Source organism: Pleuronectes platessa, chromosome 7 (genome assembly GCF_947347685.1).
Source record: "Pleuronectes platessa chromosome 7, fPlePla1.1, whole genome shotgun sequence".
Classification (NCBI taxonomy): Eukaryota; Metazoa; Chordata; class Actinopteri; order Pleuronectiformes; family Pleuronectidae; genus Pleuronectes; species Pleuronectes platessa.
This window is the reverse complement of record NC_070632.1, coordinates 15,470,034-15,606,473: the sequence shown is the minus strand read 5'-3', so window position 1 is coordinate 15,606,473 and position 136,440 is coordinate 15,470,034. Positions and strand designations below refer to the sequence as shown.

Genomic DNA, 136,440 nt, shown 5'->3' with positions numbered 1-136,440 from the left:
GTATCATGCTGTTGTAAATACAATAATGGAAGCTGATTGTAAGTTATGTAAACAGTTTTCTTTTTTTCATTGATCTATAATGTGATACTGTTGACAATTCTTCAGCTGTAACTCTTTTCTTATCCACAGATACAACAATAAAGAAACTGTGTTTATCATATGTCCACCTTCCCTACCATTATGTCCAAAAAACCACAAATTACGCACAAAAAAGATTTGATATGAAATATTTACCAGGTTTTATTTGAATTATGTTCTTTTTATACACTGTGTCCCGAAATATTTACAACCCTATTCAATATTGATTTAATTTATAGGTGAGCAACATGATCTCTTGCATATGCTCTTTAGTTTTTCTGTTTTCTGTGTTTTCTACGCTGCAAAAAGAAACATTAGTCTGACAGCAGTCCATTATTACTGGCAATGACTTCATGCAGGATTATTGTGAGTATCTCTGGTACAAGGACGTCTGAATTTTGATTATAAGAAGCAAGACTATTTACATTAATACCGACTGCTGGTTGTCAGTTCCCAACAACAATGAGGACTGTATTCCTGCTATCTGCACGGACAACTTATTATTTTGTGTAGCTGTAAACAGTGATGAAAATAAAAATAATTGGCTATATATCAGAAGATGTGTCACATAGTCTGGCACAGATTTAGAAACACAATCACCAAGATCTACTTATTTACCACATCATTTAGTAAACAGGTGCAATATTGACACTGAGCATAAACATCCACATATACTGCTCATAGAAATATGTATGTAACATGCACACACATACACACACGCACCCACACACGCCGAACTGTACACGGTTTCTTTCATACACAAGCATATCTTTAACGCGAAACTCTGACGAGATGATCAAAGCAAAAAGAGACAAAATTAGAAAAGAAAACACTGGAGTACATACATGTTTGCATGATACAAAATAAATATAATTTTTCTTTTTACAACACTGCTGTCTGTCACGATTACCAGCAGATTGATTAAAGAAGCTGCTGCAGTGAGGAAGCTTTGAGGGAGAGGAAGCGTCTGGGTGGCCCCAGCTGGTCGATAGGTTCAGTCTTTGCTGCCGGAGTCGATCCTCTCCTGCCGCCGCTTCATGATCTCCTGCAGCTCTGAGTCTCCGCTGCTCTTCTGTAAAGGAAATGCAAGAAGTTATACAGAGTACATATGTTTATACAAATTTCATATGCGAAAATGCAGATAACGGATTCTCCCGTTACAAAGTGTTGAATACAAAGAAATAAAATAATCAATCCCGGCCCCTGTTAATAACAACAATATTTGAGCACACATTTGCTTTATTTTGGCAACAGACAAGTTAATGAGTGCCACTTGTACCATTTAAGTAAAATAAAAAGAATTAAGGTTCTTTGGATTGAAGGATATTGATCATAAAAAAACAGGTATCTGAATAATTTCACTTTGCTAAATAGCTTTACATCAAAACTTAAAGGTCCAGTGCGTAAGATTTAGGTCGATTTTAGATTTTTTATTATTATTATTTAACATTCATAAATTATTTAATTGATTTTCAATCCCCTGAAACTAAGAATCTTTTTGCTTTTATCTTAGAATGAGCATTTTATATTTTATATATATCAGAAGTGGTTCCTTTGTCAGAGAGTCCGCTCTTTGGTTGCACCACCGTGTTTCTACAGTAGTCCAGAATGGATAAACCAAAACACTGGCTCTAGAGAGGACCATATGAATTTTTTTATTAACCTAAATACCATAGATTCTCCTAAATGCATTGAAGGGAGGAGTGATGCCTTCATCACATTAGATGCTATTCAATTTGACACACTGATCCTTTTAATGAGTCTTTGAAGCATGTGTACAAACAATAATTTACCTGGTCAGTTGTATATCCCTTTATGGTTAAGCTCAATGTAGTGCAGAGGAGGATACGCAATGTTCAGATACAGTATTTGGTCAGATAACATTGGTAACACAAGTGAGATAGTCTCACTGGATAATGGATGAACACTGAGGACAAGTTAAAAAACAACATAAATATGTAAGTACACTGTTGTTGCTCCTAAAGCCAACGTTAGGATAAAACCAGGTGTAAACAAAAACATGTTTTTGTAAACCACTCTGCTTTGCCATTTATTTTGTGAATTGATACAATAATGTGTTTACACTCAGTAATATTGATGTCCTATTTACTCCTCATTTTGAGGAAAATTATAATTTAAAATATGAAGTAATCTGCAAATTATGGTAATATAAGTAATACAAAAAGTAATTCCTAATATCACAGTAATGAATTACAGCTAACAAAATCCACCAAAGAGTTAAACTGTATGCTTCATAAATAATTGGGCCTCATTAGGTGTATCCACCCACTTTATGAACTACACCTGTATTAATCATAGATTGACTCGCTTGGAGACAGCTCACACCAACGGTTCTATTGCTGAGTATTCCCTTTTCTGAACATGCCCAGATAGAGGCTGCAAGTTGTGGCATGTGGCTTTCAATGAATCATATCTGGTGAAGGCGTTCAACGTTTTCACGAACATGTCTTTTTGATTTGTGGGTCTGAATCAAACAGGCTTGTGAGAAGACACACGTGTGACTGACCTCTTGCTGTGATTTCTCCACAGTCACTTGATGGTAGACACGACTGCCTTCGTCGCCACACACCGTCTTCAGTTCAGTTTTGTTGAGGGAGAACAGTTGGGCTCCAGTCAGGATCCCCAAGCATTCAACCGTCCTGCACACGAGACAGTCAGACAATATGTTTACATTCTCTCATTCACAATTTTACAGTCGTGAGTGCACAATTTGAATTTCATATCAGGCAGAGCACAGGTACTGTCAGTAGCATTAAGAATCAACGTTAGATGACCGGCTGATACTCTAAATAATGAACTTTACCTTATATTTCTTTATTATACTTATAATATCATATATAGTGTTATTTTTTTTATTTGTATATTTTACAACAGGTAAAAATCCGATTTGAGGCTGACCCTATGACAGTAAAGTTCTTGAATCCTAACTAAGAGTATCCATGAGGGCTCAGGCTCACATACAAAGACAAATCTATCATGCTGATGTTTAACAGTTAGAATGTTTACCATGTTCACCACTTCAGTTTGACGTGTTGGCTTGATAAATTTAGTCGATTAGCACTAAACCCAAACTACACTCGAGGCTTACGAAAGCTAAATCTTCCTAAGAGGAATATGGGCAACTGATTAAACACACATTACAGTCAGACTCATTAATGGAGTTACTCGACAAAAAGTTAGTTGGTTAAAGTTAATTAAATGAGTCCTGATGACTTTGGTGCTCAGGAATCTGTTGATCATAAATCTCTGTACAAAAATTAACAACCACAACTGGGGGATATATTATTCACAGGACGTAAACAAGGGGGGAAATGGTGCAAATAAAATTCCGTTTAGAAATTAAAGAGCAAATTAGCATGCAGTGTTTTTGCTGCCCTGTTTACTGCATTGAGAAGTGTAAGTGCTGGAGGTCAGCTGCAGAAAAAACACGACGCTAGGTTACTCTCAAAGGTGTGTGTATTGATTGGCTGGATCGATGAGTGTCACAGGTGACTTACGATGATGAGAATCCCTTCGCGTTGAGCCATGTGGTCACCTGCTCTGGGCTCGAGTCAAATATGAGCGGCAGGCAGCTGGAGGATTGTCGCTCCACGCGGATCTTCCTGACGGGCTGGGTTTTGTTTTCAGTGATCTTCTTCAACAACTCGTTGTTGACTTTATCCACTGCGGCACAGAATGACAGCCGACGTCAGAGCAAGAGCAATAACAAATACTAAAATATGTAGTTGCTAAATCTGACTTTGTTTGCTTTGTTGTGTTCACTCACTTTTTTCTTTGGGTATACCGTTGGTGAAAACGTCTCCATGTGCCACAGCACCTTGAGGTGACTTACTGTAATCCTGCTGCACACACACACACACACACACACACACACACACACACACACACACACACACACACACACACACACACACAAATAAAGTTCATGAGAAACCTCAGCTGGAATGATTCCAAAGACAGGTGTGTCTTTTCATCTTAGGTCTGGCTGATACATTTTTGCCAGGGTGCCAAAACAAAGATATGTGTGTGAAAGTATTTCACACCCGGAAGAGTAGGTGCATGCAGTGCTTGCTGCAGGGCATTAGTGAGCCTGCACACAGGGTTAATGGTGTTGGAGCTGTTGCCTCTCCCGTTATCTCGTGCAATTGACCATAATGTTTTTACAGTCCACACAGACAGTCAGACTTCAGATGCAGTTGTGTGCGCGAACCAGTTCTGTCTCTCTCTCAAGATTTTTAATTTCACTCTTTAGTCTTTGTACAGTTTTCTTGCAATATGTTGCTCATGAGACAATCGTGTGTGTGTGTGTGTGTGTGTGTGTGTGTGTGTGTGTGTGTGTGTGTGTGTGTGTGTGTGTGTGTGTGTGTGCATGTGCACCAACACTTATCTACACTCCTGCAGTGGTATGCTGTGCGCCTGCGCCACCGAGTGAGTAAGCAGGTACCCCTCCATATGAAGTTTTACGGGTGTTAATCAATGAAATGTGAATACAGCACAGACAAATAAGAGACCCAGCAGGCCTACCTGGCTGTAGCCGCCTTCTGGCTCCTCTATCTTCACAACATCCAGGATGTTGAACGGGACGTAGCCGGCCTGGCCGCTGCGATTCCGTAGTTTCCACCACTGTCTGTCATCCTCTATCACCTGTGGGAAACATTTTGTCTTGTGACCTGGATACAGCGGAAATTGCTTCATTGCTCTTCAGGGACTGCGCATGATTCCACATTGTTGAGACAAAGCCAACATGTTGGACTGTCTCTGGTTGGCATCATCCCTGCCTTACGCTTGACTCACACATTGAGGTCAGGGAAATAAGAAACAGTTTTTACCTCGAGGATTTCGTCCTGCAGCACTGACAGCTCGTTGGCATTCCGTGCTACAAAGTGGTAGCGAATTTTGGCATATTTGCGAGTGTGGGTCTTCCCGTTGTAGGACCTATTCAAACACATTTTAGCACAGTTTCACGTGTTTGTGTGTCATGTGAAAGACACTTCGGACGTCAGTACTCACCCATCTGATGAGCCAGAGGAATGAGTACCATAATACTGAAAAAAACAACAACAGATTGTTACATTTTCAAGGCTGAGGATTTGTAATGATCGTTGCATTTACAGACAGTGACTATCAGATTAATGTCTTACGTCCTCTGTTGAGTGTTTCCTGTAGTCAGGGCTGGTGGGCGGCCCCATTGGGCCTGAGGGTCCCTCTGTTTCCCAAGGGGCGGTCTTGAAGATATCTGCCGGTGGCTCCCATCCATTACGAAACTTTGGGTAATACACAGGGCCACACTGATCCCTGGGCCATTCTGATCTGTAGGAGCAGAAGGAGTAAAAGTATTGTGAAAATGTGACCTTTCAGCTACTGTAAACATCTGTAGAGACAACAGTGAAGCACATGGACCTGGGTTTGGTCCATCCTTCCCCCAGCAGCTCAAAGATGGTCATCTCTTTGGGGATGAGGTGTCCTCGCAGGAAGTCAACAGTTTCTTTAGAAAGGTGAGGAGAGATGATTGAGCGTACCAGTTCAGGACTCCCGGAGGTCTGCAGCACCTGTGGCCCAATTCACAAAGAGCACGTTAAAAAAAAACAGACAGAGAGATTGTCCATACAAAAACATGGGAGGAGTTTTTTTAGAGATTTTACACAAAGGTGCTTCAGTTTTAGTATTTTCCTTTGGATATAGTAACAGGCTAAAAAGTGATTTTTTTTTCACTGAGACAAAGAACCCGAGTAAGCATCTAATGCCTTTTTTCAACAGTCGAGAAAACACACACAGAAACAGTTTGGCACTCTCCATATATATACCCAGCTCTAGTATTCACTCAAAATCAAACTCAAAAAAATCTATACCAACAGCGATAAACAACAGCTATTCTACAATTTAACACCAACATTGTGGATGAAATAATGACAGTATAATACTTCACAAATATTGAACTGATAATCTTGTTGAAGTAAAAACAGCCTGAGATGGAAGACAGGTTGTGGCTGAAGCTGCTCTGTGTTGAGACTGATTGTTGAGGACGGCTAATCGCCATGGGGCCCAACTCTCAAGGACGCTGGAAGTAGGGATGCTGAGGAGGCTGCGGTACCTCGTACTGGCAAGGAGTGTTATTTCATTTAATGTTTTTGAGTACAATTTCTTGAGTAACATCTATATAAGATCTTATTTGTAGATATAACTGCACAACTGTCCACAGCTGAACATGGTCCTATGTTGCTTCGACGTAAATTGCTGTTTGCTGTCTGTTGCAGACCAAGGTGTTATAAAAGAGGTGTAAATGTGGTTGGCCATTCAAAATTATACCAAAATCTGGAATATGGCTTTTGTGTACTGCATTAAATAGGATGTCATGGTATGAACTTTCTCTCAGTAGCCCCATCTCTGCCTGACTTCCTGTCTCTACATACTCTTTGTAAATGACTGCTCCAGTGTTATCTCAACCTTAGCAAGCGAATCTAGAGTGACCAGAGATCATGGCTCAGAGCTTAATCCCTGCTCTGTGTTTCTAACAGGCAGTATCGAAGGTGTGGCTGCACACTGTGGCTTGGGATACCAAAGTTATGTAAGCAGGGCTGCACCTGTGTTGGAGCTGCAAGCCATGTCGCTCCAGTCTGGTGAGTATGCATAAGTGAATGTGGTGCAATTATAAAAGGGATGGAATGTCTGTTAGCTAGAACACAAACACAAAGCTGTTCTCATTCTGTGCATTTATAAGTGCTCAGTGTGTTATGATCAGAGAGGCCTGTGTCAACACTAAGGGATTTTTACTGTTGACATTCAGGATGATGGGATCTCCTGTAAGAGGGCCTGCATTTAATTTCATCTGTTGGACATCGAACATAAAACAATTTGTTTAGCTCTTACCAGCTCCAGAGGGCCAAAGAGGAAGTGAACCAGCTCGGACGCACTCGGATTCTGTATGTGCTTCTTCACTTTGGCCTGCAGGGGGCGTAGTGACAGAGACACATGTGAGAAGGTGATGGGGAGAGGAGCAGCTGATGATGTGGAGGATAAGGGAGATTAGGAGCTGTGATATCTCACCACGAGGTTCAAGGCCAGCTTCAGTTTCTGCAGGCTATCGATGAACTCGGCTTCAGTGGGGGGCTTGGCGCGCAGGGTCAGCATCCCCTCTGCAAACAACCACACCAACAATGACCACACACAGACTCCTGAGTTACTGCCACTGCCGCTCAGGAAATATGAAAGACAGCACACAGGTTTTACTTTCTGGCCAAGGTTCACAACCCTAAATGTTATTGTTTCATCTATACTATGGCTTACCACTAATGTCTCCAAGGAAACAAAGGTTATGAACACAATCGTGGTTAATTGCTAAACAGGTTTAAAGATGAATTGTTCACCTTGACCTGAAGGGAAATGCCAGAGAAAGAATGTTCTACAGCAGGGTTTCTCAACCTGTGACGCAGAAGGTCCCAAAGTTCTCATGACTTCAAAAACCAGCGAGCAATGGCATGTAAATTTGACTATGACATACTTTTGAATTATATTGTCAGGAATTGGGAAGTTCCACTTCCTATATTTTGTACTTAGAGGCCATTAGACATCTCATAGCTACCAGTTTTATTGTTAAATTAGAGATACATTTTTAAAAAGCATGTCAACAGTAAATACATCAAATCTTTTGACTAACAATTGAGTGAATCCCACTGAAACCAAAGTTGAGAAACTGATTCTCTAGATAGAGAATACATCATTGTCAGAACATCTGTCAGTGTCGTCAGGGCTGATGCTTTTACACTGTTATTACCAAAGTGTGTGTGGAAAAGTCACGCTTACTGCACGTGTGTTTTTTCCCCTGACCAATGAACACATACACACAGTAAAGTTGCATGTTTTTATACCAATATGTGTCACTGGATGGAGAATGGGGTGTGGTACAGTATGAGCACAGCGCTGGGTCGTAAAACATTACTCAGTAACACTGATATAATTATTTTACAAGCCAACAATTAGGAGGCACGAATTTCCGTTCATCAATCATTTCCTATCTAAATGAAAGGTTTTTATCTGCTATCTGCATGCTATCTGCATGCCGTGCCAGCCCCATGCAACATTAGACTCCACTTTCCCTTCATTATTTAATGTTTTTAAAGCAAAAAACATGTCAATAATGTAATTCATACAGAAGCACACTCCTGCTAATACATGGAAATCACCAAACCAGCATCTACTATTACCACACATACATTGGATTGGAAGTCCCGGGACACAGGACACAAAGAGACACACACACATGGCGACGTGAGCAATATGAAAATATTGTCACAGCATTCGTGCCACCACATCAGAAGAAAAGGAGACAGACCTGCTGGTCCTTTCTTCTTATTCTTCTTACTCTTGTTGCGGTGGTTGAGCTGCGAAAAGGCCTCTGAAGCCTTTTGCAACCGAGCCACAAAGTGTTCTATGTCGTCCAGGGCACAGTTGAGGATTTCCTGTTCAGGGAGACAAACCCTGTGTTTAAGCATCAAGAATACAGCAATGTGTGACGACGACAGGGTGTGTGATGTTATGACTGGTGATAAAAACACGCACCACTTCCTTTAAAGTGCGCTTGGCCAGTTTTTCATGCGACTCTGTGTTAATTTGTCCTGTGGCTCCTCTTTCTACATCCAAACACAAAACAACATATGAATGCCACCACTGAAATGACATGATTTTCTCTGCAGTGCTATACAAAAAGTACATATTTGTGAGCGCATATGCAGCATGGTTACACTCACCCTGTGGGCTTGGGGCAGCCACTCGTCCCGGAGGCGGAGGAGAGGGGCCTTTTGTTGGTGAGCTGGGAAGAATGGTTTCTCTGTGATGCTTCATTTTCTCCTGATTGACCCTGGACGATAAGGAGGATGTACAGAAACCATCAGAACTTTTAGGTTATTGTCACCTCCTTCAATGTATCCATGCATGTGTGTGTTTGTGTGTGTGTGTGTGTGTGTGTGTGTGTGTGTGTGTGTGTGTTTGGTGTGTGTGTGTGTGCGTTTGTGTGTGTTTGTGTGGCTGCAGCAGTAATGTTCTCACTTCAGAGTCTGAAGCCTCATCTTCTTCCCGTGCTTGTTGTCCCCGATGGCACTGTCTATGTCTGCATGAACCATCTCAGCCTGGAGATAGCGAGGAGGAACAAAGGGCAGCAAACTTAACATGTGCACATTTACAGCGTTAGAGAAAGCAGTAGGAGAGAAACATTCAGTATTCCTTCTGAGGATCAGTTCTGTGAGCGTCTATTCCACAGAGCCCAGAGCCGTTGAACCCAGCTTTTGCTGTTGTGGTTCCTTTTCTTATACACATGCAATCTACATGCTTCAGTTGTGATGTTTATTTTAAGGCCTCAGAATAAACAATGGTAGAATTGCACACAATTAACCGCAATTAAATACGAGGACACCAAACTAATACAACAATAATAAGCATAATAAAATAATGATATTGTGTTCGGTTGATCTAGAAAAGCCAACAGGCGGAGGGATGAAATGTATCAGTTTTTCCGAAAAACAGAATTCAGCTCTTCTCCAAAGTCCCCATCTTAAAGAAAGAGTAGAAGAATAAGAAACTTGATGATGAATAAGAAAATCCCCTTTTACAAAGATAAATGCAATGTCATATGTGATAATTCAAAGGTTTTTATATTCAGATTCTCTCATGATCAATGCTTTCTTGTAACCTAGTGGTGATTCTGAATTGTAAAGACATGTAGAAAGCTATTAATTATTATACCCTTTCAAAAGGGGATCTTTTGACACAAAAATCTCTGATCCAAGCTAAAAAAAAAAAGTGTAAAAGGATACACACATACACACAGCCTCTGAAAGCCCTGAAATCTGACCTAGTGCTCCAACAATGGCACCTTGGGTTTGTGAATGGCAAAAAAAAACAAAGCGGAGCGATCATGCGTGCACAAAGTAAAGGAAGCAAATTGAGCCAAGCCTGTAACGCTCAGACTGAGACGCACCTCCACCTCGTCACAGTGGAAGAAGTGGATGTCGGGTTTGTGCTGCTCCTTGTCCTGACACACGAGCAGCAGCACGGAGGGGTAACGTGTCTGATTCAGCACCGCCTGACACATTTGGATGGTGTGGAGAGGAAAGTTCTCCAACTCCATCTGCAGAAGAACAATGGGGGAATAGAGGAGAGGAAGTTGATGCAGGAAAGGAGCAATGTAGGCCAAGTCCTCATTGAGATTTAAACCATAAGTTGGTGTGGGGGAGAAATGACTATGCCATCGATGTTCTCTCTACAGGATGGAAAATAGATTTTACTTTAATGTCAAACTTTTTTTTTTAAGGATGTTTACCATGTGAAATGAATCCACCATGATCATGTAGGACTCACTGTAAGAATAATACATTATTCAATACACTCGTGTTGACAAATCAAGTTTGAAGTTGAAGCAGTTGTTAGAGACTTCAAAAAAAGAATTGTCACTTTTAATTTACCGAATGATGAACTGTTCTAATATTTAGCTCTTAAAACAAACTGTACAGTTCCCATAATTCATTAGACACATCTCTCCTTAGAAGCTACCTCCCTCCCTAATTGAATAGAAGAATGCATGATGTGTGGAAAGGTGTGGAGCTGTTACCTGTGTGTCACAGTCGAGCAGGCACACCGCCTTGTCAGTGACCTGGAGGAGCATCTCCTGCGTCCAGATTTTGCGCTTGGAGTCCAGAAGGACCAGTTTCTTAACGGCGTCGTCCACAGTGACAATGGACTCCCTCTTGTCCATGATGAATGTGGTGAGATGCTGTGTAGAAAACAGCGTGTTGGTAAATGAGTGGTCAATATGAAGCTCGCTTAGATAAGCCTTCAAACTGAAAACGGGAAAACTTAAGGTCTGAGGTCTTCACACGCTGCTAAGCCTTTGCTCGGTTCACAACAAGTGAATATCTGCCTTTTTCCCCAAATAAAAGCAAATAGAAAGTCTAAAGAATGGATTTGGTTTTCATTGGACAGAGCTCAACAGAACAGCTGTTTTACTCAGTTTACAGTCTCACTGCTGGGTTAGGGCTAGGGTCACTGTGGCAAAAAAAGCATATTAGCATAATCCAAAAAAGATCAAACTTTTCTCTTAACTAATAAGGAGATCTTTATCTGATAACAAAACAGCAGCTTTACTACGCAGGCCTATACGACAACACGTATACATGGCTGTACATATATGTCGGCGTATGACAGTTGCAGAATAATGAGGCGATAAATAGTGACAGAAAACAAATGTACAAGTTGAAGGACTGACACTTCCTGTGTGTGTGAGAGAAGTTGAATAATGTTGATTCATGTTTAGCAAATGTCACCTCAAAGGTCAAGTTAACACGTCTCACCCTGGAACACGGCCACGGACATCGCTCTGCCAATTGCTTTTATCTGTGATTATCTGCCCGTGTGTGATAAGAGGCATTTACGGAAAGACCAAATCCAAGCAGGACATAGTTCAACACCATCCCTGACCCGAGGCACACCCCTGATTCAATGGTCCTGGACACTTACTGCATTTAAACTAAGTGCTTTGCCTATATCTTGGTTTTTTACTTGAGGCTCACCGGCCTGATTCAAATTATAAATGCACTTAATTCGCAGTCGTCATGCAAGATTTTTTTTTTGCAAGAATAACAAATAACAAAATAACAAAATGACATTAACGCACTGTATTACATGAACCCTAACCACTATGTACTGAAGATCATACAAAAAGAAGATGCACTTTTTAAAAAAAAACAATTTCCAATTTACCTTTTTTCGCTTTAATCAATAACCTAATGAGAAGTGTATTAAAGTGACTCTCACAGAGATCTTTCTACCTCCCAGCCTAACTTATAATATAGTTCATATTAAATAAAAATGAATAGAAAAACTTTAAACTTTGAGACAGAAAACAGGAAGGCTCTTACCTCAACATGATACTGCGACGTCTCATGCGTAATAAAATTGGAGTTGGAGTATTTCTTCCTCTGCTCTGTTGATAAGAAACAAAGACATGTGAAAAACGTGAGAAAACGAGAAGCCACCGAGTCCGGCCGGAGTTTTGACTGTAAATCATTCTACAGCAGCAGCAGCGGTTAAACTGACCGAGAGACCACATGTTGAACGTTTCAGCACGGTGAGCAGATACACTGAAATACTAATGTGCAGGTTGAAAACACCAGCAGAGCAATAAGGAAGGAGGTAGGTGGCTTTATTTTTTATGGGGTTACTGGCACTGCCTCTCATGCAACTGGTGTCTACAACTCTATTTGGACAAATCACCATCCCTGCTGGTAACTAAGCACTGACCAAACATTTGAATGTACCACAACAACTCATTCTGTTTCTTTTTATGTGTTATGAAATAAAAATCAATGACACTTTAACGTTAAAAGAAAATCTCACATCTTAATTGAAAGATTTGCTGCAGCAGTATTATTTATCTAATTCCACTTCAACAAACCTTTGCACATGACAGTAAAGTAGACTTACTGAGCTCATTTGATTTGGACACACAATGATGTATATTACATTATATCTTATAACAGTAAAATATAAACACAACAGGGTAGTCCCTCTGCAGGAAAGAAAGGAAACATTTGTTGGCAAACTTTATGCCCAGTGAAATGTAAACTCTCCGACTTCAACTGTTAATTATTAATTTTCATACCAAAGAGTCTACGTGACTTTATTGACAGCACACCTCATTATATCACCGTGAAGCCTGGCTGGGATTAAAGCTCGATCCATCCAGGGCATTTGCACAGATTTATTGTGGGGTCACAATCTATGATTTTCATGACCGACGCTCACTTCCTCATCATGTGGTACTGGATTGATACGTATCACCTGTTACATTTTAGTGGGTAAAAAATGCTTTGAAATCAGCTTGAAACACAAAAACACAGTGATTGTGAAACCTGTGCCATGGCGCGGCAGGTAGGATGACAGCAAACATAAGTTCCACGTTGAGAGATATTCCAATCAGTCTCAGAGAGTTTGAACAAAGATAATAACAAAAGTCCACAGCTGCTTTGCATGAGGGTTTACTCACACACAGAGATAAATCCTAAAATATCCATGCTGACATAATCACGATGTTATCATTTTGTTTTGTAAAAGCTACTTGCATCAACCAGGATCACCATCTTTCTCTACTAAACTAAAAGCTGATGGTAATGTCGTTAGTTTTGTAGGGTACTTGTTTACAAATACAGTTTAGTGGACAACTTCAAATAGAAAGTCACAGGATCACTGAAGACTAATTTTCTGTGGACCATGAAAATACAAAAAGACACGGTGCAGTAGCTGTCGAGACAACGCAGTCTGGACCGAGAGATGAGCCACTTGACTGACAGACCAGCTGCCACTCCCAAAGCCACATAACTGGCGTGGCTAAAAACAAGTAATGTGACTTCACCGCACTGAGCTACTAATAGACAACAGTGTCAGGGGCAGATCTAAAATATGTTTCTAAATGAGGGGCTACAATGGGGCCACAATTTACACAGAGTGGACAATTAATACGGACATCATCCATGCAACGGTTCTGATTCAGTACGGTGCATTACGTTTAAGTAATTTCCAGTTTACTGTTTACTTCCAGCAAAATCCTATTATTGAATATAATTTGAAAATTGTTCCTTGATCAAGCACATTGTGTTATACAAATAAAACTAAATGATAGGCTATTTATCGTAAGTATTGTTAATAAGTGACTATGATTTTAAGGAGCTACCTAGGGCCGCTGCCCCCTTGGCCCCACCCCTTCATCCGCCCATTTTTAAAGAGGACGACTGAAAAAAACAATCAAACATCTGCTATTGTTTTTCAAGCCTGTGCTAGATATCAAAAGTCTGACGTTCAACATGCAGGGAGACATTTTAAGCCTGGATTCTAAACATGCACATGTGTATCAGGAGACTAACAGCTCCATTGTGCGCTACATTAGGCGATCTGTTGGCCGGGGCCAGCGTGCTCACTGACCTATTTAGCAAGTGAATAGTCTGCAGGTAACAATTACGGTTAAATGGGTGCATGTTCCGGTAAACTCCAGCAGATCTCATATCAGGTCTCTTTCTGTCCCCAGCCCAACAGAGTCAACACTTTGATGCCACAGATCTGCTTTGGCCTATATACAGACATTGAGACACATTTAAGTTGTTTGCATAACCCTTTACAAAATGGGTGAGTCACAGCTCTATTATTTCCCGTATTTGCCAACCTCTCATCGATGATACACTGTGATTGGCTTTGGCTGATGCATGTTCTGCAGCATTGAAAAAGAAAAATCCGATGTGATCTCTTTAAATGCATTCGACCTCCAACACGCGAGCATTTGTCTTCCCTGTCCCTGCAGTGTCCTCTCTGCTGATCCTTTCCTACCTGGGTCCCTGCAGGTGAGACACAAGCGTCAGGTGTCGTTCTGACAGTCGAGCTCGCCCCATGTCTTATTGATGACTGACATTTATGCCAATCAATTCACATCTCTTTGACGGCGTGCAATAAGAGCCACTTAGCAGGCAGATGGGCAGATCATCGTGTGCTCTCCGGAGTCAGTGACCAGGGATAAACACGGCGCCTGTCAGCTTATCAAACCAACGCATGGTCCGAGATCAGTCACTGCAGCCTGCTTAACAAGTGATCTTTAAACACAATGAACACTGACTCTACCAAAACCGAAAGACCGTAACGTTCTTTGATGCAGTGCAACTTTTATTGTTTTTTAAGGCTTTTTATTTTGTTTATGGGGAATAAAATCCTATATTGAACCATTAAAGAAGGAATGAGTCCCACCACAGATAATTCAAACTAAAGTACACAATAATCGTATTGGAATAAGATCAAGATCATTATTTGTCCAAGTCACACTTCGTATTCAGAAGCTGTATCTAAAAATATTTGGCCATAGGTCACCAGAAAAGAAATTGCATCACAAGCCTCAACAACCGATTCACCTCTTAAAACCGTGCTCCACAACTGGGTACAGGTTTATCAAGAGCCATAAGAAGATATGCTATCAACTAATAACCACAAATAACACTGCTTTAACAAAGTCCAAATCAGAGAGTGACACTGTCGGACCAGTGCTCCCTGAAAGAAACTACATTTACAGTTTTTAAAACCATTTAAAAAATCATTTCAGACACATGTTTACCTGAAAGGGTCATGCTCCTCAACCACACACCGTCTGAGAAAGACAAAAAGCCCTTTAATGCTGGGAGGATGAGACTGGTGGGCCATCGCACTGCTCGGCTCTAAAGCTGCTGATAACAGATCAGGTGGGAGAACTCACTGGGAGGTAGTTGCATCACTTGTAATGTGAATGACAGAGTTTTGCATAGAGGAAATTGAGCTGCGGTTGTTACTTTACACGTTTTTAGTATCCTCTTGGTCATTATCTGTATAACATATACCAATTATATTATGTATGTAGGGCATCTTCTGTAGAGGCGGTGGACTAGTGGCAGAAACTTGGACTATGGGCAGAAAAGGTCTCTGGTTCGTCTCTGGTTCGACTCCACGGAGAAACAACAAAAAGATGAACCTGGATTGATCTGTCCAAAAATCCAAGAGGATTCTCCCTACCCTGTCTAGTGCCCCTGAGCAAGGCACCTTACTCACCCAACATCTTCTCCCCGTGCGCCGTACATGGTCGCTCACTGCTCTGTGTGTAGAGGGAGTGTGTCCTTCACCAGATGGGTCAAAAGCAGAGGTTGAATTTCCCTACCTGCATGAGTGTGCCTGTGCATGTCTGTGCATGTGTTTGGGACAAATAAATGCATCTTAATCTTAATATGTGTATATATATTTATATATTTTTCATTCTGTCACACGGACAGACATGCTGGTGTCATCCTGCAGTGAGAAGGTACTGGCGACCATCTGCCACACAAGATTTAACGAGCCAATGGAACAGCACCGTCTCATCGCACAGGGAGAAGATTATTTCACCGAGATCACAAGACTGGGTGACATCCCGGGGATATTTGGATGACTAAGAGCACAGAAGTCCTCAGGCAACAAAGTGCACAGTCAGATGCAGGTTGGGGACATATTGCTCCTCTACAATAACAGCATCTGTCATTTGAGGGTGTTCTAAATTCAGAGCGTGAAAACAGGTTGTCCTGCCTCCGCACAGCCTTCTATCTGCTTTCTTACTGGGCCACACAATGTTCCTCTATGTTGTGTGGAAGGAGGTGCTGGTGGGAGCCAGTGAGCTCATGTCTGAGGCAGCGAGGGCAGCAGCAGAAGTGAGAGAGGGGCCGAGTCCGCCTCTTTCCACTTTTCAATGTGTCTTTTATTCACCTGCGAGACCTGGGCATCCCCACCCTGTTCCAGCCACATATTGAAAACAGACACACCCTGGAAATGTGACATAGCACGATCCAGTCTCGGAAACACGCCCGATACAAGAATGCAACAGCTAAAATATAAAATGTCCAATCATTGCATGACTATTAATACGTTTCAACCAATCAGTGGTGCAGCCTGACAGTATACATGTCAGTGGAGCACTACTGTACCACAAGCGAGCCCTACATTTCAGAATGTCCAACTCAGCACTTTGAGTGCAGACACACACTCAAAAAGCCTGATACATGGATATAGTTACAGAACTCATGTTCCCTTTAGGAGCCCCCCCATGTCCCTCAATATCGAACAGAGGTGTCAGCAGGCTAAGCACGATCGGGCCCCGAGCCGGACCTTGGCCCCCTCTTATCTGTGTGTGCGTTATGCAGAGGATTGCGAGGCCGTGGGGCTGCTGCAACACTCTGAAGGGTGGGAGCGCCGCGTTTCCTGATAAAGTTCTTTTGAAATGAGCAGTATATTGGGAAGGTACTGAAGGCTTATAAGGGCATTATATCCTGTGCTCCATTTGAGATTTGTTAATGCTTAAGAACCTTTTTAAAGTGGGTCATTGATCCATTTTTTCTAAGCAGAAAGTATATTATTTAACAAACAGAAGAGTGTATGTTGGATCGACTCAAAATAAAATACAGTGCCCCTTGTTCATCATTATAAAGGAACATGTCACATAATTAAATAGTGTTTACACAAAAACTGCATGAACTAGATACTTTAAGCTGCAAATTTCCCTAAAGCTATTCCATGACAATCTCCTTCATTATTGACTTTAACAGACTGCAGTGACTCATGCTAGAGAAATAAAGGCATGTTAAGGCACATTCTGGAAAAACGGTCAAACTGTAAAATACTCGCCCTGACAAAAACACACCAACTCCTGAACACACTCCCATGCAGTCACTCACCGTAGAGGGCCTTGGCGCTGATTTTGCTGTCCGACCTGGCCACTCCACTGCAATAACAAGAAGAGGAGACGGGGTTACGCTGTGCAGCTTTCATTCTCTCTCCCCCTGCACCTCTGGATGCCCGTGTCCCAAACCCTCTGAATGTTCCACACTGTCCCACACAGAGACTCACAGACTGGCGAGCGCTGGATGAGATTAGCCTAAAATACTGAGCATATGGACGAGTCAGGGCCAAGGAAAGAGAGAGGGAGCGAGGGAGAGGGGCAGAGTGGAGAAGGGAAAGAGGGAGGAGGGGAGGCATGGAGGGAGGATGGAGCCAGGAACCCAGGCAAAGCAAACAACTCTCAACAGAGGCGCTCTGTGCCCAAGGTCCCTGACCAACACCTCCTTCCACATGCTGGATTAGTGATTCGCCGGCGACTGTGGGACAGTAAATTTGCAGGATCTGATTAGCTAACTCACAGAAAAGTAAATATGCAAGGGGAAAGCAGGAATGTGCGACACTCACTTGGCTGGCCTCGACTGAGCTCCCGGGACACTCATGATTTAAGGCATCCACCTGAGGAAGAAGGAAACAAATTAAGTAGGTGACCTTCTGAAAGCGTGCAACATCTAGTAGCTTCAATCTTTTTTCTCTCATTGCGATTGTGCAAGCTCTAAAACACAGACCATGCTTGTATAAAGTAGCGACACCTTATTAAAGTTGTATATATATTCTACAAAGTTGTGGTGTAGTCCATTAAACAGCCTGTTGCTGCTCAGTGCAGAGCCAGGTGTTGGGCCTGCACTAGCCGGAGTCGAGGGACTGGTCTGGGACAATAGAGGACAGCAGGCTGATATGACCTGTGTAATTAGATCCCCTCGGTTGATGACTATATCTCTAAGCTGCAATTATTTAATCTGGTTGTGTTTTTACATGCAAACTGTTTGACATCCATTTGATAATTAGCGGGGCCGTCAAAAGGAGACGACTGTAAACTTTAAATCTGAGAGGTTATGTGGAAGCAGGAAATGAGGGAACAAAAGTCTCCCACACCTTCTGCTCTGATCCTGGAGACTTGTCTGTCAAAGCATGCACTGGCGAGGTTGTGTAATATATAATCACACCTTGAGCACAGGCCTACAGTATCAGTATGTACTCTTACTGGACCTTAGATCTTACACAAGAGAGTGAGCTCTGCTATCAAATCATTGAGCTGTTTGATTATATAAACGGAAATAAAACAAAAGGCGAGGCAACTTTATAAAGTTCCCTCAGTTAATTGCTAAACTGAATTGTCTCTGACACCGGATACAATAATTACCTTTTACACGTGACTTTAGACTCCGAGGAGCCATGTATCTCTTTAAGAAACCGGTTCATTTTGTATTATTAATCGCTGGTGAGAGGTTAGGATCCTGTGTCTCCAGTAAGCATTTTAAGTGTTCATCAATACCAGGCCCATCTGTAAGATACTGACCCTGTGTCACTTAACTGCACTGGGAGGGATTCCTACTATATACACAGCTATAACACGGCCCATTTCCTCAGGCCATGCCTTATCCTACAATCTGAAATTTTAAACTTTTTGCAGAACACACGCATACACACAGACACACACCCACACACAGACTCAGATGCACGGAGTAAATACAGTGACAGTTGTAGGTTGCAGGTGCAGTCACTCAAGCTTATCTGGCAGCAGATCATAAACATAATCTTGTCTCGACCCATAATCCCCCTGTGTACTTCTGAAACAAAGAGAGAGGCCGAAGCTGGGCCGAAGTTATGGTGTGATAAAAGTTTGATTTGATCCGAATACAGCCACATGCGGTCCCATGATGCCCCCTGATCCAAGAGCACTGCAGCTTAACCGACCAATAACAACTACAGTCGGATTTACTTCAGTGAGTAGGGTCAGCAGAAAAAGATAAGACTTCCTCTTTGTGCCCTTATCTCTCTGGTCATCTCCTCTCCGTGCTATTGTTCCAGCCTGTGGACCGTCGCCAGGTTTCACGATGGAGGTGAAGGCAGATCAGGACAGACCGGGTGTCATGTGTTGTCAACCTCATGGCAGGAGGCCGTCTGCATGCCTCTCCTCCACTCGACCTACAGTGCTTATTGTTCGATAATGACAACCCCTTATTAACATATTAAAACAATAATAATGCCCCAAAACATGAGTAGCGTATGCAGAATGCTTGGCTTGTTTTCAAAGCAACTGTAAATATCTCCCTGTTCTGATTTTCATGTTTTAATAGAAGTAGGTTACGCAAGTGTTGTGTTATTCAAGCTGCTTCTGTGACTCTTTGGTATCAGTCATGTGGTCCGTGTTGTTGCTTTGGTCATATCTTCACACACACACACATGCGCGCGCACACACACAAAAAACTCCCGGAATGATCTCATGCGAAGTTTGACTCTGAACACTGACCTACATCTCTCTATCACAACAGCCCTTGTGATAAACTTTGATATCAGATTTATAACTAGAATGACATATACATGATCACTCAGCAGATAAGGCCCAACAGTCCCTTGAAATTCAATCAAGCTGCACCCAATTGCACATACGCATTGATATCAGTCAAAAAGGGATACAAACCCCCCATGATCCAGATCCACATTCAGATTTAATGGGTGCTTCTCTGGCCCATTTAGTATCTGTCCACCGAGTTTTGTGGTAATCTATACAGTGGTTTTGCAGAATCTTGCAAACAAACACACAGATTGCGGTGAACACATAGTGTACCTCCTTGGTCGACTTAATTATGTTGCCTTTAACTTTTTGTAAAGGATTCTTCCTTAGTTAAGATTTATTTAGCACAATATCACATTAAAGTGTCTCAGCACACAAAAGACAGTAACACCACCATTGTTAAGCTGCCATAAGAGGAACAGTGCAGCTTCAGGTCTGTGAAAAACACAACACAATTCCTCGGTTACGCAGCGGCACCACAACACGTTGTCAACGCACACATTAAAGCATAGCAACAGTTCGGACCGAATCAATATCTATGGTAACGTGTCTGCCCCACAGGACACACCCCGTAACACACCTGCAGCACCAACAAAGGATTCACAAAAAAAACTGTGAGATACGCAGACAACATAAATCAGAACTGACAGAACCATCAATGCTGAAGTAATCGTCTGTATATGCTCATCAGCAGCCTCCGGTGGGGGTATTTCTTTGCTATCATACATTAATTCTCCCACACTCTAAAACTCAATCATACTAAAAGTAGAGATATGTATTTACTCTGATGAGAGCTACGTGCACTTTGTCCCGTGCACCACAATTATTGGGTGATAACAGTTATCAGATGTGATGTTATTGGAGACATTCAGTCGTCTGTGTGAGTCACAGTGATGTTGTCGTGATAGCTGGCGACAGTGTTACAGGTGGATTGTGGGTCCTCAGGTACAGTGGTGACACTGCACACTTCCCCGAATCAGGACAGAGAGACCCACGCGGAACAAGACAAATCAGCTCAGATTTCACAGACATGTTCCCTGTTTGTCCACAATGACGCCAACGATCTCACGTGACAGGACTCCACTCAGCGAAAAGACGGTTTAGTAAGTGAGATTTTCTGTTGAAACCAAAAGGAAAGCACCACCTTTTTGAGCGATATCGGATGTATCTATATGGCAGCCACATTCATGTTACTTATTATCCAACACCAATCTGGAGTTGTCTATTAACCTAAATGTGTTTAGCAAACTCTACATACAGACATGCAACATACGAGCCGGCACAGACTAGAAGTGGAACACATGGACTTTGGTTGAAAGCTTCTTATCATTAAACATTACCGCTTTGTATGGTAACCCAAGTGCCAAGAGCCAAACAAGCTCTCCAAGATTATTAAAGCTGCAGCGAAGGTTATTGGCAAGTCACATAACAACTCTGCGATATGTCTGAGGGAGCTGAACCAAGGAAAGCCTCACACCCAGTGAGTTTGAGCTGCTCCCTCTGGTCATCGGTACAGAGTCACACGGGCCAGCCGGAAACTTATATAAGTCTTTTTATTCCTTGTGCCAAACAGACACTGAACAGGGAATAACTGCACTGTACTGTTCTGTAAAATGTAATCCCAGGTATTACTTCTTTGTTTATGTGATTGTGCAACTTCCTGCCACCCGTCCATCGCCCTTTTGTATGTTGCACTATTGTATCGCATATTTTGTGTGTTTTTTATGGTCCTATACATAACACACACATTACTTTTTTCTATTTTAGTGTGGGCACTCATTGGTATAATGCATTCCCAAGGCCCTTAACCTAACCATCACAACTAAATGTCCGACCCTCCCCCTAACAGCAAGTCCTTCCCAAACTGTCCTCACTCAATAGGGACCAGACACACACACATGACCTGACATGAATCAATCATTAAGCAGCTAAGGAAAATGGAGAGTTGAGAGTTGAACAGACAGAACGAAAAGAAGAGGAGCTCACAGTAGGGTCGTCCGGATGAGATGCTCAGTGTGAAAGACGTGGGGGAGATAGCAGCCTCAGTCTGCCATCACTCACTGCAGCTGGTCCACTGATAAATTCCCCTGGAGATAATCGATATGGGATGTCAGTCCTCTGTTGTCAGCTGGGTTAGTCCACTGTATGGGACACGGTTAGTCGTCCAACACAGAGACACAGAGCAGACGTGTGTCGCTGGTTGTTAGAGACAGTCACTGAGGAGGAGGCGGAGGAGGGGGAGGAGGAGGCGTCTCTGGAGCAGGTGAGTGATAGGTGAGTCTGCAGGTAACAGCAGGTAACTCTACCTGAGAGGGGAGGAGCTCCACAGGCACTTCCCTGAGGGTGGGCTGGTCTGTGCACTAGGTGACCTGTAGGGCACAAAGCAACAACACAACAATATACACAAGCAGTCTCATTTGAAAAAACTGAACACTGACAATCAAGTCTGTGCATGACAAAAAAAATTTTTAGGATTGATTTAAGATTTGAAATATAAGGGGCTGTACATCTTTTTGGAAATGATTCATATTTTTGGGCAATGACCACTCAACTTAAAGGTTCTACTAAACCTGATAGTAGGAGTAGCAGTTTTTTTTTATTTTGGTCGGAAAAGTAGAGAAAATTCTGAAAAATAAGAAAAACTTGCATTTACATTTATTTATTTCTCTATACATTCTTTAAGCTTCAAATTTTTCTGATCTGTAATAATCTATCTGTCTATCTATCTATCTATCTATCTATCTATCTATCCATCTGTCTATCTATCTATCCATCTGTCTATCTATGTGTCTTTTTGTTTCGTTTTACAGTATGCTGTAAAACAATTGCAGAAATTACTTTTAATGGCTTTATTCACTCTGTCAACTTTCTGACCTGAGATGCCCCCCAGGTGACATACTTACAGCAATAAAATAGCAGATTTAGAAATTCTGTTTATGATTTACGAACAAGATAGACCCAATTACATCTAACTTCACTTTGTGCAGAGATGTGCCTTGTCTAAACTAGCTGGACTCAACAGGTTGTATGAAAGAGGAGCAGCAGCATGGAACACTGCCCAGGTTTCAGTGTCAGGCCGCTCAGTGTGTCCACTCTTTGTCCAGCTGATGTGTGCAGTACATCCAAAAATAAAATCAACTACACAAAGCAATCGCATGCCTTTGTGTATACAATGTTGGATTATCGACAGCTAGAATAATTGTCATTCATCAAAAATGAAAAGTGTACTATTATAAAGGGAACTAATATTTGCACACACACACACACCATGGTTGATCCACAGTGAGTGCGTGTGTGCCTCACTGTTGCTCAAGCACAGGGCCTGTGAAATCTGATTTGTTTAGAATCCGGTCCCTTTGGAAACCTTATCATTGGGTTTGATCATTAACTTCAGCTGTCAGTGAGGAGAAATCACTCATTTGAACAATGTGGGCCCAGAAGTGATGGGCCGTTCCCAACTCGAAAACCTGCGCTGAGGTCATACCTGAATAAATGGAGGCTCACTGAGGCCCACTGATGATCCAACATCAAGTTTGTACGGTGAAATTTAGATGAGCATAACCCAATTTCTTTTTAAACGACAATTGAGTCTGTGTGAGGTCGTTACAATTTGAGGTATTGTGGTGTTAGTACAAAAACACTATGAACTGATACAGTGCACATATGCAGACTCCATTCAGCTTAAGTTATTGAGATACAAACGACTAAAAAGTAGAACAAGTAGAACCATTTTTATTCTAAAAACAAAGAAGGGAAAGTTCCCATTGAGAACAAAAATAACTGATGCCACTTTTCATACCTTCATCACAACAATTCTGCCCTCTGCTGGAGGAAAAATGAATGTGTCGATATAAATTATAAGCACTAACACAAATGTAGATTCTAACTTTTAAACCCAGTTGAAAATATATTGAAGTAAAACAATATATTAAGAGTAATGAGAAAAAATAACAATATCAGTATCATACAAACATCATACAAAATATGTACTGATACTAATATTACAGTTAAAGTTTCTGGTTTTATAAAAAGGATGGATGCTATGAAGCTATGAAGATGAAGATGAAGAGAAGGTCTCTCTATGAATAAATACTGAAAGATACAGAGAAGAGAACCTAAACATCTGTTTTTACTCTGCACCTCAACAGACAGATATTTCTGTCACGTTGTTTAAAATCCAATCTGGATTGTTGTGGGTCTGGTGTTTCCTCATAAAGCTTCACCCACATTGATTTATGGATTTATTTCAGCCCCTGGAATACACAGACTCCACCTTTTCAGAGGGAGAGATTGGATGATCCTTGAATCTAGGCTTGGAGGAAAATTGCGCCGTAATGTGAAGGTGTACAGTATCACTTGTGAATGTCCCACATATCAATAATTCAAACAAGTCCTACAGGCAGGGCTCACTTCATTCATTTACAAACGAGCGAATGGACAGAAAGATCAGGTCTTTTCAAAAGAAGCTAATTAACTTCACTTGTCTTGATTATCAAGATAAATGGAGCCTAAAGTGTTGATCAGTCTCTTTGTGTGATACAGTTATCTATGATTGGCAGATATTCTACCATCAACTACCAACCTGTCTTTTATTTATGTCGACATAATCAATAAAAAGCTTTGTCATTTATCACTACTGGTGAAGTTAAATGATGAAAAGCTCCAGTAATGACCAATGACAGTGGAAGTAGCCTGGACCAAGCAGATCATAGCTATGTTACAGAAGTACAACTGGTAGCAGGTTATTTGTCTTCATCACATGAGGTTTAGCCCTGACTCTGTTAACTTCATACCTGTCACCAGAGAAGATTTGGATATCTTAGATTAATTTGTTTAACATTGTTGTTGTATTTGTGGTGTTTTAACTAAATGTATTCAACGCACTGGGAATTGTGTAGACATATATTCTTAGTAATGATAGAATGTGGAAGATCCTATATTTTATACTATATACAAGTATGTCTGATGTATGAGTGACACTTCACTTTAACATTGATCTTGTTACGAAATGTACTTTCTATATCCTATTGGAAAAAAGAAAACATGAGTTCCCACAATAATCCTTGGTCGTTGTGTGCTATAGAGCTGGTGAACACAGGAAACTAGGGAAATGGGACGTTGAAAACATAGGACCCGAGCAGAGCACATTTCTAGAACTGCGAAACACACCCTATGACCCCAATATAATCTTGTTATAGACTTTTAAATCTATCTAAAGGGCAACCAAACTAGTTTACAGGAGTGACTTTTATGGTCTAAGTATAAAAAAAACTTGGCTTGTCTGGGTTGATGATAATGAATAGAGGTGTGGTGGTTTTAAGACTCATAGTACACTCAGCTCAACTCCCATTGATAACTAATGACCATGAAACCAAAATATACAAAAACTCAACAAAAAAAAGCTAAACAAGTTTTTACACTTTCACTTTAAATTTAAAACATGTCTTAAAGTAACTATAATCAAATGTTAAACTTTGACAAGTCAAAACATGTATATTATAAGGATCATGTATATTATAAGGATCAAGTACCAGACTGCATCAGCTCCTCAAGGTCTTTATATGTATGTCTAAGTGGATTTAGACCAGCGACTTTAAAGATGGACGGCATGACTGTTCTATCACCGAACCTAAAGTGTCTTGATTGCCACCTGGTGGCTGGCTGCAGTATGGGTCATACCTCCTGCCTCTTCCATGTTAGTGGATGGGTCACGGACCAAACAAAAAATTGATATACACACATCAGATTTTCCCTCCACACTGATGTATGTCCATGTGCTAAAGCTGAGACTAACTTGAGATTGGTCGAGCGTGTGTATCGGCTACTGCTGCTGCCTCCTCCGATCGTTACTGCACAGACTGGATGAAGAGGAGACGCATTATCCATCTTTATATAGGGTCTATGGTGGAGACCAAAGCAGATCAAAAGTAGAACTCATATTTCTTTCTACAGGTGAATGAACTTATAGTGTTTGCTATCTTTCTGAACTTGCAAATAGAAAAATATGTGTATATGTTGGTTGTAAAAGAAAAATTTGTCAATGCATTTTTAAATAATGGATCATATAGGAAATGATCATGATGTGACACTAGTGCAATCAAGAAATGTGTATGCTAAATTAAAGTACATGTGCAGGCTTCAATTTTTCATGTAGTATGGCTTCATATTTCACAATGATGACAGCATTTTATCCCGAAATAGAAAGTGACTCTAAACATAATATTGAGCCTCACTGTTTGTATTCTCTCAATGTGCATGATCACAAGCACACGCTACACACTCATGCACATGCAGTCACCGAGCGACATGAGATAAGAAATACAGAATACCAAAATGAACTGCTTTAACGTAGCCAGCTGTTTCATTGTCCCCCGCAGCCTCTATCTGTTTCTCTTTCTTGCTTGTCCTCTGAAACAATCTGCATAGTGTGGCCGAAAGAACGGTGGCGTTGTTTGGGTTGAATGGAGGAAAAGCTGAGGGGTGGAGGGGTGCAGAGGGAGATGCTCCAGCTGTGGGGGGGACAAGACAACACAACAGCATCTCACATGTGGGTGAGGGGTGTGGGGGAGGGGGGTGGGTGTCCAGTGCAGCGGGGGCTGCACACAGTGGCATTGTTATAAGGGGGGGTGGGATGCAGCTGATAAGGTTGAGAGAAATGGATCATTCCCTCAAATCCTCCCTTCTGGGAAGCCTTGACACAAACCACTCCTGTTGCTGTAAGGCTGTCTGAGATAAAGGAATTATATATTAAAAATTTATTTTAAATTTTACTGTATTTTATTTTGTTTAACAAATATTTTTAGTGGAGCAGGGAAAGAGGAAATGTTCGTGTTAAAAAAATGGAACATCCCAACTGTTGAACTTAAATGCATCCTCTCCTAAATCTAGTGTTTTCATTCAGTTACACACAAGTCAAGTGAATCTCATTAGATTTGACTCTGAGAGCTTTTCAGTCAGTTCAACAAATATCCTCACTCTGACGGGATCAGGTGAAAACTCAGCATAAAACTGTCTGAGAGGAAAAGATGAGAAACCAGGGGAAGCACAACATTCTCACATCTGTGTTCCCCAGATGGAAAGACAAAGAATCTCAGCCTAAAGCTCATGTTTGAAAAATGCAGTGGTGTTTTAGAGCATGAACATTTCACTGATAACATGTACTACTTACTTACTAGATATAAACATTGGCTTAAAGAATGACTGCAATAGTTCATCATTTTATTGAAAAGTAGAAAAAACTCTATGATCGCTTTCCAGAGCCCTAAGTGACGTTGATTTATCTGATCTCTTCACATGATTAAAAACAGCCAGAGTTTAGAAAAACTAAAGTTTCCAAACTTAAGTAAAAGAAACATCATATTTAACATAACTTTACTTAAAATAAGCTTATTGGATCACTGTGTAAAAGGTTAGGCTAAGTAATAGCAGATCATGACTGCATAGTGTTAACATGAGCCTTTAAGTGACTCAAAATAAAATAATTCATTTTTATAATTTTTTTTAATTACAAATAATAAAACAGCCAGAGTTTAACAACAGTTTTTTCGCATGGGCTGCTAAGACTAAGACTTGGTAATTATCTCCTAACAAGATACCTTTAGTTTTAAACAATAGTATCCCTCTTTTACAATTATTCAAATTATTTTAACTCCGGCTATTGATTGCACTTTATGAGCATTAAGTGTATATTATTACTAATGCATTTTAAGTGTTTTTACATATACTCGCAGGTCCTGAGAAACACGTTATGTTTTACAGATGTGGCTGGAAAGACATATAGTAAAAATTTGAAGCACATTTATTCAACTATTGTGAAACTGGAAATGGAAGATTTGCATGTTTGTCTGAGAAATCCCTGTAATGATAAATTGATTGTGGACAATATGGACTCAATCAATCAATGCCACTCTTATAGAAGAAAAGAGCTTCATGACTGATTGGAAAAAGATGGTTACTGTGTTGAATACAGTGCAATAAAATTGTATCAGTATATACATTGTATTTACAATAGAATATACCACGTACAGTAAAAGATAATAAATACAAACTTTACATGTTGGATATACCGTCACTGTGCTTCCTCATCCAGCAGAGTGGGTTCAGTGTGGTTTCAGTGCAGCAGCCTGGCGCACATCCCTCACCTGCCTCAGCCCCTCTCCTCCGACTCTTCATCCTGTCCTGAGAGAGAGCGACAGAGAGAGAGAGAGAGAAGCAGAGGAGGAAGAGAATCTACTCCTCAGCCCCGGGAGGCAACTGTTAACAACTTTTTACGCACACTTCTCTTTAACCTGATACTTTTCCAGTCGATTTTACGCGGTGTCCCTCCGGCAGATGGAACTTTTTCTGCGAGGAACCCTCAGTTTATTATGCAGCTTGCGGGAGCTGAAGTGAAGGTGCGCCTGAAGGAAAATGCTCTGACATCGTTCTCGTGTAGATTTTTCTTGTCGCTTTGATTAAAACACGTCTCACAGAGACTTGAAGTTTGAGAGTTGAAGTGTGCGCAGCGTCACTGGAAGCGTTTGGCCATAAGGGACGTGAAACCAGCGCCAAGCTGCTGAACAGGAGAAGAGAAGAAGAAGAAGCTCTCCTCGCAGCGGTGGGTTCACGTTGAAGCACATCGAGAAAAGTCACGACCATTAGAATCCGGATTCAGTGATGTACGTGTGAAGAGTTTTCCCTGATCCGAATTGGTTTGGTTCGGACGACGGGAGACTTTAATGGATTTTTTATGTGGGACCCGCTAGGATGGACGTGGTAGATGAATCAGAAGCGTTACAGAGGTTTTTTGAAGGTAAGATTTCACTGAGTATTGATATTATTAAAGCAACATATGTGTGGTTTAATACAGGGTGGTGTCATCTCACTCAGATGATCCGTTTGGTTGTTTTCAGAACAATTTAGGCTTGTGAAAAATAATTGTTAATGACACAAACATGTAATGAAAGTCTCAGCTCCAGTTGAGTTAAACCTCGATGAGGTTTGGTTTAAGCTTAATCTGTTGCATGCACACATGACAGGTGGTTAACTAATGAATCATGTGGCTTTTTGGATGAAAGTTAACTCGAAAATGTTTGTGCATCATGTTTCAAAGTTTTCTCTGCAGGCTGGTCATCATAACAAAAAAGTTAAAAATGCCAGCAAAGTCAGGAGGTTTTACTGGTGCTGGGAGCAAAAGTGCTGGTGATGGGTAACAGATCACATTAAACAGGGAATCCTGAGAGAGGGAGAAAAAAAACGAGGTGGAGGAGGTGGGGTTGAGGGTTGGAAAGGGTGTAGGAATTTAAGTCAAGATAAATGGTGTGTTTTGCAAGGGTCCTGTGGCACAGTGTGTGCGTGAAATGCCGACGTGAGCAATGGGATCTGAACCAGTGGTGTGGTGTTGACGATCCAAAGGGAAACAAACCCAGAAAAGAAAGTCAGTTCAGAAAAGTGGAACATTTTGTTTGTGCTTCAAGAAACATTCAAATCCAGATGCAGCATTTTATATTGTGTCTTTAAAACAGTGAGGTTTTAGTTTTTTACACATACATGAGAGTTTGTGTGTTTTTATCTGAATCATACTGATAATTTACTAACCTCTTCAGTTCCTCTGAGTTCTGGTTGTCGACTTGGACTAAATTGGAGTTAAATGCTTTGATAATAGGAATTAATCTAACTTTGTGAACTTTATTCCATCTATCATATCCTTGTTGTAAATTATATATAGCATGTCAAATACACCACAATACATTTTTTGTCACCATAAGGACGTCTCACTGTGCTCTGTGATTTACAGCTCGCCACCCAATTCACGTCTTTCTCAATTAGAGGTTGTATTTACTTTTTATTTTAAAGAAACTCCAGTGTCAAGTGTTTCAGGAGGAGTCAAGCGTGCATAAAAACACACAGTGTGGTTTATGGATACCAGTTTACACTCTATTATAGTATACACAGAGTGTTGACTTGAATATACACAGTCATCCATGACTGTCAGAGGTTCCCTGCCACTCTGACAGGAATTTAGTGTGTTTACATTCTTGCTTTTGGGAGTTGGAGAGATGTTCTTACTTTGGCTTTGTTTCAGCCGCTCTCGCACTGAAATGTCAACTTGTCCATTAAAATTACACAGTAGGTGCGGCCTCCGATGAATATTTTCCGATTCAACTATTTTCTGGTATAAAACTCTTCATACTCATGTTATCTTTCTCAGAAGAATCAGTCAGGTCTTTAGGCAACCAACTTTTAATTTGCATTGGCGTCAAAAACCGATAAGTCTTGAATTTTAGATATTAGTAAATTGGTCCGTAAATTTTCATGTTTACTGCCCTTTACCTGAAAGAGACACATTAAAACACACATGCCGACAGCACTATAAAGGATTTTGGCAGCGGTAAACAGTGTTTTAATAGGATTACTGAAATATGTATACATTCACACTAATGCATGGTGTACATTCCTGTGGTGGCTGTTAAAACACAATGAGGTGAGAGCGGTGTGTCTCCTCGGGTATTTGCCGTTCCCCGGGCTCTCCCTCTTTCTTACTCCATTAGAGTGACAGTGAGCAGACGGGGTGAGGAGGTGAGATAGTGCAGACTCTGGGCGGGTGGAGGGAGTCGGGCCTGTTGAGAGAAACCCAACTCAACCACCAACCCCCTCAAAACTTGACCTTCCCCGCTCTGACTCACTTTGGACACCGAACGGTTGTCTCATGCTCTGAGAGGACAAAGGATCATCACGTTTACTGCTGTTGTGTTGTGTTGTTCTATCCAATTCCCCATTCTTAGATAACCAAACACTTGATATAACCATAACCCTCAGCTCACACGTCCAGCTTGTCCTACAGGCAAAATACATTGGAACGGAAACATTCACATATGATATTTTGAAAAACCAATGAAAAAAATTCAATGGAGACAAATGCCACTGAAGCAAATGTGGGTCCAGCAGACATTAGTGTGTATTGTCTACGTATATATAATAAGAGACGACAATCATGCTAGTGGCTCTGTGAGGTTGGACTTTGAGCTGAAACTCACTTTTCATTCTCAATTCAGCTGCTTATTATCCTCTCAATTCATTGTTTGGTGCATAAAATGTCCAAATGTCCAAATGATTATTAAAATAATTACATTTCCTGTCATCTAGTTGATTCAGTTAGCTGCACTCAGAAACTAACAAGCGGTCATGTGTTCCATGCATCTTAACGACATCGTGGAACACGAGTCACCTTGGTTCAAAACAAAGAAGTGCAGCAGTGGCTGATGGGAATGTGAACAGTGAAAAACCACTTGATAATGCCCAGAAAAACATCAGTAGATCAACAGAGTCATGAGAATATACTCTATATGTAGAAACCGTGAGTATTTCAACAAGTTTCAACCTTGTGAAAAGATGTTGAGAAATTTTACTGGATAAGAGAAAACGTTGACCTAATGGTGGCGCTATAGAGGAAAATTCCCAGGATAATTTACATCATTGAGATTCACGCGAACCACGAATGTGTTAAGTTTTCGACCCACTAGAGAATTGTTGAGATATTTTATAAAACTTTTGGCTCAACCAACAGACAGAGCCATTAACTTGCGTTGATTATCAAGACTATCGAACCGTATCTGCCAGAAATGAAACTTCGGGCACATTCACCTCCTCACCTTCTGTCTTTTGGTCAAATAATCACGTTCTTACGTCACTTTTGCCTCTGGAAGGTCGAACAACTCATTACCCATGATACTATATCAAGATTCCAGTGAAGTGCCACTGTACTCCCACAGCGGTTGTAAATCTGGACTGGTTGCTCTGATCTGCGGGGTTAACGAATCGAAACGGTCGGTGGATTGCGGTGAGAGAAATATATTGTTTTTGAGCAGCGAGGCTTACAGTGCTTACGAGTGCGATTTAAGTTTTTCATGGCCGTGCCTCACTCCCATCAGTGTGGACTGCCAGCTCAGTAATCTGCAGCCAGTAAATGTTGTTTATGAGAGAACTGGACCCTGTGGGACTGATCGCTGTTTGTATTCACGTTTGTGGGCAACGATTTAAAGAGAGGTTGATGTGCAGAGTGTTACAGGATGTTTTTCTGTATCAGTCATTGCTACAAATATCTTTGTATATATCAAGCGCAGCCTTAATTGCTGAAATTAAACAGGTGATCAAAATATGGTTTACATAGGTCTACTCTTTTGTTTTATTTCTGCCCTTCTACACCTTCTTATTTTTATTCTGACCACTGCCAAGGAGGTTATCCCCTGTCCTTATTTTGGTTTGTTTGTTGGGTTGAGAGCAAGATTACACAAAAACTACTTCACAGATTACCACAAAACTTGGTGGAAGGATGTGGTATGGGTCGGGGGAAGAACCCATTGGATGTAAGTACGGATACGGATCAGGAGGCAGATTTAGGATTTATTTTTTTACACTTTCAACATTGTGACATAGGGCAAGAGATTTTCACTGGTTTCCCAGGGAACGATTAACTGGATCTCGATGAAAAAACAGTCAGGCCTATTTAAGGGACGGATTTCTATAAATAAATAGAATTTAAGAGGACCTCGGCAGCAGTATGCCGTTCGAGTTCCTCCACTGCTTCACCATCTTCTCTCCCTTTCTCCTCCATTCTTTCCTCATTATCTTCTAACCTCTCTACATAGATGCTCTATCATTCATTCCAGCGCAGGCCCTCACACTCGACCTCACATTTGCAGTTTTTAATTTCGTTTTTTTCCAGCCTGGCTCCTTGTCCCCGTCCCAGCCTCGTCACCCTGTAATCTCCTGAGCCAGGTCCACCGGTGCAACCAGTGTGCGACAAGGGCTGTGTGTGGTAGCCTGGTACAGCTCTTTCTCATGACTGGGGAATAATCCTCATTATAACGCTCTCTCAGCCTTTGTCACTCACACACACGCACGCATGCATACACAATATGCATTTGCACATAGGCATGCACGCGCAGACACACACACACACACACACTCTCTTGCTACACTGATCTGAGGCTCTCAGGTCTGCAGAAGAAAGTCTTTCAGCCCCGAGCAGAGAAACATGTGAACAATTTAGAGGAATTTTGTTCTTCTCATCTTCTGTTTCAGGTGCTTTCATCTCAAGGACGTCAACATGCTTTGGCTACGCGCAGGTACTCTGCCGCTCTGTCTGCTCCGCTTCTCTATAGATGTGATTCATTAGTTCATAGTGTCGTAGCAATGCTCTGCACTCTTCTACCAGTAAACAAATGGAGAAGGTCTGTGACTCTCAGCCTGTGTTCGACCTCTACGATACTTTCCTCTATAGACTTTTTTGATTTACCATTTGTCTATTTGTGGTATATCTGTGTTTAAATGTAAACCGTGGATATACGATATTCATGTGTTTCTAGACTGCCGAGGAATTACTATAGACCAGATCTTACATTGTGAATCTCTGTATTGGTTAAACCGATAGTGAAATTTTTTTGGGGGTTGTTGTATCAGAGTTTGTGCCAAAGTACTACAGAGATAATCCGTTAAATAGAGAACGCGATTAAGATCAAAGTGCATCAAGTTTCAGGACATAGACAGATTCATTTACTATCAAATCTCTGTCATTTAATGATTCTACATAGTTTTATGTTGTGTTTAGAGCTGATTTCAGTTTGTAATTCGATTTTCCTCTCAGAAAATATATCCACAGTGTGTGTGTGTGTATGTGTTGTGGGTGTGCGGCCAAGTTCACTCTGGTCTAATTGTTTGATAATCACATGGACTTTGTTCCTCCTTAGTCGCAGTTTAATCATTAACGCACACGTGAAAACTTACGAATCTCCTTTAGAGGCAAATATCTGTGAAGATTTCCAATTCAGAAGTTTTGTTCAGGTATTATGTTTAATGTAGTTTGTCTGTGGACTGTCAGTGGCCTTAATAACAATATTTTGTCCATTTAATGTGTTTAAACTTTAACATAAGACAATTACAGTATATGTCTCATTATTTGAAATAACATGGACAGAAGAGGAAAAGCTGTACAGTCAAACCATGTTTAATGGCCACTCACACACTCAGCCCTCTGTTTGTGTTCATTTTAGATTATTTCTGCGCTGACAACTCAGGCATTGAAATGGTGGCTTAACACACACAAACATACGCATTCATACACACACAAACAAGTATACGCACTCACATGCACGCGGATGCTTACACGCACACACACACACACACACACCGCTCTCAGCCCCTAATCTCTGAAAAGGCCGGTCTGTATCGAAGTTGGACTGACAATCATTTCACTGTTTCTTGTTGAGCACAGCTGGATGGAGAGAAACATAGAGGGCAGCGAAATTTACACATCCAGTTCACAGCAAGTTAAACTTGACCGAGGGGTTTGTCGTGGAATAATTTATCTTTCTATTCTTCTCCAGCCACACAAGAATAACAGTTAATGACAGATTAGCCATAACTCACCTTAACTCAGATGAGACATGGCAGCATTCGTGTGAGAAGATTAGTACAGAGGTGGAGAAGAGGCGACAAAAACATATTATTACAGATGTTCATTAACTGCAATGTTACCGGACGCCTAAGACAGAGAGTGTGTGGTGTGGTGACCATACTCTTTAAGTAACAGAATCCAGTCTTAAGACAATTTCTATATTGTGGTTTTTTTCTTTTTTCGACACAGAGTTTTACTTTAAATAGTTTTGTTCTCTGTGATTTTGACTTACCAGCAAAGTGTACTTAGTGCTGAGTGCTTTCTGGTAGCTTTGTTACCTCAGCCTCCACACAGTGAACAAGTCACTTAACAATGGCTTTGTTCTTCAGCGGTTGCGTTAGAATTTGCTAAGATAAATCAAACTTAACCGAACGCCCAAATGACCCAGTACACTGAGCTGCAGGCAGGTGGACAAGACGGATGGATGCTAGGTAAAAGCCTGAATTATTGAAAGGTGTAAAATCAGCATCTGAAACATTCCCAGGCCCTAAATGTTTAAATGTTCAAATGTGCAATCAATAATTTAATTGATTGCACATTACTTTTATATCTGCTTTTTCCTGCAACTAAACATTATGACAAGTCAAGTCAATGTATTTACCAGAATCACAACTTTTCAGTGCTCAGTCTGATAGTACATCTCTATTTGAAGCTTTGGAGGGAGTTTAGCTATGTTTTCATTTTGTATAGATGCCTGTATCTACAGTTTACACATGTTTATCCCACAGGATTGTCCTGAGTGAACATGTATACAGTAGTTGACTTTAAAAATACTGGAAAAAAGGATACAACTCAGTCCTGGTAGAGGACTTGATTTTCAACCTGCATCTTATAACATCCACCTTATGACTCGAACTCGCCTGTTTGACATCTCTTGGACACAAAGTTTGTCTTCACTTCAGCCCTGTTTTCCTTTTAGCTTCTTCTCTCTATCGTTTTCATCCCTGGACATCAAACTTGGGTTCTCTCTCTCTCTTGCACTCTCTTCAGTCTCCATCTATGTATCCTACCCTCCCCTTCCATCTCTCCATTTTTCGTTATCAGGCCTGCCAGCTTAAATTTACTGCCTATTTGGGTGGGGTGCACATCTGGATCTTATTTTAGGGAACCATCCTGCTTTGCTCCCCTCACATTGGCACGTATCAAGAGACATTAACCATCTGCGTCTCTCCGGCAACGAAAGCCAATCAGTGTAAACATGATGTTTTTATTAGAAAAACAAGGTTATTTGAGGGTTTACAATGTTGAATGTTACACGGGGAGTTGATGTAAACGTGACTGGTTAGAGAGAAGTGGATTGTTTTGTGGATTTATTGATTGATGGTTGAAAGACACTGTTGTGTGTGCTGCTGTAAACTGTGAACTCTGGGCTCGGCTTAGACAAAGAACTTGATTCACAGGATGATAAAATCCATTAAATCATTTGCGGTAAATTATAGCAATGTGTGGACAGGAACTGTGACAACAACACTTAAAAACCATTAAGGTTATTTGGGGTTTCTGATGAAAAGCAAAGCATCATTACAAACACAAAAGGAGGGAAAAGAGACTCTTTTTCTAATGCTAACACAAAAATTCTTTGCATTCCCCGCTGAGTAGCTGCTTAATCTATCAGAGAAAGCGTGTGTGTGTGTGTGTGTGTGTGTGTGCGTGTGTGTGTGTATGTGTGTGAGAGAGGGAGAGAGAAAGACTGGGGTTCGCCTGCCCACAGACTTTACACCCGCTCCTTCACACCCTCCAACCTGCTCCCCTTCTCCTCTCTTCTTCTCTCACACACTCACTCCATCCCCAGCGTCCACAGTTTGGACCGGTGACAGCTTTGGAGAAGTTTCATCACTTTCTGTCGTAACATTGGAGCTGAGCGTTCTGTGTGCCGCTGGTTTACATAAAGTGATTTACTCTTTTACAAATATATGCAGCGGCAAGTGCTTGTACTACATGTTGGTGTTTTAAAGATTAAGTGGGGTCATGTGTTTGGGATTTCTGAGGCTTTGGCTATCAAAGGGTGAAAGTGACCCTGGGGTCATTTTCATATATATTCATAAATATATTAACACAATTTAGTAATTGTGATGTTCCTCTACATTCAGTCTCTGGGAGACACAGCAATGGGGAAATGATTACTGAGGTACAACGTGGGAACCATCAACTTGAGCAATTCCAGTCCTAGAGGCTAAAGGCACTGAATCATCAGTATGTGTAGTATGTGATCTGCTGTGTGGACTACTAACATAATTAGGCTGTTTGTCACTCCTGAAACCTTAATCCTTAAATCGTCTGCAAGTCAGTCAGTCATGATTTTCTCTCTGTTCTCAGCAAATTATACTTCCTGATTTAAATGCTTTGATTTATTGTAATCGGGGTCTTTATGCAAATGGAGCTATGAATTTTAGTATGTGTTTTTAGATTATTCTTACAAGGATTTATACAGACACAAGCAAGTGTTCGAACTGTGGAGATGTTGTGGCAGTGTGTGGAGTTGCTGAAAGATTCCCGTTGCTAATTCCCAGATGCTCTCCATCTCCCTCCTCTGTGTTCCCGACCCTCCCTTCACCACAGGTCATGATATTACCAGTTCTCTGGAGCCAGCCAACATCGACACCAGTATCCTGGAAGAGTACATCAGCAAGGAGGACGATAGCACTGACATGTCAGTGGGGACACCAACCCAGCAACGTCAAAACAACATGCACATACTGAATCAGATCATGTCGTTACACAGGAATTTGTTTATTCTGATAAGGCTAATCCCTTTTTCTTGTTGTTTTTCTTCTTCTTCTTCTTCTTCTTCTTCTTCTTCGTCTTCCCCCCCCTCCCCAGCTGTTTCTCAGAGGTCCACAGCGCCCCGGGACCAAATTACTCATCTCCCCAGGCAGGAGTGTCCTCCTCTGGGGGGTTGGTGTGTGGTTTGAGCCCCCCTATCCCACTACGCCAAGGAGGCCTTCCGCCTGGGCCCCCCAACTGTCAGAACACCTACCCCCCAGGTCCATCCCTGGGCCTCCGACACAACTATCCCTGCCTGGGACAGCAGCAGCAGCAGCAGCAGCAGCATCAACAGCAACAGCAGCAGCATCAACAGCAACAGCAGCAGCAGCAGCAACAGCAGCAGGCACACCTCAAGCCCGAGCACAGGGGCCTCTACGCTCCAGGGTGAGCACAATACCAGGAGGTAGATGGAAGGGTGTACATGACGGAGAAAATGTAGCATGACTTGCTACTTAGGAATGTCAAAGAACTGCTATCGATGATTCACATTTCAACAGGAAATCAGACAAAAGTTGCAACAGATGACAAGGTATTTCTTTTCTTGTTTTGAGTCCGCAGCGAAACCAGACTCACACCCTACTACAGGTCCATTATGCAATCAATACTTGATTAAGCTTCATTTGTACAAATAAAGCATTAGCTGGTCAAGAGGGGGAGGGAGACTGATAACAGACACAGAGAGTCAGATTACATCCTGCAAAAAGAAAAATCCTGACGCACACATGCTTGTGTAAAGAACTCGGAACTAGAAACAAACTCCCAAAGGAGAGTTTCTCCCTGAAAATGACGGCAGTTTAAACAATATGGGATTGTACTGTATATAAGTAAGGATATATGAGGGAGAGATGTCCAACTTGAAGCATGGTACTATTTGAGCACTTTCTTTATTTTTGAAAGTCTGACATTATTGTGATTGTGGTTATAAAATCTGCTGCTTTCTCTTTTCCCTTCAGGACACTACCCGAGTCCCCCCCAGACTCCAGCTCAGAGCCGTACTCTCCACAGCAGGTGAATGGTAAGTAACACACACTTTTTATTCAAGTTGGTCACTGTACATATCTGCTTGAGTCAATATCTGTTACTCATCATTTACTTCTAATATAACATTTGGGGGTGGGGGGGTCATGTCCCTTAGTTTGTGAGTAAAAAAAATCTATATTTAAAGGCAGTCTATCTGTTATTTATTAATCTGTGTTTGTGCATTGTCTAAAAAATGATTTCGTCTTTTAAATTTGATTTATATAAGTCTCATTTCAAGTGCTTCCACAAAGAATGGACCAGTGTTTCAGTGGCTTGTTTCAACACACAACTTGAACAAAACAGCATTCAAAGTCATTATGTACTTCTTGCCTCTGTGCTGGTCTTGCCCATTAGTAAAAAGGTGTGGATTAGTGTTATCTGATGGGCAGCCCTCCAGTTTGAAGCAGTGCAAAGTGCCTTTAAGCAAGGTTGGAGGAAACTGTGTAAAGTGGAAAGATCAATCTCGAGGAGGAAGAGTCTGTGCTCTGCGTGAGATCATGAAAACCTTGTGCTCCTCCGTCCTTGTTCTGTCTTTCAGATCCTCACATGATCAGGACCATGACACCAGAAAACATGTGTCACATGACCCCAACGCCACCAATCCACTATACGAGCATTCATCGGGACATGTACCCCAAGCCCGAGTCCATGATATCGCAGTATCCCATTGGCCCGGCCACGAGTGGAGGTGGAGACATGCAGCAGACGCAGATGCTCCATCACTTGCTGCAGCATCCTCAGGGGCAAGAGTGAGTCATGGTGATATACTGGTGGGAGGGAAGAAAGAGGGGAGGGAAGGAGGGATAAGTACTGTCCAGTTCATATGGAACAGAGAGAATTATGGGAAAATATGAACTTTTTGACCGTGTTTCCATTTTCTCACACACAGTGGCATCCCTGCTCACCAGGCCAAGAAGAGGAAGCACTCCGACTCTCCCAACAGCACCCTCAATTCCCAAATCCTCACAGGTATCATCAAGCAAGAACCAGGTAGGCAGGCATCTTTCTTCTCTCCTCCATCTCCTCTGTACCTCACGCTCACCTGCTCTTAGATAATGAAGAGTTTTTCAGAACAGTTGTAGACTTATTTTTCCTTGGTCTTGTTTTAAAAGTCACCATTTCAAACTTTTTATCGCAGGTTTAATGCAGGATGCAGACAACGGCTACATGGACCCAAACTATCAGTGCATCAAGTGGCAACCTCACCTGCAGAACAAGTGGACACCGCTCTATGACGCAAACTGCAAAGAGCTGTGGGTTGAAATTTACGTTGGCACATCTTCACATCCTCACATGTATTTATTTTGGAACAAAAACAGCTGAAAGAACACAGAGTCATAAAAAAAAAAAAATGAAAGCAGCTATAATTGGTTGAATGGATAATTCAGCAAAGTTTACAGTGGGAGTGGTAAAGGAATCGCGGGGTTGGAGAGGTCCACGAATTCCTCAGAGGTGAGCCGTGCGGGGGAGTGAACGAGCACAGGGTTTCGGCTTAGAAAGACAACGTGAGGAGGGGGTAAGGGGATGAATTAGTGTACATCTACTCGGGCTTTTGCAGTGCCAAACTAGAGAGAAGTATAGGTAGGGAGGGAGGTTAGAATGAACTCACAAGACCTTCCAGATATGTTATCAAAACCACCTGGTTGCCCATCACCAAGTTCCAGGACACCACTCCTACATAAAAAAGAACAGGAGGTTTTTTATTTGTTTAAAACTAGATTTAAGTCTTTCAGAGGATCTTAGTCGTCTGTGTGATAAAGTAATGTCACAGAAATAGAGGCTCAGGGGGCCTCCTGGTGCTGCGAGGTTTCCAAGGCTCCCAAACAAAGATGCAAAATGTATTTTATACCACTGGTTGTTGGCATTGCTAGAGAAAAATAGAGACATTTTCATACAACTGGTATGTATTTCTTTATAATGTAGAGCACATTGAATATGCTCTATGTATATGAGTTTCTCTTTTGGGGTTTTTACCTAAAAAACATGGAGAAGCTTGTGTAAAAAAAGTTAAGAGTCCCCCCCCCCCCGCGCCTTTACATCTGTGTTGACATCCCATTACTCATACACCATAATCTCTCTCCCTGTCTTTAGTCCGATGCCAACCTATCGCGTTGACGCAGACAAGGGTTTCAACTTCTCCCTGTCTGACGACGCCTTTGTTTGCCAGAAGAAGAACCACTTCCAGGTCACAGTGTACGTAGGCATGCTGGGCGACCCCAAGTACATCAAGACCAGTGATGGCCTGCAGCCCATCGACTGCTTCTATCTCAAACTCAACGGGGTGAAGGTGAGTGAAGCAAAACAAGAGGAATAACATAACGAATGATCGTAAGTTCTATAGTGTGACCAGTATTTTTTATTTCTGTCTTCATTGCTAGGTGGAGGCCATAAATCAGTCCATCAGTGTGGAGCAGTCACAATCTGACCGCAGCAAGAGACCGTTCAAGCCAGTGCTGTGAGTCTGAACACCGGAGACCATTAAAAACCTACAATGGCACCGAGCAGAGTGCAAGGCCTAAACATCCCTTAGATTCAATCAAGCCACATAACACTTCACACAATCATAGATATCTAACCCATAACTATGACTTATTCTTTTCATGGTGAGCCTTTAATTATTCCATAGGAAATTGGTTAATTGGTCAAAAATGCTTCTCAATCCCCCCAAAAAGATTATAAATTCTTGATCTGCTCCCTTTTCCGGATCTATGCCATAATTTTCTCTTCCATCTTTCCACCAGCATTCATGGAAATGCTAATCCTAACAAACAAACAAAACAATGGACAGGGGTGAAATGATTGCCTTGGTGGAGATAACAACAAGTGCTATTATGTACAGTGAAACTTCTCTCTATTTCTGTCATCTTTAAAAGAAGCATTTCCTTCTGGGAAAGTTACAGCAGGCAAAATCCCCAGTCCTTGTTTTGTTCTGTAATGTGTTCAGAAGTTTACCAGGAGCTAATATGAGACTGTAAATAAAGTGGAGGTCACTGTTCGGTCTTTTTGTTTCCGTGTTGAGCTGCATTAGAGGTATCGAGGCAAGAGGAGGAGATTTTGCACCACGAAGCCTTTATCTTTGAAAGATATCCACTTGATTCATCCAATTCATATTTCTAAGGACTCATATTAAAGTTAGTTAAACATCTAAATAGATCCACAAGCCTCAGCACTTAGACTGAAATCGCTTTAGAAAGAGATCCTTTAGTGGTCACTATGAACAGAAGGAAAGCTGGCTGCAGATACAAGCTGTTTCAGTGTTGGCCTGTCCTTTAATTGAACCACAAGCAGTCTGCAGTTGTAGGAGAATCTTTTTGTACTTATGTCTCTGCCATGTGTTTTCTCACAGCATCACCTTGCCATCAGAGCAGGTCACAAAGGTCACAGTGGGGCGGCTCCACTTCAGTGAGACCACGGCCAATAACATGAGGAAGAAGGGCAAACCAAACCCTGACCAGAGGTGACGCACATGTCATCACCTCATCACCGTCACTTTATTGACCCTCCCGTGAAAAGCCCCAGTCATCACACTTTCTCCTGATGTTTTCCCCCTGGCAGGTATTTCATGCTGGTGGTGGCGCTGAACGCTCAGTCCCACAGTCAGACCTACACTGTGGCTGCTCAAGCGTCTGAGAGGATCATCGTCAGGGTAACGTCTGGCCATGTCTGTCTGCCTCCTACAACAATCATATCCCTTCTTAATGTGTACCTTTCTCTTAGTCTGCTGCACACACCTACTGTACATGCACTTCTGAAACACCGTGTAGATCCCAACATCTCCATTCCGTGCCTTTTTATCAGCGATCTTCTAATGTTAAAATTATACTCCAGAATAAATTGCTTAGGTGAATTTAAACTAGGAAAGAAAGTAAAAATGTTAGTGTCCTGTGAATAACACGTCTCTTAAAACATTTCAATGGGTTTTTAAGTCATTTATTAAGTTCAAAGATTTGAGGATTATTTTCAACATATTAAGTATTTTTGACCATTTTCAGAAAATATATGACAAAAAATGTACAGACACATGGTTTTTGCAGGACAGCAATGGTACTGCACTGATCTCAGGAGTGTAAAGCATGGACTGACAATATTGTTGATTGCTTAAGATTATTAAATATCAGAGATATTGAAAGCTACACACTCACTTTTTTGTTTTAACTAATTGTGCTTGCAGAAGCAATTTATAATATAATTAGTAATATATTTCAGTTTATTTGAACAGGCACTAAAATCTTCTAAGTTAAGTCAATCTTTCACACATTAGACATTAGAAATTACGCATATCTGTATAATCAATACGTAATGTTACAATAACCAGCCGCTGGTTAGCCTAGCATACAACAGCAAAATCTCTGTCCCCCCCAAAAAATAGGCTATGACAATTTAACAAATATGTCACTACCTCTAAAACGCACAACATTAATATATCTGTGATATTTGTAATAATGTACAAAGAAAAGAAAATATCAAACTATTCCTTCATTTAACTGGATATCTGCACATCCATCTCTCTTAGATGCAGGTGTGTTGCAAAGGGTCATTTCAGTCTTTGGAAAAGAAGATCCCACACACTGCTCTCAATCAGAATCACAGTTTATTGATCATATACATCAAATCCTTGGTCCCGCATCAAAATTATCTTCTTTTCTCAAAAATATCTCCTTTCCTTTCAATATTTTTGTCATTTAAATTTTTCCAGATGTTTATTTAGAAACGTCCGAACCATGGTTTTTGTGTGCGCCGTCTACTTTTTGTATCAGGCCTCGAACCCAGGCCAGTTTGAAAGTGACAACGAGGTGCTGTGGCAGCGCGGACAACTATCAGACTCCGTCTACCACCACGGGAGAGTCGGCATCAACACCGACAGGCCCGATGAGGCCCTCGTTATCCACGGCAACCTGAAGGTCATGGGCTCTGTGGTGCACCCGTCTGACATCAGGGCCAAAGAGAATGTCCAGGAGGTCAGGACGACACTCAGTGTGTGTGTGTGTGTGTGTGTGCATGTTTTCAAACTGTCAGCATGTCACTGTGTGCCTCATGTGCTCGGCATCATGACTCGCGCCCTCACAGTTCCCTGACCGGGCAGTTTAACTCTGAGTTTTGTCATTTCATTGTACTTGACCCGAGCATTTTCATCTGCAACATGGACACTGTGTTTTCACGCCATCTGCATGGATGTCATTGTCATTCTGCCTGTGTGTAGGTCGACACCACAGGCAATTTGAAACGGATCTCTCAGATGAGGCTGGTCCATTATCAGTTCAAGCCCGAGTTTGCTGCCAGCGTGGGCATAGAGACTACTGCAGAGACCGGTAACAACCTCGTGAATAACCTGTGATCAACTGTTAAAGTCTAGCTCCATTATCTCATCTCTTTGTACACTGTTTGCCATGTTTTCATCTTAATGACTTAATGTTTGGTCTGTGCTTAGCTCCATGTGCATCATTATGAAAGCCTGTCCCATATCTGAGCATGCTGTCATGCTTTTGCTTCTTTTTAACTTCAGTACTTGTTGTATCCATCTGCAGGAGTGATCGCTCAAGACGTCCAGCAAATCCTGCCTGAAGCCGTGAAGGAGGGGGGTGACATAGTGTTCGCCAATGGAGAAAGGATCCCCAAACTGTTAGTTGTTAACAAGGTAATGACCTCACACACACACATACACACATACACACACATACTGTACATGCAGCACAGACAGACTTTACTTCGAGACGCACTGACACCTCTCCCTCTGACTTCAAAGGATCGCATCTTCATGGAGAACGTGGGGGCGGTGAAGGAGCTTTGTAAGCTGACGGACAACCTGGAGACGCGCATAGACGAACTGGAGCGCTGGAGTCGCAAGCTGGCGAAGCTGCGTCGTCTCGACAGCATGAAGAGCACCGTGAGTGGAGGCACTGTCAGGTGAGAACAAGGACCGATCACTCCAGGTTTATACGGAGAGCGACTTGCATGAGTGGCAAGAGGTGATTTATTACTTTTATTATTTATTCTTCCCCATGCAGCCAATCAGGAAGCTATTTTAGCCGGACAGGAAGTGGCCCGCTCAAGAAGAAGACGGTCCCACCTGGGAGCAAGGTCTGTGGTGATGGTGTATTCTAAATGTTTTGGAGCTGCTTATTTAACAGTTTTTAATGTATGTTATTTTTAAATTGCAGAGCTCGCTTCCAGATCAGGGCTGCATCAGTCAGAAATTCATGCAGGGCACCATCCTGGCCCTGGTCATTGTCATGGCCTTCAGGTAAGACTGAAATATAATGTGTTTGAATGACCACTGGAGGAAAAACATAGTTGAGTTTTATCCGTTCACATGATGAGATGACATTATAATATATTGCATCTTTATTCGTCTCCCCACAGTGTCATTTCCATGTCTGTTCTTTATGTGCTGACTCTTCACCACAGAGGAGACGCCACAGATGGGTATGTGCTTTGGATGAAATCACACACTTCTGATTGATATAGAAAGAAATCAAACTTTTCCTCTTTAATATCTCTCAGAATAATGATGTCTGTCCTCGCTTTCCATAGCTATGTCCCTTCCTGTGTTCTCTACATTTCTTGGATGCCCATCTTCACTGCCACTGTAACTTTCTGTCCGCCTGCCTGCCCCTGGTACGCTTTCGACATCTGTCTATTTCCTGCAACCTCTCTCACTGTCTGACCTACTGTTCTCTTTCAGCCTTATCTCTGATTGCTTAGCTGGGTGTTTCTTCTGTCCCGTCTGAAAGGGGATCGAGATCATGCGTCACTTATTCAAACACGCGAAAAATTAATTCACTTTTAAGTGCATCGTTGTTTTAGTGAAAGCATGCACTTGACCTGTTGTACTGTGCTGTGCCAATGGTGCAGGTCCAGGGCAGTACTGGGATCTTCACGCAAGAGTGCATCACTGTCCAGCACTCCTGCACCTGGTGAGTGGAGATGACTTGTAGGATTAAACATAAATATAAACATGTTCTCCTAAGGATCTGACCCGTTTCAAATCCTGCAGGTTGCTGTTCAACCCCAGTCACAAACAACCAATCAACCACAGATCTGACATTGAGTAACAACCAATCCACAACAGGTACGTCAGTGAATATGAGCTATGTATTATTTAGGTGTCTTCAGTGCAAGCTAATCATCTTCCCCCTCTAGATTTAGGCAGCCTGGCTCCCACACCAGGCATTATCAGCAAGAAGGCCAAGTCCAGAGCGATGGACAAGGACGGCCACACTAGAAACCGCCTGAGTCACACCTCAGCACCTTTGTACTTCGCCAAGTCCAAAAGGCCGGCACCGACCGACCTGGGCAGCGCAGGGTCCACCAACCGTCTGCCCGGCGGTCAGCCAGTGCCACGTAGACAGCGCAGCCTACACACAAAGGGTAAAATCCACAAACTCAGCCTAGACATGGCACTTTCTTCACACACATAATATCCAGTATTCAAACACCGTTAAAGCCATTTGTTTGACAGCAGCAAACAAAGCTTGTTGCATACTGTACAAAGGAATGCTACGGGTACTGTGGGTCATAAGGCTCATAAGGTAGCTTTTCTTGCTTTGCAGAAGGAAGGTCAGCTCCCTCTCTGACCAGTCTACATATTGTGGAAACGAACCAAGAGATCACGGCGCAGAGCTGTGCAACACCCAAGAGCTGCAGGTAAATAGACACTGATGTCGGACAGACTGGTGACAAATGAAAGGAAGATAAAGTGTCAAGCATAACTCCTCCAAAGATGTTCCCTCATGTTGGGTCTCTGTGATGATGGTGGAGAGAGCTGATTTTATTCTCCCACAGCTGTTCAGATGTGTTAAAGTCTGGTGACTGTGAACGTCACTGTGAAATGATTCATAACATTTGTATATGCATCGAACCATTCAGCGACTCGTCTGTGTTTTGTTTTAATAGTTAGTTACTGTTTGAATACAGATCCACGTTCGCTGATACTCATTTGTTTTCCTCTACATTGATTTTAGCTACACCATATCACTCCACGGAAAAAGAAATTCCTCCACTTCACAAATTACTTTGTACATGACGTGAGTATTCATTACACCACCTACATAATACAAGCAACGATAACACTTTGTTTCAGTGCTGTAAATCATTTCCAGGGAGGATTACCTGGAAGGGATGGGTAACTGCTTTTAAACTCAACACAACTAGTTACAAACAATTAATATAACAAATATCTATCGTAATATTTGCAGTTAACTTTCCAGAATTTATTGGAAATTTATTGTGCAATAACAGACCCACAACATAACGCATCACCAATTTGTTGTAGGTCCATAAAGAACGTGTGGGTTCAACAATGTGGAGCCACCAAGGGACGGTTATGCCCCAACCACACAGAGGCAGAGCTCTACAGGGGTCAGCCTACATCAACAAAGGTACATTATAATATATGTATTCATGAGTCCCAAGAGATTAAAACATATTTTGTCATTTTGTGCGATTTCCTTCAAGTATGTGAAACATGCTTTATTATTTATTAAATAAAATATTTTGGGCAACAAGGTTCGGTTTGGTCTTTATTGTGTGAAGTTCACATGTTGTACCCTAACAGCGTAGGTTTCCACCAGGTACTCAGGCTTCAGTCCAGAGACATACACCCTGGCCTGAGGTTAACTGAAGACTCTTAATTGACCATGAGTGTGGATGGTTGTCTGTGTGTGCCCTGTGATGGGCTTGCGACCTTTCTTTTGCCCAAAGTCAGTTTGGACTGGCTCCAGCCCCCCAACGGCCCTTATAGGATAAGCAGTATAGATATTTTCCCCACAGGTGTCTTCCTGTAAATGACTCATGTTATGCTCTCTACTGTTCTCTAAGGGGACTCGTCACCTGTGGTCAGTGCCTGTGCTGTCCTTCCAGGACATCACCTACCACTTCCGTGTCTCCCTGTCTGTAAGTAAAACTCTGCCTCCAAACACAGTATGTAGCGTGTGGATTCCACTGCTCCTTACTTCACTTTTAGTTTTACAAACATGATTATGGTGATCACTATATGTAATTACAATGTATTAGTGTATTTGATGTTGTCAATTTGATACAGTTAGTTCAACTAAATATACAATATAAAATAGATCAAACATAAAACTGCTATTTCAACTAAATTAAGTAAACTGAATAATTAATTGAAAAGAGTATATTAAACAGCTGTAAAGTCAACGAAATAAGTAGACAAAAAATATTTTATCTCACTTAAAGTCAATTTCATTGAATGTACTTTTTGAATAAAGACACTGTGATTAGTAATTCTTATGTCCATGTTTGTGTTTCATTAACAGAGTGAAGTGAGTTGTGCCACTGAAGGAGAAACCTCATCGTACTCTGACTACCATTTTATCATCCAGAGCAGCTGTGTGTGAGGAGGAGGAGGAGGACGATTTGCTCCAAGTGCCTTTGAACACACCACGTTACTCCTTCCATTTTAACACTGTTGTGGTGGGAAAGGGTTTTTGTATCATTCTTGTATATTGTTTTTAAAGAGATTTAATACAGAACAAACTATATACCACCGTCCCACTGTAAAGTCCTCCACATATATTTGCATTCAGACATCTCTTTTTGCTGTGATCACTGGATTTTCAAATACTGTTTCACTTTCTTTCTTTTTTTTTTATCTCTGTCACTGAAAATGTTTTAGATCACTGTCAATTGACAACTGAGTGGTGTCACTGTTCACTGCCAGTGTGAAAGTAACCCCCATGAGTTTAGAGCTCAGTTCATTACTGACCACTATGTCTTCTATAGTCAATGTAAGCCATATTACTTTTTTAGGGGATTTCACGTTTTTAAATCTAAAGTCCAGGCTAAGACACTGTAGATGACACTGCACACAAGTTTGTGTATAGTTTTGTAATAGTGTGTGTCTGTGCGGACACAGAACAACACAACAACAACACTGTTCAATAATTGTATACACTGGAGAGAGGATGATTGGCTTTGGCTGAAGGCCCTCAGTGAATGGTTGCAACTCACGAAGAAAATATACCTCAGTAGTGAACACTGGCAAACCCGGGGTCTCTACAGTGGAGCTTTGTGTTCGACTGCTTCAGCCACTAGACCGTCTACTGTCTCCTCACACAGTGTCAGACTAAACACTGCACGCAGAGAGGAATAACTGTTGCAGCGTTTCTATCTCAGCTGTGGCGTCAAATCAAATATTAAATTGCTGCATAAAATGTTGATGCAGAGAATTAAACCTAAAAAAGAAATGATCATGACCGGTCCTTAAACGAAGGCGTCCTTTTCAACACATTCACTGGATAACATGCGATAAGACTGGAGAAGTAAACAAACCACTGGAAATGAACATGTAGAAACACTGACGGCTTCTCGTATCTGATAATGGATAAAGTCCAACACTGACAATATTTCAAGAAACACTGGAATAGCTTAGATTGTATGTTGCTAACTGGAAAGAATGCTGGTGAGGCAATAAATGGCTGATATCATTTCAGGTGCACGCCCAATCACTTCTCGAAGATGTTACATCTCAGCTCAGAGGCAACTCTGTGTAACTGCATGTACTTATGTACACTGCGATGGTAAAATTAGATATGATACACTGGACTCTTTCATGTTTTTCTGTGGAGGTTTTGAGTACTTTTACTTTTTTGTGGCTTTTCGATTAAGAATATGCATTCCTAACTTTTCATACGAGTGAATTATAAATTGTTTTCTTTCTGTTATAATTTCTTGTTTTAAACGCATTCAACTCACCTACTACAACCACCATCCATTTGTTGCTTTTGTTTTCAAATCCATATTCCATATGTAAATGCATTCAGAAGAAGTGTTTGTCCAATGTAAAATCAATATTATAGGAATATAGGATGAACAGTTATCGGACAAAAGTTTGTTGAAGTTGTCGTAATATGAACACTGTATAATGTTTTTAGTATAATTATTATGACTTAAGTGGGTATAGTGTACTATTTCAGCTTATTTATAATGCACCAGCTAGCAAATTGAAACCACTGTAGCACTTTTTGCACTGTATATACGGTATGAACTGCTTCTGCTCTCTCCAGTGCACCAGATTGGTTTCACATACTCTGGTAGAACTGCATTGCATGTAACTGTATAGCTTCATTTTGTTACTACCAATGCTCATTTTTATGTGATGTGTTTTATGTAATTGTTTTTATAGTTCTTTTTTGGTTGTTGTTTCATCAATAATATATTAACTTTTAGCTTTTTGAGCCCAGAAGTGATTGATAAGCAAGAGAAAACACACATTTCATTTCTAATTTTAGCACTGTTTGTTATGAAAGAAATGCAATGCCACTAAAACATATTTTAATATCACTACTTTTTCGCCCATTTTATCGCTACATTTTCAAAGCATTTTGTCCCAAAAAAATATGCTGTAATACTATGATTGCATGTAGTAAATACATTTGTGATTGATCTTTGTGTTGTGTTTGATTGTCCACCTGGTTTGCTCTGCATGCCAGTTGTTCACTTTGTCCAGTAGAAGGCAGCAGAATATTTATGAACAGTAGAGTGTGTGTGTGTGTGTGTGTGTGTGTGTGTGTGGGGGGGGGGGGGGGGTCATTAAACTTATTTGGTAGATATTCAACAAAATAAATATTATTAAATACCTTAATATTTTAAATAACTACATTTATTTTATTATATTCAAATTATTCAATTAAACGGCTATGGGTTAATTCAATTTAAATAACCTATTTCAATATTTTATATTCAACTACATTAGATAAATTGAAGAACTTCATTGAATTGAGTAAAATAAAGACATAAATTAAACACAATGTAATTTTATGAAACTTAATTAATCAAATTAACTTAATGTATTAAATTCCACAATAAATTTAAATATTGGACTTTAGTTGTCCATAAATTTGACACAGTTAAAGACTTCAGATTTCAGTGAATACAGAAAAGATAAAAGGTAATTATATATTTATATGATCAAATATATATATATATATATATATGATCAAATTTTGAAAACTACAGTAATAACGACTGTAATTTGTATTTTTACCTCCATTCACTGAGTTTGGATTGAAACACTTTGATAACCTGAGCCTGCGTTGCGGAGCAGCGGATGCCTGACAGACTAAACCGAGGGTAGTAAAGACCCAGAAGTCACGTTACCCCACTACGTCATGACGAAACCCGGAAGAGCTAATCAGTACGTGGCCTTCTCAGCTTGAACCGTCGAGACCGGAGCTCCACAATACAACAAAATGGTGAGATTCATCCGGTTTATGATGTTTATATGATAAACACTTTACACATCTCCTGTAGAGAGATGTGTAGTTTGAATCGCATGATTAAAACATGGCGTTGTCTGTGTGAAGCAGAGTTTTGTGGATCGTTCGCTTCTTGTGTCAAATCCATCGCTTCGGCCGCTCCATTAAAACCGAAGGAGTCATTTTTTCCAGCAGGGATCAGGAGCCACACACCGTGGACTCGGTGTTTCCTCGCTAACAGCCTCTCCCTCCTCTTCCTCCTCTCTCTGTCTCTGCAGGAACTCGAGGCCATGACCAGATACACCAGCCCGGTGAACCCGGCTGTGTTCCCCCACCTCACCGTGGTTCTGCTGGCCATCGGCATGTTCTTCACCGCCTGGTTCTTCGTGTATCCTTCCGCATGGAGATATCATAACAGGAGTCGTAGCACAGATTACTAGATTATTCTGTAAATAAAAATCTGCAGTAAAACACAAGTACCTGAGTAAATTGATGGATGGTTCACCTAAAAATGAAAATTCACTCATTTACTCACTACTGTGCTGATGGAGGGGCGGGTGAAGTGTTTGTGTTTTAGGGGCAAACATCGTTGCAGCAAAATCCAATGAATTAAATTCTATCGTTTTATTTTTACGTTTAAAGACGTTGTCACCTTTTACTTCAATTCAAAAATATACTTCTTTATTTTTGGGTGAACTATCCCATCATGGGATCATGTGATAGTAAAAGCACTGATGCCACTGCTTTACATTTTAGCTGCAACTAGAGCTGGGCATTAAAATAATCAATTATCGTTTAAAAAAATCATCATCAAAAGTAATGTAACATTTCAAATATATTGATATATAGTATATTCATTGAGAAAGCACAGTGACATGTAATTTACATTCATAAAACGTTTTTCAAGTTTAGAACCACAACCTTCACTCAGGAGCAAATATCTGACTTTACACTAAAATGATATTGTGACATTTAACATGATAATTACTGATATTGACTCGTATGACATTTTTTATCTCAATATAATTTTTTGCTGGCATCGTCCAGCCCTACCTTCTACTGACTATAACTTTCATTATATATTAATGCAGGGTTTACAACATTTCAGCCAATTCTAATTCAATTGAAGTAACTGGTGACTCCTTCTTCAGACGTAATAAAACAGAAGAAAACATATCATGCCTCCTTACTGAAGCTGTGGGGTGATCCAAGTGTCCGATAGCCCCGACATTCAAATTCGACTCGTAAAGTCGGCATTCACTCCATGTTTTTAGCCTAATTTTCTTCCGAAGCCGGGTTTGCCACCTGGCTCTGTGTGTTTGAATGAGCGGTGAATGTTAGCTACACTGCATCTGCAAGCACTGCCACTTCGGGTAGTGAACTTTTAGGTTAAAATAAGGTGTGAATGACGCTGTTTCGAGTGGAATTTGAATGTAGGGGCTTGCATCCACTTTGATGCAGTATGGAGGTATGTTAGGTTTTTATTCTGTTTTATTGCATCTGAGGAACCGGTGACCAGTTACTTCAGTCGTATTGGAGAGAGAGAGAAGGATTTATTTGCAAGTTTCCTGTGCAATAAGACATTTTAGGTGCATTCACTTTTGGCTAAACTGTTGGGAAAATGTTAACTGCTCATTTCATGCAAGGGATGTTGTATTATTTACTGCTACTAAGCATTTCTGTATCAAATAGGAAACGATGTGGTATTGATGCTTAACTTCAACATCGTGGTGCAGCACCATGATCAAAGTGTAAAGCAGAGACAATTTTCAATCCCTGATTAGAACAAAAACAAATTCTGTGATTTATTTCTAATGCTTTAAATGGTTTGTTTACTTTGATTATATTATTAGAACTGGTTTCAATTATTTTCATTATTATGAATTAATGGATTAACAAAATGCAATTTTTGTATCTTCATTGTCCGTGGGCCCTTTTCAATACTGAGTCATGTTAATGTCATTAAAGAATACAGGTTGACAGTATACACATTGTACTGTAGTATACTACCACTGCAGACAAGTGCGCGATAAGGTACACTTGTAAATCATGACGAAGAAGTAGACCATTAACCTGTTCGATGAGCTTCCCTTAACATTTCATCAGCTATGAAGTAACTTCAACAAAATACACCAGGGACGTCTACAAAGAGCTGCTGATCTCCCTCGTCGCGTCGCTCTTCATGGGCTTCGGTGTCTTGTTCTTGTTACTCTGGGTTGGCATCTATGTATGAAGGTAAGTTAAAATGTAATTAATGTCTAATGTTTTTTATGTTTAATCACTGAAACAGCGTTGTGGTTATTAACTGCACACCCTCTTGTTTTCCCACAGATTGACTGGCTTTATAATATGACACATTCCAGTGGAACTACGGGCGTCACAAACACGAGCTGAATCTGGATTCAATTGGACTGCACTGATGATATTTGGGGGTCATATGGAGTCTTGTTTTGTTTTCACAAGTAAAGGGGATTTGTACAAATTTTTTGTGCGTGTCTTTCATTTAAAGTTCTGACTGTCTTCAATTTTACATTTAACCGTTTTACAAAGACCAACCCCAAAGTGCCCTGCAACTAAACCGGTTGAGTTCTTGGGAGTAGGAGGTTATTTGGACCCACTAAAGACTATTTATAGCGTTTCACTAGTAGAGCCTAAAACCTCAATCCCTGATTTATCCTTGTGTTAAAAATAGAGCAGTCTGGTTCACCTTGTCTCCAGGATAATACTGACCACTTAGAGATGAAGGATTACACCGGGATTACAGAAGGATTATTTAATAAAAAACAGCGGGAACACAATTCAAAAGGTCCCTGCTCAGGACTCAAATCATGGAAATTGGCTTATTTATCATGTAAACAACACATGCTAGTCTTAAAAAAAAAGGCAAAATAAACCAATTTGTTTCTTTCTTTGCAAAGCCTTTCCTTTGCACAGCCTTTCAAGCAAATCTATGGTTACATGTTGTTCTACATATAATTAAAGATTAAAATGGATAATCTATATCTGAACAGAGACAAACTTGTGAAATTCTTTCAAAGTGTTGCACTCTGTGTACAACTCTAATTGATTTACAAAGGCCACATGGATTAACACTCAATCCAGATTAATACAACGCTACACTTGCCTTGATCTGCCCACTTGGCTACGAAGAACCAATTAATACAAACTCTTAGACTTTGCTTCATCCTCTTACCTGTAAAATTCATCATCAGCCAAATTGCTTTGTTCAGTAGTGTCAGGCTGTGCAAGTGTCAAATATATATTTTTTTCCAAAATTCAGTGTAGCACATGGTGATGCTCAGTGTTATAATGTCTGTAGATTGTCTCTTTGTCACTGACGGGCTCTGGCGAAGGCGTCACGCAGCCAGAGAGAGTCCTCATACAGCCGGGGGTCCCCCATGTACTCGGCTGTGCGTTTGTACAAGTAGTAATACAACACTGCCGCTGTTGACGGAGAGACGTACACATACTCAGTGATCAGTGGGACGACAGAAGACTGACGAGCTGTGATGGAGAATGTTTGAATGAATAAAATCAACCAATTACCTGTTCTCTGGAAAACAAAAAGAGATTGAAGACCATCGGTCCAAACAAAACGGTTTGAGTCGAGCCATCTAAGATTCTAGAAGAAAATAAATACTAATCAGATTCAGTAAACATGGATGAAGACTGTGCACAGTTACTCTGATATAGGATAGTAAATATTTGTGCGCATTATTTTTTAAGTGATGGTCAGAATCATGTTAATATGTCTCGGTTTTAGTGCAGGGTTGATGGAGCGTACCAACACCCAGCAGTGGAAGCAGATGCTGAGGGTCAGGTAAAGGGCGGAGAATATCAGCAGAGCCCTGAACCTCTCCAGCAGCAGAGACACCAGCCCGACCTGGAACACGTAGGTGTTGAACATCATCAACAGGACGATGATCACGTTGAATAAGATGGCAATGTCCTGGATTCTGAAAAAGACAGTGACAGATTATATTAAATATTGGTTTTCTGATGGTGCACATTTAGCAAGATGTCAACAACATACACATGATCATGTCAGAGAGAAAGATACAGAGCAAGTGGGATTTTTCTACATACAGATTTAAAAAATCTTGAATCTTTTCAGTAAATGAAGCAGCATTTCCATACGCTTGTTTAAATGTTCCCAGATGAAATGGCTCCTGAAAGAAGAAGCTGCTAAATAAAGTTACAATACTTCAATATTTTTGATGAATACACATACTCAAGGATGAAAAACAGTCATGGTTGTTTGAATAAACTCTTAAAATACAAAGTGTTGAGTCTTTCCTTCAGTTATGTCAATCTGCCTGTAATATTCTGAATAATGTAAATCTCAGTAAATTAGCTGATAAGCTCAATAATCACAAATTTGTCCTATTATTGTATTTCGTTTTGGTCTAAAACTAGGTTAGGAGGTTAAAGCCACCACTTCCATTACATTATTACAAATTAATAAAATAGTACTTTTTAAACACTCCAATTGAAATGTATTTTAAAAATACAATGTAATAATATGATGCCGAGAAAAATGTATACCTGAAGATGTAAACAAACAGTGTATAGTGTATTTAATTGATGAATAACTGATTACATACGCTAGAATCTACCTCTTTCCGGTTGACGTTCTGATAAGTGAACTGATGTTTGAGCCTAGAAGACCTACATGAAGAGCACGAGCTGGATGACAGGCTCCCCCCTCAGAAGTTCACTGAAGGAGTTGACGAAGAGGTCATAGGCCAACAGTGAGAGCTGGATCAGCAGCACCAGGGAGTAGTTACCAGTCTGCAGCATCTTCTCTTCTCCTCCTTCCTTCTCTTCACAGATACCAAACACAGGTACTCCACATGCTCTGGTGCAAAATCACTGCACAGCTCCAGAAGCAGACACAGACCACTGAGTTACAACTTGTCCATTCACATAGTCAGAGAGTGGTGTGCTTCTCCATAAACAAGGGGCTCCAGAAAGTTCCTCTGTGGAGAGACATGCTGTCTGTTGTCCTCAGGGATAAAACATCTCTGACATGCAGGATTTGGGATGACCCGGGGTTGACCTCTTCAGCTGCCGCAGGTCGACATCTTGGCTGTGGAAAGTCTCCTCATCTGCTGCAGGAAGAAAATAGACGCTGTGGTTATATAGTGTGAAAGGAAAACAAAGACAGCTACACCTGAATTGTTCACTCCTCGCAGCTATGTTGTGTCCCCTGTGCAGCTCGAGCTTCTCCATTGTGTGTCTGCCGGTGAGGGGTTGATTCACCGTCTGCCTCAGACGTATAAATGAACGGTGATCGTACCCATGTAAAGCATGCGACACCGGCAGCCGCCGTGGGAAGGTCATGTCTGGGATTAGGGATTAATTTGTCTTGCGTGGACTCCTCCAGTTGTTGTTATTGTGTTACGCACAAACGTTCTTGTTTTACGCTACTTCTCTTCTAATGGCGGGAGCCTGTGGTTATTTAATCCTGGCTGCAGATAAGCTAGTACACCGATAGAAGTAAGTTTCTACTGTTTGTATTTGTAACACATCTAATGTACGTTGATCTCAACAAAGGCGGTGGGACAGCTCAGATTTTAACTTCGAGTTTCTCCCCACGTGAACCACAACAACGCTGTCTAGCTGCGTCCAGTTGTGTTAACATGATTCAGAAATATGATCTGAGTCGCCTCTACTCACCGGAAACACGCGAGGGAGGAAAAAGAGTCACGTTGAGACAAACAGGAACCGTAAGTTGCTCGTATTTCTTCTTTTTCCACAAACAAACAGCGCAGTTTCCTCCGAGCATCCACCGCCGCCTCTCAGCAGCAACGTATTTCCGCAAGTTCCATGGTAACGCTGCTTCGTGATGCTACCGTAATAACCAGTGTACGGGTTCTTCAGATATTCCTCAAAAATGTAGCCCCAAGCACAGACTTTCGGTTTTATGATATAGATGTATTGGTTGTATGTGGTTTTCTAAATGTTAAAGAAAGGAACTGTTGGTTGAAACATTTACTTTCGTTACCAACTAGGCTAAACATTGAACTGCCCCTAGTTGTTGTTATTTTTTACTGTTCTTGTCTACTATTTGTGGTTTGCAACTTTAGAGTTGACTTGCCTTTTATTTCATTGTGGTTTGATTTAAATGTGTATATTGTCAGCCTTCTGCTTGTTCTTATCCTTTTACCTTGTCTGTTCATAGTTTTACGTGTTTGGATTTGGTTTATAAAATGTGGTTTTTCTATCCTCTGTAACACATTTTTACAGAAAAGAGAGATAAACAGATTTGCATTAAATCTACCTGTGAAATCGAAGGTTGAATTATCAATTAAGTTAATAATAATAAAGGGAAATTCATGTTGCTTGTTGCCAATTAATTTTAAGATAAGACAGGGAAATCCTTCATTAGATCCACTATTGGGACATTTTCCATCTTACAGCAGCAAAAGAGAAATTGAAAATAAGAATCAGTAAATCTAAACTTATATTTTATGCAACATCATTTAAAAGCAATGGCAAAAGAAAAGGATAAAGAAAACAATCAAGTAAGAACCAATGCAAAGTAAACAGAATGTGTATAGTGTAAATAGAGTATCTACGGTGTTAGATTCTCTAACTAAGATGATCATGATGGATTAAAATATAAAGATTAAAATACTTTCACATATAGGGGCTGCAGGTCAACAGGGGCCTATGACAACAATGTTGAGTGGAAGAGTGTGAGCGAGCTACACTGATCATTACGGTACAGGTCAGCAGCACAGGCTCATGACTGCCACCCAGCGGCTGCGGCCGGTACGTGCTGCAGTGACAGAGCTGGACAGCGGTGGTGGGACACCTGCACCGACACACGGTGAGTTCAAGGCTCCACAAACTTCTCTCAACTCACAGAAATACAATAATGGGACTTAGTCCGAACTGCGAAGACACAGCCGGGTGTGTGTTCACTCTGTGTCCAGTGTGAGGTCGCGTAACCAGCGGCTGTCTGAGTTCTTCTTCTCCGTTAATATTAAATACACTCGTTATATGCAGAGCAGCTTCATGTCGTCGTATCACAAATTGAGTCATTGGAGGGAAACCACGGTGCGTTTGAGGGCAACGTTTCAAAACCACTTTCTGTCTTCACGTGGAGAAAACTGTGTTCCAAAGCAACATGTCCCATTGAGAGCGGTGTTATTTATCTTTGACAGTTTAGTTGCCCGCGACACGTTGTAAAGCCACTGTCCTCGTGTCCCTGCTGATGAATAGTGTGTATCTGAGGTGTGTTTGAGTTTATTTGACCTTTGCGTGGCTGCTGGTTTATGTGGAGTCTGGTCAGACACACAAAAATCCTTAACGTGTAATGTTTACACAAGAACAGCACCAGGAAAACCCGCATATCTCTATGATTCAGGGACGTTTTGAAGGCTCCAGGAATCAACAGCGGGATGCTTCCCTAGACTTTATCAGAACCTACTTTACTAGAGGTGTTGTGCCTTGAAACAGAGATAGGCTGTTCATTTAATACTGTGGCACAGTTCATTTTGTACTTTATCCCACTATTCTCCAAAGATCTGTCAAAGATAATGATCGAAATAATACTTTTCTATAATTCTATAACGTTTTTAGCAATGCTCCAAAATATGTTTGGATAGATTGGGAAGTTACAGTGTTACAGCAGCAAGTTGGGGGCATTGCACATAGATCGAAGTAGCAATAAAACAGTTACAAAGAATTAAAATAAACAAAATGTACTAAAAGCTGTACGTACTCCCTAAGTAAATGATACATAATAAAGTACTAGAATACACAGTAAAGCACTAAATGTAATAGAACCAAGAATAAGCCTTTAAACAAGAGACTAAATACAAGAGGTGACCGAATAGGAGTGTTCAGTAGTTGTTTGCATCTAAAGATAATGTAATGATGTAGGTAGGAGTATGACAAATGAAATATGAATTTAAGATGTGGATATTCCCAGTTATTGCAGGAGTAAGCAGGGAGTTTCGGTGTGGGCTGAAAGTATACTGCTCAGGGTCTCTTAAAAACATAGAAATGTAAAAAAAATAGAGATAAAAAATACATATCAGTGATCACACATTAAGAGCAGTTGTGAAGAGTTGGGTTTTTAATTTTGTTTTGACAGCTGACAGGTCTTATTTGTTTAGGGAGAGCATTTCAGAGGGAGGGGGCAGTAAATGGAGAAGGCTCAGTCACCCCAGGTCCGATGCATTGATTTGGAAACTTGGTTTGAATGAAACCATTTCTGATTTAGGTTAATATGTTCCTGTGAAGCAACAGATATGTCATCTAACCTGAAGACTGATTTTCTATGACGTGTGTATTTGTCACAAATCAGTGTTTTATGAGCGCCATGGCTCCTGAGAGCAGCGTTTGTTTGTAATTGTTGGTAATTCCGACAATGCAAACTACTGCAAACGTTCATTTGCATCTCCTCGCTCCCGCAGCCATCCACCCTCCCCTTCAAGTACACAGTAACTCCTCTCACATGACACTATCCTGTTCTTTTCCCCATTACACATCCTGGTGCACCGTCCCAGATCCTTCTGGCTGCAAAGCTGCTATCTTATATATTCCTCATCTGAATAAACAGTGAAGACGACTGACTCGACTGTCTCAAGACAAGTATCTGAGTCACAACCAGTGTGCCTTGCAAATGTTGACATTTTATATATATATATAAATATGTAAATTTTCTTCATATTTGTGTCTTCAAACAACAATGGAATCTCATATAGTGAAGAACTGGTCACAGCAGCTGTAGATATTGTGCACAGTCACAGCTTAGTTGGTTCGTCACCTGGTGTTTGACAAGGGAGGACCTGCAGGGCCAGTTTCTCCCAATATTTCAGAACACTAGGAGAGAAGAGCCCAAGTGTCAATACATTCACTGTGGTTTATCGGGAAATTATGTTAAATACTTGTGAGAAAAAGCTCACTGTAGGGCAAAGTTATTTTCTCTCTCTGCACCAAGCAGGTTATGATTTCATTTGTGTTTGTTTGTCTGTTAGTTTGCAGCATTGCACACAAACTACAGGACAGGTTATTTCCCAGCGAATCATCAATTGGATCTTTGTGAAAAAACACTCCTGCATATATATGAAACTGCTATCTATATAAGTGCCATTCATGTAACACCTCTGTACCTGAAAATTGTATTTTGCTGTAGATGTAGACTGATGGATAGATATACAGCAACTCCTCATCCATAACCATGTTCCTCTGTCCAGTCATGTCTAAGTGGCTGAATGATGGCGAGGTGCTGGTGGGTCAGGGCAGTGGCGAGGCTGTGCCAGCGAGCCCCAGACCACGGGGCTTTGCTGTTGGGAGCCCCAGGCATAGTTTGGGGAGCAGCCCACTGGCGTCACCCCGAGCAGCAGCAGCAGGAAGTCCGCAGACAGAGACCATGGGCAAGGCCAAGGAGCTCTTTCTGCTCTGTGACAAAGAGGGGAAAGGCTTCATCACAAAGAGGGACATGCAGGTGAGCGTCGAGTATCACAGGATGAAAACCTTGATTCTGATTATAGAGACTTAAACTTCCATCTTCTTCTGATCAGAGGCTGCAGAGAGAGCTGCCGCTGTCTCCTGAACAGCTGGAGACGGTGTTTGAGAGTCTGGACCGAGAGAGCAATGGATTCCTCACTCCTGTTGAGTTCAACACTGGACTCGGTGAGTGTTGTACTTTGGAGTGATTTGATCTCACAGTTCACTGTGACGGACGGACAAAAACGTTTCTCCTACAGTATTAATGAATTCTTCTGTGCTATTCCCCACTCTGTGGTTCAGGCGAGTTTGTGGGACTTGAGGACACGACTGAGTCGAGTCCAGGCGAAGCGGCGGAGGATGCGGACCAGCTGCACTGGTCCCAGGATGCCACTGCAGTCAGATTTGTAAACATACTGATGGAGCTGGGTGCTGACAAACTTTTTAAAGAGTACGATGAAACCTCTGTTTTATCACAGGGTGACCATATCTGTCTACAAACCACAGACACTAGTTTATATACTACTTATAATTACATTATTTCCCAATTAGCAAACATTCTGTCTGTCACATATGTGTGACAGACAGAATGTTTGGTTGGTCAACTGTTGAATGAATGTATCAATATAGAAAAGATATTATATAGATGAATAAACACAAGACGTATTTAAGGGACAACAACAATTAGACAATTAATCTATTAGTTGATTGACAGAAAGTAAATTGGCAACTGTTTTGATAATTTATCAATTACTTCCACTACTATTATCAGATATAACATAACATTGAAGGATTTACCTCCAGCTTTGAGAAATTGTAATGTACATTTTTTAAAACAGTTTTATAGATTAAAGGATTATTGATATTGAAGAAATTACTCAAAATATAAATCTACAATGAAATCAATTTTTGATTGCATCCATATTTGATTGTCATCATTGTACGTCACTGTCAATAAAACAAAACTGAAAATGTAAAATCATTGATACTACTTGAATATCCACTTTCTCCTCTTCTAAACAACTCATAGTTCAAGTATTTAGTTTCCAGTCTTACTTCGTACGTGCCGTGCAAACACTATGTTGTAAAACTTTGAAACTTTTGTTTAAGGTAAGTGATGTTGAAGGTCAGTGTCAGACTGACCTTAAAGTGTCAGCCTGAGGATATTAAGGTTGAATATCCTCAGTCTTTTAACTGCTTTGTGTGTGTTTTTTGGCTGTGTGTCAGTCAGCAGGAGCTGTGTTCTATGTGGTGTGAGCTCCAGAGAGAAAGACCAGAGCTGCTCAGTGTCCTGGAGAGTGTCTTGGTCCACACAGTGTCCCATTTACAGGACTCCATCAGAGAGAGAGACAGCCTGGAACAAGCTCTGCGCAGGTCCACACTTCATTCCCTCTGTCTGCCTCTGCACGTTGAATAACAACATCCACTCGGCTAAATGTAACTGTTGACTTGATTTTCTTTTTCTGCTTTAGACGGGAGAGCGAACACGATCAGGTTGTTCGATCCCTTTATGAAGACCTGGAAAGTCAACTCAGAGAGGAGAGACAGAAACATCAGGCTCAGGTACAGATTTGAAGGCGCTTTCATGACTTGGTGGTTTGATCTTGACCTTCCGACTTTTCAATTTACTATGAACCAAAATAACAGGTGTGAAAGGTTCCTCGGACCTGGACAACAGGACCATGGTTCAGTTCATTTTCAGTGTAAAAGTCTTTTTTGGGATAGTTTGGACTTGCGGTCCAATTGCAGGAAGTTGAACCAGCATTAAACAATAGAAGAAGAAAAAGGGAAGAAGCTTGCAGGATTGCTTTTAGTCTTCCCCTCTGACTCTATAATGTTTCAATGACAAGGAGATTTGTCTTTTCATAATGATAATACAGTGGCAATGCATCCACAAAATGAAAAAGTTGATTTATTGTCTTTGTTCAAATGGTAAAAAAGACTAACATGCTGACATCAGACGTACGCCCATCCACAAACTTAACTGATGTCAAATGTCAAATATAGTTAGACGCAGCTCATGTACATGATGATGACAGGATACATGTATGTCTTTCACATTTTTTTTGTCCACTCCCTAAAATTAAAATGTGAAAACAAAACTAATCACATAAAATGTAAACAATGTAACAAATGTTCTGACCTTGGTTTGAACTTACAGTTGTGAAAACGTACTTAGTCCAACATTTGTGCCATTTAATAAGAGTGATGTCATCACAGCATTTAATGAATTTATTGTGAAATCAAGGACGCTATTAGACTGATGCAAAGAGGGAAGCAACTTGAAGAGGAGCTGAAGATGCGAGAGCAGGAGCTAGAGAACACAATGACCAAACAGAAAGAGGTAAGCATCCAAATGACTGCAGTGTTATGTCTGATAACGCCATAGTTTGATGAGAGAATCACAGGACCGGTTTTTGTCCTCAGCTGGAGACCAGAGTCCGGCAGCTCAGCTGTGAGCAGGTGAACTTTAAGGAGCAGAACCAGCAGCTGCGGAGCCTCAACGTGCAGCTCCAGGATCAGATGGAGAGCAGCAGGGAGCAGCTGCAGGCCGCTCTGGGTCAGCTCAGCCTGCTGCAGCTCAACGCTGCTCAGGAGCAAGTGGCCAGACAGAGGTGAGAGGCACAGATAACTGCCTGTCGGGGCATTTTTTCAATAGTTACACCTTTTTTTGAAAGAATAATTCATTTATCTTGATGAAAAAAAATCTCTTCTTCATCAAATCCTCATTTCAATAATGGTTCTTGAGAGAAAGAAAGTGCGTGACTGCTTTGATGTAAAAATAAATACAGCAATAAACACATGAGAGTCATATGATCTCCTTTGAGTTCAAACTTGCTGCGGGCAGTGAACGTTTTTTGGGCGATTCGGGACCATGTCACTATAGATGATGTGAGATTAAATCAAATCCATGACTTTTCCAAGTGGAGGAAATAAGATCACTCCGAAGTATCTTTTTGACTCTCTGGAAGATGATCTGATGATATAGAAGAAATAATTAAGAAGAAAGGCGCTAGTCTTTTATTTTAACTAATAACAAATAGATCAAAACTAGTGGTCTTCCATCTCTTACTTTCTCTTACTCCTACTTTCTGAATTCCTCACTCTGTTGGTGGCACTCTAAAATAATTCTAAAATAAAACAGCTCATATATATATAGTTAAATATATTTTTAAAGGGTTTGTATGTAAAAACCTAGGACAGCTGGGTGCTGTAACTTTATGATTCAAACAGAAGTCAGAAGAAGTACATTTGCTGTCATATTCTTGTGTTAACGGGCGGCAGGACGGTGCCCATGGGTCTGTTACATTGCAGCACTTAGTTTATTGTTGTTTTTGGTAATATTTATGAGATTTGATTACAATATCCCAAATAAAGAAATTGTCTTTTGCTTGTTTCTCTGTAGAAATGTGGTGAAGGTGTCAAAGAACATTCAGAAAGAGAAAGACAGCCTGTTCAGACAACTGGAACTGCTGAAGTGAGTCCAACCTGCTGCTCTTCCAGTGTGTGCTCTCGACTTATGGATCAGTCGGTTATGAGAATGTCTCTAACTGATTTCCTCTTTCTGACTCAGGGATATGAACAAACGGCTGCGAGATGAAAAAGACGCTCAACACTCTCAGAAGAGGGTTAGTCACAGACGCTCTGTTCTTCCTGCTCTGCCTCTAACTTACTACCTCAGTGAGGACCTTTGTACGCCGTGGACACATCAGGAGGTTTATCCGCCCTAAGCTAAGTCCTGGAAAGACTTCACGCTTTATGGACAATTAATATTTATATGGGCAGCTGTTATTGTTTGGTTATTAACTGAACTCGTGTTAAAGTCACTGACATCGTTTGGGAGTTGTGCATGTCAGCAATTTTGGTTTGTTTTTTTCCGTAGATGTTGGTTAGTGGAGTGAAGGATTTTTGCTGAAAAGACATTTGTTCTGTCCTGTGATGGACAGAGTGTAATATGTGTAAATGATCATTAATGATTCTGTACATGACAATATTTATGCAGTTACCTAAAGTGGGTCGGTACCAAACCAATAAAGCCCTTTCATTTATCACACTTCTCACATTTATTAGCGTGTTCCCTCTTATCCCGTTCACGTTCTTTCAGTAAATTAAGGTGGAAGTTTTGCCAAAGCTGTTAATTACAGTAATTTTGGGATTCAAGCTGCCGTTCAGGTTTCTGACCAAAGAGGCCGACAAAGGATTCAAAACATTCATTCAAGAAACTCTCCTAATTTGGTTCAGGTCTGAATGCACCCAAATACATCTTTAACATATCTTGAGATCTGATCACTTAAACCACATCGGGAGTTGTTCTGTGCCACATCCAGCCACATTCCTTTCACTCTGTTAAGACATGTAAGTTTGTCTCTTGCCACTGACACAATATCAACACTGACCAACATATAGTTGTTGATACTTTTCTTAAATGGGTAAAATCCTTCTTCACAGCCCCTTCTCATTCTGATCTCCTTCTACCTCTCTCTTGCTCACTCATGCCAACACACAGACACACAAACACAGTGACATCACACACATCTGTAAACTCAGACTGGGTAAAACAACATCATTTGGTCCTTGGGAGCAGAAGCGTTGTTTGTTTATTTACATATATATCAGGGTCGTGAGATCTGATCATAAGTGTTCACCCTAACTCTAACCCTAACCCTGAGACCCCTTTTTATACCGGGTGCAAACTTAAGGGGTCCACTTGTGATTGGATCTCTCAGTATGGATGTTAATACCATGTCTGAACAGGACCTATAACACAATTAGCTACTCTTGGTTTTCTTTTTTTCAGTTGCCAATTGATGGTTATGATAAACTAAAAATGACACTAAAAGATTGAACCCTCACTTTTTAAACAATTAAAAAAGAATCTGCCTGTGTGAAATAATTGGTAGAATATGTTTCAGACTATAAACATCTATAACTATAGAAATCTGAATGCTACTTGTTTCTTTTGCCTCACTTTCCACAAAAAGAATCCAAATGTCAAAAAGACTTTGGAGAAGAGAGGCTCAGTCATAGGTAACTACTTACTGCAAGACAAGCCACTGAAAAGGTTTGTATGACTACCTGCATCTGATATTACATTCAGTAAAAGTCCAATTGCCTCAGAAAGACACTAACTCTGTGTGTTTGTGGATCCTGAAGACAGCTGAGCTCATCTGATGAGTTGGAGCAGAACAAAGACACAGAGATGAAAAATGCATCCAAGAGACACCAGCCAACATGTAGCGTCAGGGGGGGAAATGTTGAACAGACTCAAACTCAGGTAGGGAAAATATTACATTTGAAGATATACACATTTTATTCTTAAATTACCAATTGAATGACATAGCAGGAGCAACAGAGGGTATAGAGACGATAATTATAGGCTTTTGTGGTCTGCACAGCACAAATACGACAGAGATTTTCATATTTCTTAGCCTAAAAAAACCTTCTCTATTAATGGCATTAAAAAAGTACATGTGTTTGAATTAAATTGGTGTTTTACCCGAATTTTAGAGCAAAATTGTCAGTCGTCAGCGAGTGTTCAAGGTGGTATTCTTGGGTAACTCAGTTGTGGGTAAAAGCTCCTTCATCCAGCACTACTGCACAGGAAGCTTCCTCAGTAACACAAGCTCCACTGTCGGTAAGAGTTTCACTTATTTTATGTTAATGATTAACTCGCTCCTCAACGTGTCAGTGTGTCACTCCTTTGTTGTCTTGTAGGTTTGGATTTCCAGATGAAAACCTTAACTGTGGACTCCACCACCATCACCCTGCAGCTGTGGGACACTGCGGGACAGGAGAGGTCAGAGAGGACACAGCTTATTCTCATGTCTTTCTTAGTGCCTCTGTGTCAGTGACAGACGGTGGCTGTGCGTACTGTGATGCCTCCATTGGCCCATCAGTCCCATTCTTTTGAAAATGACATCTCTTAGACTCCTTGAGGGAATTTCTTCAAACTTGCTTTAAATGTTCAGGTAGACTCGACGATGAACTAATTGGATTTCAGTGGTCGAAGATCTCACTAAATTGTTTGTTTTTCCTCATCTAAGCGTTATCTTAAGAACATCTTGAGAGAATCCTCAAAATGTTCACTCAGACTCCCAGATTAACCAATTAGATTTGGACGGTCCAATGTCAAGGTCACGACGACCTCACCACACACTGTTGAACATGATATCTGAAGAGCGTCTTCAAGGACTTTCTTCAGATCTGGACCTGTTGTCACTCGGACTCAAAGAGAAACTTTGATTCCTCCTCCAGGTTTCGCAGCATCACTGAGCAGTACTACAGGAAGGCCGACGGTGTCCTCGCCATGTACGACGTAACTCACTCCCCCTCCTTCAAAGCGCTGAGAGGCTGGATGGACTCTGTGAAGGTGAACAGGTGGAGGTGTCACGGACGGTTGGGTGCAAAAACACTAAAGATTTGAAAACATGTACAAGCTATTACCACCATAGAACAGGAAGCTCAGTAAACACAGATGTCATCGAAGTTTTAAAGTGAAGTATTCATTTTAGTACTACTTTGAATTATTCGTTAGGTTATTTTTGTAGGTTTACCTCAGTTTTTAATTCTGACCAATGATAATGATAATAAAGAAAGTGTTGTGTCACCTGTTCTCTGTCGCAGGAGAAGATGTGTGAAGGTGCCGTGTTAATGCTGCTGGGGAACAAGCTGGATCTGGCAGACGCACACAGCCGGCAGGTGACCACAAGGGAGGGGCAGAGGCTGGCAGAGGTGAGGTTTATTTGAATATTCAAACAACTTTCTTCAGTGATTTTCCTCATTATATTTTTTTTAGATGAAATACATTTTGGGTTTTTACAGCAGCACCAAGCTTTGTTTTACGAGTGCAGTGCCAAGACCGGACGTAACATGGAGGAGGTGATGACTCACCTGGCAAGGTAAGATATTTCCACCTACTGTCCATTGTGTTATTACACTGAATGTGTCGCTGTAGCCACACCCATTTACCAACCAAAACAATGTAGTCCCATAACAATTATTCAGAGCCTCTGGGAGCGTCTTCAAATAATGTGTTAGTTGCTGAAACAAACATATTTGGTCGATAAATGACATTCATTACATTGTATCTAGTCAACCGAGATTGATCAGTGCTGTAAACTACAAATTCATTTCTCTTCTCAAACACTGTGACTTCTGCTGTACAATGATATTTATATTTTTTTATTTTAGGACGTTGCTCGCCCAGCATGATCGACAGTGTGTAGATGCCCTTTTACTGAGCGAGGACACATCTACAAAAGGCTGTTGTACATAAACAGAGAAGAAAAGACAAAAGAAATGTGGTTCACACCATGGTTCAGTGCATGGTTACACTTCCTGTCCTGTGGTCACACATTTTTCTATGAACAAGTTTACTGAGCAGTGTCTGTAAGGTTTGTTTATGGTGTGTATATAATCTGTCCGATTAAGGATTATGTTTTGATGACTCCTCTGTTGTCTTTCTAAACTTACTTTTAAGTTGCCTAATGTATACTTATAACTTAAAAGTATGTATTATAAGTGAGCGTAACTTAAAAAACTTGTAACTTATAACATTTGTTATTCACCTTCATCACCTCACGAATCAACTATTGCAAAAGCATCCTTTACGGCACATCCACCATAATCCTCAACAAATATTAATACGTTCAAAACTCAGCTGCCCTTCTGCTCACCCACTCCTGCACCAGAGACCACATCAGCCCCGTCCTTTAAAACCTACACTGGTTCCCCATTCAACAAGGAATATAGTTTAAATTCTCCTCAACACAGACAAAACCCTCCACAACCTCGCACCCCCCCCCCCCCCCCTCACCTCTCTGACCTCCTGCACCGACCGATCTCACCCGCAACCTCAGATCCACCATCACCAGCCTCCTCCCCCCTCTTACCCTGTCCAAGCACCGAACCTGGGGGGACAGGGCCTTCTCCATTGCTGCCCCCTCCCTCTGGAACTCTCCCCCCTAACACCTCAGACATTCTCCCTCACTCACCTCCTTCAAAAATGGACTCAAAACTCTCCTTTTTAAATCTGCTTTTTAATCAGGGATGTATGTATGTATTATAATTGTTTTAAGTGTAAAATGACTGTCTTCTAACTGTCAGAATGTTACCTTATTGTTATTGTTTTTTGAGTCACTCTTTTTACCATGTTAAGCGCCTTCGAGTACCTTTTAAAAGCGCTATACAAATAAAATGTATTATTATTATTATTGTTATTATTATTTTTATATGCATGGGAAACCAGCTGGGGGCAGACATGTACTCTGTAAGCTGCTGGCTGAGGGGTGAGCTGCCTGCTGTGCCAAAAGAGGACAGACGCTCGGGCGCTCCGGTCTGAGTGTCAACTGAAAACTTACCCTGTTTCAGTTAACCTTCAGACAGCAGCACATTGACACTGGGGTTAGCAAGAGCTGGGAAGACGTCGCCCCAATAATCTTCATCCTCCAGGGTCCACCACCGCAAATCAGGTAGGAGTATTCTGGTCTCAGCAGAAAGGCAGAGCAGTTTTTTCCATGACACAATGAGTTAAAAATAACTTTGAATGTGATCATCGGGAGATTGTGTTTTGCTGAAAGATCACATTCACGCATGGAGCGGTTTATGTTATGGCTGAAGAGGCTATGTTTAATACAAAATAGCATGTTTTTAATGTGGTTATTGTTTTATATCCATTTTGTCTACCCTTTTGGTTTTTAAAGCGGTGAGCCCTGATTTCTATTCACTCATGATGCTCTGAGCCACATTTCTAAAAATAGAATGAGAAAGTTCAGTTGAGGTTTGGATAAAAACAGACTTTGACTAATTCATTAAGTAAATATTTAACAGTCAACAGTATATCACTGGGGTGTGAGAAGAGCAGGTTGAGTTACTGGGACGGCGACATATATATATATATCTGTGTGCTGGACGACACGTGACTCAGGGTGTTAAGTATGTTTACGCCACAACATATTTGATTTCATCAGGGAGTGAATTTTATTTTTAGTTGACTGTTATCGAAAGCCGCACACATTAAACCTTAAAAGAGATTGTGTTGTCAGCTTGTACAGCTCAAGTTCACAGTAGTAATGTCTGAGCTCCTTCAGTAAATCACCATCATAATCAACACAGGAACTAAACCAAACTGACAGAAGTATGTGTGTGGGGGGGGGGGGGGGGGGGGATGCGTGTGTGTGTGTGTGTGTGTGTGTCATCATCAACATTTTCTGTTTGCCATCATACTGATATATCTGAGTGTCTCTTTTTTTTCAGAATGGAAACTCGAGGTGCCAAGGCTCACACCTGTGGGACAATCTGTCTGAAATATCTACTGTTTCTATTCAATATTCTTTTCTGGGTAAGTTCCCAAGGAAGTGTTCACATTTGAACAGAATTCGAGACAGACACTGTGAAGATTATTTATACCAGTTGTAACTAGAATGTGACTCAGTCGAGCTCAAACCACTGCTAAGGCCCAACAGTCCCTTCAATCCAATCAAGCTGCACCAATTGCACACACGTATGGAAATTTGTGTCCTAAACATACAAATTCCTGGATCAGCCCCTTGATCTCGCAAATGTTATGGATTCTTTATTGACCTACACCACATACTTCCTGCCTTCCTTCCTTCCATCCCTCCTTTCTTCTACCCCTCAGATATTGCCTTGGAAATCTGTCTAATAGTTTTTGCCTAATCTTGCTTACAAACAAACAGCCAGGGGCTCAAACATAACCTTCTTATCAGAGGTAATAGTTAGCGTTTACTTAGAGCATGTCATTATTTCATTCTTTGCTTAATACTACATATATATGAACATTTTATTTGACTGAAACTACTGTATTCTCACTGTTAAAAGAGTCTTCCTCACACTTACTCTGTAAACATACGTACATGTTGCTGTACATTGTTCCTTCCACAGCTTGAAAGAGATAATGTTGTGCCAAGACATATTGCACAGTTTCTTCTTGAGAGACAATTTAATGATGGTTTATTCACATTCACACTTTTACTTTTACCTTCATGCTTTAGGACTGTATATTAGTCACCTACTCATTTCCCATGATGAAGATATGAAAACACATTTCACTGCCGTCTCTTGAGGCGTACGGTGAGAGAATAGGGCGTTGCCTACTTTGCATCACCATCACATTTTAGCAGCTAATTTCGAAGACTTAAAAAAATGCTGTGGCACATTCTTGACATGTCAAGCATCTGGCTTGCATTGAGCGGCTAACAGTGCGTTCTTTCAGCTGGCAGGAGGAGCAGTGCTGGCAGTGGGAGTGTGGACGCTGGTGGAAAAGAGCGACTACATCAGTTTACTCAACTCCGGCTTTTATTCGGCCTCAGCTTACATCCTGATAGCTGCCGGGGTCATCGTCATAGTGACCGGGATAATCGGATGCTGTGCCACTCTGAAGGAGATGAAGAGTCTTTTGGCTGTGGTGAGATGGACCAAAAAAAATTATTTCACTACACTCCACCAAAGTATTAACCCCATTTAATTAGAATCACACTCAGTAGAGCACAATTCACATATCAACATCCACTCCTACATTGTTTAGGGTCTTCCCAGGCCCCATCACTCTATCAAGTTTAATGGAAATCAGTTCAGTAGATTTGGTGCAGTCCAAATAAACCAACACACAGACACATGTGAACACATAATAGACGTAGTATATAATTACTGTATCTGGAATCAGAAACCAAGGGAAGACACTATAAGTTCCTGTTTATACACACACAACCTACTCTGGGTCTACGTGTGCTGAAAGTTAATCCCTGGTGACCTTCTGTCTCCTGATTATGTCAGACGGGCATGGCCGTCAGAAATAACGGACAAAGTCACGCACAGTGTGTCTTTAAGAGTTTCGATTTAGAGAGCGGCTCATGCCAGAGGAATGAGGGGCATCGCAAGCGGCTGCGTGGACTGAGGAGGGTGGGAGAGAGAGAGACGGATGCATGCATAGAGGGGATATGATACTTAAAAGCTCCGTAAACTCTGTGACACTGTGTCTGTATCCATGTTTACCACGACCTTTGTAATTACTAACTTCCTTTCCCACAGTGTATTCTCTGCATCATAGTTGTCATGTTGGTTTTTGGGTCGTGCACAAATAGTGTCATATTTTAGCACAGAAATGAATTGAAACAACATCTGAACATAGAAACACATCTATATTTTTCAGCTGAAGTTCATTCACCGATGTGTTTGTAAGCATTTCCTGACTTTTTTCTCCAGTATCTGGTCTTGTTGCTGTGTATCTTCCTACTGGAAGTCATTGCTGGAGTGCTGGCCTACATAAACTACCAGGAGGTAATTGTTTCTACTTTGTGATTGATCTTTAATCATTACTCTTGTTAGCGTCAGTTTATTTTAGCTATTGCAGCAATTACAAATCTGACCTTTTCTGCTCTCATGTAGTCACTTCTCCTCTCTCCCTTTCCTTTTCCCTTTCTGTTTTTCCTTTCACTCATGAAATGCTTCAGTCGCTGCACTCTTTACTGGCAGATCTTTTCTTTGCATCCCTCTCTGTGCATTTTCTTCATTTGTACAGTTTGTTTCCATCCTTCTCACACCTCTCTTTCTCCCCCTCTTCTCTGGCTCCAGTGTTTCCCTTTCTGCTACCAGGTAATCCGCTGCCACCTGTTTCCATCTCATATCAAACTGTTTCCCTTTGACATCTTGATAAACGATGGTTTAGTGTCACTCTGTGCACATTTGTCAGTCCAGAAACAAAACTATTTATGTTGGTGAGTCAGTTTAAAGCATGCTCATGGGGTCAGAGGGCCTGCACTCATGTGCTGTGAGTTATATGTGGGGGGCACAGGTACAGTGGAATGTAGCAGGGGAGGAAGGGAATTTGACGAGGGGCATTTTTAAATGGACGGTGACAGATTGTTTTCCTGAGCCGACACTGAAGTGCATCTCCTCTCACAGCTGGACGACGAGCTCAGACAGAACCTGAAGGTGACCATGCAGCAGAAATACCAGCAGCCGGGGGAGGAGAGCGTCACACAGGCGGTGGACAGGCTTCAGCAGGAGGTGTATTAGTCGTACTGCATCAGAAATTTTGAATGACCTTCTGCACGTGGAAGCAGTTTAATATGACTCCATTGTCTCATCTTTCTTTCTTTCCTCCCTCTCCCTTTCAGTTTAAGTGCTGTGGCAGTAACAACTTCTCAGACTGGAGGGACAGCGCGTGGATCCGGGCTCCAGATAACAGGCAGCTGGTTCCTGATAGCTGCTGTAAAACTCCCAGTGACCTCTGTGGCCAAAGGGACCATCCCTCCAACATCTACAAAGTGGAGGTGGGTATAGAGCTGATCCTTTGGATGAAAGGTTGAATGAGCTAGATTTAAATGTCCTTTCCCCCTTTCTGCCCTCAGGGAGGCTGCATCATGAAACTAGAGGAATTCATCCTGAGTCAGTTGTATATTCTCGGGGCAGTGGGCATGGGCATTGCATTTCTTCAGGTAAAGTCACACTGTCTGATATTAATCTGTTTTAACTTTCCGCAAAGTACTGAACTGTCGACAATGGTTGTTCCTGTACTTTGTAACTAACAAGTTCCTCTTCTCTGTTCTCTTTCAGCTTGTTGGGATGATGTTCACCTGCTGCCTTTACAGAAATTTGAAAGAGGATCCATACTGAGTTGTGTAATATCACAACATGTTTAACATGACATTTTTAGGCCTCACATTTTTTTACACAGCTCTGGATGCTCAAGAGATTCAATATTCACTTTAATGTCATTCAGACCAAACACAAGCCAAGTGCACAGTAGAACTAAACTACATTGCATCCAGCTCATGAATGTAATTCAGAATGCCAGCTTTTCCTTAGTGGGTATAAACGCTATATCTAAAGTGACAATAATGATAATAATAATAATATAAATCACTTCAAATTATGAAATGATGATTGTCAGAGTGTAAGAAGTGGAGACACTGTAGTGCTGCTGAAGGCTCTGTTCCAATTCTGTTTAAACTCAAATGCATGTTTTCGGCCCTTTTAGATGTATTTTGACACAACTTATATTCGGATTTATTTTTAGCTGAAGTTTTATTCTATTTTTAATTTATTTATTTTTAAATGATTAATCTTGCAAACAATGTTGGTGCTTTATTGTTTTTCTTTTTTGTTTGATTATTTTTTTAATGTATGTCAGTGATCAAACCAAAGTGATCATTTGATGAATTCACAAAATAATTGTTTGCTCTTTGGAGTGCAAATAAAAAATGGTAACCACTCATTTTTACCTTGCTGAGGGTTTTTTTTTCCACCTGTGTACGTTTGTGTGTCTGTTGGTTCAGGGAAGAACCCATTCAATTTTGGTGCAGGTCCGGACCAACTTTTTCAATGATTTCTTAGAGGATAATTCATGGATCTTAAGTAAGTTTGTCACAATCCTGTTGACAAACAAATAGACACAGGTGAAACTAGAATAACAGTCAAGCTCTACCTCCATCAAGGTCCAACAGTCCCTACACGGAACCACATTTAAATAAGCTAGATCCAGATGTTTATTTGGATCTGCACTAAATTACAACAACTCAAAAATATTAGTCACCAAACATGTCAGATCTTTTTTCATTAATTGAATGCTGCCAAACTTAGTGGAGCAATGGGGAATTCAAAATACAATTTTTCTGTCTTTAACAATGTTTAAAGACAAATAAATCATCAGATATATTTGTCTTACATGTCTGCTGTAATAATCAGACAATCATGTGTAAGTTTCTTTCCACTTCCCGCCAAGGGTCATAGCTCCTGTTCTCCCTCTCCTTGGACTTTTATTTTGAATTCCCATGAGCGGATGTTGTTGTCAGCTGACAGGACTTCTTCCTCGTGTGTTTTAATTATTTCCTGCAGGACTCCACCGACATCTCTCTTCTTATTCATTTCAAAGAGACAGAAACATTACATGTGGAGGGAAGATAAAGATCATCGACATGTCCGCAAAGCCAACGTGTCTGATCGTGGCCAGTTCCTCTCCTCAGGGTGAGTGAGTCTCCTCCTGTGTTGCACAATGAGGAAGAGGAACGAAACGGACACTGCCACTTATCAATTGCTCTTAATGTGATCACTTGTTTACATGTGGCTGAACAGTCTCCAGCTGTTTATGTTTCCAGATGTGCAGTGATCCTCCTGATGCTGATGTGTTTGTTTGTTTGTTTGTTTGTTCAGGAGTGTCCGCCAAGTCCTTCCATCAGTGCTTCACTCTCTGCAGCTCAGTGTTTAACCTCCAGACTGCCACACCGGGGGTAGGACTCAGTTATAACTTTATTTAAAACAGTACAGAACGTTACCAGATGTTAAATTCTGCAGAATCTATTTTTCATCATGTTCAGGGATGTGTATCTGTAGTGCAGATTTAAAATATATGAAAATACCTTAAAATATAGTAGCTCATTCTTTAGGTGTCAAATAAGAAATGAACACTAACATACAGGCAGTTGAATAAGGAGATTAACATGAGACGGGGTTACGCTGTCTCAAGGGTTTATAAAATGTAATTAATGGATGTATTTAATCATTCACTATTGTCTAATAGATCAGTCAGTAGCCATTATTATGTATCATGTCATGTATGGAAGTCACAATTTCCCCAAAAATTGCTTTTCATTCTTTAATAACTAATAATACCATAAAGAAAAATAAGATTCAAGACAGTTGTTAACAATGTAATATATTACTTTGTAAATGTGTATATTAAATTGTTATTTCTTTTTTTTATATTTAACGGAAAATTTTAGTAATTACAATATAACATCTGTAATCAGTAACAAGCGGTCTGATTGGCTAGTGAGCTGCACTTGCTACATGCACCAGCTGTCATATCCATTGTTCTTGGTTCATTTGCTTAGTTTTATCTCTGAAGAGTAAATGTAAAGGGAGATGCTCAATGTGAGCAAATCCAAAAGATTGTAGGATAATAAATTCAAATGTTAAAGGAAATATATATAAATATATGTATTTTTCAATTATTTTATTACTATTTGCTTTTTTAAACATACTTATTGATTGTTTTGCATATATTTTGAGTTAATAATTGTATTGCTTAATTAGTAAATTCTTCTTATGCGTCTTCTGATGTACTGAGAGCTCAACAGGCTGGATTATCTAAATAATTGTCTCAGCTCTACACATCCACATGAATAAGTTAAATACTGTATGTAAATGAGGATGGTTGCACACTAAGCTTATCTCGGTCATCACCCTTTACTGAGACATGTCCTGCTTGGTTTCTTGTAGTTTGAGCCAGTTTATCTGGCAGGAAATCCTTCATCAGAAGAGGTACCACTAAATGTACTTCTGATAGAATGATATTAAAATATGTCACCAGCACCAGCAGTTTTATTATGAAAGTGTTCAAAAATAGTGGAGCTCAAAATATCAGTCTGGCTGTTTTTCTTAAGCTGCCTTATTTTCAAGCACGCTTAGGGTCCACTTTTATTGTCTTACTAAAATAAAACTACTTCCCTTTACATCCCTTTTTACTTTGAAAACTGAATAGCCTTTAAATATATTAGAATAGTGCATCCATGGTTGTACTAATATTACAGAAAAACACTAATCTTATCTAAGATAAATAAAATATTGGCTTTAAACACTAGTTTCACCTCAAGTAAATATTTCATCATTTTAGACTTTAGACCTGGACATCATGGCTCTTACTGACGTGATGAAGTTACGTGTTTTCCTCTGACTTTCAGGGGAAGCCAATAGACTTTGTTGGAGTGGATGAAAGCACTGCCAGATGGGTGCAGGATTTCAACATGAAACCTTACGCAACACCAGCTAAACTTGAATCTATAGATGGTGAGAAGATTCATTCCATGGCCACGTGTCTGTTTTCATTCCTGCTGCTGCTGTTGGTTGGACTCAGCTCACTCCATGTCATCACGACCTTGTTGCAGGTGCCCGATACCAGGCGCTGCTCATCCCAGACTGCCCCGGAGCGCTGAACGACCTGGCACACAGCGGCTCCCTTCACCGCATCCTCACCCACTTCATCTCTCAACAGAGTAAGTGTGAGGCTCAGGCCTGAATTGAACTGTGTGTTTGCTGCAGAGATGGTTGGTCAGATACTGGTTGTTGTTTTTGTGTGTGCAGAGCCTGTTTGTGCGGTGGGACAGGGCGTGTCGGCTCTGTGTTGTGCCACAGACGGACAGAGGTGGATCTTCGACGGTTACAGTTTAACAGGGGTTCGTTTCCCATAAGTAAACATGAAGACTAAACACTCAAATATATATATATGCCTCCAGTTTAATAATTAACAAAAACTGTTGATATTGAAGCCATCAGTGTTTGAACTGGTGCGGAGGCCTGACTTTGCCAACCTGCCCCTGATCGTTGAGGACTTTGTGAAAGACAGTGGAGGATCATACACAGGTGAACTGACCTGCAGAGCAAACACTAAACTAACATGGTAAAATAATTCATCTGCATTTTTTTTTAACTACATTTACACCCCCCTCTTCTCTTGTTTCTTTATCTGTCTGTTTTCCAGCAAGTCAAGAAGACGCTGTGCATGTGGTCATAGACAGACACCTGATAACGGGTCAGAACTTGCAGTCCACCTCACTCGCTGTACACAATCTGATCCTGCTCTGCAGCGCCAAGTAAAGACAGAAACATGTGGATCAGGAGCCCAACAGCTTATTGTTTCACATTTATATTCAAGTCATTGAACAAACATTCATCTCGGACCAATACTGGAAGATGCTGAGTCAGTACAGACGCCTGGTCACACTGTAAATACAACTTCATCACTTGTCAATGCTGTCATTATAAATCTAGTAAAATTTTCACACTTTAAAATTTAAAACAACAGAGAAAACTTTTTTTGAGGAGCAGATGCTTATTGATTCATTAAAATTTTGTACAGACTGATGGTCATGCTCCTTCTGCTGGATGGAGATGTGTTATTGCACTGAACTGTACAAGTTGATTTCATTTACGCACCATCACAGATGAACAGGAATAAAACATACTGAAGTACCTATTGGCTGCTGCTTGTACCGTTTTAATAAACAAATCCATGTATCATTCATGAAGGCAGAACTTGTTTACACTTTCATGACTGGTCGAGTATTGACTGATCCCTGTTAGCGGCTCATTTCAGGCTTCATTTCATTTTCCGTTGCTCGGTGAAGAAAAGAAAAATAATACCGGCACCAGCAAGAGTGTTTCTGGTGCACCGTGTTCCAGAGAAAGAAAATCCTCGTGATGAGGATCCGAGGTGCCTCAGTCTTCACTCACAAGTTCAAGCTCTCATAGGAGATCATAGAAGTAATCCAGTCCTTGTCCCAGTTCCCATAAGGAAATTCCAGTTCCCAGTTCAGAGGCTAAAGACATTCTTAGGTAGATTGACTGTGAAATAAATAAAGTAATGTTAACCTCCAACACAAGTTGAATTGTTGAGTCTTGACATAATGTTACAACTGTTTACACTGAAAGTAAATGAAAGTGAGTTTTACCTTCAGTGTAGGATAGTAAACCACATGTTTAGCTGCATTGCTCCTAAAGTCAAAGAATGGAGACATATATTGTTAAATGATGCCACAAGCAAAGATGTGCACATTCAAAGTTCCGTACTATTATCACCTTCTGTAAGTGAAATAATGCTCTGCAGAATACTCATCCCACAGAAGCTTGGGCCTGTGTTCTCGCAAGAGCTCAATGAACCTGCGGAAAATCAAAGAGAACTGTTGGGCCTCTGTTATTCATCTGTTATTCATCTCGGACCTTTTACCATGTGAATAATGTAGACGTCAAGTTTTTACTAGGAAGAACGAGGTTTATAAAAAAAAAAAAAAAAAAAAAAAAAGAGTATTCTACATTTTTAAGATTTGAACATTTGCTCGTTAGTAAACTTTCCCTTCCAGCAGCAGTCTTTGTGTTTTCTTACCTTCCTCCCAGGATGGGCTCTGTTCCCTGGGTTCCAAAATCCAGTCCGTACATATTCAGTCCCAACAGGATCTTCTGCCTCCACTGGGTGTCGGGTGCCAGCTGGAGAACACAGTCTCTCACCCAGGCCAGCGGAGCGCTCGGCCCTGGCCTGTTGGAAAAAAACAAAAGAAAAGAAAAGCAGTTACTCAGTTACAGTATTCCGTCTCCGTCTCTCCATCATGAACAGACGTCACATGTGCGCTCACCTGGAACCGCTGGAGTAGTCGTACGTCATGAGGCTGAATCCATCAACTACTGGAGCCAGCTGTTCAAACTCCTCCCTGCCGAACATACCTGGCTGCCCCTCACTGATCAGGATGGAACATTTCAAATGCAACGGTTAATCGGCGAGAATTAAACATTTATAATCAATGAAAATAAACCTCTTTCATTCACCTTGTCACTGCAGGAGGGATGACGAGGATGCAGTCCAATCTTTTAGCCTTCAAAGTCTCACAGATGTGTTTCACTAAATGCACCAGCTCCCTGCTCAGAGAAGATTGAACATGTTTAGTGTCATTAACCCTAACGCTTCTCCATAGGTAGTATTACCATTTTTAGAATACTGTGCTGCTGTTAGAATAACTCACTTTCTTTTGTTGCCGCCCAGCTGGCTCCACAGCTCCAAGGTGAAGCCGTCGAAGCCTTCAGTCTGCGAGGACACAGCGTCATTAGATAAACTGCACAAACCGATATGAGAGTTACAGATACATGTGACACTTTTATCACCTTCGCAACATCCACCAGCTCACTGCCCAGCTCCTCTATCTCCTCCTCGCTCCCCAGCACGCTCATGTAGTCCTGGTAAGACCAGCCGTCGAATAACAGCCGGGGCACTGACAACACAGAACATGGAGCGTTACAATGAGTTATTAAACCACACAGGCTGACCCACAACACAGGTTGTGTGGTTGGACATTTACTGACCCATCCTGACTTTTTTGTTGGACTTGCGCACAGCTTTGACCCATCCTGCAAAGACAACAAAAAAAGCCATTACTAAGTGCTCAGTGTTTACTATCTGTGAGGTCAGTGCTGTGGGCCGTCTACCTGTGTCGTGATCGTGGATCCCCGTGACGTCAAAGGTCTCATGTCCTCGGCGGCGGAGCTGAAGCCACACCGGACACACTGAGGTCAGTTTGGGGCCGAACGTTTTGGCCACGTCATAACCGTGAGAATTCCACTGCAGGGTGGGAAAATGGAACATGCAGTTCAGATACAAGACAAACATTCGAGGACGGGTGCACATCTTTTCCAGATGCTACGGTTATTCCTCCTTCAACAACTCCAATGAAAGACGTGGTTGTTCTAAACAGTGGAGACGCTGAAATCAGCAAATATGAAATGATCAAAACAAATAGATTTCTTGACTATCTTCAGCTTTATCAATGTTGCAGTCTTTTTAATATAAATTCCAAGTCATGTGATTAAATCATGAAGCTTTGCTAAATTTTAAATGCATTTTGAACCGAACTAGTACTGAGGATTTTTCCTCTGATATATTCTCATCCTTAAATGAAAAATGGTACATTTCATGGCCACAAGTGAGGACTGTAACAAGACAGACTTTAATGTTGGCAGATGGATTTCAGACTTACCGGTGTGACATATCCCAGCACCGCTCCTGGAAATGTTCTCTTGATGAGAGCAGCGTGTCTCTTCTCCTCCTTCACGATGTCTTTCCACTGCGGGTCCGACACCACCAGACCTCTGTCCAGCACAGATAACTCAGCTGCAGAAGTCTGACTCTGAACAGTGGGGTCGGAGAGAGGAGAGCGCACAGGACAACTTTATTTACAAACATGTACACATCCAAGTATTACAAGTATGTGCTCAATACAGGAAATAATCAGCTAAAGCAACAGTGCAGTTACATTAACAGACTTATCGATAAACACGTATTCGTTAGGAGAAATAAAAAAGGGCATACATAAAATAACATATGACACAAATATAAAGAAGAGAAAAGAATAGGAAGGGGGGGTACCGTTTGTTGTTGTTGATTAAAATTTCATTTATAAAGTAAATTAAATTAAATCATCACAGACGTTACCTATAACACACTGTAAAAATGATCATATACATAACATAATAAAATACAAATGGTATTTAACTGCAGTACAAGTAGAGAAACAAATGCCATCGTATCATGTAGAGTCATTTCAGTGTAATATTATATAATTTGATTATTATTACTAATACATTACTGTATGTGACTGATATTATGTTGTGATTTAAAGTTAAAAAGTGAGATTTAATTCACTACAAATGAATAAAGTTGAATAAAAAGTACAATGTTTGCATCTGACGTTTAGTGAATATGGACGTATACAATGTAAAATGAAAATACAAGAGCCTTGCTGATATAGATGGATTTCTTTCAGGTACTGATATATCTGTATGGTATTTATAAAAAAATTGGCGATGATGTTTTTTTGTGTCTATATAAGCTGTAGAGATTTAATTTATTCTTTAAATTCACGTAGGAATCCAGTTGGGGATATTGTTTGGAATTCGTCATTTATGGATTTGACATTTACCGTACAAAATCATGAGATTATAATAAAGTGTGTGTTATGATTCTCATCCTTAAAATATGTAATAACAATTAGTCAAGTGTCACATTAAGCTCAGAGAATTTATAACCTTTCAAACCATTCCAGAAAGTATTTGAATTGATACAGTGGTACAACAAGAGTTTCACAGGTTCAGGTGCACGGATGCAAAATTCATATTGGTTTTCAATATCTCAGAATTTGGAGGAATATAGATTTGATGGATACAATGAATGTAATCTTATTGGTGATGCTGACTCTGTGAGAGAACAGCACATGTAACCCAGTGACAGGTGAGGAGGATAAAGGCCTCTCTACCTGCAGGTGGACACAGGGACAGGAGCAGGATCTGACCTGACAGCTCACAGCCCGTGTGGAGCTGAGCAGCTGAAGTTACTCACCTGGGCCTCAGACTTGTGAGACTTCCTGGCATCAGTCTTTGAGAGAGTGGCGGTGACCAGGCAGCAGCAGCAGGAGACGAGCTGCAGCAGCACTAACGTGGCTCTCATGTCTGATGAAGGCAGTGAAATGATCCCTCAGATTGATCGGTGGGTTGTAGCTCAGCTCTGCAGGTTTGCAGCTTCCTCCCGGACTGACTGATCAGAAGGCAGCATGGTCTCTGGAATCACTCAGAACAACGAGCCACACCGGCTCCACTCATCCCGACGGACGAGTTAACACGAACTTATAACAAACGACTGGCGCCGGATTCACTGACAACTCAGTTCAACGTGTTTCTGGAGCCGAGTCGGGCGTCTTCCGCATTGAGGTCTTTTCAAAATAAACGTTTTGGAGCGAAGGAGACTTCCGGGAGGTGTTGTGGCAAAAAGTGATCGTCAGCAAGAAACTGATTGCCGGCCTCGGGAGCGCGCGCGCGGACTGTTTAAAGTTGTATCGCACCTTCATATAAAGTCCACATACACAAATACACGTGAGATTATTTCCAAGGTGATAACAAAGGTTTGTTTTTGTGAAACATTTATCAGAACCGAATGATCATTACTGAGGCCAGAGAAGTTGAAGGGATGGTTCACCTAAAAATGAAAATTCACTCATTATCCACTCACCATCGGAACTGCGGATGTGGATAACCGCAGTTATCGACTGCGGTTATCCGACTGGTCAAATCAGCCGACACAGAAATTCGCCTGCACTCATATAAATGGTTTTGTTTTTATATAGCGCTTTTCTAGTCTTGATGACCACTCAAAGCACTTTACAGTACAGTTCTACATTCACCCATTCACACACACAGTGCATCTATTCACAGCACTTTGTTATTCTATAGGGGGCCATTCAGGGTTCAGCATCTTGCCCAAGGACACTTCAGCATGCAGATGGGTCAGACAGGGGATCGAACTGCCGACCTTCAGGTTGGAGGACGACCACTCTACCTCTCAGCCACAGCCGCCCTGACACTTATGGTAAACGTATCCAAACCGCCCAGAAAGGGGACGACAATGGAGCAGTGTTGCCAACTCCTCAGTAAGGAAAGTAGCTATTGGCTGTCCTAAAAGTCGCTAGAAGTCGCTAAATGACATCGTCGCCCAATTTGCATAATTGTAGTGGTCGCTATAATACGTACAAAAAGTGAGAAAAAAAAACTCGAAATCTGTTAAGAACTAAAAATGAGCTTTCTTTTACGGAAGCGTATTGCAATCGATTTTTTTTTTTTGGAGTGAATGCAATACGCTTCCGTATTCTTCTGTTGATTCTTGTTTTTTTCATTTTCTTTCTTGCCATTGAAATAGGCCATAACTTCTCAAAATAAGTTATGAATTTAATGCTGTATCTAGACCCAAATACATAAATCAATTTAGTCCTGTATTGTTAAATGTTAGAATATCAAATTTAATCAATAGGCTGTTAAGTGGGGCTGCCATGCTAGCTCTACGTCCAATCCTCCTCCTTTATCCGGCTTGGGACCAGCAAAATGATCCAAAAAGGACACTTACATATACTTTATAATTTTAGTATACTGCCCTGTTATCTAACTGTCTGTGGACATTGCACTGATGTCATCCTTGTTTTCTTTCCGTATTGTTTTTACTTGTGTTTTGCTCTTTGTGCATTCGAATTTCCCTTTGATGACAAAATAAAGTGTTTAGAATTGCAGCTGGATTCAGGGAGAGGAGGTAGATCCAGTAGATGGCGGTAATGAGTTTAACGTCGGTTGCCATCTGCCATAAGTAAAGAAGAAGAAGAAGATTATTATTCTTCAGCCAGACAGACAAGCGTCAGTAAACAAACTCACCAGTAACAGAGGAACCAGCAGAGTTTCACCACCATGTTCTAGTCGCTTGTTCCTCTCTGTCTGTGTCTCTTCAGATAAATACTAACAGGTGAGTGACACTGTCGAAGCTAAAGTTAAGAGGCTGAGAGTTTTAAGGTTAGCAAGCTAACATGCTAGCATGTGTGTCACTGTAACTAGAGATGAACATAATGAGAATGAATGAGAGGATGAACCTGGAGCCGTCTATAACCTGGTGAACCATGTTACTTTAGGGCTCTTAGTGGTGGTAGAAGTATCACAGAGGTCAACTGTAACACTAATGTAAATATACTCATACTAAAATACAATACAAATAATATTTTACTGCACAAGTACAGAAACCAGCCATTATTTCATATAGAATCAAACCAGTGTAATGTTATATTAGTGGAACTTATACATTACTATTTGTGACATGTTTTGGGAACTGTGCTTTTACACTAGTAATTGTTTTGATCTTTATAGTGAGTGATGGCGGTTGAAGAATTTGTGTCAAAGACACTTGAGCTTCTAGAGGAGGAGAGGGAAGCTGAAATAGAGGAGACCAGGTAAGAACAATAACAGACTGTGATATGGATGAGTGTTTTACTCCCTCATCCAATCAATCTCCATAGATACTGGATCCTACACTTCCCTTAATACCATTCCTTAGTGTATCCCTGACACATAAAAAAGGCCTTTTAAAACTTCCCAGCTGGAGTTTGTATTGCAGACTCTGATATAAGTTTGATCCAAGACTTAACCAAGATTTCCCTGATCATCAGCCTGATATGATCAAGATTTGTTTATCCAGGGCTGCATATAGACTGAGACGCTAACTGACATGGACATACAGGGTTCTGCATTCACAGAGTCATGGGTTTTGGACTGCATGCATTTCAGGTTGTCTGTGTAACCTGAGCAAATGACATGACAGCGTCATTCAGATGCAGTCGGTAGAATTGAAGCATCAGATTTTAGACAGAGCCATAGAGGATGTTCCATGTTTGTTTTAAAGTCGTCTATATGCTGAACTTACTGTAAATGTTGGTGATTATCTTGACAGAGGTCAAGCTAAGCACAAACTATAACCTACATTGTTTCTCCCCCAAAAAAAAACAAAAAACCTTATTATTGACAGTTGACACTGTAAAATTACATTCTTGTTTTGTGCCTCCAGGTTATGGCGGGAAAACATATCTCTCAAGGATCTTCAAACTAAAGGCGTTTGCCTGCTGAAACTGCAGATAGGAAGTCAGTCCACAGGCTTGTACGGCCGCACAGTCGTCATCCTAGAGCCAAGAAAGCATCTCGGTTTCTCATCTCTACCGAGCAACAGCTTTGGGCCTGGTAAGATGGAAAAATACAACATTTTATGCGTGTCTTTTTTGTGACTTTGGTTTCATATTTAGTTAAATGTGTTGTAAATGTCTTTTGTTACAGGTGATATTGTTGGCTTGTATGATGCGGGTGGTTGCACCGCAGCCTCTCAGATTGGCACAGGGATCGTGACGAGGGTCAGCCAGGCCTCTATCAGTGTGGCTTTTGATGATTCAAATGATGGGCTCAGCTTTGACACAGATGCTCTTCACAGCCTTTTAAAATTAGCGAATGACGTCACCTACAAACGGATGAAAAAGTGAGTAACCGTCTGTACTGAGCACCTACTGTTAAAAGTTTGCTTAGAAACCTTGAAACAACTTAAGTGTGTGTTTGTGCTCGCAGGGCCTTGAATTCATTAAACAGATATAGCAATGGACCAGCGGCCAATCTGATCTATGTTCTTTTTGGAGATTCCAAACCTTCCTCTCAATCACAGCCAAGTAGGTGGTCGCACGTTGTGCAGCACTCTGTAAACAATCATTTTGAAACGTTGCAAATCAATGGGACTAATTCTTGCTACCTTTCTTTTAAATGTCATCAGATGAAGTTGAATTCTTCAACCTGAGCCTGGATGAATCCCAGAGAGAAGCTGTGACCTTTGCTTTGTCTCAGAGAGAGGTAGCTGTGATTCATGGACCCCCTGGGACTGGGAAAACCACCACCGTGGTGGAAATAATCCTGCAAGCAGTCAAACAAGGCCAAAAGGTGAGAGAAGTTAAATGTGTTAGTTTAAATAAGTATGTTTTTCTCCACTGATCAGTGAGTTATACTTATGTGTCCAGGTCAGGGTTTCTGTATTTGCCATTGCAGCATTTCTGTCTAGACAGGTTTATTTTCATCTGGTTGTTGTGTCCGTGCAGGTCCTGTGCTGTGCCTCATCCAACGTGGCTGTGGATAATTTGGTGGAGAGGTTGGCAAGGTGTAAGGCCAAAGTCCTGAGGCTGGGTCACCCTGCCAGACTGCTGGAGTCCATTCAGAAACATTCACTGGATGCCATCCTCGCTCAGAGCGACAACGCAAACATCATCACTGACATCCGTAAAGACATGGATAAAGCTTTTGTAAGTATTGTACTGTTCTCTACTTCTAGTGTTTATGACCACCTCCACTGATTTGTAATATTTTATTAATTAATTTATTTTCAAGAGCGCCATGAAGAAGAAGAGAAATGAGAAAGGAGAGCGATTTAATTTCCGAAGAGAAATAGGGGAACTGAGAAAAGAGCTGAAAACAAGGGAAGCAACGGCCATCGCCCAGATCCTGAAAAGTGCTGATGTCGTGTTATCAACCAACACAGGTCAGTTATGGACTCAAGTGAGGACTAGGGCTGCGTTGTAGCACTAAAGGGCCCGAGCACAGGCATTTTGAAGCCTGTTGCAGGGTGGTGGTGAGAGCGATCGATGACCAAGCGCACGTACTGAGGCAAGGACAAACACTTCACCTCCTGCGTCCGTCACACAATGTCGATCCTTGCCTGCTTACTGCTCATTACGGTCCACGCTAAAATTCAGACAGACAAACAGAAGTCAGTTAAAAAAAATACAGACCGATGAAGACAAAAAATTTGAATCCCTACATCTGTCCGTCCCAAAAATAACAGAGTATCGGTGAAAGCTAACTGAGGGGCTTTTCCGTAGGTGGCTCTGTTGAGCCATTTTGCCGAGCCCATTTCAAATTACTCCAGAATACAATTACTTTTAGGGGTTTGGAATTTCCTGCAAACTTTGGTCCGAATGTGTAGGCCCTGAAAAAGCCCAAAAAGGGATATAGAAATCCTTCGAAATACAATAGAAATCCTCCCACCAGAGGTGCTCGGGCCCTAATAATGTCTTTTTGTCATAGCAGTGATGATGAACTGAAATCAGTGAGCGCTTGTCTGTATTTTCAGGTGCCTGTAGTGATGGCCCTCTGAAGCACCTACCAGCAGAGCATTTTGATTGGGTGGTGATAGATGAGTGTGCTCAGGCCCTGGAGAGCAGCTGCTGGATCCCTCTCCTCCGAGCCCGAAAGTGCGTCCTGGCCGGTGACTACAAGCAGCTGCCACCGACTATCAAATCACAAACGTAAAGATCAGGTTTTTATGCTTTTATACGTTTTAGATTTAGTTTTTATTATTGTCTACAGCAGTTTAGGATCTCAGGCATTTAACTTATTCTTAAATTATTCCTAGCTATAAATATTTATGATTTCAAAAAGCATCTGCCAGGGTTGAAGTCAAACAAGTGAAAGGACTATAACCTGTTGTCATATTGTCTTTTCACTTCTGATAAAGTCAATGAAGAGAAATATATGACTCTATATCACTTGTTTTCAGGGCTTTTAGATCTTGTTAAAATATTTGTATTGTTTTGCCGTCTGTTTCGAGCAGCGCTGCATCAAAAGGCTTGTCCCTCAGTCTTATGGAGAGACTCATCCAGATGTATGGGGACTCGGTGGTGCGCATGCTGACGGTTCAGTACCGCATGAACAGCGCCATCATGGACTGGGCCTCCAAACAGATGTACCAGGGAAGGCTGACTGCTCACAGCTCTGTGGAGAAACATCTCTTAAAGTAAGAAGCAGCTTAGTTATAGAAAACATCTCGTATTTCTATTCCAGTTTATAATAACTCATTCTAATAACTGTCTAATACGCTGTCATTGACCAATCAGAGATCTAGCAGGAGTGACCTGTGTAGACGAGACCAGCACGCCGCTCCTCCTGATCGACACGTCAGGCTGCGGTCTGAGTGAGATGGAGGTCCCTGATGAGCAGTCCAAAGGAAACCAAGGTAAGTCTTATTTTAATTTTAGAAATAGAATGTCTTAACTGTTTGATTTGTATGGGATCTAACTGAGTGCTCTGTGTCCTCAGGTGAGGTCGACATTGTTGATCTGCACATTAAGGCCTTGACTGAAGCTGGAGTTAAAGCAAGAGACATAGCTGTTATTGCCCCTTACAATTTACAAGTAAGTCACCTACTTGAGGAATTGCCTTTTAAAGTATATCTTTACTCAACTGCAACTACTGGACCCATGTGATAAATATAACTAGGGCTACGTTGTAGCACTCAATTGGACAATGTTACAACAACTTAATTTTCACATCAGATCGGTCAAAGGGAATCATTACAATTTCAATAGGACCTCCCACCGTTCTGTGCTCGGGCCCCAATAATGCAAAATTTGATCTCTTTCTGTGTAAAGGTGGATCTTCTGCGTCAGAAGCTGTCCACAAAGCATCCAGAGCTGGAGATAAAGTCCGTGGATGGATTCCAGGGCAGAGAGAAAGAGGCTGTGGTTTTGTCATTAGTTCGATCCAATAGAAAAGGTATTTTCCTTCTCTTTCTTTTTTCTGTAAAGTTGTATCTGTTTCCTCAGAGAATGAACCAAAGCAACATCCATCTGCATTTATACACGTTTTTTTTTTGTTCATTCTTTAAATCATAGGTGAAGTTGGCTTCTTGGCGGAGGACAGAAGAATAAATGTGGCTGTTACACGTGCGAGACGTCACATCACTGTAGTGTGCGACTCACAGACCGTCAAGAACCACGCTTTCTTGAAGTCCCTGATCGATCACATGACTGAGTTCGGTGAGGTCAGGACGGCTTTTGAGTACATCCAGGATATCGTGCCACAGAATTACACCCGGGACCACAAAGACACAAACGTGTCCACCAGCAGCTCCGCATCAACCAAACCAAGGGTCAAAGATCAGCCCACTGGCCAGACGAAGCAGGGACAGAAGAAATCCAGCAACAGCAGCAAGAAGGAAAATACTGCTGGTTCAGAGAAGCACCCAAAATCCTGCCCGTCAACGCAGACAAAGATGGAACAGGACAAGAACAGAGACGCTGAGATCAGAGAGCAAGTGGAGAAGTTTCTGAAGAACCCAAATCAGAGTGAAGTACAGTTCCCATCATCCTTCAACTCTCACGACCGCCTGCTGGTCCACCAGATCGCAGAGGAACTGGGCCTTGTGCATGAGAGCAGAGGTGAGGGGAAGGACAGGTACATCAGTGTGTCCAGGCCCCTTGATTCAGCGTCCGCCAAGGAGCCGACACGCGCAGAAGAAGAAGAACAGGAAACGACCCAGGAGGAGGAGACGAGCCGGAATCCCCAAAGTGAGCGGCAGGGTCCGCCTCTAATAGATCTGAAGAGCATCCATTTGGATCGAATGGCGAGGGAACAGCAGAAAAGAGACGAACACGCTCAACAGAAAAAGCAACACAACAACATCCCAGCAGCTCAGACCCAAACATCCAAGAAAAGCAAAGGTTGGATTAGAAACATCTCATTTTTAACATCTGCCAAATTAAACCTTTCTGTTTTGTTTCTGCAACATTCTGAGCCAGCAAAGTCCCGACAGGTGATGTGTTTTTATCTTGGGCGCATAAGATAAATAGCTTGTTGCACCAGATTATAACCTTGTGTTGATATCAGTGTAGATTCTCGCTAATGACAATAACATGAGATTCCACGGTAAAAATAAAACTTGATTAGCTGAGTTCTGTTAATCACAGTGGTTGTGTGTATCTGAAGTCGTTATTGTGTTATTATAGACGATATTTTAAAAGTTGTGCTTGCAAGATGATAGAAAACAATAAGTTTGCATCTCTGTCTGGTTGTTGTGGCTCAGGAGTATCAAGCCGTCTTTGTCATTTCTCTCCCAGGAAAGAAGCGAACCAAGGCCGGCGCCTGTGACATTGCTGCTGCCGCGGCTCTGGACGGTGACTTCGACACACTGATCAATGCCGTCGTGAAGGCTGAGAGTGTGTGTAGTTTCATCAGGTGTAAAGCGTCAGTGCTGATCCTGGGACAGCTCTGTAGCTTCTGTAATAGACAGTACTGTCTCAGTCATCATATACCAGAGGTAAGAGGAACAAACTGCAACCAAGTTGAAAATAAAATACACAGCACAAATACAACCAACGTTTTACTACTTTAATCAGGAAAAACCTAATTATTTACATATGACGTTAATCTTTTCTGAATTTTTTTTTTCTGTAAAACCAGATTCACAAGATACTAATATTTCACCACGTTGACGACAGTTTTTAATACTACAAAATGTAGACGTTCTGTGTTTTCTCCACAAATTTAATCACCGCGTTGTAAACCCTTATTTTCAGGTTCACGGATGCGGAGACAAAGCCAAGGCTCATGCTCGGATGAGAATAAGCAGAGAGGGCGTACTGTATGCTGGCAGCGGGAAGAAAGACAAATCCATGGACCCTAATAAAAAAGCTTATCTGCATAGAAAGCTGGATTCTAAACTGAAAGATATGGCATCAGACAGGAAAACAAAAACCAAAGAAAAGGAAAGTTAATGTCACAGAATTAAAACTCTAATTCAAGATCTCAAATATTTGAAAGAATCTTGTGTTATAAATGATCCATACATACCACTCACCTACATTGGATACGATATGGTGTCTTTCAGTTTGCTGCTGGATTTCGTGTGTGAATCATGGATTTGTTTGTACCTTGTTTGTCAGATATTAAAGCTGTAAACTCCTAAGGGGAAACAAAGTGTCCTCATTGCTTGTACAGAGACGTGTCTCCTGGATGAGTCTATTCTACATTCAGAGTTATGGTCAGAGGACAGATGGTCAAACGGCTGCAGATTTTGCCCTCATCATACAGTCCTGTGGAGACGTAGGGGAAAATCTTCTCTGTGAATCTGTCTTTGAACGTGTGTATCGTCGTCAAATCGGCAGCGTTGATGAACACCACCTTTCCTTTGTCGCAGTCCAGCACCACAGTGATCCTCTCGGGCCTCTGCTTCAGCACCAGCTTGGTGGGAGGCGAGGTCTGAGCCCAGAACCCGTTTCCGTTGCACAGGCCGATCACCCAGAAGCCCTCGGCGGGGTTGAGGAAGACGGTGCTCTTCCTCTGGACGGACTCTCGGACCACTCCGATGTACCACTCTTTGCTCTGGCCCACCTGCACGGTCCAGGAGTGCTTTCCGGACGCGAGGCCGGCGGCTCCGAGCACACACAGGCGGCTGGTGCAGCGCTCGGGGTTGTCGGGGAGGAGCTGCCTCCGGCTGTACTGCACACAGGTCAGCTCTTCAGACAACTCTAAGTTGGAGTGGGCTGTGTTGGGGTCCAGGGTGATGGGAACTGAAAGTGTAAATAAAGTTCAGTAGATTGAAAGTTGATACAGAATGAGCAAATTCAACTTTTATAGCGTGTTGTCTGTTCACCCACCGTATTCAACTAGCTTGGCCATGCTCTTATAAACAGCGAACTTGAGCGAGCCCAGGTGCTTGGCAGAGTTTATCAGTATGTCTCTGATACACTCCGGCTCTCGGATGTTGCATTGGACCCTAAAACATCACATTGATTATACTGATGATTGTCTAATGGAGATGTGGAGCTGGTTGTAGCAGAGTGTAGGGAGTGCTTACCTTTTCTTTGTCTTCTTGTAATCCTTTACGTGAACAAAGAGAAATACTTCTTGTTAATTAAGCGTGGCTTTAAAAAAAAACTTGGCAGCACAGTTGAATCCACATTACATGTAGATGCAAGTGTGAGTGTTCCCTTGTTGATCCAAATGGAGTGGACAAAATGACATGAACAACATTTAGTGTAAACACAATGCAGTTTATCAGCAGCCTCCAAAGTGAAAATATGACCTACATGAAGGGATGATTCTCTGTAGGACACTGGTTTTGTACTACATTCGTTTGAGTGAGAACTCCCCACACCTACAGGCTGAAAGGCTGTTTGATGACTGAAGTGATCAAATCAAACACACATGATTGGTGGTAAACATGTCACGGCTATGAACATTTGAAGAAGTGCACAATGGAAAGTTGCACAATTGTAAAAGTCCCAAAGAAAGGGAGCATAGAGCTTACAGGATATAAAATATATCAAGTTTATCCAGGATCTCAAATTAATCAAAATCCAAAAAAGGGTTCATCAAATACTTTTTTTATTATTACTTCACATTGCGAAACAGGGAATTTTTTTCGTCTTTTTCTCTTCCTCCACCTGAGTGGAAATAATGTGTGTGGTATTTGGTGCAGCTTGATAGAAATTCAGGGGACTGAAAGTAAATATTTTAATTACTTTCTCAGTAAGCCTTTGGTAGGAGGACTGATGAAAAGAAAAATTGTAATTCAATTCTAAAAATGTAATTAGACTCATTAGTTAATTTTGTTATGATTGCATCTTAAGTCCAGTATCTCAAACTATTTGAATATTTAAGATCATCAAGGGCACAATCAGGCCATTGCAGATGTATGTGCTCTTCAAATCCACTCTAGCTTCTTTGTTCATACACATATTGATGTGGTGAACTTTTGTCCACTTGGATCAGTTCATGGTTTGGAGTCTGAGTTCCGACCTTCCTCTTGTCACCAGGGCTGAACAGGTTAACTGTGATGATATTATGTGAATAACTTCTGGAGCCCTACCTTCAGAAATTTGAGATCCTCCCCTCTGAGAGCTCCCTCGATGTCACTGATGATGGACGCGACGCCTCTGATCTGGTCCCTGATGTTTTCCAGCTTTTCCCACATCACCTGGGTCCTGACTTCCTCTTCCTGTTTGAGCAGCTTCAGCCGCTTCTTCTCCTCCTCCCAGAGGAACTGGTGCAGCTTCTGAAACTCCTCCTTTATCACCTTCTCGTTTTGAAGAGCTTGGGTCTGCGATACGGAGGAAGCGTCTTGTTTATAGCAGTGAAAGATGCTGAATGTGTCTAGCAGGTCACACTAGGTTTCGACATTTGAACAGTTAGACCAAATACTGTAACATGGAGCTACCAGAAATCTGTTACAATGAGGGAATGTGTTCATTTCTTACCTGTATATAGGATTTAGTCTCTCTCCACTGCTCCTCTGTCTTGTTCAGGGTTTTGAGCTTTTTCCTGACGGACTCCAGCATGGTAGAGATTTCTGTCTAACATGGTCACAGAACAGAGAGCTGAAGGAATTAGTTTGTTGACAGGAAAGTAACTGACTTGATAATCCATCACATCATTTCAACAAAATGATTTGGGCGGCTGTGGCTCAGGGGCCAGAGCGGTCGTTCTCTAACCAGGAGTTCGATGGTTTGTTACCGGTCTTCCTTAGTCCCCATGCTGAAGTGTCCTTGGGCAAGTTACAGAACCCCAAAGTGCGCCTTCTCATAGAGACAGAGCTTTACATAGATGAACTGAATGTGTGTGTGTGTGTGGACGGGTGAATGTAAACCTGTAATGTAAAGCACAGCGAGGGGTCATCAGGACCAGAGAAGCTCTTTATAAACACTGACTATTTACCATTTCACACCATTTAAAATCCACTCTGACATTGTGATGGACACCTCTCACTGTTTTCTGACTTTAAGATTCATTGAGGCGATAATTACATATTTTGAAGATCATAAAGAAAGTAATTGTTTGCTGTAAATTAAAACTACGATCACATTAGCAGCAAATCCACCATTACATCCAATAACTAATTAAATCCTGTGTTTCTTCTGTTGTGCACATAAGCTCCCTGGCTTCTATTCGGACTTTACCTTTTTCTCCTTAGCAGCCTCCTCCAGTGGGCCGCACTCGTGAACTTTATGCTCTCTGGACATCTGGCAGATGATACACACGGGCTCCTCGTCGTTCTGACAGAACAGTGTGAACTTCTCATTGTGAAAACAACAGACGTCTTGGTCCCCGCTGCTCCGTCGCAGCTGATATTCATCTGCAGCTATCTTTAGAGCCAGATTGACAGGAGGCCTCCCAGGGACACACACAGTGCGACACACCGGGCATTCTCGACATCCCTTCCATTCCCAGAATTTGTGTAAACAAACTCTGCAAATATTGTGGCCACATTTCAACCGAACAGGAACACAATAAATCTCAGAGCACTGGGGACAGAATAGGTCCTCTTCGTAGAGTAGGTCCGCTGCTGCCATCGGGGTGAGGAGTGGAAGAGTTCCTGTGAAGTGAGGTTACCGGAAACCAAAAGGACTTCCTGCTCCTCAGGTGTGGTGACGAAGTCCTGACTCGAACCATTCAGCTGAAACCTCCATAAATGTTGGCGAACTTGTACGACTGGTTAGGAAGGCATCAAGACTGCCAGACACTGTATGTTAACATCCATGTCACATGCCACCTGCTTGGTTCAAGAATTAACATATTTCAGCATCTCTACATGCTTAATGAATATATATTTGAGTTTATATAAAGAATGTTTAAAAACAACAAAGTGCAAACGATAAATGGCATTAAAATCAGGAAGTAGTGACACTTAAATTCACTTTTACTTTATTTCCCATATTGAAATGTCTCCACATTCGACACATGGATTAACATGGTTCGACTCGATGCATAAATATATTAACAAATGCATTTTAGTCAAGACTCTAAATCATGGAAATCAGCTACAATGTGTCTAGAAAACAACAACAACAATTCTACATGTATTAAACTGAGTTATTACTGCATTCGTCCTCTGAGGAGGAGTTTAACAACAGAGGTAGTTTAAACTGTTAAAAGAAGAGCGGCTGTGCTTTCGGTAAAAATCTTTTCAGCACCTCAAGAAAACACAGTGAAAAGAAAGTAGCCGCGTGTTACACTGACAGGTAAACACACAGTGGTAGCTCTGGATGCACTGACCCCCCCCCGGACAGAGAACCAAAGAATCCTGTGTTCTTACCGGGAGAAACGTAAGTGCTCGTGCAGTAAAGGTAAATGTGTCTGTGTCGCTCTCTCTCTCTAAAGCTGTGGACTGACTCACACACTGGAAGAGAGAAAACAGTTTGTGTCAAAGTTTTGATTTTCTCAACTTTGCCTGATCAAATAAATTTGTCGAAAAAGGCTAATAGTTTGTTTAAATACTTTTTCTTCCTACAGTACTGCATTTTAATATTTCAGGTAAATAAGAGTACTTCAAATAAATTTCGTATCATGAACTCTCTGATTATATAAGTATAATTCACTTTTTGAAGAGAACCTTTTGTATATGAAGAACCTTGATTAAGCAACGGGGAGCTCGTCTTTTTAACCACATCACAAAATGTTTCAAATAAACAAAGGAATATGGAGGATAAAGCCACTGAATATTATGAAATACTATGACAAACAGTTACATAAATACAGTTACATGGATACAGGATGGGATCGATATAATCCAACCTTGTTGCTCGGCGCTGTAAATATCACATTTTAACACAATAGCTCGGCTTTTTGGCTTTCGCCCTTAAAATCACAAAATGCCTTTGCAAGAAAATGATCTCGATGTGACGACGGAGATCTGTTGACAAATTATTCATATTTACATACGACTACAAATATGAAAACACACCATTACAACCGTGACTCCTCTGAATAATCGGTTATTTAGAGGTTTTCCTCCTCAACAGTATTTCTCCTTAAACTATGACAGTTGATGTGAGAGTTAAGAGTTGATTAGTTAGTTTCCAGAAAAGGAACTTCATTGAACACAATGTGTGTTGATCTTGCTCCTCACTCGTTGTGAAGAAGGAAAAACAAAACAAAAAAACAGCTGCATGGACATGTTTCGTAAAGACATACTAGTTTTTGAATGGTTAAGAGATTTTAGTTAGCTGTAGGTTTTACAAAACACCTCAAATAAATCAAACGAGAGATTTTTACACACAAAATATACTACAAAGAGATGTACTACAAAAGAGTATGTACACGAATAGGATAATAAATATAACAAGTATGAAATCAGTCAGGTCTCTGTGTTCTGGATAAAAAACAAATCTGCTGTGTAAAGAAAAAATGATGTGGTGTAAAAAGAGAATTTAACTACAAACCCTGCGACAATGATTACTGAGATTTCACAGAATTACTCCAAAGATCTTTTTATCTCACATAAACAAATCTAATACACAAAATAGCAAATACGCTAAGTTATAAATGCTCTTTGGACAAATGCTCCAAATGTTCAGTCATCAGAAACAATGTGGTAGTGTAGGTTCTTTCCTCCTCTGCTTATATATTGAAATATAACTCTGAGCTTCCCCCTCTCACAGACTGACGTCTGCACGTAAGATGGACGCCTGGATCGTGACCTCAGAGCTGCAGTCCGGGACGCCCTGGGTTCAGTTCAGCTTCAGAGCAGTAAATCGTAATTACTCCTCGAACATCTTCAGCACATCCCGAGGCTGCCTGCTTCTCTCAGATCAGTCAGGAGCCTGCGAGGCCTCACGCTGTGTCTGCAGATCCAACGCACAAACACGTTGCACCAATCAAACAAATCCAGGCTTCATGGACGACTTGAAACATTTGGGACAACCTTTCGTTCCGTTTGTCTGCAGACACCTGAAGAGATAAGAGATTAAGATTAAGATACATTTATTAGTCCCAAACACATGCACAGACATGCACAGGCAATGTACTTAGGGAAATTTAACCTCTGCTTTTAACCAATCTGGTTAAAAGCAGAGTTAAAAGGACACCAAAAAGTTAAAAAAAGTTAAAAGGACACACAGAGCAGTGAGCAGCCATGTACGGCGCACGGGCAGCAGATGTTGGGGGAGTAAGGTGCCTTGCTCAGGGGCACTTGACAGGGTAGGGAGAATCCTCTTGGATTTTTGGACAGATCAATCCAGGTTCGTCTTTTTGTTGTTTCTCCGTGGAGTCGAACCAGAGACCTTTTCTGCCCATAGTCCAAGTTTCTGCCACTAGTCCACCACCTCTCCCAAAAACAATGTTTGTACCGACTTGAACCCTCCACCTATGGGTCTCTGTCCCTCTGCTCTACCCACTGAGCTATCTACAGTGTTAGAAGAGCTGAGGGTCAACCCCAGCCAAGAGGATGGGCTATTTGCAAATAATTCAAGAATACGCAATGCAAAAGAACACCCACTTGAGATGGAAAATGTGGGAACAGGGCAAGGACTGCAGCTTTTGGTCCCTGTCCCCGATGGACTCTCCACACATGCCACAGTAGAGCTCCAGCTCCTCAACGCACTGCAGGAACTTCACCACGTGCTCCCTGAGCTTCTCCTCCTGGCCCCGGGTCCGATAAATCCCCTCGCTCAGGCAGTGAACCTTCAGTGTGCACAGCTGGACATGAGCACAGGAAGAAGACTGTTAGCAGGACGCGTACTGTGATATCAGACAGGAACCTGAGCCATTTGTCCTGTAGGTTGAGATGAAAGAGCATCAGATACCTTGTTTCCCATTCCGTCTGCTAACTCCTGAGATCGCTGCAAAGAATCAAGAGCCTGGAACGACAAAGTGTGAGAGGCACTGTGAAAATACTGATAAATACAAGGAAACAACTCAAACAGCTGAGTCAACACTGATATTCTCTTAACGTTGTACCATATACACAAATAAAGTTTTATTTTTATTTAATTAAACCTACCTTGTCAAATTCCTTCTGCAGAAGCCAACACTTTGCGACGCCCAGATAAACGTGTGCTTGTCCCAGACGGTTTCCGATCTCAGTCATGATACCCAGAGCAGACTCGTAGCGAGGGAATGCTTTCTGTAAGAAAGAAGATAAATAATAAATTAAAAACATTTGCGTGTGGACGAAATATAGATAGAGAACTTTTCACTAAGAGTGGTTCCTCACATCAGAGTCCTGCCTGCAGCGGTGAATGTCTGCAAAGTTCACTAAGCACAGAGCCTGCAGGGGACGGTCACCGTGCTGCAGAGCAATCTTCATAGATTCCTGTAGGAGCAGGAGACACAAGAGGTGATACAGACTAATCACAGTGGAGCTCAGTGACACACAGACACCCACTAGCACACACACACACACTGCTGTGCACCTGGTAAACGTTTTGAATTTGATTTCTCATTGTCTCCACTAAGGAGCTCATTTGTTTGCTTGTTAGCAGGATAACACAAAAACGACATAAGCGATTTCCATGAAAAAATGTTGTGTAGGTGAAGATCTCAGTAAGTATTGTTTTGGATCCACACCAGGGTTAGATCCAGGACTAGTTTCCCACTTTCTTTAACATTGTGAGACTATTTGTTGATTTCTCAGAGAATAATTCATGGATCTTGAATTATTAGGAGACTAATATTTATGAAAAGACTGGATGTAGTGAATTTAAATGTGGTTTCAACTGTGGTTTTCGACTGTTGTACGTTGGTGTTGGTATGCTGTTTATAAAATATCAATATATACTTAATTTAGTGTAAAGACTTTAACCTTTCTGATTTATTCTACCTAAAGCACCAATTCTTCAAGTTGCTTTTGCTCATACTTTAAAAACAGAATTTTTGCCATAATGAGAATAACATGTAATATAATAAACGATAGTTACACATGTCATCCAGTCATTTTTACTTTGCACTTTCAGTAGCATATTTCCATATAAGCCCCAATGAGAAGTGATGGGGGATGTGAGACGTCCCCCCCCCCCCCCCCCTCTTCCGTTCTATTATCACAAGATGTGTAGCATGTTTGTCTAAATGTGTCGGGCAGATGTAATAAAGCTGAACCGCGGCCTGTTGTCTTCTTACTATACGTCTGCGCTCCAAGGCAATGACATCAAGTTATTTTTCACCCTGCGTCCAGAATTAGAACAGAGTGGGGCCCGAAGCCGCCCTCTTCATTAACACTTTAAACCAGCGCCTCTGTGAGCATATTTCTGTCCAGATCTGAGGCCTCGTACGACACAGCAACTGGCCCTCGCACCTGTCGGCAGCACAACAGCTACAGTATCTGCGGCTCCGGCGTCGGGGGACTGCCAGTTTGCTAAGGAAACCAAAACTGTGACATTCTCCGCAGGTTGTGTAGGTTTGTCTCCGAGAACGGGGAGGCGTGTGTCGGACGGTTCTAAAACAATACCTCACAGCACTCCATGGCATCCGGCAGGCGCTCCAGTTTCCTGTAGGCGACAGACATGTGGTACTGGCTCATGGCTCGATACTTGAGGCTCCAGCCCTTGCCGTAGTCATTGACCAGCTCGGCCGCTTTGCAGGGGAAGAAGAGGGCTTTCTCATAGTCCTGTGGGCAGATGGGAACAATGGGTAAGACCTTAAACAGCACTACTACCAGTCAAACTCAACAAGACAAGGTTCAAATAAAGAATCTGAGCAGAACACGTGTTCGTTTGCCTGTTTGCCAAAGTATCACTAAGAAGCATTTTTTTGTTTTTCGTTTCATTAAATAATGTGACGCATGAGTGCATTCTTCAAAACACACTTCATCACAATCCCATTGAAACCAATCCTCCCCGGGAAGTCAAGGGCTTAACTCTTACAAATCTCTGATGTCAAGGGTACTCCAAAGCCCCCCCCCAGCCCCCACCCCCCCTGCAGCCAGCCCACTCACTCCGCCTTTGTTTCACAATGCCCTGCACTACACGAGCTAACCATTGATGATGTTTGCTCGGATGCTCTGCAGTGTTATCATACTCTGCAAATACACTGTCAACATCAGGACCAATTGCACAATCAGGTCCCACGTGCAGCCAGAGCAACAAACCTCAGACGTCTGCAAGCGTCCAAGTGTTTTAGATTGTTTTTAACAAGCTTCTATTCAGCTTCCTGACCCAACATGTCTCATCCAGGAACAAAGGCAAGGACTGTCTTTCATTGAAGCACAAATTAAGATCATCAGAATAATATTTACAGCTGAGGAACACAATGACATTTCAGTGAGAGCAGGACATTGAGTACCTTCAGGTGGACGTAGATGTTCCCCAGGCTGCAGCAGACTCTGCATTCCAGCATCTTGTCGTCATTGTTGTGTGCGTAGCGCAGGGCCTTCTCGTAGCTCTCCAGAGCTTTCTGGAAGACGCTGAGGCCCAGGAAGGCGTTGCCCATGCTCAGACACACCTGTCCGTTGAGCTGCAGACTGACAGTGGTGCCCTGCATGTTCAAGCAGGTCTTACAGTAGGAGACGGTTTTCTGGAAGTCGCACAGCTTCTCGTTGCTGCGGGCCAGATTCAGGTAGCCCTCCGTCAGGTAGTCCGGGTCCTCCATTTCTCGGGCAGTGTCGATTTGATCCAGGGCGTACTGGGGAGGGAGGCGATTAGGTGTGAAGTGATAGGAAACTAACGTTTAGCAAATAATAATCAGTTTAGTCTTAAAGTCAAACAAATATCTGTTTTTCAACTCGTCTAATGAGGTCAAAGACATGAGGACGATACTTTATAAAGTCCTGTGGGATGATTATGTCAACAAGACACCCCACACTGATACTCAGGTTGCAGGGCACTTATTTACTCTGCATTGCGTGGAAGCCACAAATTGACCCATGCTTCACAAGATCATTGTAAATGGAACGAAGAGAAGTGACCTTTGACCTCCTCTCCGACTGTTATCACTCGGACGCTGCAGAGATATTGCTACGACAGCATCTGGCTGTAGCAATCCCAGGCAGATATGATGACATATAATATTGTTGAGATGTGCAGTGGCATCTACTCAAACACACACACACACGCAATACTGCTGTTTGCACAACACGAAAAATGATCGAGGACTAAAACTGTGACTGTGATGACTTTTCAGAGACCAGGTTTTCAGAGTAAGGATGTTAATAAACAATTTATTCAAAGAATGCTCAATTCCCAAATCAAACCCTTTAAGAAATGCGACAGGAAACTTCATCAGCTGTTGTTTGGTTGGTTACATTGCATGGAGTTGTTGTTTGTATGGTACAGCTTTTTCAGAGGCTTACCTTGAGCATATCTTTATATTTTCCCATCTCGGAGTGAGCTGTGATCAGGCACCCCAGCACCCGAAACTTCCCTCCAGGATCTGAGGTCTTCTCCAGCACTTTAGTCCACACATGCAGGGCTTTGTCCGTCTGGTTGGACTGATACAGCTTCAGGCCCTTCTCTATCTGCTGCTTGGTTTGGTCCTGGCCCATCTCTGGTGCAAGGCGCCTCATAAAAATATTCATTCGTTTAGGCCATGCAATTTCAGTGAGGCAGCAAGAAAGTAGATCCCTGCCATGCACGGTACAACTCCAACGAAGATTCCTTGAAGATGATCCTGCAAGAGGACGGTGCCAGGAGGCCTACCGGGTCCCGCTCTCTCAGCTCCGACTGTGCTGAGGTGGAAAGGAAACTGGATCCGTTGAAGTAAAACGGCGACACCCCAAGATCATTATCACCAATCGCTCTGTGAGGAGCTGGAGTGCCCGAAAAATATCTTCCCCATTTAACCATGCAGCGATCCCTACTCACCATCAAGTGTTCAAAAAGTCTGCGTCGGATTTCCGTTTGAAAAACGCCAAAGAAACACGTTTCCCAGTGGAGTGCTAGCAGTGATATCCCAGAATATCTACTCCCTCCACACCCCAGCGAAAGGAATCTCAGCACCCCCTCCACCTTCCTCCTACTGCTGGCGCTACAGCAGATGGCCTTGTCACTCTAGACCATGTGTCCCTTCAGGAATTCTGTCCTGCCCTCCGCAAGCGGTCCCAAGGTCACTACAGCTCCTAGCGATCTGCCTTCCCACTAAACCTCACTCACTGGCCAAACGCTGAACGACAACTTTTGACATCTCGACCCTCTGACGCATTAAAAACACTCTGACCGGATCTGACCAGACTCACACGTGTGGGACTGTGGGCTCTTATACCGGGGCTTTAAACGGCTTCATTTCCTGTGCGTGTCAGATGGTGCTGGTTGCGACCGTCAACTCCAATTGGGATTTCTTATGGAGGCGCATATGTGCCCCCAGAAACCCCCACCCCTCATCTCGGCGTCAGCAACTGATGCTTAGAATAGTTCACCAAGTCTGACATGTCACTGGGTTTGGGTTTCAGTCTCCACAGCCTCCTGTAACACATCAATGGGATCAGAGTTTGTGCCTGTCTGTAGTAGCTTTCTCTCCTTCAAACAGACCCCCACCCAACCGCATCGCACCCCCCCCCCACACGCCCAAGGACACAAACAGGCACCTTTTTACCACCCCTCCATTCACAAGTTGCATTAGCAATCCTGAGATAACTCCAGCTGGAGGTTGTGCCTTTGTTTCTCTCATGAGCCACACGGCGACAAAGTGAACACTTTCTAAATTCATTACTGTACAATTGCAACAATGAAAGATGCTAAACCCCCGGTAATAAACATTGTATTAATAGTAAGAGATGGTTAATGCATTTAGGCTTAAGGGTCATAAACATCATCCAACAGGAATAACGTGTAGGTACAGCGATATATTGGACATTTACATCAACAGCCTAACTTGAACATTGTACGCTTTACATAAAAAAGACACAATCTTAAAACAGGAAACTGGGAACATTTGAAAAATGGGAAAATCCTTCGTTGGCATGTTTATGCAAATTGTCTTCAAATATGAAATGGGAGGATTTTCAGGCAACATCAAGATACAGTTGTTCTTACACAAAATACATTAAAGGATGTTTAATGTTCGGTGAAGTTCTTTACGCTGAAGTTGTTCATGCGTGTTAATAACAAGCAGTGCACAAGAAACAATGTTGATGACTTCATCACTGGTTACAGCACGGCCACAATCTTCTCAGCTAAAAGATCCACAATGAGACACACTGTGAGCGACACACAGCACGGCACTGGTTTTTACTGGTCGGCTGAATGGAATGAGTGACACAGAAACCAGCTGAGTAAATACATTTAGCTCAGGTCTTCACCCAGGATGTCTGAGCGGTGAAGTCATGGACAGTTATCCATCAGTCTTCCCTGATTCTCTGTGGTCAAAGTGTGGACCACAGTGTGAGCATGTAGAGAACAGGTCAGGCCAAAACAAACTGCCAGTTTGTGAGCAGGATTTTTATCCCTCTGATGACAGAGACCACAGACGTAGCCGGGTTAAACTTTAGTGTGTTTGCTTCCCCCTTCTTACATTTGTCCCTAAAGACGTATATGCAACCATTGCAGCTGGCCACCTTCCAGAGAGAGGGGATGCAGCTCCACACCTCAGGGAAGCGCAGGCGGGTGAAGCTCTCCAGCAGAGGGTTGTAGCACACCAGGGAGTCTCCTTCTGCTACGATAAAGATCACATCCATGTGAACAGCAGCATGCATGCAGCCGGCGAACGGCAGCATGTACGGTTTGATCTGACACTTCTGGTTGGAGGTGTCTAAGCACTGAATGAGACGGGACGGCTTTGTAAAAAAGTCCATGTCGTTCTCTTCCCCTCCAAGCAGGTAGATGGTTCCTCCCAAGTTGACTCCAGCCGCCCCTGACACTGCAGTGTCCAGCTGGCTGGTCTCTGTCCACATGTTGTCCTTCACCGTGTAGTAGATGACGGCATTTGAGAGTGTGTCCTGCAGTGTCTTGCCTCCGAGGGAGTAGATGGCATCCTCTGTAGAGACTGAAACCATGGTGTGGTGGAGGCGGTCTCTGGGCAGGGGGGCGCAGCGCTCCCAGTCCATGGTGTGCATGTTGCACTTCCACATGCGGCGAGGGATAGACCCCCCCACCACGTACAGGTCTCCTCCGTGTTTACAGGCTGCGGTGATCTGATGGCATAAACTGTTCTGGCCGCTCACGCTGATGGAATCGTCCTCGTCACAGTGGAGGGACACAGCCAGGGAGTGAGTCCTCGACTCCTCCTTACCGATCAGGTAGATGTGGACATTCTCACCAATTTCCTATGGACAAAGAAGATAAAGAGATATAATTTTCCCAGATACAAATAACTTAAAGCATCTTCTTTAAGAAAAAATAAAAAAAATTATCTTGATTAAAAAAAAAATTCACCTTCAGATTTTCTTGGAGTATGCAAGAAAACTCTTCTCTCTCCACCTTGTTGTGGTTTATCCACGAATCAATTGCCAATGTTGGCTTCTGGGAGCTCGGAACACCGTCTGACCACAAACACAAGACGTTTTGAATCTTATTCATGGAGCTCCTCCGTTTATATTAACAGCATAAAGTAAATGAACCTGACTTGTGACAGGTAACCCAGTAAACCCACTGAACAAACAAACTGGCAGTAATACCTTTGAGGATATCCAGGAGGAGACAAAGAGGCAGATTTTGAAATTCTTCAGTCTGATGCAGTTGGGCCAAGTGGATTTTAGCACAGTGCTTGGCAGCAGTGTACAGCTCCTGGTCACTGTGTCTGTCTGCAAGCCACATCACCTGTAAAGACACAAAATAAATGGTAATTATAAATCTGATCTGACAGAATCATTGCTACATTTTAAATATTGTTGGATCTGTGAAAGTGACAGTGACTCGCCTGCAGGCAGCTGTTAACCTCCACTGTCCGCGAGAGGAATCGGGAGCATTCCTCAAACAGAGCCGTCAGCTGGTACATGTCTGCCATCTCATACGTGTCCTGCAGCTCCTCCACCCTCAGCTTAATTGTGCCGTGGTAGATGTAGTCAACCAGCAGCTGAAAGACGGTGGCGCTAACATCTTTCAGCTCAATTGCGCGGTTGTGTGACTCTTTTAAGTTTGAGGTGAACATGGAGCGGAAGAAGCTGCTCTGCGCGGAGAGCACCAGTCGGTGCAGGTTAAACTCTTTGCTGTCCACGTTGATGGTGACATCGGCGAACAGGCCGTCCTCTCGGCACAGGTCCATGATGCTCTTCACCACCCGACTGGAGTGGGAGCGGTCAGTGAAGGTGTATCCCAAGAAGTAGTTCTCCTCTCCCACAGAGCCGCCGACACTGAGGCCCCCCTCCTCGCTGGACTCCATCTTTACTGCTCGCCCGAGAAAAAACATCACACAGCAGTCAGGTCTTAAGTCAATCAGAAAGAGAAACAGAACTGAAACAGCTGTCAAATGAGAAACCCCTGGTCATTAAGGTTATAATCTGTTTTATTCAACTTAGGGTACATGATAAACACCGGGATGAAGAAGACATTTAACAAGTCAGAAATGAACTTTGCCTGTAGTCTTTAATGGGAAAGCTATTGCATAACAAAGTATTTCAAACCATTTTCAACAATTCCCTGTTTGCTTATCAGCTGATAAAACAAAGCAAATCCCCTAAATTAATTTAGGTGGGGTTGAATTATCCCTCTGGCTTTGGTGTAGGTTTATTAGTGAAGCTACTGTCCGTGGTGCTGTTAAATAATATTGCGTTATATATAATTTTTCCATTGGTATCAACTGGGAGAGACCAAATATTATTGATCAGTAAAACTAACTGTAGTAATAATAATAATAACAAACAAACATTACAACAATAACCGTGCTATTGATCGTCACGAAGTTAGATCAATAGCACATGAAAATAATTTAAATTATAGTGAATATATTCATCATAAGTGAAGGATTTACTATTGGACTGTATCAGTTTAAGCATTGACTGATGTTAATGTTCAGATTAGTTAGCTAGCGTTAGCACAGGCGGCCGCTCACTGGCTAATGCTCGTTCTAGCGTGAAAGTTCAGTCATATAGTGGAAGTAGAGACTTTAATACTAATGTGCACGAGCCTCAGGAGACGTGAGGATTCACAGAGAAATAAAAACAAGACGAGTTACCTTCTTCTTTTCTCTTCACTACTTTATCACTCAGGACCACAGACTGCACCGGAAGTCAATAAACTCAACTTACTGTCATCCACTGCTGCTACCGCCCCAGTGTGGCGGAGCTGTGTTACTACAGGGGTTAATGTTTACTTGTCCACGTATAGTAAATAAATAAATAAATACGCCAGTGACTTTATTTAGTTGGTAGAAATTAAAAAAAAAAATACTGCTTCTCCAATACCACTGTCCAATAACATATATGTACAAAATTTCCAGGTAAAGTAACAAGGTTTCTTCGATAATAAATTCGTCAATGTTTTGGTCAGAAATGACATGAAAGCTCAGAACTCATCCTGTTAGACCAGCTTGATATAAAAAATGCAGTATTAAATGTCATGTGTTGTTTTTTTATTTAAGGGACTAGATGGCTGCAGTGGGAGCGGTCAGTGAAGGTGAATCCCATGAGGTAGTTCTCCTCTCCCACAGAGCACCTGACACATACCCAAACACACAATTTCATTAAAATCTGTAATTTATCCTTTTAATGAATTATGATGTAAAATATTGAATTTTAACAATGATAACTTCAGATTCAATGAAAGACATAGATTGTAAACCATAGTTTTTTACCGGGTGTGAATTCGTGCAGGCTTCCTTCATTCTGAATGAGGTGTCTGTAAAATGTTTATGGGGGATTGGTTGGAAATAATTAGATTTTATTGACATTATATATGTTAAATTCTATCCTCTGCATAAAATGATGGAACCAAAAATGTTTGCTTACTTAACTCTGTTTCTTTGACTTATCTGTGGGGATTGACACAGACCCTCACTCTTGTTATGAACACACAAGGGAAATCTTTCCTTCAAGTGAATTTTATACAAATGGTAAAAGGTCTGTATTTAGGTAGAGTATCTATGTGCAGCACTTTGTCTATGAGCAGGGGCAATTTGGGGTTTATCGAAGTGCCGACCTTCTGGTTAGAGGATGACCGCTGTAACCCCTGAGCCACAGCTGCCCCCAACAACAAAGGGTGAAGATGTCAGTTTCCTCTGTGAACTCCTTGTCCTACTAACTAAAATGTGTGGAAAGCAGGAGGAGGCCTTTTGAAAAAACGAATGCCTTCTGCTTTGCATCAAAAGCCAACTGGCTTCTGCTCCCTTTTTCCAAGAAGGAAAAATGCTCGGTATTCAGTGTGATGTGCCTCTTCCTGGATTCACTGAGGTGGTTGAGCGAGCGCAGAGGTGAGAGGGATGTGCAGGATTATCTGTCGCTGATAATCAAGAAGAAGAAACACGATGAAACTGCACCTTAAAATCTGCCTCCATGTCTTTTTGTGGCTTTGGTCCGAACAAGTGCTGCGAGGTGAGTGGAAACAGAAGATTTTCTAACAGAGCTCAGGATAAAAAGTTTAAATGTTATTTTTCTCTTTTAGAACAGCTAATGTTGTGTATTATGCATTACAGTTAAAAACATGTTTTAGGAACTTTAGACAGATAATCGGCGGTACGTAGTTTCATTTAGGATGTCGTTAAACTTCAGTATTTTCTACTTTAGATGTGGCTGCAGGCACAATGCCAACTTCTAAAATGACTGACTCAGCAGTGTCTGATGCAAACCTGATGTTTGAGGTACTTTGTACAAACATCTTCCTGCAGATACATTTTATATATCTGAGCCACTTCTACTTGACTTAGTGCCGGATGCTTCTTTTATTCTCCTGTGTGCAGCTCCTGCTGGGCGGGGTGGAGGTCGACCAGGATAGAAACATCCTCCTGCTTGATAAGGAGATGGCCTCGATGAGGTCGGGGCGGGCCTTCCTGTCTCAGATCAATGATAACATTCCCAGAAAGCGTGACTCCATGGTGCAGATGGTGGACGCGCTGGAGGAGCGGAGGGCGAGGCCACTGACTCAGAAGCAGTTTGATAGTCTCGTCCTGAGCATGGTGTACTCTGCCCACCAGGCCTGGCACCAGGAGACAGGAGAGGAACAGGCGGCCTGGGGCAGGGTGCTGCTCCAGCTGGCCAATGTGACGGTCCACGAGCTACGAGGAAATCCTCTCCTCAGTTATGCTTAATACACCGACTGCCAGTCTTTATGAAATAAAGGAGCATGTTATAAACCACTTGCCTTTGTTCTTCTTTTATATTATTGTGTATTTATAACTTACACAGTGTGTATAACCAAAATACTTAATTATTACAGAAACCTGTTAATTTTTAATGCGAAACAGTAGAAAAACATCTTTGAAAACATACAAACTTTCCTGTTTTAAAAACAGTTTGTAGTAAAAAACCTGAAACATTCAAACAGTTCCTGCAGTTAGAGACAACAAACAGTAACCAAAGGAATGTGAACGTGAGTTTTTTTATAAGTCCTGAATATTTGAAAGTTCACTTCTTCCTGTTCTGAGCCTGTTTTTGTTTGGTGGTGGTCTTGGTCTCACATTCTTCCAGAGAAGCAAGTTTCCTCTTCAGCTTTGCATCCAAAGCCGGACCTCTGCGCTCCTTGTTGGTGCTCTGCCGACTCCTCCTCGGCCGTCTCAGACTGTCCAGTGAGGCTGAGGTGTCCTCCTGCGGCTGCGTGTCCCCATCGCTGATCAGGGACTCGTTCCTGTCCCAGACTAGAACCGTCAGGCCTGCGGGTCAACACCATGCGGCTTTAGACAAACAATCCAACATTTTGGTTTGATATTTAAATCAAACCATCAGATAACGAAAAAAACGAAAAAACTCACCCATTCCAGTTCCAATCACATCACCCATGAGATTGAATTTGTTGACCTGGAAATACAAAATAGAAGGTGTTTAGTTTAAGTGTCTTAACATTTTTCTCTGGTGCTTTTAACACTAGTGCACTGCCCTATCTAAACATGCCTGTTTGGAATGGTTGGTTTTCTTGGCCTGTTGTAAAGCTGGTTACAGCTTCCAATCTGAAACCATAGAGAACCCTGAGGCTGCACCACCGCTGCAGCACGAAGCCGTTCGCCTGTTTATTCATAGAGTCCAGAGAAGCTCAACGCAGTTTCGCAGAACCTGACCTGGAGAATGAGTCGTTGTTGAATGGTGAATGTGCCGAATTGTCACAAACACGCTTTTATCAAAATGAAGAACGTCACTGATGTTGACGGTTCCAGCTGCTGCTGTTGTACAAACTTTATGAATATTGAACACATCGGATGTTTCCAAATCACATCAATTCGACGCTGCAGTTCCTTGGGCCCTTAATAATAAACATGCAAATTGTGAAGTCAAAAGGATGAAGAGGCTCTTGACATATGTGAGCCACAGACAGACAGACAGAGATTTGTGGAATTAGTAAATCGATTGATAGCTGTACTCACAGATTTGATCCCTGAGGCCGTGGGGTCGTACAGCTGATACACAAGCTCTGCTGTGTTGGAGTCATAGATGTCGACGGTTCTCTGGTCACCTGAGCAGACACGCTCGTCCGGGTAGCGGCCGGCCACAATCAGGTCGTACACCGGGTGCCAAGTTGCCTACAGAACAATTAGAAATTTGGTTAGATGGCTGTAACATGAAAATAGATTTTCCATGATAACATGTTTGCTACATGCTCCTTTCATCACCGTGCAGCATTGTCAATATAAAAACTCTCCACAGTATTTCACAGTGCTTCCATTACATTTGCAAACAGTGCTATTCTTTTGTTCATTAGGAGACACAGAGACACAACACACACATGTACACACAGACTGAACAAACCTTGACGGGTGTGAGATGCTGAAACTGTCTGTGAGGATGTTGGATGATATGTTGAGGCGTCGACCAATCACTGGATGAGTAGACGCGTATCTCGTCGTACTGATCTGTGGTCAGTAGCTTGGAGCAGTCGAACGGATTGAAAGAGGCTTAGAGGAGACGACAGAGACAGTTTGGTCAAAATGATTTCTTTACCTCCTGATTTGGGCTTAATGGTAAGAAAAGCATTGAATTTTATACCAATAATTATAATTTACTACTACTTTCACTATATATATTTTGACAACTGGACTGAGGTCCCTTCAAAATTCAGGACATTATAGTTAGATGTAGAATCATTTACAGACATATTAGTATGTTGGCTGATCTGTGTATGTACTTTTCATATGTGTACATGAGAGTTTTACTGAATAAACAATTTAGATAATATGTGCATTTTAAATAATTTATAGTTGTGAATTTCTATTTTCTTTATTTATAGTTATTTATCATAAGGTTTATGGTTAATTATCAGGCCTCAATTACATAAATACATCTTAGGAATTGTTGCCATTTTTTTAATATATGCATCAGTTGGAAATTTCTTAGTACTTATATCAGCGTTGGTGCCCCAGAAATGAAGGAAGACCAAACTCAAAGCCAGTGTTACCTGAGTTGACAGCCTTTTCATGAGGCAGCACGTGCAGGAAACTCTTCTGGTCTTTTATGTTTCTCAGGTCCCAAAGCTTCACCGTGTGGTCGACTGAGGCCGTCGCCAGCAACCAGTCACACCTGGTGTTGAACTCTGCATGGGTCACTTTGGCTTTGTGCAACTTGTTGCTGAAAATCTACGATGTTGAACAAACAGAAAACCTGTTAATCTCGTCCTTGTTATTTGCTCTGATTCGTTATCTGAGTTATCTGACTGTGATGGCAGATTTTATATTTAGTTATGTTTCATGCAAGGAATGACAGTTATAGATGGGAATGTTATTCTGAGATGTACTTCTGTGTGTTTCAAGAACTGCAACATGTGGGGGTCAGCTTAGGAGACTCAGATGTGTATTCGTTAGAGATTCGTCTGTGCCTCTGCTGAGACAAAAGGTTTTCACACCTAGACTCTTTCATGGGTCATCCAGCAGAGACGGGGGTCTAAGGCCAATGTATGCTTCTGCGTTTTGACGGACACGGACAGATAGGACCGCCCTCTCCAACGTGGAACGCCCTCTCCGTGCCTCTCCGAGGCTCCTCGGAGAGCTTTTCGTGCCGCGCTCATTTTTCTAACTATACGTCGAAATGACGGACAGCCCACGGATAGTACTTGGCTGTGATTGGTCCGCTAACGCCAGCATTTCGGAATGGAAACTTCCTGTTCCATTCCCTACATCACAATAAACCAAAATCACAACTACGACTCTATGATTAATGTGACAAGTGTGTTAAGCCAGCAGCGTTGTCCGGCTGACGGTGGCTGGTTAGAGCACTTACAGCATGTGTGTACGGTCACATACGGTTATAACGAACTTTGATAACGGGGCTAGCGGGCTAGCCACCATGCTAACTGCGGTGGGAACAGCGCACAAACCCGCTGACTTTAATCCCACGGCTCTCATGACACTGTTTCTCAAACACCGTCAGGTTAGAAGCAAACACTTGGTAGTAGCTAGTATCGGGTGTCCGTGCTGACTGTGTGTGGAAGCTGGGGGGGGGGCTAGCTGCCTCCGTGTAGCTTCAAGCGGTTGCAGCTGTTGAATTAGCAACGCAGTTTGGAAACAAGACCGGGGAACCGCTGCGCTAAGACACGATAACAAAAGCATTTTGACCCGCTGGGTGTCACTTTATTCAGCAAAAACTGTCGCGTCATCAACATCATTTTTCTGTTACCATCGTTCACTGTGTTTGAGGAGCCGGGAGGACGTAAATAAAACAGCGTGGACTTCTTCTATATACCTCATGAGGTAGGCTTGTCTAAGCTCGACTTCCGTTTCGCCATCTACTGTTCTGGCGGTGAATTGTTTTCACAATAAAAAGGCTCGTAGAACTATAAATCAAAAAGGGTCCGTCCGATCCGTCCGTCCGTCATTCCGAAACGGACTCGGAGAAGCATACTGAGGCCTAAAGGCCAATGTATGCTTCTGCGTTTTGACGGACACGGACAGATAGGACCGCCCTCTCCAACGTGGAACGCCCTCTGCGTGCCTCTCCGAGGCTCCTCGGAGAGCTTTTCGTGCCGTGCTCATTTTTCTAACTACACGTCGAAATGACGGACAGCCCACGGATAGCACTTGGCTGTGATTGGTCCGCTAACGCCAGCATTTCGGAATGGAAACTTCCTGTTCCATTCCCTACATCACAATAAACCAAAATCACAACTACGACTCTATGATTAATGTGACAAGTGTGTTAAGCCAGCGGCGTTGTCCGGCTGACGGTGGCTGGTTAGAGCACTTACAGCATGTGTGTACGGTCACATACGGTTATAACGAACTTTGATAACGGGGGTAGCGGGCTAGCCACCATGCTAACTGCGGTGGGAACAGCGCACAAACCCGCTGACTTTAATCCCACGGCTCATGACACTGTTTCTCAAACACCGTCAGGTTAGAAGCAAACACTTGGTAGTAGTTGTATCGGGTGTCCGTGTTGACTGTGTGTGGAAGCTGAGGGGGGGGAGCTAGCTGCCTCCGTGTAGCTTCAAGCTGTTGCAGCTGTTGAATTAGCAACGCAGTTTGGAAACAAGACCGGGGAACCGCTGCGCTAAGACACGATAACATAAGCACTTTGACCCGCTGGGTGTCACTTTATTCAGCAAAAACTGTCGCGTCATCAACATCCTTTTTCTGTTAGTTGCCATCGTTCACTGTGTGTGAGGAGCCGGGAGGACGTAAATAAACCAGCGTGGACTTCTTCTATATATCTCATGAGGTAGGCTTGTCTAAGCTCGACTTCCGTCTCGCCATCTACTGTTCTGGCGGTGAATTGTTTTCACAACAAAAAGGCTCGTAGAACTATAAATCAAAAAGGGTCCGTCCGATCCGTCCGTCCGTCATTCCGAAACGGACTCGGAGAAGCATACTGAGGCCTTAAGTAAGCCTGATGTTGATGTGTAGTGAGACTTTCGAAGGGGTCCTTCATTTAGATTGGAGGTGACCAAATCTAAGCCTGAAGACAACACGCAGAGAGCTGATTGGATAAACATTCTACCTCTGTGAGAGGAGGGACTTATTTAGTATAAATCAAATGTGATTCCATTGTTCTGTGCCATTGACCCAGTCTTACTAAGTGACAGGGTGCTCTGGTCCCTAGCCGCAGCTAGGTAGAATTGTATGAACCAGAATTGATAATTGTCTTTGCTGTGAAATGTAATAAATGTCCCATTACACTGACACACACCTTTTGTCCATCCAATCCGAGGAGCAACAGCTGTCCCATATTGTCTCCTGTCACAAGCATCTGCCTGCTCACGGACACATCGACACAGCAGTACCAGTAGCTGTGTAAGACGAACAGGAACAAGGTGGATTCACATGATATGAGAGCGTATAATCTACTACGTTTTCATTGAGTGATACAGTAAAGAAAAACTCCGGATCAAAATTATTTAAAACTTTTTTTAGATCACTATTACTCTAAATTAATGATATAGAAAAATAGAAAAACTTTAAGAAATGTGTCGACATTTTAGAAAAACTGTGATATAAGTCAGCATCCAATGAACAAAACAGTATCTCTCTTTTCTGGGCATCAGTCTTCTTTGCAGATCCTCACCAAACGTTGTGGTGATCGTGGCCACAGTGTTGAGTTGTGGACAGTGTGGTGGGTGCGAGGCCCTCAAAGCTCTGCGTGGTCAGTTTCCCCTCCCCAGAGGCCACGTACACTTTGGAGGAGTCTGTGGGGCAAAACTTCATCCCTCCGATAAAGTCTCCTGCACCGTTCTGTGCACACAAACGCCAGCTGATCACAGGGCAGTTATCATCTCCATCACACACATGCTCAGTGCTAAACCAATAGGGGCCACCTGAGAAGAAGACTGATGCCAGATTGATGAGGCCTAAGAACTAGAACTGGGGTTTCATTCAGTCTTACTTCCTTGTGTCCGTGTTGGCAAACACTGTGAGAGTTGCCCCATTCAAATCTCGAAGTGAGGTCGTACCCCTGATAGACGATATGAACAGTTGAGTGGGATTTAACTGGTTAAACCTCATGTCTGTAACTGAGTCTCCAGGCCCCATCTAAGAAAACCAATACAAGTTTGAAGTCACATATACTGAAATGAAACAGTTTAGAGTGAAAATGAAATTATTTGTTGGCCTCCAGGGGTTAAAAGGCACATTTTAAAACTAGATAAACACTGTTTATCATTCAAGCATCAGGTGAAACAATCCTCAACAGCTTGTAGTAACTCACCCCCTGAATAAAAGTCTTTTTCGCGGGGACCTTATAGTCCCACAGATAAATGTCTCCACCCTTGGAGCCCACGGCCATAGTGGTGCTGTGAACAGGACTCCACTCCAGACAGGTGATCCTGCGGTCGAAGGGGCTGGTGGCGCTGTGGAAGTGATACGACGATAGCGAGCGAATGAACGGCTCCTGGAGACACTGAAAGATAATTAATGTAAAGCTGCTCACTGTCTGTATGTAATAGATATATCATTTCAATTTAAAGATATACAATATAGACCTGACTGATGACTTGACCTGCTACAAAAGGTAGGTGAACCTAATAAAGTGGCCAGGAAGAGTGAATTTTTGAGAAACTTTAAGATGACGAAGTCTTTTTTAGAAAGTCCATTGAGTTTCCATTATTCATATCTTATTATGTAGTTAATCCTCTTGGGGGGGTGTATGTTTTGCTTATTGGTTGACTTGTTTGTTTGTAAATTAGATTAAACAAACACTACAGGACTGATGCAACAAATCTTGGTGGAAGGATGTTGTATGGGTCAAAGGAGAATCCAATACATTTGGTGCGGATTCCCGATCAGGGAGCAAATTCAGATTCACTTTAGTAACCTTGTGTTTTTCATGACTTTTCTTGATTTCCTCTGAGAATAATTCATGAAACCTGATGAAACAAATCAGACATGTTTAAAGGTGTGATATTTAGGTGCTTGTGCAATTTGGTGCAGATCCAAATTGCACAAGCACCTTCAAAATCCAGATCCAAATCTGGATCTAATGAAATTAAATGTGGTTTCATAAGGGGAGTGTTGGACCTTGGCAGAGATATGTCCTCTGCTGAGTGTTATTCTAGTCAAAAATGTCCATTGAGATTCCTTTACCGGCCTTTTATTGGTAATATATGGACTTATTTCATATCAGTGTCAGTATGTGATGTCTGTGCAGCATATTTGTGACCTGCAGTGGTCTCACCTGTCTCATCTGTGAGTGGAGACTCTGTCCCAGGGTGTTCTTATAAATGAAGTGCAGGATGCTCCCGTGCACGCCTCTCCTCTGGACTCCTGCAGCCTTGAGGGGAGGGGGTCCTGCAGTAACAACACACAATCTGAACTGTCACCAGAGGAGTGTCACTCACATGTATTTCTTCTGTATCTGTACTTTCAGAGCTGCACACCTGCTTTAGATGTTTCTCCATCTTTCTTGTCTCGTCGTGTTCTGGAGAGAGAGGGAGCAGACTTCTCCGCGGGTCTCTTCTTCCCTTTCCCCTTGGATTGAGATGCCTCTGAGTCCGCAGCTCTTCTTTTCATTTCCACTCCTAGAAAACACGAGCCTGGTTGTACAGCGCTACACACAGGGAGCTTTTCGACTGTTAATCCACTGGTTCCTAACCGTGGTGGTCAGTGCTGCCGTGTGGAGGCAGGAACTTCAGTGTTTGCATAACGCAGCGCTACACGTGAGGACGTTAATGGCTGCAAATGTTTTGTAACTCTTGTGCCGATCACCCTGTGGCCTCTAGGTGGCAGTGGTTATCTAAGAACACATCTTTTAGTGGGCGCCATGTTTGGTGTTTAGGTAGGACTACAAACTGACGTCAGGGCAGCTATTACTTGAGGGGATTTATTTATTACATTTTGACACTAATGGAGAGTGAGGAACCAATAAAAGGTTATCAGAAGAAAATATAACTCATAACATTAATAAATAATGAAGAAAGATACTCCTACTTTTCCTTTAAACATTGTAAACACTAATAATAATTATTATTATTATAGTAACTATGTTTACTTTTACTCTAGTTTAATTTAAGACCTGATAACATGATAGGCTCACAAATACCAATTATATAAAAAATAATAAATTGGAATAATAACAAACTAGATGACCTGGAGGCAACTTATAAAATAAACCAAACCTCAATTAAAAAAAACAATTAATAGCTATATGACATTATACAAAACACATATCTGATGAAAAGCAGTTGTCGTTGTTTGTTGTTTTTGGTCTGTTTTCTGAGTACTTCTGTTTCACTTTATCTAATGAGCGTCGACCAGTCTATGGCGTCGACACATCCGACATCTTTGTAGTTTCTGTAGGAGGATCGGAAATGAAACCGAAGCGGAAATACGTATTTGGTGTACTGAAATCTGATTGGCTGTTGCTGGCTCGTTTTGAAACGGTCCCGTGATTTGAGGCGGAGGGAAATTTTGAACCTGTAGGAACAGAACCGGTAGAAAATCATAACAAGCAGCCGATCACGATGAACAGACAAGCGTAAGTAAACCGTCCCTGTTTTTAATCTGTCTTTTCATAAACATGTTCACACACGAGCTCGTTAGTGACTCGAGTGTTTCATTCACAGTTGACGAGCTTATAAAGACAATACAAACAAGTTCCCTAGCTTAGCTCGTATCGTTAGCCGCTGGCTAACTGGCCGCTTAGCCAACGGCTTTGAATGCTAACACCAACAGCGTATCTGTGGGTATTAAAGACCCCAAAAGCTTTTTCAATATCCCCAAAAAGCATCGAAACATTATTTTAAATGTCTCAATGAATGAATGTGTTTCGTGTCTGCTGCAGACAGTGGTCATGGTTTCTGTGTGTAACTCATAGCTGTACATGTAGAATCCATGTGTTCCAACAATAGTGTGGTTCTCGAGACTGGGTATATTACTGGAAGGGGATATTTATGTATTAAAATAATAAATGAAAACATAAAACGATCTTTCCAAAAACTTACCATGGCTTAATGGTTACTTTACTTTATTAATGAATAAATTGATCTCTTCATTGTTATTATTTGTTTAGTTTATGAAAGTCAACATAAGTCAGAAATTGTTGAAAACCTCCAACTGCCTATGAAGAGGTCTTCAAATTGCTCTCTTTGAACTTCCATCAGTCAAAAACTTAAAAACCAAACTGTTAATGAATGTGGTTTTGATTTCAGGAAGGGGAGAACCCCCCGCAGGCCTCCAAGAAACCCTCCCAGCAGCCAGAAAGACCCAGTTGGTGTGAGTGCCAATGAGATGTTAAAAAATGAACTGACAATGCAAACTGCAGCTTTCATTATACTTGTGAGATGATTAGTGAGTGTTTTGAAAGTGGTAGTTTTAAGGTCAAGCTTGTTAATGATTTTATCTTAATTATCCAAAAGTTGCAATGATGGAATAAATCACTACGTTCCCCTGGAGTACATTTAACAGAACTTCTTACTCAGGTGTACTGTCGTGTACGTCCTCTGGGTGTGGAGGATGAGGAGTGCTGTATTGATGTGATCAGCAGCACCACCATCCAACTGCATGCCCCCGAAGGCTTCAAAACAAACCGCAATGGAGAGTACAAAGAGGTAACGATACCATGTACTTGGAGTTGTTTTTGTTCCCCATTTTGTACAAGAACAAACACTTTTATCTGTAATATATTTTTGGCATAATTTACTGTTTAATGTAGATTTCAATCAAGACTATTATGTATAACGCAGCTTTTTGTATGTGATTCACCACCGACAAGAAAAATATATAATGCCAACCTCATTTTTTCAATGTAATGAATTATACAAGTCTCTCTCCTTTGCTTTTTCCAGACACAGTATTCCTTCAAAAAAGTCTTCGGCATTTCAATATCTCAGATAGAGTTGTTTGAGCATGTGGCCAAACCTCTTGTTGAAGACCTCATCCATGGAAAAAATGGTAAGAACAAAGGCACACTGCTCCTATTTCAAAACAGAAAAGCAGTATTTAAATTCTGAACACCCCTTCAGATTGTCATTTCAGAGTTTGCAACACTTCCCACCACACCTCTTTGGGTTTTAGTCTGTGTCCAACCATTGTCTGTAAATTTCTGAAACTGATGATCCGACATTCACTGCACGTTGGATCATCAGTGAGAAATCTGAGCTGTCGTCCAAGTTTTATATGTCTCTCCATCTTCCATCATGGCCAGTTTTTCACTCTTCAGTAAATCTAACAACACTATTGATGTCTGATGTGATCAGACAGCACGTAAGAATATGTTTTGAGAGACCACAGCTGCAGCCCTCTGCCACATTTGCTCACTTAATATATTAATGTATTTTTTTCTGCTGCCACCTCAGGGTTTTTAAATGTATTATAAATATGCACAGGCACCAAGAATTGTTCAGCTTGTAGACAATAATGGGGAGCTGATTATTTGATTGATTGTTGCAGGACTGCTCTTCACTTATGGCGTGACAGGAAGCGGAAAGACGTTTACCATGACTGGCTCTCCAGGCCAGGGTGGACTTCTACCTCGGTCACTCGACATGATCTTCAACAGTATAGGCCCGTACCAGACAAAAAGATATGTAAGAGAGTAGTACTCTAGAACGTGTTAATCCATATTTTTAAACCAGATAATTTGATTAAATCTGTACATGTATTTATGTAATTTCTTCCGTTAATTCAGGTTTTTAAGACGGATGATAAAAATGGAATGGAGATCCAGAATGAAGTTGATGCTTTGTTGGAGCGCCAAAGACGGGAAAACAACTTGCCTGCTCCTAAAACAACTTCCTCCCGGTTAGTTTGTACCCTGGAAACAGCAGTGAACTGCCATAATGTAACGTTTCTCATTAAAGTATGACATGTAACCTGTAATTCACAACTTTCTTTTCAGACAAAAACTTGATCCTGAAATTGCTGACATGATTCAGCCGGAGGAGGCTTATAAAACCGATGGTGTGGACGAGGACAGTAGCTACAGTGTCTTCGTCTCCTACGTAGAGATCTACAACAACTACATCTACGATCTCCTGGAGGAAACTCAGGAAGATGTTATCAAGCCAAAGTAGGTTCAGACAGCGTAAATTGAACGGGATATTATTCAGAAATATGTAAATGTCATAAGCATCATGTTTTAACTGTTAAGAGCTGTCAGGTTTTAGGTTTTGAGTGGCGATTCTTTTAGAATAGCTGGACGATGCAATTGTGATCTTTTCTTTTTACCAGGTGGAATGGTGGAGGCACACCTGTGCGCCAGAACACTGAGTTCATGTATGTGACCAGTGAACACTCAAATATCAGAGTAGAAGCCTGATTTAGATTAACTTTCCCTATTACACACAAATAGTGTAAATGAAATGTTTTCAACACTGGAGACAAACATACAGATATGTTCTGTATGATTTTGATTATTCCTTGTAGTCGAAGAACCAAAGAAAACAGTTTAAAACTAAGAAATTACGGAAACAAAGGGCAGTGTATTGTTTGAATAACATTTTTTTAATTCAAATTCTAACCACCAGTGTCAATAACAATAACAAATCCTTTATCTAGGCAACCTTATTCGATTTATGTATCATTTGCAAAACTGAAATCCAAGCAATGTCAGGCCAATTTAACTAAATGTATACTTATGCAGAATGCCAAATATTCTTTGGTTAAAGTCTATTCATGATGAGAATGGTTCTTTTTTTTTGTAACTGTAAACTGATTATATTTAAGATTTTGGATGTTGATGGACGAACAAGTAATACAAAGATGTCACCTCAGCTTAAGGAATATATGATTGGCTTAAAAAAAATATTATCTACAAAATCATTTAATGATACCTGAGTCAAATTTAAAAAAATTGACTCATTTAATACCAGATGTCTGAAACAGTATCAAAACGTAATATTACTGACACATTCAGTCAGTATCAAAAAGTATAAATATATCAATACACCAGGTCATGTCTCCAGTATTGATGAGCATTTCTTCATTTCTAAAAATCATTAGAATAGCCCCCCCACTGTGGCTGCTCATAGTCTTGTTATGGCAAAGCTCCTGAATGTCTTTAAACCTGCTGTCTGTTGCTTCTAATGTCGCTTCATGATTTTAACTGTCTGATTACTTCCCTTGGCTGGCCCACTTAGTAGTAGCTCCCATTCTCCCAAATCTGCTGCATTAGAAAACGCAGTTCAATGTTTTCAGTGACTAACGTATATATTTTCTCACTGTAGACCACCTCAGTCTAAAATCCTCCGAGAGGATCAGAATCACAACATGTACGTGGCTGGATGTATGGAAGTGGAAGTCAAGTCAGCTGAGGAGACGTTTCAGGTGTTCTGGAGAGGTAACGTCTGCATTTAGACTTGCACGGGGTCAGATTTGAGGGAAGAAGGGAAACACTGCACTGATGACCGTAGATGTGACTGACCTGGTATTTCTGGCCTCCGGGTCGGTTCTGACCAGGAAATGACTTCAGTTAATCTTCTCTCTGAGCAACAGCCTAAAATAATAAAGTAGTTGAATTGTATTTGAAGATGCATTATGTGATCAATACATTCTATACATTATGAAAGGACCTGTTCACACCTCATATTCATATCCGTCTGGAGAGATCTAATCACAAGTGGACAGTACTAAGCACATCACTTAACACCTCACATTAGATTGAAACAACCCTTTGTGCACAGTTCTACAACTAAGTTTATTAATTTGTAATTGTCCCAAAATACAAAATGTGTATTTGGTGGTCAGTTTGGATATTGTGGTGGAGGGCACAAATAAATCAATGTATTGGCAATAACCGAAATGCAACAATATTTCCAGTTCATTGTGAAACTGTAGTGGGTCAGAGGAAGTCCGTCGAGTACATTCTTCCAGTGAGACCCATGGCACATATACGTCTAAACGGTTAAAAGAATGTATCCCAGGCCACCTCTTACTGTGGTCTGAGTGATCGGATCTCAAATACGTCATGTATGAATTTCTTAGTGTCATGCATTTAATTTGGTGAACTCTGCAGAAAAGCCTCAAATATGGTTGACATTTTGCCATTACCATGTTTCTACAGGTCAGAAGAAGAGAAAGGTGGCTAACACCCGGCTGAACAGAGAGTCCAGCCGCTCCCACAGTGTGTTCATTATTAAACTGGCTCAGGCTCCTCTCGATGCAGATGGTGACAACATCCTCCAGGTGAGTTCAAATTGAAAATGATCTTCTTTTTCTACAGTTTTTCTCTGTTTTAATATTTTAGATAAATTAAAAGCACTGGTGATGGTCTAAGAATTTTAAATAATTTTGTTTGTCAGGATAAGAACCAGGTGACTGTCAGTCAGCTGTGCCTGGTGGACTTGGCAGGAAGTGAGCGCACTGGAAGGACAGGGGCAGAAGGCACCCGTATCCGTGAAGCAGGTTTGTTGAGCTGACCATTAAAGGGATAATTCACTCATTATCTACGTATTTGAGTCCACCAAACACTTTAAGAGGTTCAGGTGTAAACAGCATTGCAGCCAAAACCAATATAAATAAATGGAGAACTCTCTCAAACGTTAAAAAAAAGAACATAACATGCCTCCATACTTCTCCTGTGGTGTCATCCATGTGTCTGTAAGCCCCGACATTCAAATTTGTTTTGAAACGGTGTCATTTACACCATATTATTTGGCTAAACGTCTGCGGACTCAAAACTTCACCCGACCCTCCATCGGCATAGAGGTGAGTGGATAATGAACGAATTCTCCTTTTTGGGTGAACTATCCCTATATTTGGTTGTGAGATTTAACAACAACCTCCACTTGCAGGAAACATCAATCAGTCTCTGCTGAATCTGCGAACCTGCATGGAAGTACTTCGGGAGAACCAGATGTGTGGCACAAACAGGGTATGAGTTGTAACACTGAAGCTGAACAGTCCTATTATTCACTGATGGACCATCTAGGTAATACAAGTTTTCTCTTACAGATGGTCCCTTACAGAGACTCTAAAGTAACCCATCTGTTCAAGAACTACTTTGATGGGGAGGGAAAAGTCAGGATGGTTGTTAATGTTAATCCCAAGGCTGACGACTACGAGGAAACCCTGGTAGGCTCATCCCACATTTTACTGTCTCATTTAGTCTTTTTAAACAAAGACCCTTTTTTTGCCTGACACACAACTGCTCTGCTTGTGTAGCTGGTGATGCGGTTTGCAGAGATGACGCAGGAGGTGGAGGTGGCTCGGCCAGCAGACAAGCCCATCTGGGGCTTCACTCCGGGCCGCCGTAACAGAAACCAGGCCTTCAAGGATGAGCTCTCTCGCAAACTGGAAGAGCGCGGTGGCCCGATAGAAAGAGGTAATGGTCCTAAGTCAATTGCTAAACAAGACTGGTTATTTATGAGACTCTTGTGTTCAAAGATGAGCCTGGTAATATTTACACTCAGAGACTGTTTAATTAACATCTAAGTACATTATCAGATTGAGCTGAAAACCATATCTCAAATCAACACAGCACATGTCAAACCATGGCCCATTGACATTTCTGGCTTTAATCAAATTTTTCGAACAGAATCAGCTTTAAGGTCTTGTCTTGTTTTATTTACTTCAGCATTACTCAGCTGAATAAGTGACATTACACTCTTTCCTAGATTCATGTTCACAACCTCATTATGGACGTTCTAGCATGCTCCTGCAGCTTGTATGAATGCACATTGAATGTAGTAGTAGTAGCAACAAAATTGCAGTTGTAATTAACTGAAAGCTGTTCATTTTATTTAATTAAGTTTGGGCATATTTGAAAATAATTAATCTATGGAATATGTGACTCTGTTTCTGCAGATTTGTCCTCTGCTTTAAACCACCTGGTGTCCAGTCTCCCACCTCTGCCCTCCTCTGAGGTGACCGATCCTCATGACGAAATCACCCTGCCCAGGCTGATTGAAGCTCTGCAGAACAGACACAGGATCAGACAGATGATGATTGAGGAGTACAACAAAGCAGGTGTCTCCTCATTCTACCTCAACTTGTGCTTGGTTCAGGTTTACTCATTGTTTGTTTATCGTAGCTCACATTTTGTCTCTACATTGTTCTAGCCATTATGATGAAGTCTACACTTCAGAACATGGACAGCAACCTCATTTCCAAAGACACCTTTATTCATGAACTAAATGGAAAACTGATGGAGAAAGACAAAGTCGTCCAATCCAACAAGGCAGAGATCGAACGCTTGGAGAAGAAAAACAAGTTGCTAGAACACAAGGTGAGAAACGAGCATTTAAACCTCTGTGCTTGCTTATTTATAGTAGTTTCTCATATGTCCGACATGCTTTTGTTCCAGTTTGACATCCTGCAGAAAACTACTAAGACCTATGAGGTCGACAAGCGCTCACTGCAGCAGGAGCTGGAAACCAGGGAGCAGAGGCTGCAGAGGGAGCTGAATGAGAAGCGACGCATGGAGCAGCGCCTTCATGGTGTCGTCTCAGACACTCAGCATAAATGGGAGAAAGAATGTGTGAGTTGGTCCTCTTACAACACAGATCTAGCACTCTGTTGTTTACAGGCTTGTTTTTTTGTTTAGAAACTTCACATTCCTCATCTTTCCCAGTCGTCATGTATGTATTTTATGCCTCTGGCTGTGCAGGAGAGACGCGTCAATGCAAAGCAGATGGAGATGCAGAACAAGCTGTGGGTGAAAGACGAAAAGCTCAAGCAGCTCAAGGCCATCGTGACAGAGGGCAAGACTCCAGGTCGTCCTGATCCTCCACCACGTCAGACACAGCCTCCTCCTCAGCGCCCATCCAGAGACGAGCGTCTTCCTGCAAAGAGATCGGCCTCACCTTCACCTATCCCTGTATGTTGATTGACTGATGCACTCCGTATTATTCATTGTTGAATGACATGGTAGCTATAGTTTGAAATATTTCTGTGTGCAGTAATACACAACACTGAACATAACTAATCCTAACCCAATAACAGCTGCATGTCACAAAAATACTCAGTTTAAGGAAAAAGTGTTTGGACTTGAAGAAAAACGGTCATAGATAAATTTGATGAGTTGAGTTTTGACAATAACTTTCAGTCTCAACCAAAATGCCACAAAATCCTCAGATCCTCACAATGGTAGAATGAACGCAGTGCACTTTACTACCATCTAGGGTAACGTGTAATCTTTCTCCATTACTAACTCAATATTACTAACCCTTTGCTTCTGTGCAGTCTTGCTACTTGGATCCCAATTTCCCAGTTGATTCTCCTAATGTCAGCCCGGTGCCACGGTCTCAGCATTTCACTGCCACTAGATTTGAAGAGTCAGAGATGGACCCAAGACTGACCTCTCCCCTGCCCAGAAACAGTAGCCCCTTGTCGGTGACTAGCTGCTTCTCCTCTCAGGACGGCAGGCACAGTTACTCTTCACCTAGTACGCCCACAATAACACAGTCTCCAGCAGCCCCTTCAGTGAGCCAGGCCAAGAGGAGTGCTCTGTGTAGGGCTAGGGAGGTGGAAGAAGTCCACACCCCACCCAATTCGCTTGATATAGACCTAAAGCTGAGAAACTACAGGGTCAGTGATATGTCCACAGGCAGCAGCATGATGTTGTAGAATGATAACTGGTTTCCCTCATCACGTTTTTTAAGTATCATGCCGATTTTTCTCATTATCAAGTGGAAAATTTAACACGGTTTCTGCAACTTGGATTCGTACAAGTTTTGTCAGTCATTTAACAGTTTCATGACATTTTTGTGGCTTTTACGAAATCATTAAATCAAGATGCATGATTTCTTCTCCCCCCCCCCGCCACCTCTAATGTTGATTCACCTGTTGATCTGAATAGACAACGACGCCAGTGCGCCCAATGCACCGTCGCTCCCACTCTGCTGGTGGGGAGAAGTGGGTAGATCATAAACCTGCATCCAGCCTGGACCTCGGGACAGTTATGCAGCCCGTCATCCCCAATGCTATTCAGGTGTCTACACCCAGTGAGAAGGCCCTGTCGAAGTGCGACAGATACGTGTTAACGCATCAGGAGATCGCCTCTGATGGCGAAATCAGGACCAAACTGATTAAGGTAAGCTTTTCATAGAACATTATCTGCCTTCTAATTGCTATGTGATTCTTTTTATTCAGTCAAACATCATATCAGTCATATTAGTTGTTTTCTTTTGAGGGAACTAGCAAACGATTAGGAAAACTAGTTGTACTACAGCTGATGGTTTTTAAACTAAACCAATCTTTATAACTGCAACAATCTCCATCCATTTTGTCACTGTTTTTCCTGGTTCTGGGACATGGAGATGATGTCCCCACTCTTCATCATGCATGTGACGTCCCTCCTAAATATTGCTTACAATATTTGGCAGATTGTATTTTGCAGTGGATAAAATTGTTTTCTTTGGTTTTTCAAAATATGCAGCTGTTCGTTTGCTGCAATCCAGAGACTGTTTTAGACAAATGTTACATGCTGCGCTTAACCCGTCTCACTCCCCTGTCATGTTTTTATCAACTGACCGAGGTAACACCAGATAACATGCATGTTATTTTTTGATTTGTTTTTAGGGTGATGTGCTTAAAACCAGGGGAGGAGGACAATCTGTCCAGTTCACTGACATCGAGACTCTGAAACAGCAGCTTGCCGCAGCACCTGGGTAGCTGCTCACTGCAGATTAACAGCTGTTGATTAACCAGATGTTACAGAATAATGTTTAACGTCTTTGTCACTGTTTGTCTCTGTAGACGCAAGAGGAAATCTTCAGAGGGCACTTCAGGCGATGGATCAGATGGAGTTTGGACTGATGTGGAGACAAGGGTAAGGGGACAATATTGATAAATCTCCATTAGCTACTATTGCATTTGTGTCCTGGTTTTGAAAGATGGATTAATGAGATGAATTAAACTTTGCATAATTTAGAGGGATAAATGTGTCCAGCCCTAAAACACATCCAGTTATGTAGAATCTTTATTTGGTTACCAATTTGTCTTTTCTGTTCAGTGTGCTGTGGGGATGGGCATGAGGGCTGGATCCAACATGGGTCCAGGTTTGGAGCATCAGGGAATCACCAAGTAAGTCTTTGCTCATACATATACATTAGTTTTCCTTTACAAAACATAGTAGAGTTTCTCATAAAAGTCTGTTCTCTCTCACAGGCGTAGAAAACCCTGAACACAGCTGGCCGCTGCTCCAATGATCACTCCCCTCTATATCCTCTCCTGGCTGTTGTGCAATAGTCTTTACCTTTTTATATTTAGCTCTAGTAATATTTAAACATTTTCCATGCCTTTTTATATATGCACAAGTGTGTAAACAGGATCCACCAAAGCTTTTTTTGTAAAATATTTTATATGTTGTATGTGAACGAATAGAAAACAAGTGCTACTTGATTTGTTCAAGGACCGAGGCATATTTAGTCACTGGCTGATGAGTTTCTGGATATATGTGTGTGATTTGGTTACTTTAGTTATTTGGCACATAAATTGTCATTGTGAAGCTGCACTACCATCTTTGCTGCATGTGGTTTCTGTCTCTTGATTGATCTTCAAGTTTGAAAAATCCAGTTCTTTGTTTTCCTAATATATAAAACTGTCATCTCTGTATATTCGGGAATAAAATTCCTTCCAAACTCTATTCTGTTGTGTCTGCGTATATTCAAACACCAGGATGCAAAATTTTTCTGAACACTAGATGGCAATAGAGGATAGCAGTACATTATGAATATTGAACCTGGGCTCAGTAGCTTTGCAGGAATAACAGGCAGTTGACGACCTGCAGCAATAAGAAGAGATCCTTCATTGGACCGTCTTCTTTATGTGATTAGAACAAGAAATGCTCATGTAATGAATGTTTACGAAGAATAGCAGATTTTATTTGTAGCAAAGAATAAGAAACAATAACTAATTTTGCGATGCAATCCTTAGTTGTGAGCAGCGGTATAAGGCTAAAAAGTGGCGACTACACTCTTATTTAGAGGTTTAATGTTGAGGTGGAGCTCTCCTGTGCCAAGATGGCAGCGATATTCTCTTGTCACATATAAACAAATTCTGCATTCAATTACTTTGCTGAAATTGTTTTCCTGTGCTCATGCTTGATTAGATATTCATTATGTTAAACAAGACGCCTTGTACATAAACCCATTAATTTGTGTGGTGGGCTGCTATCAGGCAGTGTTTGCTAGATCCCTGACACTGAAATATCAGTATGTCCTGACATCCATCGTTTTGTGGTTCTCTGCTTAATTTTGTTCATGTGTGGTAATGAAGAATCTGTATCCAGAAAGAGCAGAGGTTCTACTTGCTGCTTTATTGTTTAGTGAATGTATTTATCCTTTATTCTCACAAGAACTTTTTTATTTTTAATTTAAGATTTTTTTTAAATATGTTGCCCTAGTCATCTATTGTTTTCATAATAACTTTCGTACAATGAGCAGCTGATAGTGGTCCCGTCATCCACGCTTTGAGTAGACAGTTGAAATCTCATTCACCACCAGTCTGGCTGGCTTTCAATTGGAAAGCACTGGAGAGTGACTAACTTGGAGAGGGTCAAGAGTCCAGAGCAACCAGTGGCCATTAAATTCACTCCTATGAGATATTGAGTGCTTTGCTTTTTGACCAGGCTCTGTTTGATGTGCTGCACCACACTATTATCCCCAGCTTCTCACTGCGAGCCCTCCACAAGCGAGCGGCACGGGCATTATGAAGATGTTATTACGGAGCTGCTGTCGAGCCTCTGATCAACATTACCAGACGCAAAGAGACACTTGAGAGAAATAAATGAAAACTGCACACAAAGGTGAGCATGAGGCACAATCCAGGTCTTAAAGACAACAGCGCTCACTCATCCAGCCGCTCAGGAAGAATACATCATTCTACAATTCAGGAGTTCAGGCTCATGATTATGCAACGTGCCGCTTATCAGTGATATTAAACTTGCTGGAGGGAATTCGGATGTTCTACTCAAATGCACACAGTCAATTAGACCATCTCATATTTTAAAAGAGCGAGCATAATTGCAATTTTTATTGACTCTTTGCTTGAATGACTCTGATTAAGAGGTCTTGCGCTGCCTTTCCGCACAGGCAGGAGGAAATCATTTTCTCTTCGATTTATGATGCTAACGAGGGGCATTTTACCTCTTTCATTCACAATAACACTGTCCACTATTTTACGTTTACAAAAATCTGTTTAAGTTTGATCTGATTTTTTTTTCTTTCTACTTTCATGACCTTAAAAAACAAGTGTTGAACATAACATAAGTTGATATGGTGAACTTGTTAGAAAACAGATGCCTGTGTAAACATCCTGCGGACACAGATCATCAGTATTCATTTGGTGTTGTTTCAACAGACGTCTGTTCTTAGCTCTGTTTAGTCTCTTTAAGTAGCTCTAAAGTAGCCATTCTGTTATGATAAATTTGACTTGAGCCACAGGGTCACGACCTCTCTGTGCTTACATGATTTACATGCTGTGCTGAGTCCGGCTGTGAAATGCGGGCATGAGTTTAAATAGGTGTGATGAAAGTGTAACCCTATCCTGCAGCGCTCTATACTTGGCTCTGTACTTGGCGGTTTCAGTTGCTTCCAGAGCAGCACCATATCAACTGAGCGGTTGGTGATTGGTGAAGGACACATCGAAGCCAGCGCTCCGATCCCAGCCACAGCTGTCCTTTAAATCAGAGCCCATTGCGAGGGTTTCTGCCGTCTCTTACTGCAGACAATAACAATCCCTGACAATGAGTCAATTAGGGGGAAACACGAGTAAATACTGAAGGAGAGCAGAGCTATTCCAAAGCAAAGCTCAGAGCAGGAGCTGTGCGGCTACATCTTCATATGTCAAGGCCGTGGCTGTCTGCCAGCTAAACGTGTCGGGCCAGAAAGATAAGCGAATGCAGATGAGTGTTGACAGCCAGTCAATTGTCATTCAGCCCATCTCCCAGCCTCTTGGGACTCGTCTAGTCTTTTCTTTTTTTTTGTGGAGCTCCTCTTCACTGCTTGCTCACCTCACGCTCCTGTGCCTTAACGCATGCTAACACGCACAGTGGCGGCACAAGGCGCCGTGTTCAGTGTTAATAAGAAGTAAAAGCTCCCACGCTCACTGTTCTGCCGCTGCTGTGGTGACGAGCAGATGGGTCAAAGAGACACAGACTCTCAGAGACCCCCAAGGTAAAGTTTAGTTGTTTTTTAAGCTGTTTAGAAGCACACTGAATGAGAATTGCTCTGACCCTTAGGCACCTGTGATTAGTTGTTCAGAACACCTCATCCCATCTGCTGCCTCCTCCTCCTCCTGCTGCTCTGCTTTTAGGTCTATGTTACCTCCCTTACACCAAGCTTTGCGGGTATCTAGGGATTCTTAAATGTGGGTTCAGATCCCCCCCCCCCGGTGCATTATGTTCGACATCCCAAGCATGCTAGAAGCTGAGCAGCTCTCTCGCTTCGCTGTCTTGCCAGTGTTGCATCTTGCAGGATGTGAAGAAAATATGAAAGATGTAAAAAGATATTAAGTACACAAAACGTTATGGTTTTTTACACACCAACGCCCGGTGCTTTATGTCCCCACCTGATTCACTCTCTCACCTGCTGTCTTGCCAAAATAGTGCATTCACCTGGGTGTCACGTTTCCATCAGTGCAGATTAAAAACCGTGTCTACCGCAGAGACATTTGACCCGGGAGCGACTGCTGATTGAATCCGTTTCCATTGCAGACACAATCCAGATGTTAGTGGGTGTTAGTGGGTTTTTCACCAGTGGAAAAAGGGCGATCAGAAGGGACATATCTCACCTTCATGATTTCTTACTTTATGCAGTTGCTTTTTTTTCTTTTTCTTACAAAAATGACTTCAACAGATGTTGGAGTCGTTTCTATGTATTTTATTTCCGTGTGTCAAAGTTATGATATCGAGCTCAACTTGGAATGAGGAACCCATTTGTCTATGGGCTTGTTGCTGTGGTTACACACCAACACAGAGAGTCGACCTCTGACAAACACAATTGGGGTCATGACTGACTTCTTATTGAAAGTATTGGAAGCCATTGTTGTGTAGGTTCATTATAGCCAAATTGGGCTGGATAGTGTTTTTTCCTGTCTGTCTTTGTTCTTGGCAGCCCACTAAGTGTTTGCAGCTGTCAGTCGAGTGTATTCTCTTTGCCCAGTATATGTGGCTTGGCTGCACTTTAGGCTGGCTGCGTCCTTACTCCTTACCCTGATGACAGTATGCCATGACTGATTTCCGTTGACTCACTTTCATTGTAACCGCAATGTGTCCGTCGTAGAAACATCGGACCGCGTTCTCTCTTTCTTACAAGTCGTTGATCTCATCTAGTTAACGCTGCGGCGTAACCAGACTTTGCTTTGCGTGCAGTTGGCTGATTATTTAAGTGGCGCTCCAAGCAGTTGCTGATTAAATGAAAGGCGAAGAGATGCCAGAAATGATTGTACTGACAATGGTACAATGCAGCATGGTGTGCAATGACTAAACGCTTATTGGACATAGAGGACATTAACTTTTTTCACATCGCATGAATCTTTTTACGAGTACGAAGAATAAACGAGCATCAAACACACCTATTAACCTGCTTACCTGATATCTGAGGCCATGTGTGCAACAGAGGGAAGGATAATGTTATTTCAAACCTTTGTCCTGCCTACGCTTTCATGCAAATTACTCACACTGGAATCAGCTTATCTGTGAACAATCATAGGTGGCATTTGGATGAGGGTGAAATAGCACCACATGATTTTCATATCTTCAGAATGCTCAGTCAGGTCCCTATGCACGTACTCCCACGGCCGCCCCAAAAAAAGGAAACACAAAAGCCGCTTTGAACGCACACATCAGCTGTTTATCTTAAAATAGTCCGCCACACTGCTGCTCCGATCCGGTACCTTGCACGCTGCACTTTGTAAATGGTGGGCAATTACACACGGTGCATTAGGGAGTTGTTATTTAATTCATTAGATATGGCTAAGTTGCAAAGTTCATTCATTTTAATAAAGCAGCAACTTTTATCACCCAGCACCAGGTATGAGTATCAAGGGTGAGATTACAGCAGCCATGTGCACAAATAAGATTAGAGCGCTGGCGGAGGCTGCTGTTGACAAGGTGAAAAGGGACAGTCGTTCCAAGAAGCAAAAACACACTGGATGAATGTGGGTTACTAGAATTCCCAGAGCATGCTACTTTCATGGTGTGTTTATCCAAATGATAAATGGCCGCACAGATTTGCATTTGAACATTACCTGAGGAACACATCGGCATCAGCCTTACTGGATACTAATGATCCGGCGCATGCCTAATAAACTGAGCTGAGAATTCAAATGAGGCTCAACCTGCCTGTGAGGCTAGCTTGAGCAAACACCAGGACAGCTGGCAGAGAAATCATTGTGACTAATGGTCTCAGTGTGAGACAGGAGCAGGGCTGTGGGTGGTTGTTTTACCATGCTTAGAAGAACAGACTTTGTTTGTCTTTCTATAGCGTGCAGCGTGACTGTGTGATGCTGGAAGTGTTGGCTTTGTCTTTGTTTGATTTGCTGTTCTTGCCACTGTACTGCGACAACAGGAACGACCTGAAAACGCGTTTTTTTTTTCTCCTGTGACTGAGGCGGCCTTTACAAGACGTGAACGCATAAATGCTTTCGAAAGTGGGTGGATAAATTGTACAAAATTGACAACGCCACCTGAAGGTGCAGTGCTCCTCTCTGTCAACTCACGTTTTGACTTTATTTTGAATTCTGCTAGGGCTCGTCCGCTGTGGTAAACGTAATGTGCTGTGAGCTGTCCTCGGGGCAAACAATCTGATTTGCTCTTCCTTTCTTTAGCCCATAATCACATCTACCTCAGAGCCAGAGAATAGTTATGCAGCTGTCATAACTTAAGCACAGCAAGGTGTGATGGGAGTGCATGTTTTTGCTATTATATATTCCATCTGAGCCAGGACAGAATACTAAACCTCCACTGCGTCCCTCGTTCTCACAGACCACTGCATGATCGATACCCACATCAAAGGCTCTGTGGAGATAGCAGGATTCTTTGAAGCATGTTTGTGGAGCTGGATTTCCTGAGCTAACACCGTCCACACAGAACCCCCTTGAATAAGCTTGTTTGGCTAACATCCTCTCTGTTTGTAGAAGAACTGAGTGGAGTCTAATGGAGAACAGACAAGGCCTCTCCCATGTCTTTTTCCTCCCTTTAAGTAGCTAAATGCATCCATAGTGCCAGTGCTTTTTTTGCTCATCGGACATACGCTTCATTGCATGCCAGCTCAAATATTTATCTAATTTTAAAATTGGCCGTAACATTTTGGAGGCAGGGAAACGCCAGAAAATATTCCTCATCAAGGACACAAAATAACTTGCATCATGTTTCCTCGGTGCCAAGTGCAAATATGCTGGGTAATTACTGATTGAAATGAGATGGGGTGCAGACAGCATCAGTGCCGTTATGTGGTTACCTTGTGTTGTGACTCGAACAAGCCGACAAGGATTTCCAGCCGTGGTTATTCTGCACTCAAAACACGACCTGTGTCCCTGGGAAGCTATTAACTATTTACAAAAGTGCTTTCTGTCTTCTAAATGGGAAAACAGTGCATTTGGGACCTTGCGTGGGACAGAGTGGGTATAGACGCGGTGGGGGTGGAGGTTAATCCACAGTAAACACAAAAGCATATAACTCCTGCCAGCCAGTCAAGGAGAGTCAGCAACTCTGTAAATGATGGAGCAGGGACCGTTGAATCATTTCTCCTCATGCAAATCGTACAGAAGGATGAGGAGCTTTTCGCCTTCATTACAGAATAAACCACATTTGCAATGCTTTTGACTTTTTTAAATCACGCATTGTTGAATCTTTTGCTAAGTAATTGCACTATTTGGTCTAAGCAGTGCGAAGGTTTGAATCTCCAGTCAGCTGTGGCTCATTTGAAAGTGAAATGTGGTAAAACGCTGACGTCTCGTTCACTTCACTTCCAGCACCGGGGGCAGCAACGCATTTGCATCCCTGTCTCTCTCTCAATCTCCCTTTCTTTCTCATTTGCATTATGGATGGTTCATTTAGCTTACATGACCGAGTGAGTAACCCAGGGCAATCTAAAATACCATGAGGGTCTGTAGGGATAAAATGAAACCACATGGGCAGCACTGTCATCTGCAGCAGCCTTTTATTCAGCCCTCTCTCTTTCCTGTGGTTGACAAACACGGTCTGTCCATGACCCACAGGGCCGAGCTCAACACAGTTGTCAGTTAAACACAGTCAGAGATGATTTACAAGAACATGAAGAAATATTTAGCAGAATCCTTTGTTGTTGTTTGCTTAACAACTCCCTCGGATAGTGATTGAGCAATAATCAGGATGTTGCTAAGCTATGACTGGCATAGGCCTTGTCATAATTTGGAGTTCCTCATGTGATGATGCACATTAGCTGTTGAAAGACAAATACTTGGTATTTAAAGTTCAGAGGATCTAGACAAAGAGCAGAAGAACGAAAATGTAAGGAGTGGATTAAACGTTTTGATGACTGCTCTATTGTCAGCCACAAAGCTATATAGCTTATCTACAGCAGTAACTGAGCCTTAGCCTACTTGCAGGACCAAGGAACACATTACTATCTATTAGTTTGCAGGATTCAAGGTCAACAACAACTGCATCCACAATGGAGTTTTCCCCACTTCATGGAAGCTAGTGCTGGATGCTGGAAGATATGACCAGAAACAGTGTCAGGTTCGATAAATCAGCTTAGGTAGGAAGCTAAGCTAAGAAGCTGAAAAGATTTGGAGAAATTCAAAATTCCTTCAACATGTTATATAATTGGGATTATTTCTACACTACAATACACATTTTTTGCCAAAAAAACTAGTGAGACTAGTATTAGGATTAGTAGTGTTGGACGATTAGTATTAGAATATTTCTTATATTACTTTAGTTGTTTTATATCAGCTGATGCCAAACACAAAGTGTTATTCATTACAGAATAGCAAATGCAGACAAGGACACATTGCAAAGTATAAACGGGGATTGGATTATGTTGAACTGGCTATGATGCTAAAAGTGCACATGATGCATTTAAGTTGAAATCTGGAAATAAAACATTTCTGAAGGCAATCAGCTTAAATCCTCGCCTTCTCTTTTTTACATTTCTTTTATGGAGGGTAGGATCCCACATTAGCTCTTCAAACAGGCCTCTGGATGCTAACACCGCCTCCATTTGCATGTATACAATGTAACAATGCATTGTGGGACTGTAGGCAGAGAGTAGTGCACATGCCAGTTATGCTAATTGTGTTATTCCGTCATGGATTTGTTTCAGGGAACTATAGTGGATACAGTGTCCTCCATAGTGATAAAGCACTATATAGTGTGATTTCAGTGTCTGTGAACTGTGAGAGAGAGACAGATAAGGTAAATGAGTCCATGTGGTAAGAAGTTGAGTAGGTTTGCTTATCTGTGTGTTCTTTGTGTGTGTGTGGGGTTTTTATGATCAGGTAAAGCTTATAACATTACAACAGCAATATGTAATCTAAGATAAGAATTTAATACCTGCATTCAGATTAAAAACTTGCTCTGGCACACAACTCAAGTTTTATTCCTGTTGCTAACAAGTTTGTTTCCTCACAGACACACAAACAACACAATGGCCCCAGTGACAAGCCAGTTTTACAACCCCGAGGACTCAAAGAGCTTAATGACAGAAAAAAACCCACAAGCACATAAACACAGCTTTGCCCACACGGAAGAAGAACACTGTGTGCGATTTCACAAGAAGACATTTCACAAGTGGCTGTTATTGTGCACTGGTGATAAAAGTCGCACGGTGAGAAAACGTTTGTGTAGGGACCAGATTGCGAGTTCAGCTCACTCAGTGACAATCGTAAGCACCAGTTCCCCCTGCTCTGCTTTACATTAGCACCACAGCTCCAGCCTGGACAGGTCCATGGCTGTTATCTCAATGATGTTCTAATTCTAGTCAAACAGTTCTGTGTTTGACTCAATAGAGGCAGTGTTAGTCAGGAGAGTCAATATTAGCTGAGCACACAGAACAGGGCTGGTGTTGGGATAGAGACAGAGAGTTGTGTGTGTGTGTGTGTGTGTGTGTGTGTGTGTGTGTGTGTGTGTGTGTGTGTGTGTGTGTGTGTGTGTGTGTGTGTGTGTGTGTGTGTGTGTGTGTGTGTGTGTGTGTGTGTGTGTGTACTGTGATAGGTGGAGTGTATGTGACAGGATACATGGTTAAGTGTGCTCGGTTAGTGAACCTTGACCTCCCGGTGCAGTAAGAACAATAAAGATAATAAGAACAATAAAGATAATAAGAAAAGGGAAGGACACAAACTCCAGCTTACCGTTGCCTCAGTGGCTTCTATGTTTGACCTGGGAGACGTTTCTGTCATGGTCTGTTTTTTAACATGGATGTTATTGTTAGACGTCACGGCTCCTGCAGTTGGCCTCTCTCATTCCACACTCTCCTGGCCTCACAGGGCGCCCTGAGCAGTGGAAAAAACACTTGCTGACAGTCCCGGATGAACAGCTCAACACTTCAGCTGAAGGTCTCAGTCTTGAAGGAGAGTAGGTTTCAGTATATTCCAGGTCAAACAGCTGCCAATATCAACAGCCTGATTATGATATTGTCCCTATCAGATTGCACAGCCACTTCACTTGTTCCTCCATGTAATAAATGTAGTATGGTTGAATAAACCCGAAGTGAAAGTCAGTGCTAAAAGCCATTAACTGTGATTTCTCCACATAAAACATGCAGCGGCATAAAGCATACTTGTGGCTGAATAAAGCTTTAATTAAAGAGGCCAGCTGAATCATGTTTGAGTTTTGCCTCATTTGCAATTATGAAGTAAGAGGAAATTATAAACTCATCAGTCAACAGAACCTTCTGTTTGCTCTGCAGGGTCTAATCTACAAAAGATTCTGGAGAGCAAACAAAAATGATTGAGCTTTCGCATCTGACAATATTTTGTAATTGATCAAAAGGCTGGTGAATTGCACTGCATTTCTGTGTTTAATAAGGAAGGGTGTTCTGAGGGCACCTATTACCAACGTGCCACCAACCAAACAGCTACCCTAATTAAGTGGTTTCCAGCCTGTGGTTCTCGACCCCACCACGGGGACGTGAAATAAAAATCAAAGGGGTCACAATATGATCAAATGTTTTTACATAAACAGACAGTATTGCATGACTCATGTATTAGCTTAAAACTCAGTTCAATTATTAGTCAATAATATTATCTGCGCTGGAAAAATCCAGTTCTTTTATTTGCACAAACATAGGTAGATAGAACTAAACTACTCCCAAGGAGCATTTCAGCAGTAATCATCCAATCCCTGATGTTAAAATGATGTCCAATGTGCCATTGGTGGTAGAGGCTAAAGATTATAGTGTTGCAAATTAAATCAGTTCAACTGCTGTAAAACGTTGGTTGATTTCGCCAACGATGACAATGGCTTCTGCAACAATTGAGCACTTTTTACCTCGGCTCAGATTCTCACCTCTGACGGGATTCTTCTCCATAACATCCCTCATAGGTATTGTAATATTTAGACTCATCCGTTATGACAAAATTGACAGATATTGGATTTCCCAGAGTAAAAGTTTCAAATTTTAAACAGCGCTTCCCACTTCATGGCTTTTATCACCAGATTCCGCAGCTCCCCTTTGCCCTACGCAGCTTTATAGTTTCTTTATATTTATTGTTTTGGTTTTCTGGCCCTCCTCTTTACTGTGTTTGTTCACTCTCACTACTCTTATCAGCCGTGTTTCCAGCGACAGCAGGGAGCTGTTTTCATCAATAAATAAATAAATGAAATAAATCTAGAGCTCACTGTGCACCACCTGCAGAGCACCAAACAGACGTTAGCAATTACCTGGTCAACATAGTTGAGGATTTAGTTGCTAACAACTGCTGTGACTAATTGGCCCAATACCGATAGTCATGGCAATGAATGAACGCTAAATGTTCTTTAGGATTTAGAGACTATTATTTTGTGGTGTGTAATTCATATTTTACGTAAGAACCATGACCTCTCCCATGTCCAAACAAACTGAGACTACACATAAGTGCCTAAATAATACTTGATTATGGGATGTGACCACATGTTAATTGCCCCCTTGTGGCGTTGCATATACCGTTTAATAATATACTATACTGTTTTCACTAGTCTGATAATTAGATTGAATTGTCTTTTTCCTTTTCCTTTTTCCATCTCAGAATCAAATAGTCAGTAAGACTATTTCATTCTGAGATGTGAGCTATGAATCAGAGGTCTGGAATCAAGCCAATACATCACACACACCGCTACACTTCATCTATACCCATCAAACTAAAAACAAGAAAACAGTGAGATGGCTGTCATACGTTCACCTAAGCTCCTGCAGCAGCCGTGATGGCAGCAAACAGTCAGTCATGCTTGACTGAGCCTGTGGCCTTGTTAGTGGTAATAACTAGTGTAAACAAACAGCAGTGGTGTATTTTAAGGTCATCACAAACATCAACAAAACCCTCCCAGTCAGCACAAAGCAGTGGCTCTGATGTGGCAGCACAGCCCTCCTATTTAAATCTGCTGACATGAGAAAAAGCAACATTAGCTAATGCACTACTTAAAGACCATAATCGCTCTTTCCTCTACTGTTAATGAATGCTAATTAGAAGTCTGGAGCAGTTTCTGGCGTGTGCTGGCTGCTCCTCTAATGTGCCGTATTCTTCCTCTCCTCGCTCCAGCTCAGCACTAATGCTGCTGTGCCAGCTATTAAAGTCAGATAAGCTATCCATCTTTAGCATTGCCAGCCAAAAAGCCACTAATAGCTTAGCCACAAAATTGGTAATTTCCATGGTTCCCTTTGCTTGTTGGAAAGTTCTCTTTCGGTGTATGAACTGTGCAGATATCCCTCTTTGTCTCCACAGTGTCACCCTGTCAGCATGCTGTGCTGCACAAGATCCATTTTCTTACCCACATTTAGCAGCTCCATCACCTCCAAAACTGTCTGTCAGGGAAACAGGCCACTACATTGGAGGGGGCCTCTTTGCAAAGCCTATTTCAGCTCAACACTTCATCATGGACACCAGCTTGTTTGCAGCAGCGCCCCATCTATGATGAATGTGTCAGTAAAAAACTAATACAGGAGTGACTTAAAATGGGGGCTGTCATAATATGATACTGTCCATGAAACGACTTGGCTGTAATAAGGTTAATCACAACCAGACCTTTCACGAGAATTAGGAGATAAATTAGCTGACTCATTATCCTCATTCCCGATTTCTGTTAATTTCACATTGGATTTTAAGATCTGGCAGTTATCCATTAGTCAGTTTAGTTTTTATCGGCCACAGTGGATTTGAAATGTAAGCTGGTAGTTTACCCCTTCTTGTGCATACATGCTTCTATGGGACATATCTTTACATATTTGTGGGTAATACACTGATTTAAATAATTTAGTTATTATTTCATGGCTATGGAATGGATACAACACTTTAATTATATGTTCAGT

General features: G+C 41.7%; 15 protein-coding genes and 1 non-coding gene across 27 annotated transcripts; 9 read left to right on the top strand and 7 right to left on the bottom strand.

The window, feature by feature from the left end:
- Nucleotides 1–211: 211 nt before the first annotated feature.
- Nucleotides 212–22,070, bottom strand: eps8l2 (EPS8 like 2). Of its 5 annotated transcripts, XM_053426466.1 has the most exons (21): nt 21,797–22,070; nt 17,860–17,910; nt 17,352–17,398; nt 12,006–12,070; nt 10,700–10,861; nt 10,070–10,219; nt 9,142–9,221; nt 8,844–8,953; nt 8,656–8,726; nt 8,429–8,555; nt 7,144–7,232; nt 6,967–7,041; nt 5,500–5,648; nt 5,241–5,409; nt 5,110–5,144; nt 4,929–5,034; nt 4,624–4,743; nt 3,866–3,941; nt 3,597–3,762; nt 2,606–2,738; nt 212–1,150 (listed from the first exon to the last, which is right to left on the bottom strand). In XM_053426466.1, the coding sequence occupies exons 2-21, from the start codon at nt 17,892–17,894 to the stop codon at nt 1,073–1,075; spliced, it is 2,043 nt and encodes a 680-aa protein (XP_053282441.1). In that variant the 5' UTR covers nt 17,895–17,910; nt 21,797–22,070; the 3' UTR covers nt 212–1,072. The 5 variants fall into 5 exon arrangements, with proteins under 5 accessions (XP_053282441.1, XP_053282443.1, XP_053282440.1 ...); XM_053426468.1 differs by lacking the exons at nt 17,860–17,910; nt 21,797–22,070 and adding an exon at nt 17,524–17,728; XM_053426465.1 differs by lacking the exons at nt 17,860–17,910; nt 21,797–22,070 and having other exon boundaries at nt 3,866–3,938; nt 17,352–17,727.
- Nucleotides 22,071–27,950: 5,880 nt separating this feature from the next.
- myrf (myelin regulatory factor) lies at nt 27,951–49,433 on the top strand. Its single transcript, XM_053426463.1, has 26 exons — nt 27,951–28,601; nt 36,804–36,894; nt 37,065–37,394; nt 37,964–38,025; nt 38,569–38,779; nt 38,920–39,020; nt 39,169–39,283; nt 40,122–40,317; nt 40,409–40,485; nt 41,377–41,487; nt 41,586–41,676; nt 42,788–42,988; nt 43,231–43,339; nt 43,556–43,665; nt 43,774–43,934; nt 44,036–44,108; nt 44,189–44,271; nt 44,391–44,453; nt 44,883–44,944; nt 45,025–45,099; nt 45,171–45,398; nt 45,581–45,674; nt 45,992–46,054; nt 46,303–46,408; nt 46,848–46,922; nt 47,306–49,433. The coding sequence occupies exons 1-26, from the start codon at nt 28,556–28,558 to the stop codon at nt 47,384–47,386; spliced, it is 3,015 nt and encodes a 1,004-aa protein (XP_053282438.1). The 5' UTR covers nt 27,951–28,555; the 3' UTR covers nt 47,387–49,433.
- Nucleotides 49,434–50,125: 692 nt separating this feature from the next.
- tmem258 (transmembrane protein 258) lies at nt 50,126–52,727 on the top strand. The gene is made up of 4 exons (XM_053427807.1): nt 50,126–50,242; nt 50,524–50,633; nt 52,352–52,480; nt 52,577–52,727. The coding sequence occupies exons 1-3, from the start codon at nt 50,240–50,242 to the stop codon at nt 52,476–52,478; spliced, it is 240 nt and encodes a 79-aa protein (XP_053283782.1). The 5' UTR covers nt 50,126–50,239; the 3' UTR covers nt 52,479–52,480; nt 52,577–52,727.
- A 276-nt stretch (nt 52,728–53,003) lies between these two features.
- On the bottom strand, nt 53,004–56,071 carry tmem138 (transmembrane protein 138). Of its 2 annotated transcripts, none has more exons than XM_053427805.1 (5): nt 55,925–56,071; nt 54,918–55,356; nt 54,030–54,201; nt 53,792–53,867; nt 53,004–53,689 (listed from the first exon to the last, which is right to left on the bottom strand). In XM_053427805.1, the coding sequence occupies exons 2-5, from the start codon at nt 55,043–55,045 to the stop codon at nt 53,577–53,579; spliced, it is 489 nt and encodes a 162-aa protein (XP_053283780.1). In that variant the 5' UTR covers nt 55,046–55,356; nt 55,925–56,071; the 3' UTR covers nt 53,004–53,576. The 2 variants fall into 2 exon arrangements, with proteins under 2 accessions (XP_053283780.1, XP_053283781.1); XM_053427806.1 differs by having other exon boundaries at nt 54,918–55,353.
- Nucleotides 56,072–57,040: 969 nt separating this feature from the next.
- Nucleotides 57,041–67,920, top strand: cracr2b (calcium release activated channel regulator 2B). 3 transcript variants are annotated; one of them, XM_053427535.1, is made up of 18 exons: nt 57,041–57,080; nt 59,458–59,708; nt 59,785–59,896; nt 60,014–60,161; nt 60,938–61,084; nt 61,183–61,273; nt 61,959–62,054; nt 62,138–62,325; nt 63,117–63,188; nt 63,285–63,339; nt 64,693–64,772; nt 64,865–64,985; nt 65,219–65,345; nt 65,426–65,507; nt 65,966–66,080; nt 66,335–66,442; nt 66,536–66,609; nt 66,902–67,920. In XM_053427535.1, exons 2-18 carry the CDS (start codon nt 59,460–59,462, stop codon nt 66,984–66,986), a joined length of 1,950 nt encoding a protein of 649 aa, XP_053283510.1. In that variant the 5' UTR covers nt 57,041–57,080; nt 59,458–59,459; the 3' UTR covers nt 66,987–67,920. The 3 variants fall into 3 exon arrangements, with proteins under 3 accessions (XP_053283510.1, XP_053283509.1, XP_053283511.1); XM_053427534.1 differs by having other exon boundaries at nt 66,533–66,609; XM_053427536.1 differs by having other exon boundaries at nt 66,507–66,609.
- A 100-nt stretch (nt 67,921–68,020) lies between these two features.
- cd151 (CD151 molecule) lies at nt 68,021–72,947 on the top strand. The gene is made up of 8 exons (XM_053427537.1): nt 68,021–68,181; nt 68,966–69,050; nt 69,945–70,136; nt 70,934–71,008; nt 71,633–71,737; nt 71,848–72,003; nt 72,082–72,168; nt 72,287–72,947. Exons 2-8 carry the CDS (start codon nt 68,967–68,969, stop codon nt 72,344–72,346), a joined length of 759 nt encoding a protein of 252 aa, XP_053283512.1. The 5' UTR covers nt 68,021–68,181; nt 68,966; the 3' UTR covers nt 72,347–72,947.
- Nucleotides 72,948–73,505: 558 nt separating this feature from the next.
- Nucleotides 73,506–76,701, top strand: gatd1 (glutamine amidotransferase class 1 domain containing 1). Its single transcript, XM_053427843.1, has 7 exons — nt 73,506–73,696; nt 73,883–73,959; nt 75,412–75,517; nt 75,616–75,723; nt 75,812–75,903; nt 75,997–76,090; nt 76,209–76,701. Exons 1-7 carry the CDS (start codon nt 73,648–73,650, stop codon nt 76,322–76,324), a joined length of 642 nt encoding a protein of 213 aa, XP_053283818.1. The 5' UTR covers nt 73,506–73,647; the 3' UTR covers nt 76,325–76,701.
- chid1 (chitinase domain containing 1) lies at nt 76,342–81,047 on the bottom strand. Its single transcript, XM_053427842.1, has 12 exons — nt 80,607–81,047; nt 79,249–79,398; nt 78,701–78,833; nt 78,578–78,622; nt 78,380–78,486; nt 78,241–78,302; nt 78,047–78,136; nt 77,857–77,958; nt 77,610–77,759; nt 77,306–77,386; nt 77,179–77,221; nt 76,342–77,071 (listed from the first exon to the last, which is right to left on the bottom strand). Exons 1-12 carry the CDS (start codon nt 80,712–80,714, stop codon nt 76,973–76,975), a joined length of 1,170 nt encoding a protein of 389 aa, XP_053283817.1. The 5' UTR covers nt 80,715–81,047; the 3' UTR covers nt 76,342–76,972.
- Nucleotides 81,048–82,028: 981 nt separating this feature from the next.
- On the top strand, nt 82,029–89,363 carry ighmbp2 (immunoglobulin mu DNA binding protein 2). Its single transcript, XM_053427830.1, has 16 exons — nt 82,029–82,547; nt 82,943–83,025; nt 83,637–83,806; nt 83,900–84,095; nt 84,182–84,279; nt 84,381–84,544; nt 84,700–84,900; nt 84,986–85,136; nt 85,728–85,902; nt 86,208–86,390; nt 86,491–86,609; nt 86,693–86,787; nt 87,025–87,148; nt 87,268–88,095; nt 88,492–88,691; nt 88,951–89,363. Exons 2-16 carry the CDS (start codon nt 82,949–82,951, stop codon nt 89,146–89,148), a joined length of 2,979 nt encoding a protein of 992 aa, XP_053283805.1. The 5' UTR covers nt 82,029–82,547; nt 82,943–82,948; the 3' UTR covers nt 89,149–89,363.
- On the bottom strand, nt 88,749–92,778 carry LOC128445075 (zinc-binding protein A33). Of its 2 annotated transcripts, XM_053427838.1 has the most exons (6): nt 92,332–92,778; nt 91,633–91,728; nt 91,245–91,475; nt 90,231–90,253; nt 90,031–90,149; nt 88,749–89,943 (listed from the first exon to the last, which is right to left on the bottom strand). In XM_053427838.1, exons 1-6 carry the CDS (start codon nt 92,722–92,724, stop codon nt 89,393–89,395), a joined length of 1,413 nt encoding a protein of 470 aa, XP_053283813.1. In that variant the 5' UTR covers nt 92,725–92,778; the 3' UTR covers nt 88,749–89,392. The 2 variants fall into 2 exon arrangements, with proteins under 2 accessions (XP_053283813.1, XP_053283814.1); XM_053427839.1 differs by lacking the exon at nt 91,633–91,728.
- Nucleotides 92,779–93,059: 281 nt separating this feature from the next.
- rapsn (receptor-associated protein of the synapse, 43kD) lies at nt 93,060–100,677 on the bottom strand. Its single transcript, XM_053427841.1, has 8 exons — nt 99,435–100,677; nt 98,429–98,767; nt 97,596–97,754; nt 96,366–96,464; nt 96,153–96,275; nt 95,956–96,009; nt 95,649–95,848; nt 93,060–95,101 (listed from the first exon to the last, which is right to left on the bottom strand). The coding sequence occupies exons 1-8, from the start codon at nt 99,657–99,659 to the stop codon at nt 95,029–95,031; spliced, it is 1,272 nt and encodes a 423-aa protein (XP_053283816.1). The 5' UTR covers nt 99,660–100,677; the 3' UTR covers nt 93,060–95,028.
- Nucleotides 100,678–100,902: 225 nt separating this feature from the next.
- Nucleotides 100,903–104,268, bottom strand: kbtbd4 (kelch repeat and BTB (POZ) domain containing 4). The gene is made up of 5 exons (XM_053427835.1): nt 104,189–104,268; nt 102,935–103,401; nt 102,693–102,834; nt 102,451–102,557; nt 100,903–102,341 (listed from the first exon to the last, which is right to left on the bottom strand). The coding sequence occupies exons 2-5, from the start codon at nt 103,394–103,396 to the stop codon at nt 101,481–101,483; spliced, it is 1,572 nt and encodes a 523-aa protein (XP_053283810.1). The 5' UTR covers nt 103,397–103,401; nt 104,189–104,268; the 3' UTR covers nt 100,903–101,480.
- Nucleotides 104,269–105,272: 1,004 nt separating this feature from the next.
- On the top strand, nt 105,273–106,255 carry LOC128444130 (protein FAM180A). The gene is made up of 3 exons (XM_053426437.1): nt 105,273–105,542; nt 105,735–105,808; nt 105,908–106,255. Exons 1-3 carry the CDS (start codon nt 105,476–105,478, stop codon nt 106,253–106,255), a joined length of 489 nt encoding a protein of 162 aa, XP_053282412.1. The 5' UTR covers nt 105,273–105,475.
- A 59-nt stretch (nt 106,256–106,314) lies between these two features.
- Nucleotides 106,315–114,358, bottom strand: ddb2 (damage-specific DNA binding protein 2). 2 transcript variants are annotated; one of them, XM_053427836.1, is made up of 10 exons: nt 113,455–114,358; nt 113,253–113,365; nt 112,287–112,478; nt 111,648–111,814; nt 111,273–111,372; nt 108,550–108,727; nt 107,904–108,049; nt 107,522–107,677; nt 106,916–106,961; nt 106,315–106,816 (listed from the first exon to the last, which is right to left on the bottom strand). In XM_053427836.1, exons 1-10 carry the CDS (start codon nt 113,585–113,587, stop codon nt 106,572–106,574), a joined length of 1,476 nt encoding a protein of 491 aa, XP_053283811.1. In that variant the 5' UTR covers nt 113,588–114,358; the 3' UTR covers nt 106,315–106,571. The 2 variants fall into 2 exon arrangements, with proteins under 2 accessions (XP_053283811.1, XP_053283812.1); XM_053427837.1 differs by lacking the exon at nt 111,648–111,814 and adding an exon at nt 111,966–112,111 and having other exon boundaries at nt 113,455–114,356.
- Nucleotides 114,359–114,440: 82 nt separating this feature from the next.
- Nucleotides 114,441–124,598, top strand: kif23 (kinesin family member 23). Of its 3 annotated transcripts, XM_053427834.1 has the most exons (24): nt 114,441–114,551; nt 115,225–115,288; nt 115,495–115,623; nt 115,861–115,966; nt 116,465–116,601; nt 116,703–116,815; nt 116,913–117,083; nt 117,245–117,289; nt 118,240–118,352; nt 119,076–119,197; nt 119,314–119,416; nt 119,806–119,885; nt 119,966–120,085; nt 120,176–120,335; nt 120,818–120,979; nt 121,072–121,238; nt 121,317–121,490; nt 121,620–121,829; nt 122,195–122,539; nt 122,811–123,044; nt 123,533–123,621; nt 123,710–123,782; nt 123,966–124,036; nt 124,121–124,598. In XM_053427834.1, the coding sequence occupies exons 1-24, from the start codon at nt 114,538–114,540 to the stop codon at nt 124,134–124,136; spliced, it is 3,018 nt and encodes a 1,005-aa protein (XP_053283809.1). In that variant the 5' UTR covers nt 114,441–114,537; the 3' UTR covers nt 124,137–124,598. The 3 variants fall into 3 exon arrangements, with proteins under 3 accessions (XP_053283809.1, XP_053283807.1, XP_053283808.1); XM_053427832.1 differs by lacking the exon at nt 122,195–122,539; XM_053427833.1 differs by lacking the exons at nt 117,245–117,289; nt 122,195–122,539.
- Nucleotides 118,408–118,504, top strand: LOC128445331 (Z30 small nucleolar RNA). Its single transcript, XR_008339413.1, has one exon. It is a non-coding gene; the product is annotated as a Z30 small nucleolar RNA (small nucleolar RNA).
- Nucleotides 124,599–136,440: the final 11,842 nt, after the last annotated feature.

What these genes read in the sequence shown, in the direction of transcription:
- eps8l2 (XM_053426464.1), bottom strand. Translation starts at nt 17,652, where the DNA reads ATGCCTCCCCTCCTCCCTCTTTCCCTTCTCCACTCTGCCCCTCTCCCT. An exon ending in TAAGAAGAAAGGACCAGCAG is followed by an intron (nt 7,233 to 8,428) that starts GTCTGTCTCCTT and finishes GGTTGTTTGCAG; the next exon opens with AGGGGATGCTGACCCTGCGC. An exon ending in TGCAGGACGAAATCCTCGAG is followed by an intron (nt 4,744 to 4,928) that starts GTAAAAACTGTT and finishes TGTTTCCCACAG; the next exon opens with GTGATAGAGGATGACAGACA.
- myrf (XM_053426463.1), top strand. Translation starts at nt 28,556, where the DNA reads ATGGACGTGGTAGATGAATCAGAAGCGTTACAGAGGTTTTTTGAAG. An exon ending in CAGCATCCTCAGGGGCAAGA is followed by an intron (nt 38,780 to 38,919) that starts GTGAGTCATGGT and finishes TCTCACACACAG; the next exon opens with TGGCATCCCTGCTCACCAGG. An exon ending in AAACCAAACCCTGACCAGAG is followed by an intron (nt 41,488 to 41,585) that starts GTGACGCACATG and finishes TCCCCCTGGCAG; the next exon opens with GTATTTCATGCTGGTGGTGG.
- tmem258 (XM_053427807.1), top strand. An exon ending in TTCACCGCCTGGTTCTTCGT is followed by an intron (nt 50,634 to 52,351) that starts GTATCCTTCCGC and finishes ACATTTCATCAG; the next exon opens with CTATGAAGTAACTTCAACAA.
- tmem138 (XM_053427805.1), bottom strand. Translation starts at nt 55,045, where the DNA reads ATGCTGCAGACTGGTAACTACTCCCTGGTGCTGCTGATCCAGCTCTCA. An exon ending in GCTTCCACTGCTGGGTGTTG is followed by an intron (nt 53,868 to 54,029) that starts GTACGCTCCATC and finishes ATTTTCTTCTAG; the next exon opens with AATCTTAGATGGCTCGACTC. An exon ending in TTTTGTTTTCCAGAGAACAG is followed by an intron (nt 53,690 to 53,791) that starts GTAATTGGTTGA and finishes CTCCGTCAACAG; the next exon opens with CGGCAGTGTTGTATTACTAC.
- cracr2b (XM_053427534.1), top strand. Translation starts at nt 59,460, where the DNA reads ATGTCTAAGTGGCTGAATGATGGCGAGGTGCTGGTGGGTCAGGGCAGT. An exon ending in TGAGTTCAACACTGGACTCG is followed by an intron (nt 59,897 to 60,013) that starts GTGAGTGTTGTA and finishes TCTGTGGTTCAG; the next exon opens with GCGAGTTTGTGGGACTTGAG. An exon ending in AGGGGCAGAGGCTGGCAGAG is followed by an intron (nt 66,443 to 66,532) that starts GTGAGGTTTATT and finishes GGGTTTTTACAG; the next exon opens with CAGCACCAAGCTTTGTTTTA.
- cd151 (XM_053427537.1), top strand. Translation starts at nt 68,967, where the DNA reads ATGGAAACTCGAGGTGCCAAGGCTCACACCTGTGGGACAATCTGTCTG. An exon ending in TGAAGAGTCTTTTGGCTGTG is followed by an intron (nt 70,137 to 70,933) that starts GTGAGATGGACC and finishes TTTTTTCTCCAG; the next exon opens with TATCTGGTCTTGTTGCTGTG. An exon ending in CCAACATCTACAAAGTGGAG is followed by an intron (nt 72,004 to 72,081) that starts GTGGGTATAGAG and finishes TTCTGCCCTCAG; the next exon opens with GGAGGCTGCATCATGAAACT.
- gatd1 (XM_053427843.1), top strand. Translation starts at nt 73,648, where the DNA reads ATGTCCGCAAAGCCAACGTGTCTGATCGTGGCCAGTTCCTCTCCTCAG. An exon ending in ACGGTTACAGTTTAACAGGG is followed by an intron (nt 75,904 to 75,996) that starts GTTCGTTTCCCA and finishes TTGATATTGAAG; the next exon opens with CCATCAGTGTTTGAACTGGT. An exon ending in CAGTGGAGGATCATACACAG is followed by an intron (nt 76,091 to 76,208) that starts GTGAACTGACCT and finishes TCTGTTTTCCAG; the next exon opens with CAAGTCAAGAAGACGCTGTG.
- chid1 (XM_053427842.1), bottom strand. Translation starts at nt 80,714, where the DNA reads ATGAGAGCCACGTTAGTGCTGCTGCAGCTCGTCTCCTGCTGCTGCTGC. An exon ending in CAACAAAAAAGTCAGGATGG is followed by an intron (nt 78,487 to 78,577) that starts GTCAGTAAATGT and finishes CTGTGTTGTCAG; the next exon opens with TGCCCCGGCTGTTATTCGAC. An exon ending in TTTACTATCCTACACTGAAG is followed by an intron (nt 77,072 to 77,178) that starts GTAAAACTCACT and finishes TTTATTTCACAG; the next exon opens with TCAATCTACCTAAGAATGTC.
- ighmbp2 (XM_053427830.1), top strand. Translation starts at nt 82,949, where the DNA reads ATGGCGGTTGAAGAATTTGTGTCAAAGACACTTGAGCTTCTAGAGGAG. An exon ending in GCTGAAATAGAGGAGACCAG is followed by an intron (nt 83,026 to 83,636) that starts GTAAGAACAATA and finishes TTGTGCCTCCAG; the next exon opens with GTTATGGCGGGAAAACATAT. An exon ending in TTGCCCCTTACAATTTACAA is followed by an intron (nt 86,788 to 87,024) that starts GTAAGTCACCTA and finishes TTCTGTGTAAAG; the next exon opens with GTGGATCTTCTGCGTCAGAA.
- LOC128445075 (XM_053427838.1), bottom strand. Translation starts at nt 92,724, where the DNA reads ATGGCAGCAGCGGACCTACTCTACGAAGAGGACCTATTCTGTCCCCAG. An exon ending in TACAAGAAGACAAAGAAAAG is followed by an intron (nt 90,150 to 90,230) that starts GTAAGCACTCCC and finishes GTGATGTTTTAG; the next exon opens with GGTCCAATGCAACATCCGAG. An exon ending in GGCCAAGCTAGTTGAATACG is followed by an intron (nt 89,944 to 90,030) that starts GTGGGTGAACAG and finishes TTACACTTTCAG; the next exon opens with TTCCCATCACCCTGGACCCC.
- rapsn (XM_053427841.1), bottom strand. Translation starts at nt 99,659, where the DNA reads ATGAATATTTTTATGAGGCGCCTTGCACCAGAGATGGGCCAGGACCAA. An exon ending in TGCAGAAGGAATTTGACAAG is followed by an intron (nt 96,010 to 96,152) that starts GTAGGTTTAATT and finishes TTGTCGTTCCAG; the next exon opens with GCTCTTGATTCTTTGCAGCG. An exon ending in TCCCACATTTTCCATCTCAA is followed by an intron (nt 95,102 to 95,648) that starts GTGGGTGTTCTT and finishes TTATCTCTTCAG; the next exon opens with GTGTCTGCAGACAAACGGAA.
- kbtbd4 (XM_053427835.1), bottom strand. Translation starts at nt 103,396, where the DNA reads ATGGAGTCCAGCGAGGAGGGGGGCCTCAGTGTCGGCGGCTCTGTGGGA. An exon ending in CCTCCTGGATATCCTCAAAG is followed by an intron (nt 102,558 to 102,692) that starts GTATTACTGCCA and finishes GTTTGTGGTCAG; the next exon opens with ACGGTGTTCCGAGCTCCCAG. An exon ending in TACTCCAAGAAAATCTGAAG is followed by an intron (nt 102,342 to 102,450) that starts GTGAATTTTTTT and finishes CTTTGTCCATAG; the next exon opens with GAAATTGGTGAGAATGTCCA.
- LOC128444130 (XM_053426437.1), top strand. Translation starts at nt 105,476, where the DNA reads ATGAAACTGCACCTTAAAATCTGCCTCCATGTCTTTTTGTGGCTTTGG. An exon ending in GTCCGAACAAGTGCTGCGAG is followed by an intron (nt 105,543 to 105,734) that starts GTGAGTGGAAAC and finishes TTTCTACTTTAG; the next exon opens with ATGTGGCTGCAGGCACAATG. An exon ending in ATGCAAACCTGATGTTTGAG is followed by an intron (nt 105,809 to 105,907) that starts GTACTTTGTACA and finishes TCCTGTGTGCAG; the next exon opens with CTCCTGCTGGGCGGGGTGGA.
- ddb2 (XM_053427836.1), bottom strand. Translation starts at nt 113,587, where the DNA reads ATGAAAAGAAGAGCTGCGGACTCAGAGGCATCTCAATCCAAGGGGAAA. An exon ending in AAAAGACTTTTATTCAGGGG is followed by an intron (nt 111,815 to 112,286) that starts GTGAGTTACTAC and finishes TTGTGTGCACAG; the next exon opens with AACGGTGCAGGAGACTTTAT. An exon ending in CGGCCTCAGGGATCAAATCT is followed by an intron (nt 106,962 to 107,521) that starts GTGAGTACAGCT and finishes TTGTATTTCCAG; the next exon opens with GTCAACAAATTCAATCTCAT.
- kif23 (XM_053427834.1), top strand. An exon ending in CCTAAAACAACTTCCTCCCG is followed by an intron (nt 116,816 to 116,912) that starts GTTAGTTTGTAC and finishes CTTTCTTTTCAG; the next exon opens with ACAAAAACTTGATCCTGAAA. An exon ending in GAAGATGTTATCAAGCCAAA is followed by an intron (nt 117,084 to 117,244) that starts GTAGGTTCAGAC and finishes TCTTTTTACCAG; the next exon opens with GTGGAATGGTGGAGGCACAC.